This window comes from Pogoniulus pusillus, chromosome 8 (assembly GCF_015220805.1).
Source record: "Pogoniulus pusillus isolate bPogPus1 chromosome 8, bPogPus1.pri, whole genome shotgun sequence".
In the NCBI taxonomy this organism is placed as follows: Eukaryota; Metazoa; Chordata; class Aves; order Piciformes; family Lybiidae; genus Pogoniulus; species Pogoniulus pusillus.
The window spans coordinates 20,579,801-20,722,978 of record NC_087271.1 but is presented as its reverse complement, the minus strand read 5'-3'; the positions used below and the strand labels follow the sequence as shown (position 1 = coordinate 20,722,978).

Here is a 143,178-nt window from a genome sequence, read left to right as displayed (position 1 = left end):
TGAACTTTTTTATTTTCAAAACTTTAAATTGTCACTGAAATTGGGACTCAAACTTTGTAATATTATGAAACACAGTACTAAAGAGCAATGTTTCCTTACTGCTACACACTGAGGTGCACTGGGGGTTCCTCCTCAAGGCAATGCTCCCCAGCAAGGATTTCCCATGGCTGTTTACACAGGAGTGTTACAAAGCGAGGCCCATTCAATGCAATCATTCCTCCTGCCTATGACATATTCATAAGGCTGCATTAGCACATCCAGACACTTGTGTCTTCGTTTTGCTGCCAGTCTTCTCGACACAATCAGGATGCCTCTGACAAACCACAGCTTCTTTCTTATCTATCATTAGTTTACATGTCTGAAGTGCACAGGTGAACTTTGATCTGGCTGGCCTCATATTTCAGGATAATGACGTTGCTACAACATCCCATGAACATCCCATGACAAATGGCAAAAACATTCTCAAGGTCAAAGAAACAAGAAAAAAAAGCCAAAAGATACAGCAATTTAAGTATGCCACAGTACCTTGGCATAAGTCGTATTGTCTGCAAACTGTGATAATATCACCTCAGGATTTTTTAAGTCAATACTGGCCATTCCTACTTCACCTCTGGCAAGGCCTCTTCCTTCTACTACAGCTACAATAACTGATGCAGTGCTGTGAGCAGAGGTTGCAGATGAGGAGGTAACTGTAAAAGTGTTGCATATGTTCAATTACAAGTCACTACTTGACAGTCACAAAATCATGCTTTGATATTCCATGTGAAATGAGTGTTTATATTCCCATATCCACAGCAAGCCCTTTGAATTAAAAATCCTGGCTGTTGAACTCATTACTTGACATATCCTAGAGACAAAGCACACTTTCTGAAGTGTGAAGATCAGACTGATTGAATGCATTCATCCAAGACTGCCAGAACTAATTACATTTCTGTAGCACGCGAAAATACAGTTCCTGAGTCACTGTATCTACCAAACAACAACAACAACAAAAGACAGTTAGTATATGTCAAAAGGCACAGCTATGATTAGATGTTTGCCATTTTAAATTCAGAGTCATGCATAGCTATTACCACTAGTTAAAATCAGGTTTATTAATTGTGGAGAGGTACTGCTAGTTAATATTCCAGTAAAAGCATAACTCTTGTCAAGGTGGCTTAGATCTTATCTAAGGGCAACAAATGTTTTTTAAGTGTAGATATCTGTGATGGTTTGGGTGTTCCCCACCCCCCCCCCACTTTAGAAATCACCCAGACTAGACTCAGCTGGCTCTGGAAATATGAATGAAGCTTATAGTTACAGCTAGCACAATATACAAGCAGCTATTTACAGTATATACAGTTATATACAGAAATACACAAGGTAAAAGGTAATACAGAAACACAACTCCCCTCCCAGAAACCTGAGTCCCCAGGAGGGGCTCTCAACCACCCCTTCGCCTTCCCCCTGCCCCTCTCAACCTTACCCCAGTCCCAAGGAAGAATGGAGGTTCGGCCAGAGGTTAAGAAGCAAAGTGGGTTAGGCCAAAATGGAGGGTGAGGTTAGAGAGACGCAACTCAGCCAGAAGCCCCAGCGAGAGTGATGGCGAGAGTGTTATCTAATGTTTTTATTTCTTGTTCCCATACATCTCAGCAAGACTGTGAGTGAAGTAGACATCACCATTGCTTGTCTTTCACAGCCTGTAATCTAGTTCTTCTCACCAAAACATTCTAGCCTGCTTCAAACTAGCACAATAGCTAATTAATTTGATTTTACTATAAACTTGAACTATTTGAAAATACCTATCTACAGTGCACATGAGGTGCATTTAAAAAATAAAATATGTTCATTATCTAAAATTTGGTTTGGCTTAAATTTTCCTAAATATTACAAATGAAACTAATCTTTCCTTCTTCAGCTATCCAGCTAACAGAGATATCCCTTACAAGGATTAAGTGTGAATATTAAGATTGTAGCCCCTTAACACCTAGCATGGTCCTTTCTGAAGGCACTAAATATCGTTTTCTTATCTAGTCTCTCTCTTTTCCTCTGCAGATAAAACCACCAACCCAGCTGTTCTAGCAATTTGCCCAACATAACACAGCAAATCCGCTTTAGGATTGTACTACAGACCTACAATAAACCAGATGTTTATACCTAAACTGAACTCTATAGAGCAATAATTCCTAATCTCAAATCATTCATCTCCAAATAGCTAATTTACAAAATGGGGATATTTCGTGTTCCACATAGCTGACAGGAGACAAATTTTGACACATTTCTTCACCTCACTCCTGCTGTACCTCTTATATAGCACAGAGCTTTAAATAGCACTGTGATAACACCCAACTGTGTTCTAGAACTGTTGTTTTGATGACTAAAACCTAAGCTGTGAGCAGATAATAAGGAGAGTCTCAGAGATCAGATGGGGGGATAAGAAGTTGTCAAAATGAGATGACCTTTCCATTTCTCCTCAGCTTTCCTCTGGGTCTCTGCCATCACAGATCTATGCAATAATCTAATCTAATAATAATAATCTCACACACCAAACTACACTCTACTGTTTAAGAAGCAGGCACTTCGGCCACAATAACCCCAAGCAGCGCTATAGGCTGGGGATTGAGTGGCTGGAGAGCATCCAGGAGGAAAGGGACCTGGGGGTACTGATAGATAGTAAGCTGAAGATGAGCCAGCAGTGTGCCCAGGTGGCCAAGAGAGCCAATGGCATCCTGGCCTGCATCAGGAACAGTGTGGCCAGTAGAACAAGGGAGGTTATTCTTCCCCTGTACTCAGCACTGGTCAGGCCACACCTTGAGTACTGTGTCCAGTTCTGGGCCCCTCAATTCAAGAAAGATGTTGAGGTGCTGGAACATGTCCAGAGAAGGGCAACGAAGCTGGTGAGGGGCCTGGAGCACAAATCCTATGAGGAGAGGTTGAGGGAGCTGGGCCTGTTTAGCCTGGAGAAGAGGAGGCTCAGGGGTGATCTTATTACTGTCTACAACTACCTGAAGGGGCATTGTAGCCAGGTGGGGGTTGGCCTCTTCTCCCAGACAACCACCAATAGAACAAGAGGACACAGTCTCAAGTTGTGGCAGGGTAGGTATAGGCTGGATGTTAGGAAGAAGTTCTTCCCAGAGAGAGTGATTTCCCGTTGGAATGGGCTGCCCAGGGAGGTGGTGGAGGCACCGTCCCTGGGGGTGTTCAAGAAAAGACTGGATGAGGCACTCAGTGCCATGGTCTAGTTGACTGGATAGGGCTGGGTGATAGGTTGGACTGGATGATCTTGGAGGTCTCTTCCAACCTGGTTGATTCTATGATTCTATGAAGTGCTATGATACAGTACTTCCTAAATATCCCACCTCACTATTAAGGTGAAGTAATTTCAGTTCTGTGAACCGAAATTCTTTTATTCTACAGAAGACTGAAAATATCTATACAGTGCTTTTTTTAGCATCTCAGCTCATTTTTGCTTCATGTTTGCAAAATAGTGTTATATTCTTCCAAATTCTACTGGAGAACTGTCACTTTCTTTGGAACTCTGCAAAGACTGTAAGGTTGCACTATTCAAAGAAGCAAATGGCTAACTTGCTGAGTAACATGAAAGTAATTTCACACTATGTAAAGCAGCTCCTAAATACACTTTGGTGCAACTTCAAAGACAAACTGGAAAAACTCTTTATGATCTGTCTTAATTTTCAAGTGAATGTCAAACTAAACTTTACAGCAACTGAATTGAACAGATTCTTCACTTAAGCATTGAATTCACAGAGATGAAGAAAAATGCCTGCATATAAAAGGCATCCTAAACTGATCCTACTGGGAATCTAGAAGGGAAATCAGAGTTTATCTAAGAATTTAAGATTAAAAAGCTGTTTGAACTGCACCTGAGCAAAATCTTTGATGCTTCATAAAAGCGAGTCTGAACCTTCATTTATTCCACCTATATTCTATAGGCCACAAGATGTCAGCAACTGCATTCACATAAAGTTTCACCTGTAGCCTGCTGAAAATGTAATTGTTATTCTGCATCTTCTACTTGTCAATCAGCAGCAGCTGATGACAATATTAACTCTTCCTTCAAAAGTAAATGAAAAGGTAAGATTATAGTATCTTAGATTAGGTATGGTGATTACACAAATGTTATTTGTCACACTAAAAAATAAACGGTGACTAACCAGTGCTCTTCAGAATAGGATCTTCTGTATATACTGTCTTTAATACAGATCAATGAAACACACATCAAGGAATGTCACACAATACAGCAAGCATAAGCAAATACATAAGATCTCACAGAAAAGACCTTCAAGATCATGGAGTCTAACCATTAACCCAGCACTGCCAGGTCACCACTAAAGCATCACATCTCCATGGCTTTGAAACCTCTCCAGAAATGGGGACTCTATCACTGCCATAGCTAGCCTGGGCCAGGCCTTAACAACCCTCATGGGGAGGAAATTGTTCCTCAGGTTCAATCTAAGCCTTCCCTGGCACAGCTTCAGGACATTTCCTCTTGTCCTTTTAGAATCAAGAAACTTGAGAATGGCATCACAATATATGATGCACAATGCATTAACATCCCAAAAGCCCCACCTCTGGATATGAGCATGTGTATATTTGGGCTCTTTATTCAGCACATGAGCCAACATGTCCACAAAAACAATTCAGTTCTAGATAATTTAAAAGAAGTCCAAGGTCCATCTACATTGGTAATTCACACATGAATGCAAAGTAAGTGTCAAGAGGCTCCAATACCAAAACATATATTCACTATCTAAAGCAGTATTTTCCCCTATAGGTGCATCTTTCATTGGCAGACATCCTCTGTAGTACAAAACACGTTTTTTTGTTCTGAGTGTAATTCAGTATCTCACTGTATCAGATTAAAAAATAAAAGTATGCTTAAATAAAAGAATGTTAGAAACATAAGTAGGACTGCTTTCTTTTAGAGCTGATAATCTCACCTGAATATCCCATAAGAGGAGTATGGCTTCTGTAAGCAGATCTGCTAGCAGAGGGGGGTGGTTTTACTATGTATGCACTATGCAGGCCTTGCACAGACGAGGAACTTGTGAGATTTACTGTGCTGGTATTTTCTATATAGGAACTTTTGTCTCCAAAATATGATTCTGAGGGAAGAAAAAAAAAAAGGAGAAAAAAAAAAAAAAAGCAGCAAAACCCCACTTTTGAAAACAGACACATTGAACTGTGTACAATTTAAGTGAAAAGATAAAACAACTAATTCAGAGGCCAGGGAAAAAAAAAAAACAAACACCCACCCCCAAATTAAAAATGAAAATCAACAAAACCACTTCAATACCAACCAACCACAGAACCAAACCCCCTAACCAAGTGAACACGGTTCAGGTCTCACATAAAACAAATAGTTTTGTTTCAATTTAAACTTGACCTCAGCAGAGAACTTAGACACTGTCATCTGAAAAGCTTACAGAAAGGAAATGATATATATAAGTAAGTACGAGGAACGACTACCACTGCTCTGACCAGCTGAATGAATAACAGAGGCTGCTAAACCGAAGAGATGCTGCTGATGCTGCCCCGTCCCGGTGTAAGTGCAGCTTGTAACAGCTCTTTGGAAGCCCGCCCCAGGCACAGGGAGCGAAATAAGCCAAAGGAATGAAAAGCCGGAGATGGCCGCGGCGCACCCTACCTCCTCGCCCAGAAACCTGAGGCTTCACTCCGCCACCACCGGCAGCGCGGCTGGGAGCGAGGCCTTCCCCGCTGGAGCAGCCCGGCCTCACGCCACTGCTGGGGCAGTCGCCGGTGCTGTCCGTTGTGCTGCGCGGCGTCTGCAGCAGCCCGAAGGCGTAGCGGGGCGTCCGCTCAGCTCGCCCGCCCGAATCCGACGTGGAAGAGGCGCGGCCCGTGTAGGAGTCTGACGCAGCCGCCTGCCCACGTGTGTCTGCCATACCGTTTGCTTTGAACGTCGCCACCTGGCCAGCGGCAAGCACCGGGCGAGACCCAACCGCCCCCGCCCGCCGCCAGCACAGCGCGCGCAAAATGGCGGCACCGGCCGCGAGCGCGCCGGCTCCTCGCACCCGTTCCGCGGCTGCTCCCCGCCCGCCGCCTTCCGCCCGGCCCCGCGGCCCGCCCGACCCCGCTCCACCGCCCGCTCCCGAAGCCGCGGCAGCAGAGGCCGCATAACCCCCGGGCTGAAATGGAGCGCCGCTGTTACGGAAAATAACGGCCAAGCCGCAGCGGCTGGAGCAGCTGTAGATGATACAACAGCCAGCATAGCTGCTGGGCCTGCAACAAGTTTCATGGCAACGGTCGGGGCAGAGATAGAATGGGCCTTCTCAGGAGCCTCAGGGCAGACTTACTGCTCTCTACAGCTGCCTGAAGGGAGGCTGGAGCCAGCTGGGTTTGGTTTCTTCTCCCAGGCAACCAGGGACAGAACAAGAGGACACAGCCTCAAGCTGTGCCAGGGCAGGTTCAGGCTGGATGTTAGGAAGAAGTTCTTCAGAGCAAGAGTGATTGGCATTGGAATGGGCTGCCTGGGGAGGTGGTGGAGTCACCATCCCTGGAGGTGTTTAAAAGGAGGATGGATGAGGCACTTAGTGCCAGGGTTTAGTTAATTAGAAGGTCACAGGATGACAGTGGTTGGAAGTGACCCAAAGAGATCATCAAGTCCAACCCCCCTGCCACAGCTGTGCCATACAATCTAGCTCAGGCCACACAGGAGCACATTTAGCCAGGCCTTGAAAGGCTCCAGAGGAGACTCTACAAACTCTCTGGGGAGCCTATGGCAGTGCTCTGGGATCCTTAAAGAAGCTCCCCTTTGTGTTGAGCTGGAACCTCCTGTGCTACAGCTTACATCCATTGCTCCTTGTCCTATCACAGGTGTTAGGTTGGACTCGATCTCAAAGGTCTTTTCCAACTTGTGATTCACTGTGAAGATGCTGCTTGGTGAGACTTGAGATAACAAAGAGAGGATGAAGTTGGGAACTTCAGCAATTTGACCTATGTTTAACTGCAAATAACAAAAAGCCTCTGCATCCTCCTTGCTGCTGTCTCCACAGCGGTCTGTCCCTCAAAGATAGCATGAACCAGGAGCAATGGACATAACCTGAACTTTTGATATAGTGCACAGGCTTATCAGGCTACTGAATAGTAACTTCTCTGCCCAGAGAGGTGTAAAGCCTCCTTTTAATGAAGAGGCAATGCATGGTTCAGGGAGGTGAGCATGTGAGAGGGTAACATTGAGTAGGCAGCCTAGGAAGTTTGTACAGTCTGAGTACATCAGCCAGTGAGGAAAGGCGGTCACTTGTGGCCAGGAAATTAGGGCAAAAGGAAGCTTTGTCCTCCAGCAATCCCCCTCAGGCATCAGCCCTGCCGACTCTCCCTTTATTCAAATAAAGATCTACAGGACTCCTCCCTATCCTTTGTGAACATTAACCTCTAGCTGTCACATTTTTCCTTACACAAATATGCAAATACAGACAATAAATGGGTGGCACTGCAATGCTCTTGCAAACAGAAGTAAAGGCAGTTAGATGTAGCTTGTCCTGCATTTGTTCTTCACTGTTTAGATCGATTTTAGTGAGAGATTCCACAGCTCTCCTCTCCCTGCTCAAGAGTTTAGATAGCAAAACATTCCAATGAAAACCACAGAACTTGTTTACATCTAGAATAGTTTTAAATAGCCATTCTACATGGTTTAGGGCACTGTAATGCTGCTCATGCCACATGTACCACTAGAACTGTTTCCACTGAAATTTTGACTAGGTAGTATTTTGACCCTGCAATTTAATAGAATCACATTAAAAATCACACCCAACTGAAGCCACCTTTTACTAGGCTGTTGTAGTCTGTTGGCCCCTCAGCCTCACAATAGAAATTCCATCAGTTGCAGCTCCTCAGCTAACCTCTGAAAGGTACTGTCCCTGCCTCCTAATTCAGATGAGACATGTGCTCCCTCAGCACCCTGCACCATCATCATCGAGGCTGAGAAATCTGAGTATCAGACACTTCAGTTTGACTGCAGACCAAAGCATGGACGACAGCAAGTGCAGGTTCCTGTAACAGCCACTGTCCTGAACTCCAATTCCTACATGTAACTTTCAGTAAGCATTCAGGCTCATGAAGCAGGTGTTAGAACTTCTCCATTTCTCTGACAAAATCTAAGTGCATGGCAAGAAAAGCAGAAACAAAATGAATGTTCAGTTTGCTATGGTAAAAAAATCACAAGGCTGAATTCACCTAACCAAACTGCTACAAGGAAGCATCCTTGGAATAAAGCATGTACCTCTGGACTTGACCAAGTTTTTAGAAGGTAACAGAATGGCTATTGATCTTCCTCCCCAGTTTTCTTTTAATACACCTATCTACAAACACACAATTTTATGTACCTGAATTATTCATTACTCTTTCACAAATTATCACACAGCATACTGCAAAATTTATTGCTGGGAGTGTTGGCCACACTACAGTATGTAAGATCAAGTACCAAGACAATGTCAGAACCTTTCCATATAAGGATTTCTATGGGAAAAACAAAAGGAAAGCACACATTTTTGAAAGCTTTTAATAAAGCACCTGTAACTGAAGACTGGGAACAGCAGAGTAATGGCTGCAAAGATTCTAACTACATAAGCTAAAAATAATTCTAAAAAAGTAATCAGTACTCTTAACAAAATAGAGGTAGACAGTAACAATGGATTCAGCACCAAAATTATGTCTTAACACAGACACAGTGGGCAAATAATATTTTTCACAGTGTATTTAACAGAAAATGTGATTTTGTTTGCCTAAGGAAAGTTGTGATGACTCTCTCTCTCTCCAAACACAGTATTTTAAACAAGTGATTTAAAGAATGGGAGAATATTCTCAAGTTTGTAGTTTGTGTATCTTTACAAATCACAGCTGACTTTGAAAATTAAATTCACCAGACCTCCTTCAGAGAAAAACTCCATTAATGTTAACAATTTCAAGCTACGCTGTCATGCTGTATCACCCACATATCTCCCAGGGTGTTTCAGTTTATGCGAGGCCAGAAATTCTGAGGAGGGTTCAACTTTGTCAGTACAATGTGGAAAAATCAGCAAATTCTTATGTTCTCAGCAATGTTTCCTTAGATGAAAAGAAGTGGCACTTGCAAAGGTAACCTGGAGCGAGAAAAATTTATTTTATAATGTTTTGTTAAGCTTTACAGTTAGATAAAACCTCACCAGTGCTTTCACCATGTTCAACACACAGCCTACAGTTACTTTTTCCCAATCCTTGTATATTAATTCCAGGCTTTGACCAAAGAATTCGAAAGGCAACTGGAAAGCTAAGAGTAGGGGTTTTAGCTTACCTAAAAGCCTGTAGAGAAGGCTTTAAAAAAAACCAAGTATCATTAGAAACACTTGAGCATCCAAGTCCACATCCCATCTTTGACATTCTCTACAAGTAAAGGTCTACCAAAAAGTTACCTTATCCAGTTCTAGCTAACAGTCTACTAAGGCAAATAGACTTAATCAAACTAACCAGCAGCTTTTAAAAACCATTTGAAATAGCTGTAGACCTTTGTTAACCTTAAATACAGAGATTATGAAACACTTCCTCCCTTTTATCATCACCTTTTACTTTCTATTTCAACTGGAACATCCTTCCTTCTCAGCCAGGGTGCATGGCATGTAAATTGAGAGGCAATTTTACAGCTTCTGTGAAGACAATGAGGACTTCATCCTTCAGACAAGTATTTTCCACAGCTGGTTTTATTCTCAGTTGCACCATAATCAAGTGCTTACAATTACTCTCTTATAAAGCAAGATTTCAACCTAGCAACAAATTTAGTATCAACTCTAAGCCACTGTCCTACAGAGCCCTTCCCTAGAATGCTTCATTTTAGCAAGTTTCACTATACATACTCCAAGTATGCTCCACTGCAAGTATCAGCAAGTTTTGCCTAAGGGACTCATTAACAAAGACATGTATATACTTAATAGAACCGTATTTTTTTTTCATTGGTATCCATTGCTATCAGAAGAAAAAGCTTGTTTCTCACTATATAAAAGTGTTGGGAAACATGTATTTAATTCTTCCTGTTTACAAATGTGTGGCGTTGAGTGCATGGCTTAAGATGGATTTTGTTTGTTGGTTGGTTTGTTGTTGTTTTTCTTTTCGTATTCCTTTTAAGTGCTTTGTGTGATCTACCATCAAAACATGCTTGTGAAAAGATAGATACTAGCGTGGTTGATATCACAGAAAGACAAAAGACCAAGCATTTGCACTATTGCATTGATTCATATATTAAAAAAAAATAATCAAAAGCAGCAGAGGTCTATGTACTTAAATACAGATTAGAAATGTTTCTACATCTCTTATATACAACCAAAGAACATGTTACACTCTGTTATTAGAGCCAGCCTGTTCCCATACAGTCTAGGAAGTGACACAGCCCACAGCACAGCTGTTGCTTTACTCTCGTGACACAAACACTTTTAACCGTTCCAGAGATGAGATGACTTCACTCAGCAAAACCAAAGCAACCAGGCACATCAACCTTTTGTCTCTCCAAGACTTAGCTCACCAGCTCAGGCTGTACATTTATTCTCTGAAGGACTTCCTCTGGCATGCAAAACACAGGATTCACAGCCTTAATTTGTTCTTCTCCTAACAAAGACAGTCCAGCAATTCCAAATAAGGTATGAAATGGATCCACCTGTGAGAAGAAAGGAAGCTTGTGATCATTTCCAGCAGTCTGCTAGCAAAAGAACTGTAAATCTTCAGGGCTGGAGAAGACACTGCAACTGAACAAACTTTCCTTTGTGCTGACAAGCAGGGTAACTTCTACAAAATGCACTTAGTATGATTTACTTGGAGGTGCTTGTTGATTGCCTGCTGCTAAGATGATTTTCAACTGAGATTTTGGCAGGAAGCCACCTGTCTCCATTAGCATGCAATATCATAGGGTAGCAGAAGCAAGGATAATAAACATTTTAGAAGTAAATTTGATCATCTACAAGTACCACTTCCATAAATCCCCCATTTGCTCTTCAGCAACATTATAAGGCTCTTTAACAGTCAGAGTACAGAGCTGTGCTCTGTAATCTTGAGGGGGGAGAAGTATTGTGCAAGCAAGCTGAAAAGAATAAAAATCCCAGAAATACAGGAACAGTTACTTAGTGTCCAGGTATTCCTTCATTATATGAACCCTCCCTAATGCACCTATCACCACATTACTGCAATAGATTATGAAATCTCACGAGATAAGCATCCTGCCAGTGTAATTAAGTAGGCATTGCACAAAATGCTATCCCAAGGTAGCTGTGCTCTCTGGTGCAGAGAACATCCTGTTTGTATGAGTGGGAACTCTGAATCTTCCTGCAAAGGTTCTATACTGCAGCAAACTAAGATCAGTTACCATGTTACGGCTCCATACAGGACATCTTAGCACTGCAGCCTAGAAGGTTCAAACAGCACTAGCGTATCAAGTCTAGCTCCTCAGTGGTTGGGCAACAACCACACTACAGGTGTGGTCAAAGCTCAGACATGTTTACTTGCTCATTCCCAGAAGTATCTGGCCATTGGGGTAAAATGAACATAGCAAAGTAAGCAGCACACTTCAGGAACAGCAAGACAGAATTTCCTTGTACAGATAGGCCCAGAAGGGGAGACAGTCCCTAGTGAGAGGTATGTAGTTGAAGCCAGAGATTCCAGCTCTTGATGAACAGTATCTATGTTCAGGAAACCCAGATTCCTAGATGTATCTGCTGCCATGCTGGTTGATCCTTTCTGCACATTTCTTTAAAGCACATAAAAAAACCCTGCTGAATTACAACTGGCAGCTAATAAGCACAGCTACAAAGTTAAGCTTCTTGGAACTTAAAAGATGGCAGAATTGTCTTACTGGTTAAGCAGTTCAATAGCTGAAATACAATCACTATGTCAAATCAAAAGACTAGAACCTAATACTAATGAAAAAAGCCCCATCTCCCTCAAAAAAACAAAACTCAGAAATCCACAATCCATCCCTCCCAAAAACCCTAAACTAAAAATCAAACCAATTCCATAACCCCCTTAAAAATTCACCCAGAGCAACAGAAACTGTTAGGAATGAATTACTGCAGGAACAAAGCAAAAACCTGTAGCCATCAGCATTTCTAAGGCAGTGCCCACTTGAGCAATGGATGACAGATAAATATAACATGAAATGACCACAACTTAAACACACTAAAAACCAAGGACACCTGCATTAGGTATAGAGGAAAGGCTTTCAAAGTTGCTCTTCTAGCAAGACAAAAATAGTTCAATAGCTCAAGTTTAATCTCAAAGGCAGAAAAGCATTAAGACTTGAAGGCTTTTCACTGAGAAATCCACAATGGGATAAAGCCTGTGAGCTTTTTTTTTTTGGTGTTTTAAGAACACCAAACCACATCCCAAATAATAGAGCAGAGTAAAAAGATTTCTTTCACTCTCCTAAGTGGGAATAATAAACCAGCTTGCAAAGAAACAGAAAACTACTGCAGTTTTTAAATGCGTTTGTGAAAAAAGGAAAATATGTGGTCAGCTGCAATAAAACCAACAAAGACTTCCCCCTGACCATTGAAGAATACATAGCCAAGTGTTCTATACAAATTGCACTGAGATCTCCTAGTACTTTTTATCTGCCTACACCCTTGAAAGATACAAGTCTTATCGGCCATTTTACCTGCCTGAAATCAGAGAAAACAGACCAGCTGAAGTGGAATTACTGTCTCAGTGAACCAGAAAATCCACACTACCACCCTCTTCATAATGTTATCACAGAAGCTTCTTCCTCCCTCATTTAGAAAAATGCCACTGAGATGATTTATTCAGAAGCTGAGATGGCACAGAACTCAAGTTAGCTTATAAGGATTCTTAGCAAAAACTTAGGTCTCATTTAAATGAGTCAAAACTACCAAAAAAGCTGAAATGATTTAACCTGCATTGGGTAATGCTAGCTTACAATTCCTCAGGCAACCCCTCCAAAACCCACCCATCAAAAGAAATCCAGCAAACATAGGCTTTTTAAAGAGCTCTTCCACATGGCCTTGTGAGAAATGTCTTAAGGGAACCAAATCAGAATTTTTAGGGAACAGCAATGAACTGCAGTGGGGGACATAACAGCGCAAATGCCCCTTGAATAACCATGAAAAAGCAACTCCACCTACTTCTGTCCTTCAAAATGCTCTGCAAGATGCTCACACCTGGATCATGAATTGAGTAACATTCAAATGAGAAAACTTACCTTCTCGGTTGAAGTTTTATACATATGTTACATAGGTATATTTTATTTAGTAAATAATTATTTACCATATCTCCTGGTCTGTCAGCAAATCCTCCAGTCTCCTCATCCTGGCAAGCCAAAATAAAGCAGCGCAGTTTCTCTCCATCAATCCAGTGTAACCTACCAATCATCTTCAAAGATGCTAGCACCCACCATGAGTAACATACATCAGGCAACTGGCAAGCAGAGAAGTAGATTATTACTTGATTTTGGTTTAAACATGTTATTTCAAATGACACTGTGCTGTCACAATAATATTGCACAAAAACAACACTTAGAAGAGCTTCTTTGGAATGAAAGAGAAGTTTCCAGATGCAGTTTCCTCTCAGACTTCATTTTCCAGCAAGTAAAAGTCTCTTTTCTCAAGTCTTTTCACTTCTCCAAGAAACAAAACCACAAGCACATGATTTTGAAACAGCCTCCACCTTTTGTAGGAGAGATTAAAACCTCACAGTGCCTTTTTCAGGAGTAAGTACAAAGAATTTCAAATCAACTCATGTAATTATGGAAAATAAAACACTGTATCTGTTGCTAGGTTACCTATTTGCCAGCAGAGATCACTCTAGGTTACACAGTTTCCTAGCGTGAAGAAAAACACTACTACACTCAGGATTTTCATGCAGTGAAAGCAGTGGGTTTTGTACTAATACTACAGAAGAGATAATTCCTAATGTCACAAGAGGCAGGGCCTGATTAACAAGATCCAGAGGAGAGCCACCGAGGATGATCAGAGGCCTGGAGAACCTCTGCTATGAGGAGAAACAGAGGGAGTTGGGGCTGTCTGGAGAGGAGAAGGCTCTGAGGTGACCTTATTGTGACCATTCAGTATCTGAAGGGAGTCTATAAGAAAGCTGGGAAGGGACTTTTTAGGATGTCAGGTAGTGATAGGATTGGGGGAAATGGAACAGAGCTAGATATGGGTAGATTCAGACTGGATGTTAGAAGTTCTTCAGCATGAGGGTAGTGAGACCCTGTAAGGGGTTGCCCAGGGAGGTGGGGCACCCCTGAAGGTGTTTAAGGCCAGGATGGATAAGGCTCTAGACAGCCTGATCCAATGTGAAGTGTCCCTGCCCATGGCAGGGGGGTTGGAAGTAGATGATCCTTGTGGTCCCTTCCAGTCCTGACTAATTCTACGATCCAGGCTCAGGTAGTCAGTGAGCCAGACGTCAGCACATGGATTCTGTAACTGAGTGCTCAAACCCTCAGTTTGAGGACAGCTAAGGATAGCCAAGGACTGTGTGACCAGTGTTAGTGATGAAGAATTAAACTTAAGGCCTGACTTCTTTGATGAATTTACTACATGGCACTTTCTGGAAGAACTTCAGCTTTAGCCAAAAATAATCTTTATCAAGGTCTGAACAAACAAAAGAAGCCATCAAATACCTTCTCTGGTCGTCCGTTGAGACCTCCAGAAGGTAACTGACGTTCACAAAGCCACCAACCCAGCAAGTCAACATTTATTTGATGCAATTGGTCTGTTATAGCCAGAAATCCTGTGCAACAATAGATCTAAAATTACAGACATAAATTTTTTGTGTATTTAAAAACTACATACAGTTCAGCAGACTATACGCAGGAAGATCTAAAACTGAGAATACGGTCATGCAAACAATTCAATAAGCATGTTTTAAGTTTCACTTTTCCATTAGAAAGGTTTGTTACTGTTACAGTTGGTTTTGTATAGAGGTACCTGCTGCACAATGCAATTACAGAAGGGTCAGATTTTACTGATATAAGACAATGGAAGGTTTGGAGAAAGAGCCTAAAAGATTAGGCAGCACCACACAGCTTCCTTTTAAAAACAGACTCCCAAGCCAGAGTACTCAAATTTATTTCTGTATGCTGGATATGGCCTTTATGAAAACTTTGCATCCAGCAAAGGTTTTGTTCCAGCAAATGGTTTGTTCCTGTGCCCTAAGGCTTGTGGAAGGCAAACTAAAGACCAAATGAATTCTCTAACAGAAATGCATTAACTCTGATGATCCTAGCAGTCTCACATACATCTAGTCATGTCAGTCCTACTTTCACTGTGCCGTGTGAAGCAGGCTGCACCTTGAATCTGACGTTGTTTTGGATCCCCTACTACAAGAAAGGCATCAGGTTGCTGCAGCATGTTCAGAGAAGGGCAAGGAAGCTGGTGAAAGGTCTCAAGTACAGGTCTGCTGAGGGAACTGGTCTTTTTAACTTTGGAGAAGAGGTGGCTGAAGGCAGACCTTCTGGCTCTCTACAACACCCTGGAAGGAGGCTGGAGCCAGGTGGGGGTTGGTCTCTTATTCCTAGTATCAAGTGATAGGATGAGAGCAAATGGACTCAATTTGCACCAGGAAAGATTTAAGTCGGACATGAGGAACTTCACTGAAAGGGTTGTCAAGCCTTGAACCAGGCTGCCCAGAGCAGTGGTGAAGTCATCATCCCTGGAGGCGTTCAAGAAACGGGTGGTCATAGCACTGGGACCACCACGGTTTAATGGCCATAGTGGTGTTAGGACAATGGTTGGACTTGATCTCAGGGGTCTTCTCCACCCAAAACAATTCTATCATTCTATGATGCATCCCCTGTTTATTTTTTCCCCTGGGAAATAGCATTTAGAGAACAGCATCCTTCGGTCACATTTCAGACAGTCACTAAAAAATAAGACAAACACAAACTGCACGAAACCACAGCATCCACTAAACCCTGCTCATAGTCACCTTTACCTAGTACAATGCACCAAAAAAGACAGCAAGAAGAGCAACAAAAATCACACATTAACAGGGACGAGTCTATTCAAGAATATTGCAAAATAAATATGATAATCCCAGAATACATTTGAAGTACGATGTAGATAAAGGAGCTACCCTTTATGGCATTTTTCAAAGTGTGTCAACATGCACAACAGACTAAATCCTCCCAGGAAAAGCTAGCTGCAAACAGAGTGGGTTCTCCTACTGCATCTGACTGACTTGAACATCAGACCATGGTCCAGCCATTTAGACCACGTGAGCAATGGTACATGTACCAGGTTCCACCTGGTAGTTATGCAAAATAAATCACAGAATTAATCATGTTGAAAAAGACCTCTATGATCATCAAGTCTGACCTGTCACCTAACCTTCCTAATTAACTAAACCATGGCACTAAGTGCCTCATCCAAGTCTCCTTTTAAACACCTCCAGGGATGGTGACTCCACCAACTTCCTGGGCAATGTATTCTACTAAGCAATCACACTTTCCGTGAAGAATTTCTCCCTCATGTCCAGCCTAAACCTACCCTGATGCAGCTTGAGGCTGTGTCCTCGTTCTGTCACTGGGTGCCCGGCAGACGAGACCAACCCCACCTGGCTACAACCTCCGTTCAGGTAGTTGTAGAGAGCAGTGAGGTCTGCCCTGAGCCTCCTCTTCTCCAGGCTGCACATCCCCAACTCCCTCAGCCTCTCCTCACAGGGCTGTGCTGCAGCCCCTTCACCAGCCTTGGTGCCACTCTCTGGACACGTTCCAGTACCTCAACATCCTTCTTAAAATGAGGGTCCCAGAACTGGACTCAAGGTGTGGCCTGACCAGTGCTAAGTACAGAGCCCGAAGGACTTCCCTGGTGCTGCTGGCCACACTATTCCTGATACAGGCCAGAATGCCATTGGCCTTGTTGGCCACCTAGGCATCTGTTCAGTCAGCTGCCAACCAGTCCCCCCAGGTCACTCTGCCTGCCTGCTCTCCAGCCACTCTGTCCCCAACCTGTAGCACTGCATGGGGTTGTTGTGACCGAAGTGCAGATCCTAGCACTAGGACTTGTTAAAACTCATGGCGTTGCACGGTGCCCATCTGTGCAGCCTATCTTGGTCCCTCTGCAGAGCCCTCTTACCCTCTAACAGATTGATAAATGCTCCCAACTTGGTGTTGTCTGTAAACTTAACTGATGGTGGGCTCAATCCCCTCATTCGGATCATCAATGAAGGCATTAAACAGGACTAAGCCCAGCACTGATCCCTGGGGCACACCACTAGTGACTGGCTGCCAAGTGCAATAGCATTATAATATTGTATTAAAATTTAATTTATATTCATAAATTCAAGTGCAATAATCTTTTCCATTAAAAAAAAATAGAGGAGAGGTAGTTTTAATTTTAAGTTTTCTTCTGGGAATCACTGAGACTCTCTTCTCAGAGAGATCACTACATTTGTTCCAATTATTCTACAGCATTCCCCTCTCAACCAGATTTTACCAAGCATTTTTCACAATTCCCTATCACTAGTAAAATACTCTACATTGCATAGAACAAACTGTGGGAAAATATCTGGATTTGAGGCATCTCAGCTTAAAACTGACTTATCTCAAAAAAATAAGCAAGATTCCCCCCTTAAGGTTTGCATTTGAGTTCATCAGCTGCTAAATATCAGAATAAGTTTGCAGAAGACACCAAGCTAGGAGCAGGTGTCAAACTGCTGGAGGGTAGGAGAGCCCTGCAGAGGGACCTGGACAGGCTGGATGGGTGGGCAGAGGCCAGTGGGATGAGATTTAACAAGGCCAAGTGCAGGGTTCTACACTTTGGCCACAACAACCCCAAGCAGCACTGCAGGCTGAGGACAGAGTGGCTGAAGAGCAACCAGGCAGAAAGGGACCTGGGGGTACTGGCAGATAGTAGGTTTTACATGTGCCAGCAGTGTGCCCAGGTAGCCAAGAGAGCCAATGGCATCCTGGCCTGTATCAGGAACAGTGTGGCCAGTAGGAGACTCTGTACCGATCAGGCTACACCTTGAGTGCTCTGTCCAGTTCTAGGTTCCTCAATTCAAGAGAGATATTGAAGCACTGGAACATGTCCAAAGAAGGGTGACAAAGCTGGTGAGGGGCCTAGAGCACAGCCCTGTGAGGAGAGGATGAGATAGCTGGGGTTGTTTAGCCTGGAGAAGGCTCAGGGGTGACCTCATTGCTGTCTACAGTTACCTGAAGGGAGGCTGTAGCCAGGTGGGCTTTGTCCCTTCTCTCAGGCAACTAGCAACGGAACAAGGGGACACAGTCTCAAGTTCTGCAGGGGGAGATATAGGCTAGATGTTAGAAGGAAGTTCTTCACAGAAGGAGTGATTGGCATCAGAATGGGAAGTGGTGAGTTGCCATCCCTGGAGGTGTTCAAGAAAAGACTGGATGGGGTATTTAGTGCCATGGTCTAGTTGATTGGATAGGGCTAGGTGATAGTTTGGACTGCATGATCTTGGAGGTCTCTTCCAACCTGGCTGATTCTATGATTCCATACAGCTGTCCTTTATGCTTCATCGTGACAGACAGAGTGATAGATCTTGCCCAACATTTCCCCTAACACATTTCAAAATCTCTAGAAACCCTAATGCTAACTATTCCAACATCACTTTACGAAGACTGAAATACACTTCAAAGAGTTGTTCCCTTAATAAACTTCCCAAACTATAACCACCCAAATCTCTGTTCATGTTCTGATTTATCTACCTGTCTGTTCACTTAACTAAGGTGCTAGAGTCGGGCATTTGGGAAACAAAAAAGGTACATCAACTGACATCACTGGCAGACATTACAAAGAAACACTTACAGGCAGTATGTGATTCTTGGAAATTTAAAACATCTCAATATAAAGAGAATCTCACCTGTCCTGCATGTGATTCAGAACCTGGTCTACAACCAAATCCTCCATCAAAGTTCATACAGGACAAAACATATTCTACTGCTTTCTCCACATTAATGGCATCCAGTCTCCCCTACAAGTCAGAAAAATAAATGCTCTTTATATTCTACCAAGCTCACTGACAACAGTAATTCAGCAGTAGCAAAGGGAAGATTCCAAGATTCCTTACTTAGGTCAAGAAATGATTTAGGACTTACCAGAAGTGCAAGAGTTGCAGCAGCACAGAAGGAGAACCTTGTATCTATCTCTCCTAAAATGTGGGGGGGACAAAACAGAAGCATTTTATTAACAAAAAGACATTAAAATCACTAGAGAAAATATGGAACAAAATATTTAAATACTAGGTTTTACATTGGAAAATATAAATCAACCACAAACTGTTGTCATGTACCCTGCCTCCTGGTCCTATTCCTTTTCCAGCACATGATGTCTCTCCTCAGTCATTAGAAAGTGATCTGCATTTTTACTGTATTTGGAAGCAAACAACTCATTTTGAGAAGATGCAGTCAGATCTATATCCACATCAATTCAGCAGTGGTAACTTAATATTGGAGTTGATGTCTAATGCTCTACTATATAATTTCAGAGCAGTAGACTCAAAAATACTCTGATACCACTTTCTTTCTGCCCCAAAATTGGGCAGAAGTAATTTCTGGGTTTAGAGGAAGACTGATAAAAGTTTTATGTTGCATATTCACACCCGGAAGCTAAATCACAAACACACACCTATAGCAGAATGATTGCTTAGCACACCCACACCAACATAACTCCCACAACAGAAATCCCAAGGAATTAATATTTGGAAGTGAAAACTGGAATTTGAACGCAGCCATGAGCATTCATTTTCTGGTCAAACTGATGAAAGACTTTTCTTCTTAAGAAATCCACAAGTTGAACCATATAAACCAAAAGTGGTGTTCTGTACTGTATCAGCTATCCTGCCTCTTCTATTGTGCTGTAACCACCTCTACCAGCGGTGTATTTAGTACATTTATTTCAACACTCGGAACAAAAAGGATGCAGTGAACTATGAACTGTTTTAATACACAGCACAACAGCTCCCTTTACAGTAGCACACATATACTGCCATGATCTTGACGCTGAATTTTACCAGAACAAGTGATATGCAATAGGTTTTATTCAAATTTAAGTATTCAGGGAGATAAACATTTTTAGAGTGACTAAATATTTATGCTACTGCTTAAAAACACCTGAAGAATGCATGCGCAGAAACAAAGTCAGTAACAGAAATTCATGAGTGCAAAATCAGCTCTTCTCATTCCCATACAGTGAAAGATCTTTTCCCACGACATGGATAAAGATTGCAGCTGACTGCCATTAAAAGCCAAGCATCAAACATTCCTTATGGAAGAGCATATCCAGTACATCAAAGCATAGGCAAGTTACAAATGCCCAAAAGTTCTCTTCTTTTAAGAACTAGACAATTCATTTTTAATACTAGAATGGAACTGAAGTTTAGAGTATTCATGAAAGGAATGAAACAAACCTGTCCTTCACAAAATCACCTTTTACATACCTCATAAGTGTTGACACAAAATATGTAAGCAAAACCAACATCCAATGAAACAAGTTTACAGACTCACTAAATTTTAATGTAAAAATTACCCCATTTGTCTCCAGCAAATGATCCATCTTCTTTTTGCAAGTTCTGTATATATTCAACAATTTTATTTACATCAACAACATGTAGACTGTCATACAGAGTAAGAATCTGGGGGGAGGAAAAAAAGACAGTCATAATCAAAGAGATAACAGTTGTTACAATTTATTTGTTAAATTAAAAATAATCCTGGATTTATAAAAAGCTTTATTTAATTGTCTGTGAACATTATTTGGTAAGGTTTATTAAATCAAAATTGCATTTGCTGCAATTCATCTACCTGTCTCAAGACTTCAAGAAATGTTCAAATGGGCAATTTGGATTCTCAGATTGGCAATTCAAGCTGAACTCTCTCATGCCTTGTTACTTTCCAACTTCCAGCTCTCCTTTCAAACACATAATCAAGTTTATGTGGATTTACATTAGCATTATGTACAACAGAGATTTGATTATGGTTAATTTTGTAATGGGATAATGACATCCTAGACATAAAAAACTGAAGCTTGTGCACTGCTGCTAGCTGGGTATGTGCAAATGTAAGTTAAACATCTAGTTTCTAATGCCACTTACAGTCTGAGCCTGCTGCCAATGATTAGCTTGAAATAAGATTATTTACATTCAATTTGTAAATATGAGTAGAAGCAAACTGCAACAATAATAGTATAAACGATTAGATATAAGCTGTACAGTCAATAAATTCTGAAGAAAACTAAAGGTCATAGTAGAGAATACAGTTTTCTGAGCCAGCACCAATTTGAATCAGTAAACCCATAGGACAAAATACCATATGAAAACAACAATACTCCTTTCAAGCCCCAGATGGCTTTGTGTTTTCATTTCTAAGTTGCATAACCTATACAGAAAGCAATTAAGTTGAAACTATGCAATATTATAGAGCAAATTCTGAAAAATACCAGCTATGGCTTTGAACACTTAGAGTTAGCTGGAATCTTTCAATTGTTAGATTAAATTTCTGTCTTGAGGAAATGCATGAAAGAGTGTGCAGCTGCAAGAGAAAAATACACAAGCATAGAATGCTCCTTAAAAAACAAATCTGCACAAATGATTGTTAATTGTGATCAAAAGAAAATGTTAAATGACCATTCAAACATTCTGGATATGAAGACAGGACTAAATTGTGTTTGTTCACTATGACATGCTGTTTAAATTTACCACAAAACCTTTACATCAGCACTTGCTAGCATTTTTCAGATTTTCACATCTTTACCTGCATGCAGTTAACATGAAAACATCTCCTAGCACCAGCAAGCATTCACTTAAGAACTAACACCTCCAATATACAAAAGTAAACACCCTCAAACTGCACCTTCTCCTCCTTACACTGGATTAGAATTTATGAAAGTAGCTTGATTGGGCAGTTTGGAAAAGCTCACAGCCTAAAGAAACTTCAGTTTCATGGCTCCAGTAAACCCGGTCACTAAGTATTTTAAGGTGACTGTTACAAAATTTATCAAAAATACAGCCACCACTAAAGGACCTCTGAAAGGAGACAAGAGAAGAGATCTGGTCTCTTCTCACAGGTAATTGGAGACAGAACAAGGGAGAATGGCCTCAAGCTGAGACTGGGTAGGTTTAGATTAGATACTCGGAAAAAGTCTTTCAGAGAGAGTGGTCAGGCACTGGAATGAGCTGCCCAGTGAGGAGGTGGAGTCATCCACCACGGATGTGTTTAAGGGTGGTTTGTATGTGGTGCTCAGGGCTATGGTTTAAGGGTGAATCTAGTAGAGCAGGGTTCTAGGTTGGACTTGGTGATCCTGAGGGACTTTGCCAACCTGCATGTTTCTGTGATTGTAATTTTTTAGAGGAAATGCTTTAGCTAAATTCTAAAGTTCCGTTCATTAAAGTTCATATGACCTTACCTGGTTCATAAACCTGCAGTCATCAAAATAAAACAACCTTGTTATATTTACCTGGACAGCACTGAGAGTATACAGGAGATGAGGATCGTGACCGGTGCTGGGGCTTATCCCACCACATTCGTGTTGACAGGATTTGATGAACTCTAGAATTTCCTCTTTGTTCATTCGGTGCAGCTGCCCTATGAGGTCCATTGCTGTCAGGCCCCAGTAGATACCACTCATCCTCAAATACTCTGACATGCAATATTCCTAGGGAGGACACGCTTTAGTTCTTAATCATATCAGCACAGCAGCCATGTAGCAAAAATACAGTTCACATTTTCAAACAGCTTCCAGTATGTCAGTCACCTTCTGCTCCACTGACAACTTAGGTATCAGGTACTCAAATACTCTACACACCTTGCATGTCTGTAACACACATGCGAGTGCCTGTAGGTACACATGTGTATATCCACATGTACTGCATTACCTTGTCTCGGTGTTCTAGTTCAAAGCATCAAGTTCAATGTCAAATTAAACACATTCAAGCAGTTAGGCAGTAGTTTACTTCAGATCATGTCATCTTGGCACCCAAATTACCACCTACATCACAGAAACAAGCCTAACGTTTAATGAACCTTACTTCCAAGTGCCAGAACTGCCACAATCTGAAGTTGCATTACAAAGTGACACTGCACATAGAATTTTCTTACAGCAGTTACATCATCTACACTACCCATAAACAGTTTTCTGTATGCAGCACTCTTTAAGCACAACTATCATAAGCAATAGCGCTTTTATGGATGGTAAAGGTAACTGCCACTTCCAACACAGCAGTTATTGACATTTTTCACCAGCTGGAGTACCACTGTGGGCTGCATCCGGTGACCTGTGACTATAAAACTGCAGCTTATTAAAGTGTTTATCAAGTCCAAAAAGAACAAAACAGTGCTGTGGTGAGATTCAGTCACTGTCCCATCAAAGAGCAAATGTGTAAATCCAGCTCTACTTGTGCATTCTAGCGGATAAAGAAGCAACAAATAGATAATTTTTCAGGTCTCAGAGCTAAACAGATTATCTTCAAGTTTATACTCGGATAATACATGCCGAAACTCATCATGGACCTAGAAAAATTAACAAAGACACCTTTCTTTTATACTTTCGATTGCAGGGCAAGAAACGATTAGTTTGTGAACCTGCATCTAACCCTTAGCAATTAAGTAGGGGTGAATATTACTCTCAATTAAACAAGAGATGTACAGAAACAAACTGGTACCTACATAATCGTCTTTCTTCGTCCCATAGGAAGCTATATATTCCGCATGCTTCTCCGAAAGCAACGTGCTTGGAGCATCGGGTTTTATTACAACATCCTTTTGCGGTGTCCCCTGTGGAGGAGAAAAAAAAAGGCCCGAACAAAACGTTAGCTGTGCCGTCATCTCGAGAGGCTCCAGCACCTAGAGACAGTTTAATTAAGACCAGTCGCAAAAACATCGTTTTGGCCGTCGCCTATACGGGGTCGATCTCCTATCTCCCACTGCCACTCGCGGATCCGATAAAGGATGCAAACGAAACCTCCTAAAGCAGCTGAACCTCCCCAGTTTTCCGGAAGCAAACCGAGCACCCGGAAGAGCCCCGCGCAGAGCAAAGAAGGCCTCACCCTTCGCCGCAAAAGCCCCAGCCGGGCTCGGACCACGAGGCCTCATGGCCTGGGGCTGGCGCCGGCGCCCCCACATGACACACTCGGGTGTCCTCGCCATGCCAGACCCGGCCCGGGCGGGCGGTAGTGCCACTCCCATATTCGCTCCGCAAACGGAGTGGCGAGCGCCACAGTCTCAGCACTCAGCCCCCCACAGCTCCTGACCTCCCGCCGCGTCCCCCTGCAAGCAAAAAAGTGCGAGCTCCGCCGCTCCAGGCCATGCCCTCTCCCCGGCGCGGAGAGCAGCACCTACCATGTTCGCGGCCCGCACCGGAAAGAGCGGCGCGGTGCGGCGGGGCGGAGCAGGAAGCAACGCTTGGCAGGGCCCCGTTATAGCTGCCCGACAGCCGCCCGCTGTCGGCCGAGCTCTCTGTTCGGGCAGCCTAGCGCCGCCTTGGGGATCTTGCCGTATTATACGTGAGGGCTGTGCACTGACTGCAGTTGCCGCTGCAGCCCGGCCGCTGTTGGTGGGCGGGAGGACGGCGGGTCGCTTCCAGGGCGGTAGAGGAGGAGACGCGGTGTCTCTGGGTCGGGGGGCGCCCGTCAGACCCGACCAGCCCCATAGACCGTCCGGCAGCCCGTCGGTGAGCCCGCGGCAGGACCGCTCTGGAGCTTGTGTGCGTATGAAGGCGCCAGGCGTTCCACAGTAACGGTTATCATAGAACAGGCGAGGGAGTGAAGCTCAAGTGTGCTAACGCCCGCTGGGCACTTTCTGGCATCTCAGCTAACGGTAAACCGTCCCGAAATAGGCTTTGTTAACGAAACCGGTCATCAAATTCCTGGGCACCGACGCAGTATCCAGAAGCAGGCATTTCTTTTTTGTGGCTGTCGGCATACCACCCAGCACTGCCCGTGGCTGTTTACAGAGGAGCTTGCACAAAACCGTGCCTATCTAATGTAGCTATTCCTGCTGTTTGATGCGTACTCACAACGCGTGTTTCAGCAAAACATTTGCACGGTTGTAGGAGTCACCTGTTGGTGGTGAATCCCCCTCCACACATTAGCTTTTTGGGCTATTAAGGACGCTTGGACGTCTAGCCAACTCTGCCAGCTTTCGACAAGATAAGGATGTTCCTGATACAACCACGACTTCGTTCTGTTACTGGTTTGCATATTCAAAGCACACAGATGGTCTTTGAGCTGATTAGCCACTTGACTGGCCTCTCGTCTTTTGAGATTAAAAAGCTTTTTAATTAACTCCCTAGACAAACATTAAAAACATTCTCAAGGCCTTATGCAATGGACAAAGACAACTACATAGTTACACAGTCAGTTAAAACACTAACGTTTTGCACTTTGAAATGCAGCCTCAAGGTAACAGCTTTAGTTTCATTCTGTTAGCCCTTCAAGAAAGCAGATCCAAGAATTTAGTCACAGAGGAGGAAAAGATAAGAAAACCCCAAACAAACCCAAACACTACAACAACAAACCCTCACCAAAATAAAACAACCTCCCACTGCTTTTTTAAAACTGTCTAAGGATGATTATTTTGCTGATTACCAACACTTGATGCTGGCATGTGGTCACCACAGACCTGTACCCGGCAGGAACACCATTTCCATTCTATATTTAGAGATCTATGCTGTCTTGCACAGAGCAGTCTAAGTACAAATATTATAAATAAATATTTTTACATATGCCAAATACTTATCATGGGTGTTGCATTATTGCTCTTCCTGCAGGGAAGATGGTAATTTATAGTGATTAAATATTTAAAGAACTAATTTCCCAGGTGGCCTATCTGAGAAATAAGCATTGCAAAACTGAAGCCTGATAACAGTAATTGTGCCATCCAGCACTAATTTCAGATGACGGATGAAAGAGACCACACCAAAGCAAGGACATCTTGTTTAGAAATTGAATCCACAGGCATGTCAAGCTTTGAAAGGACCTCTTAGACCCACTTGTCCAAGCAAGGTCAGCCAGAGCAGGCTGCCAAGGACTCTGCTGAGTTTTGAATATCTCCATGAATGGAAGCTCCACAACCTCTGACAGTGTATGACATCCCTCACAATAGTAAAAAAAATATTTTCTTGTGCTCCAGTGGTATTTTATGTGTTTTGATCTGTGCTCATTGCCTCCTGTCCTCTTACTGGCCACTATTGAGAGGCTGGCTCCTTCCTCTTCTCTGCATCCCATCAGCTATTCATGCACATGCATAAGGGTATCCCAGAGCCTCTTCTTATTCAGGATCAGTCTCAGCCTCCTGCCATGAGAAATATGCCACTCCTTCAATCACTTTTGTGGCCCTGTGCTGCACGTCCTGCAACTAATCCCCATCTTTCTTGTACTGGGAAGCCTAAAACTGGACACAGTACTGCAGGTATGGTCTCACTAGTGCCGAGTGACTTGTTCCAGAAATCCCAGAAACGTCCATTCTACCAGCACTGCCAAGGGTCTATCTAAGGTTTATAAAAAAATAAGTCTGACAATGATACTTTCTCAGCTGTTCTTCCTGCATAGTGAAGTGTCTATACTAGTGGAGAGATATAATAGGTTAAATATGCAGGACTTGAAATAACACCCTGTTGTAATCATTCCAAAGGAAATTCCATCTGAAAGGAGTCACTAGGGTAACTTAGGAGACAGTTTTCCAATTAGTATCTTCTATTTGCTTACCAAATATATCTTGTTAGCTATTCCCTGTCTTTCAGTAAATGCCACTGTTTTTTTACAAACCAAAATGGACTAAATTGCAAGTCCATGTCCAAAAAAAGTAAAAAAAAAACCAAACCCAAAAGATAAAATAGTCATACTATTAATATGGTTTAGTAACATTCCCCAGTGTAGCAGCTATATTTACACACATCATCGGTTCCTCTGATGTTCTTTCTACGTATTTTTTCTGCTGACACTCATTTCCTGCAATGATTACTGGCATTTGCTGAAAGAGAATATTTATACCATTAATCCATCATTTTAAAGAGGACAGATTATAGTTGAAGTGATCTAGGAAAAGACAGAGCTTACCCCTAGGGAATTTGTTTCAGTGGTAGTTTGAACCTCTGTACATCCTTAAGCTAACTTTTCCCTAATAAGGCACCTTTCAAAACAGCTGAAAGAATTAGTGCTAAAATGGTCTTAAATTGTAACACATTAGTGATTAACACAAATTAATTCATAAAAAGGTATCCTCCCATGTACATTTCATTGTCTGCCATGTTTGATTAGACATTCTCACACAAACTTTTTCACTCAAGTTTGATCATCAGACAATTTCAAATTCAGACATTCCAGTTCTAGGATTACAGTGCAGGACAAGTTGAAGTGAAGTGCCAGGAATGCACCACTTTCAGTGTTAGGAATGCACCACTTGCAGTGTTTCACTGCTTTACTTTTGAGAAGTAAGAGTTCTTAGGAAGCAGAGAAAGGGCTCCTGATTTCTGTCAGAGGCCAGCACTTTGGGAACTACATACAGATGCAATAACAACAGAACTCTACTTCCTCAAAAATATTTCCCGGAGCCTTCACATGACATCCCTAGCCAAAGATATATCTCTTTGGTATCTTTGTTGTGTTAACCCTTGTCAGGTGTTTCCTACATTAATTGTCTCTCTCTCTCTTTGAATCTGTGGAAACTTTTAACATCAGTCTCGTCCAGGGGCAATGAATTTCACAAATTGACTATGCGTTGGGTGTAGAACCACCTTCCTCTCATTTATTTTGAACCTGCCATCTGCTGAATTAACTTGATGTCTTCTAGTTATATTGAAAGGGACAGCAAACTATCAATCCCTTTTCACACTTTCCATGACACTGACATAGAGAAGCTCCATCTCAGACAGACAACTCATAATCTTTGTCATCCTTTTAGGAACATTTTCCATTTCCTCAACACTGTTTTGAGATGGAGGGATCTGACAACCTAATAAATTAGAGGCATGTGCAATTTGGATTCAGGCAGCAGCATAATTATGCCTTCTGCTTTTATCTTCATTCCCTCAAAGGTCCCTTCTGACCTTAAATTTTATGGTTTCGACCAATTCTGAGCATTATGCTGGCACTCACAGAATTATATATTACAAAGAAAAAAGATTTTTTTTCTTGAGAGGCAAAGACTAGATCAGAAGATACCATTTCTCTGTGAAGTTCAGATTGCCTCTTTTTCTTTGCATGTGCATCACTTTTCCTCTTTTGAATTGCATTTGCCATTTTAACACTTAGTTTCATGACTGTCTCCTGCAGCTCTCTGCATCATCCTCATCTTTTCCACACTGAATAACTTAGTGTTATCAGTAAACTCCATCACCTTAGTATTAACCTCTTTTTCCCAGTTTATTTATAGATATTCCAAATTGCACAAGCCTTGACCCAGCAAGGCTGTGCTGCTAATTCTTCCACTATGAAACCTGATGATTTGTGAAATTCATTTTGGAAGTTCAAGCTTTCTATATTAACCAGCCACCCATTCTTCGAATACTTACTAGCTCCTTGAAGAAAACTCCGATGATTTTATGAAGCATGACTTCCTTTCACAAAAACACTTCTCTAGCATATCATGTTTATCTGTGTCTGCTGTATTCCATCTTACTTGTTCTTACTTAATACATATGGTATATCAGGCTTACCAGTCAGTATTTTGCCAGATCTTGCTTGGAGACCTTTTAAAGCAGTGGTGCCCCATTTACCACCTGATGATCTTGGAGGTCTCTTCCAACCTGGTTGATTCTATGATTCTGTGATTTAAAAAACAAATGACTTTACACTTCAGTAGTTCAGCTATTTCAACCTGTGTTTTTTCTAGACTCTATGGCTGAATAAATATAGTCCTCAAAATTGCTCCTTTTGTCTCTTTGTTCCTTAACATCATCCATTAAATTTTTGATACAATATCTACTCTCAGACTAGTCTGCCAAAAAGTGTCTGCTATGGACACTTCCTTAACAATGTCTTCAGGTAATAGAATTGCAAAAAGAAAATCATAAGGTAATATTATTTCCATGGTTACCTGAAGACTCCCAAGAGACCAACTGTTATTTGGAATAAACTCTTGAGTTGCTCCAGTCTGTGTCAGAGGCTACAACTAAATATGACCTTCTAATTTCTCTGCCTAATCAGCTGAGGCAGTGCACTAGAGGAACATTAGGCAGTTGTAATCACAGCAGGAAAATCTGGTCATAAATTACTAAATCATAATCTGTCTAACTTCTCTCCTGATTACATCCACACTTAGTAAGACTTGTATGCATTAACCTGCCTACTGATTAAATTTAGATTACTCAAGTATGCAACTGTTTAGTTTATAATTACACATATAAATCTCACCTAAACCCTTTTCTTTGTTTCCTCTTACAGTTTGAAAAGAATGTTTACTTACCACAGCTTTCTGGTGTGTGTGAATTTGTAAGACCAAGTTCCCGAGTCCACTTTCTAAGTGGAAGAGGATACTGAAATAGACAGGGAAAAATCACTTTCTGATTCACCATAACCAACATTTTACATTTTATGCAAATTAAGATAAAACTCTACTTTTTCCCTTACACGATGGTGGAATTAACTCTCCAGGTATGTCATATTGTGCAGCAACACAAATAATTTCCTCCACAGCAAATTTATGAGCAGTAGCTTGAAACTCTATTTGTCACTAAGTTCTATAAAACAAAACAAACAAAAAAACCCCATAACAACGCCCCCCCCCGAAATTCTTTACTACTTTCTAATTTTTTTAGACTAAAAGAAAAGACAAGAGTCCTTTCAGAGCAACCCAAATCAGCACTTCCCAGGCCTCCTCAGGAAGCAAAAAAGCTTAACTTCCTCTACCTCTTAGAATCAAACAAAGTCAGAGATTGCCTAGGAAAAAAAGACCTTTATGATCATCAGTTCAATCATTAGGCTAACACTGACAAGTCCTTGAGCAAACTGTATCCATAAGCACTACACCTGCAGAACTCTTAAAACCTCCATGAGTATGGACTCCACCACCTCACTGGGCAAGCTATTCCATTGCCTGAGAACCCTTTCTCTGAAGAAGTTCTAATATTCAACCTAAATTCCCCTTTGTGCAAGTTCAGGCCATTTTCTCTTGTTCTATCATAGAATCATAGAATAGTTTAGGTTGGAAGGGACCTCAGAGATCATCTAGTTTCAGTCACTTGTTGCTTGGTTGCACAGACCAACTTAAGTTGTGCCAGTGGAGTTTGGAAATAGGAAAAAAAATTTCCTGCAAGAGTGGTCAGGCATTGGAACAGGTTGCACCGGGAGGTGGAGGAGCCACCGTCCCTAGAGGTGTTCAAGAAACGTATGGACATGGCACTTAAGGATATAGTTTAGTGGTGATGATAGCTGGGTTATGGTTGGATATGTTTAGCTTAGAGACCTTTTCCAACCTCGATGATTCTATGACCCGCAGGTAGCCTGGCAAGCTCAGCACAGCCGCCCGGACAGCTCCGCTGGCCTTCGCGGCGGGAGGCGCTTTCCAAGGTGGCTCGTGGGACCGGCGGAGCCCGAGAGGGCAGCCAGCGGCTTCGTGACCAGCTGTCCGTCCCCCACGGAGGGAAAAAAACTCTAGAATCTGGGCACGGAACGGGTAAGTCTCCACGCCCTGACGACAGCAGGGGATCCCGCCGCCCCTTCCCGAGTCACCCCCACTCCGAGCCAAGTCAGCTGTGTGGCGGGGTCCGACGGGCGCTCGGTGGCAGGGGGAAAGGGATGGCACACTTCTCGCCGCGCTGCTCCCCACCAGGTATTCTCTCGCTTCCACCAGCTGCCGAAGTTGGCGTCGGGCCCAGGCGAAGTTCGCGATGCGCGTCCCGAGGCGAGGGCAGCAGCCCAGCTGCCATCCCGCCACCCCTGCGCCCTCCCGCTGCGGGCCGTCCCGCCGCCCGTCCCACCGCCCCTCCGCCAGCCCTCGGCGCGCCCCTCCGCCCGCCGCCCCCCCGCGCGGCTTGGAACCGCCCCCGCGGCCTCGGCGCAGGCGTCGGCCGGTGAAGCCGACGGGACAGGAGGGTCAGCGTGGGGTGCGGGTGGTGTTTGGAACGACTGCGGCGAGCGGAGAGGGAGGCTGTCCGGCCGCTGTCGCCTCTCATGCCTTCACGGCAACAAAGAGCGCGCTGAGCGGCGGGCGGAGGCACCGGGCCCCTGGCTTTGCCGGCGCGAAGGGCACCGGGAGACGATGGCGAGGAAGGGAGAAGCCTCCACGCCTCTCTACGGTGAGCTCCCGGGTTCGGGGGCAAGGCGAGCCGCAGGCAGCCGATGTCCGTGCCTGCCTCTGGCCTGTTGATGCTGCGGACGTATCCGGCGTGCAGCAGCACCAGAGTTTGTTTCCCTGAGCGGATGCTGGGGGCGGGGTGGGCGTCGGGACCCCGCGGAGGAGGGGCCCCGCAGGCGCCGGGCTGCTGGCGGCTCCGCTGCAGCTCGCCCGGCCGCAGGAGGCGGGACGGCCGGCTCCGGGGAGGGGAGCCGGCGGGCGCAGAGATGGGGGCGGGCAGGGCGAGAGCCTCCGCCGCCTCCCACTCCCCGGGAGCAGGTGCGTTGTAGCTGCTTCGTACGCGCTCCAGGGTGGCTGGGGCTGTGGTGCGAACCCCCGGGGCGGCGGGAGGGAAGGCCGCTGGGTGCGGGGGCCGGGCCAGGACAGGCCGCGCCGGCCGCTGGGCGCAGGGGGCTGGCGTGTAGCGCTGGAGGCTTCATAACGCGGAGCGCTGTACCGGGCCCGTGAGTACGCTGGCTGTGAGGCAGGAGCTCGCCGCACCGGTGGCACTTGTATGGTGCTGGTGCTGGAGGAGTAGGGGATGGGAGCTCTGCCGGCGCAGTCGGGGTACCCAGGCTGGATCCTGCTAGCCAGCGCGACAGGAAGGTCACCGGGGGCAGGACTCATCTCCGTGTTTGAGCTCTGCGTTAATTGCTCCTTAGAGGCAAATATGTTTGCGACAGAGGACACGGGGCTTGCAAAGCTGCTTAGCTTGTTCGGAGGTGTTGTCACAAACCCGATTTCCTCTCGGCGTGCGCGAGATTTCATGGCAGAACTGATCCGCAGGGTTGAGCATAGCCCCGACACGGGGCTGAGTCCCGGCGCAGCCGGACGCTGTCCGCTGCTACCCACACGGGCTGCCCGGGCTCGCTGCAGCGGCCTGGCCGTGACACCGCGGGTGTGCTGTGCTGCGTGTGACAGCTCGGAAAACTCTGCTCTGCGGTTTGCCGCTGTTCTCTGAGCCTTGGTCAGACCGAAGGGAAAATCACAGATCGGCTGCCTCCCGAAAGGGAGAAAAACAGCCTTTAGCAAGGCGACAGTAAGCCAGAAAGAAATGGGAGTGTGCCAGAGGTGAGATCTGAATAGGTGAGTCAGTAGTTAGTTAACTTCTGAGGGAATCTGTGCCTAATCTTGTAGAATTCGAATGGTTTTGCAGGTTACTGCAGAGGGAGTAGGCCTAGGACCACAGATACCGGCACTGATGGTAGAAAGATAGGCATGGGACTATTTCAAAGAAGAGCAGGAATGCAGCCTTCAGGAAGGGAAAACGCCTTTTGAATAGGGTTCAGTAGGTACTTTGTGTGCCTTCTCGCGTGCTGTTGATAAGCCAAGAACACTCTGGTGAGAAAGGCATGGTGAAGTATGAAGCGTTGCATTTGCCACAGTGCAAGCATTTTTTGAATTTACTTTCTCAAAGCATCTCACTGTGGTAAGAAAGAGTGGTTGTTTAGTTGCCCAGCTGGAGCGGGGAGGGCAATGTGTCTGTAATTAACTTGTGGTTCTCAGGAATTACTAGCTTTTTTGCTCTTTTAGCTGTCTCATGTCGTTAGTGTATTTGCTTCTGTGCCATTTACTTATGTGGATTTTATTAGTGGTGATGTGTGTTGTGCCACACTTGCAGGAGTGTTAAGTGCTCTAGTTGTATTGGGAAACAAGACTTGAATTCAGATTTGTTCTCCCTCTTAGATCACGTAATGTTAAAGATTTAAAGACTTCCAAATTCAGCATATACGATATGGTTTTCATTTTCAAGTTAGGTTTCTGTAATAGTTTCTTGACTTTGTTTCTATGTCAGTAACTATTATGCCACAGGTATATTTTTCGGAGGTATAGGTGTCTTAAGCTTCTCTCTTTGGAATCTTGAGGTTCCTAATTCATAAACAACAAAGGCAAATTCTCAAAGGTTTTGATCTTTTAACTTGTTTCATCAGTCTGATTCTTTAGAAAAGGTGAGTCAGATGGTGGTTGGCTCCTGGAACAGTTCTATACCCACCTCAGATTTCTCTCTGAGGTAGCAAGTGTTTCCTCAGGTGAGTGGTTACTGGGAGTTAGAACAGCTGCTGAAAGCCTGAGGTGATGGGCAGAATGGTTGATTGTTAGTGGAATGTGGCTTTGTAAAAGGCTTTGAGAAGCCCGTCTGCGTTTTGAGAATTGTTCCGCTTAAGCACTCTCTTATAACTGCTTTGTCTGTCTGCATATATGTGTGGGAACCTCTTAGTGGTTCCTCAGGTTTAAGCTTCGTTGGGATAGCTGTAAGATGGCTCCAGAACTGCATCAAGTTCTTCCTCAAAATGTGGGAAGGTTTTGTCAAGAACAGATGACATTGACTTTATTGAGGCCTCTTGCTCCAGCAAGGGACTTCCAAATAAGAAAAAACAAAGTGCCAAACACAAAACCAAGGAGACTTTTAAAAGCAACACTTTATAGTATGTTTCCTGTTAGTTATTACTGCAGACAGGTCTCTTTGACTGAGAATTTATTTTTTATCATGCTGTCTTTTTTTCCTCTGGTCCTGTGGTAGTGGCCTCCACAATGTCCTTGTCCCAGTGTCTCAGTATCCAAGTGGAAACCAGTAATAAGTGGTGTCCATATCGGAACCGATGGTCTTTAATATCTTTGTCAACAACAACAGAGAATAGGATTAAGTGTACCCTCATCAAGTTTGCAGATGACACCAAGTTGAGTGGTGCAGTTGATTTGCTAGAGGGAAGAGATGCCATCCAGAGGGGCATTGACAGGCTTGAGGAGTGGACCTGTGTGAACCTCGTGAGGTTCAAAGAAGGCCAAGTGCAAGGTGCTGCATCTGGGTGAGGGCAATGTCGGTTACCTGCACAGGCTGGGAGATGAGTGTTTTGAGGGCAGTCCTGTGGAGAAGGACTTGGGGGTGTTGGTGGGTGACAAGCTGGACATGAGCTGGCACCATGTGTTCCCAGGTGTTGGGAGGTGTCTGGGGCTGATCCCCAACAGCATGGGCAGTGGATGAAGGGAGAGGCTTCTGCCCCTTTGCTCCCCTCTGCTGAGACTCCATCTGCAGTGCTGGGGTCAGCACTGGAGCACAGGACAGACAGGGACCTGTTGGAGTGGGGCCAGAGGAGGCCACAGCAATAATGAGAGTGCTGGAAGCCCTCTTCTGTGAGGCCAGGCTGATAGAGCTGGGGTTGTTCAGCCTGGAGAAGAGAAGGCTCCAGGGAGACCTTCTGGTAGCCTTTTGCTGCTTAAAGGAGCCTGCAAGAAAGATGGAGAAAGGTTTATTTTACCAAGGCCTGTGTTGATGAGATGTGGGTACAGATTTCCCAGAGAATCTGTGAATACCCCATTCCTGCAGGTATTCAATGTCAAGTTGGATGTCTCCTAGAACAACCTGATCTAGTGAAAGATGTCCCTGCCTGTGGCAGGGTAGGGTTGACCTAGGTGATCTTGAAAGATCCCTTCCAACCCAAAACATTCTATGGTCTTTATACCACTTTGTATTTGTATCAAGCAGCTATTGTCCCGAGTTGTTTAAGTGATTAAAATTCTTACCCTGTCCCTGTAATTTGCATGGGTAGTAATTGAATGAAGGAGAAAGTGATGTGTTGGCTTTAAATTGTGGTGAAATTCTGGACAGTAGGTAATGAAATGGAATTTCATGATATGTTCCAAAATTTTCAGTTAGAGGAGTAAATTCCATGAGTGCCAAAACTCAGGAAGCCATTTTTCTTATGCTCTTGTCTTGTGACTGGTTGGCTTTGTTGTCAGACTCAATCAAGTTTTGTGGGGCATTTAGGCAATAACTTCCTTTCCTCCCATCTTTGATTCTCTACAGTTTAATATAGTGTTTGCTTAACCTTTCATGCCTCAAGGCACATGTAGAGGAGTCTTTCTCTACCTCCTGCTGATTTTCTTAGAACATATTTCTTCCGACCAAATATATTCTGTGGTTCTCTGCTTTCAGGCTTGTTTAAATGCATATTTTCATAATCTGTCCTCTTAAGGCTTTAAATGCACATTGACTGCAGTAGGGTGTGGTATAAATACCTAGGCAGTGTTAAAGACATGCTATTTGTATGGGACTATGGGTATTTGAAAAAAATGCAGAGTGTTTACTCAGTAGCATAGGTACTTTCCGAACAGCAGTGTGGTTTATTGTTCTGTGATGGAGGTAACTGGGTGTTCTTGGTGTCTTGGACATTTGTGAGATTTCAGAAGTGTCTGTACTTTGGTGATAGTGATGCCCTCACAGAATTCCTACGTCGTGCTGATCTCAGAAACAGTTTAAACATCTGTTCCTTGTTTGGATTAGCATGGAGACTTTGATGTGATGCTTTGGATTTATAAAACTAGGTGCATTCTAGGTTTTTGGAGTGGTCTTTAACAGATGACTGGAGATATGCAAACAGTACTGCAGTTACATTTACAAACATCTCCCTTGAACGCAAGGGTAAGTGCTTGCCTTACTAATATAAGTAGCTGAGTTGAATTTGTTGTATCTTCTTAAAGCATGAAAAGTACTGCGTAGCAGAAATGGCTGGGTCAGTAAGTGAATAGGCAATAAAACCAGTAGGATCTAGTCAATACAAATTGCTCGTCTAGTAGTCTAGTATTTCTTTATATTTCCTGAGCCAAATTAATTACTACACTTTTCCTGTCCAGTTAAGATTCCAGAGTATGTGAAAGCATCCAGACTCTGATTTTATCATCTTTTAGAGCTTGGATATTGTATGTCTTTCCGTTTATTGCCTTAAGCTGAGCCATTTTTGGGATAAGGTTATTGCTCAGCCATGAACAAAGATGATGCAATCAGAGCGTCTTTTAAGTAAGAGATCAGCTTAACTGTTAGGAGTATTTTACACTATTCAGTTGATTATTTATTGCCAAGCATTATGGCTGTCAGTGAACATTACCCAGAAAAAAACATAGTTTAATAAGAAAAGCCTCTTCATGACTAAATTATTTTTATGTCTTTTAACAAGCAGGATATTAATATGCAGTTGAGGATAAATTCTGTCTGCTACCATACAATTTAACAGTGATGTAATGAAATTAACTCTGACCTTTGCCTAGTCATCTGCCAGATGAAGTAGAGCAGTTTCTACATGATACAAACTCCAGGAAAGTGTGTGTGTGATGGAGTTGCCATGCAGGAGGAGATAAAGCTTCAACCCACTGCTTTTAGTGTAATTCCCTGTCTTATCAAAACAAGGCTTTTTACGCACGTGCATGGAGTTTTTGTTCTTCCCTATGCTGTATTTTCTGCCAAATGAAACATTGCAGAGAGACATGAAGCATAGCTATTCAGGAGTTAGAATTGGTACACTTTAAATAGCATGGTAGTTTTGTCAGAGTTAGTCAATCTTTCTGCTTGGGAATCCATTGATGTTTCTCTGGATGAGAGGTCTGTGTAATTTAAACTTTGTTTTAACATTCTTGCCTTTTTTCCCCTCTCCATATTGCTCCATCTGAATTTCTTAGTACCAAACCTTCACAATCATGGAATTCCAGTCTCTGGAATTTACCTCTATCCAGGGACAGGGATATGAAATACCTTTATACCTGTCATTCTGAATGCTAGTGCTGCAATCCACGTTAAACATCAAGGGTGGTTTTTTTTCATATCCTGTTAATCTGCTGTGGCATTTCACAGCAGCTGGGCTGCCAAAAGCACCCGTTAATAAAAGCAGCCAGAAGGAAATCTCTCCGGCTTGTGCCATAGCTCCACACAGTCTGCTGCTCATGTAGGAATTCAGTACTGTCCTCATGCCCACACTAATTATGGGGAAATTTTGTGTGCAGGAATGGGATGCTTGTGACTTTCATCTAAGGAAAGGTCACACAATAATTGCACATTTCCAACCTTGATTCACGTAAGTGAATTCATCCTTTCCTTCCTAGGTTGTGCTGAAGAAGGCTGCAGCGGGTGACCATACTACTTGAGTATACTCTGAGCAGTCATTTTGAGATGAAAGCTCATTTATTGTACTAAAACCTAAAACTGTGCAACTGATTGGGCTTTGGCAGCTGCCAAGACAGGGAAGTTTGCCCTAAAGAAATCCTCTCCCTGACGAGGAGTATTGAGGTTCTTGAAAGATGTTGAGGTGCTTGAACATGTCCAGAGAAGGGCATCAATCTGGTGAGGGGGCTGCCTAGGGGCACAGCCCGGTGAGGAGAGGCTGAGGGAGCTGGAGATGTGCAGCCTGGAGAAGAGGAGGCTCAGGGCAGACAACTACCAGAAGGGAGGTTGTATCCAGGTGGGGTTGGTCTCTTCTCCCAGGCAACCAGCAACAGAACGAGGAGACAGTCTCAAGTTGTGCCAGGGAAGGTGTAGGATGGATATTAGGAGAAAGTTCTTCACAGCAAGAGTGATTGGCATTGGAATGGGCTGCCTGGGGGGGTGGTGGAGTCACCATCCCTGGAGGTGTTTAAGAAGAGGCTGAATGAGGCATTTAGTGCCATGGTTTAGTTAATTAGAACGTCTTAGGTGGTAGGTTGGACTTGATGATTTTGAAGGACTTTTCCAACCTGATTAATTCTTTTGATTCTGTGAAAGATGTTTGGTGGGTTCTATCTCCAGCAGGAAGTCCCATGCTTGTACCTGTTTCTTAAAGCAGGAGATAATCTGTTAAAATACATGATTTAGCATGTGCTTCTGATATGATGAGGGTAGGGGAGCTCTAGCACATGGGCATGTCAGAATTCTGCTTAATTATATCTTATATCTTCTTTTTCAGGTTAACAAAGTCCTGTTGGGCCAGTTGCATGCCAAGCATCTAGACTTGCACAAGCTGATGTGTCATGAAATCTGGTAGCTGAATTAGTGTCCTTCATAATCAGTGCACTTTCAAATAAATGAATATGCTGAATACTAGCGCTGGTACTTATTATTTAAGATTATTTGTACTGGATGTTAGAGTAAAATATTTTTTTTTTTTCATCACTTCTATTTTTCCACAAGAATTAGGATTTCTTGGACGTGATCAGGTTGCTAAAAAACAGCTGACTAACAGTGTGGCACAAAATACAGTATTTATTTTTAGATTTACCCCCCCCCCCCCAGCAGAATGATAAATAGTTCCTCTGCTGCTGCTTTTCTCTGTCTGACAAAAGGCAATGAGCTGTATCTGTGAATGCTCCTTTTTGTTGCTTTCTGTACAATGCGAGGGCTGTGCTGGATCTGGACAAGTGCTATAAACAGGAAAATGATAATAAGTGCTATGTGCCTGTGACCAATGCTCTTGAACTCTTGTCGTGTTTACTCCCATCAGTAATTTAAAGGCTTGGGTGGAATTTGTGAGATAGTAAAGTGTTTTTATGTATGTACTTTATTTGTGGAAATACGTGTATATTATATACATATATGTTTCCTTGCTAGCATTTTTCTGGCATCTGTCCAGGTTCCTGCTATACTTAACCAAAACATCAATAGCACAATGATTATGGCCATTGAATGCATCGTTTAATTTGGAAAGCAAGTGCCATGGTATGTGTGTGCATTGTATTTTCATTTATGTGATTCATGCTGAATAGACCTTTCCTGATTTATGCTTACAGACTTCACAAATGATGGAGTGTTGTGGTAAAAGGAATGTAGCACTGGTCCAGCATCTTGAGGCTAGGCACCATTTTGGGACTCCAGTCTGAGGGATAACATCCATCTCAGAAGCTGTCTTGAAGCCTTCAACTAGGGGGATCAAAAAAAATCTGTAGGTAGTGAATGAGTGGGTAGGGATAGTGAAAAGCAATACAGGAAGAGAAATCCATCAGTTTCTTAACGAAACAAACCAAGACTAACCACCAAAGGAGTGGATCTGTTACAGGGAATAGTGAAAAACAGACCCTCTAGAATTCTGAGCTATAAACTGTAACATTGGATACAACACCTGAAGTGTGGCTTTGCAAGCAGGAGGCGGCAACCCCCCAGCTGCCAAGAGCTCTTTTCCAAGACTTTTGTGCTGTAACCACTGCCAGGAAAAGATAAATGAGAAAGTCTATGAATGTTGTTTATTTCTGCTCTGTCTCGCTCAGAGGTGTAAAGAAAATAGAGTAAGAAAGGGTAACACACTGAAGGAGCAATTTGGGGAAATGTTCCTTTTCTCCCCACAGAAGCCATTTGTGGATGCTAGCTAGCTGCTAGCTACTCATGACATAGCTGTATTTGCAAAATGGGAGCTTGGGCCCTTACAGGTATCAAAAAGGAGTTCATATGTTCTCTCTGACAGCACTGGAATGTTCTGACACTTGGTATAATATGAAAGTATAAATGTGAGTGTTAAGAAATCCATATAAACTCAGTGAACAATTTAAGGTGCACTGGAACTGGCCTAGGATAAGGGCTTGCACACACTGCAGCTAGTTTGTAGCCTCTCTTGCTTTCTTCAGCACATGGAAGCAGATGAGTTGAGCTTTTCTGGAGGAAAGGACAGGATTGTAGTCTGCACTGCACTTTTTGGTCCTTTCAAGCATGTTTGCATTGTGCTGTCCTGTCTGCACTCGCACACACCTGATAAGCAGAGCCTTGGTGTAGCTGGGCAGTATTTTCCAGTGTGTTTTCTGATGTTAGTGCAGTTTAAACTGACTGTCAGCCAGCCATGGTCAGTGTAATGCAGGGCACAGTTTTGTGTTTCCCTGCTCTCCCTCCCTGTCATTGTAGCATGCTGGTTTCCATTTAATGGGATTGGATTACTTTTCACCTGTGACCTCTCCTTTCCTTTTTCAAAGAGGGACAATAGCTAAATATTTGATGAGAATATGAAATTATGTACTTTTGTGTGCTATGTTGAGATTTAATGGCAACTACATGTTGTTTTTCTGTGCTGTTTTGGTTGTGTTACCAAAGCAGCATCAAGTTAGGTTGTGGTTACTGGAGCACTGCCTGATGAGGAGAGATTGAGAGACCTGGGGCTTTTTAGTCTGGAGAAGACTGAGAGGGGATTTAATAAATGCTTGTAAGTATATGAGGGCTTGGTGTTAAGAAGGAAGGGACAGCCTCTTCTCTCTTGTGGCCTGTGTTAGGACAAGGGGCAGTGGATGTAAACTACAGCACAGCAAGTTCCACTGCAACATGAGGAAGAACTTTAAGGGTCACAGAGCACTGGAATGGGGTCTCCTTCTCTGGAGAATTTCAAGACCCATTTGGATGCATTCTTGTGTGACCTGCACTAGATTGTTGTCCTGCTTTGTCGGGGGAGGGTTGGTCTCTATGATTTCCAGAGGTCCCCTCCGACCTGTAATATCCTGTGAACTTCAACCAGAGGCCTTTGAGCCCCAGTCTCTCAGACACATACTGGTCATGTTACTGGTGTAGATGCTTCAAAGTAATTGTGAGGTTCCATTCCTGCAAGGATGAAAAATAAAAGACAAATATTTAGTATGGATGGTAGGTTCTTGTCTGATAACTGCAGTTGTTGTTTTAACATCAGTGTGTGACTGCTGTGCACCTTGACTCAGCAGTGTCTGCTTTGCCTTCCATTATTGTCTGTCTGTCTCTGTGTTCTGTCCTTTTGTTGCAAGAGACCATTTCTGCTTGGAAGTTCAGTTTTAGTTTATCGTCTCCTCCTTTGTTGCTTTCCTCTGTTTTAGAGTAATTTTGTGACTTCTTTTCCCCACCCTCCCTGTACTGGTGTCAGCACCACAGATGTGACTTACAGCAAAATAAAAGTGAGTGAAAGGCAGAGAATCTGATGTTTTCTTCTGTGTTACATTTGCCTTGTGTCACCATCTGAAATAGTGCCCTTTTTTTCCTGTAAGGTAATTGCAGGTGGCCAAACTATCATCATATTTAGAATACAAGATACCTATCAAGATGAATTTGTACTTGACTTCCAGTTGTGAATTCTCTGAAAGGGATAATTTTTCCCTGTAGGGAAAACTGCCATTCTCTTTTGGCAGAACCTCAGTAGTGATAAACATTGATCAGCAAATTGTTGGAGGTGATTTTGTTCATTTGTTTTGTGGTTTTCATAGGACTAGGCAGAAAACAAATTGCAGCAGAGGCCCTCCAGTTCAAGAGGGATATAGAGCTGCTTGGGAGAGTCCAGCACAGAGCCACAAAGATGATGAAGGGAATGGAACATCTCTCTTAAGAGGAGAGACCAAGGGAGCTGGGGCTGTGCTGCTTGGAGGAGAGGTGTCTGAGAGGTGATCTCATCAATGGTTATAAAGATGTAAAGAGTGAGTGCCAGGAGGCTGGAGCCAGGCTCTGCTGGGTGATGTCCAATGCCAGGACAAGGGGCAATGGGTGGAAGCTGAGGCAAAGGAAGTTTCATTTAACCATGAGGAGGAGTTTTTTCCCTGTGGGAGTGACAGAGCTCTGGAACTGGCTGTCCAGGGGGGTTGTGGAGTCTCTCTCTGTGGAGATGCTCAAAACCCTCCTAGGCTCATTCCTGTGTGATCTGGTCTAGGAGATCCTACTCTGGCAGGGGGAGTTTGACTGGATGAGCTTTCGAGGTTGCTTCCAGTCCCTGACATTCTGTGATTCTGTGACTTCTATACAGCTGAAGGTTATTTGCAAATCTTTTTTTAAATTCTGCTAAGTTAAAATGCTGAATCTGTATTAAACATTTTGGTTGTGAGAAAATTCTGCTTTGGACACACCATGTACAGTGAATGTTGTCATGTTAGAAAAAGGTCACAAAATATTTAATGGGTAGAGGAAGCCTCTTGTTGTCATCAGTTAGCTTTTCACATCTTGGGTGTTAACAGAAAACTTGTAGAATATGTGTCAAGAAGCACACATTTCAGGGCCATTTCTCCATTGCTTTTCTTGTTCTGGTAATACACTCAAAGCAGAACTAAATGCAATTGTGTGGATACAACTCCGACAGAGCATCAGAGTATCTTAGAAATAAGAGGGCTTGATATTTCATGATCAGATTACATCAGCCTCTAGACTGATGGGATTCTTTCTGGTGATGTCCTGTGCAAAACAACTGAAATGCTTCAAACACTGAGAATATGAGTAGGATGGAATGTGAACTGGGGGCAAATTTTTGCTTGAATTATCTAGTGAGTGGGAAGTATTTAAATACGGATTGAAAATCCAAGCACAAACACAAAGAAAATGTCTTTTTTCATTTTTTCTCTCTCTTTTCCCCCCTCCCCAGACTTCAAGTCTTAATGGTGCCTTTTATGTGAAAACACATAATTGCTTTTGTGTTTCAGCACAAGTTGGACAACAACTAGACTAGGACTTAGTAGGGTAGATACCGAAATCATAGTGAGGGAGATGAGGCCTATGTCTTAACATAAAATAATCAGCAAACGCATAGCTAAAAATGTGGTGCAAGACTATAAAGGCCACTTGCAAACTGCTGTTGCTTAAGAGTTTCAGACTTCTAAGTGCAGTAATCCACAACTCTAACAGTATTTTACTTTTTTAAGTCTATAGTGAAACAGAAAGAGAGACTGAGGACAATTACTGATATGTCTTAAAAAGCCTGGAATTGAGAAGCATTGGCCTCCATCTAGAAGAATCCATCCAGACTAGAACAGTAACCTCTGACAGTCTTCTGGCATGTGGTCTTAGAATAGCCTTCTGTATTCTCGAGTTGTCACATTTCATCTATATTAATCTCAAATTTTATAGAAGCCTCAATTTGGTTTAACAATTGAGATCTCACCTAGAAGATATTCAAAGAGGAGAACTGTGTTTTACCCTTCATTTTGTCGGTTAATAACAGGAAAATGCATGCTATGGTTCAGGTAATTGATGCTGTTTTTTCTTCAAGCTAATTTATTACTGCATTTCCTAAAGCATTCAGGATTTACATGTATTGTCACTTTAAACTGCATTTTGCCAGTATGTACTCATTATTTATATGATTCTGTCAAGAAATCATATGGGGCTTACTGTGTTTCTTTATCAGCATTCAGGAATCATTTCATTAGTATATTATACAGAAGTCAAAACCAAGTAGAAATGTATTATAGCTATCAAGTTCTTATTTCTATAAGAACTTGATAGCTGTAGGGTTTATAGTTTGACTTACTTGGATTCAGTTTATGGGACTGTAGTGTTGGAAAATGCTTAGGTACATTAGAAGGAATTGTTGCTGATGGTTAAGATCGAGTCATGGCTTGCAAAGAGTTGCACCTTGAAAACATGCTTGGATTTAATCTTCCATCATACACTTAATTCCAAAAGCCTTCTGCTTTAGATTAAAAAAAACAACAACAAAACAAGCAACAAACCCAAAGTTTGGTTTTTAGCAATAGTTTATTCTGGTTTTCAGCTGTCTATATAACTGAATAGTGATTTTTAACTTGATGCCTTTAGGCATCATGGTAGACATATGGATAATATGAATAAGTCTGCTGTTGTTCTTGGACACCTGCTCAGTCTGGTAAACTCTTTTACACGGGCTTTGCTGTTGTCCTTCTGTGTACCCTACCACATCACCTCATTTGTGTGTCACTTGCTTACCTGATTAGGTGCTTCCTTTTCCACTTGCCTTGAAGTTCACCTATTTTCCCCCCACCCCAAGCAATTTTTGTTCCAATTAACCAAGCTCCATTAACTGCAGTGTTGATGGAGCTCTGGTATAACTGGATAAGGGAGGAGCAACTGATGGCATCTATCTGGAGTAAGCATTTAACACTCCTCTGCAAGACATACTGGTCACTGAATTGGGAAAGGGCTTGAGGAGCAGACTGGATAAGAAACTGGCTGGATGGCTATGCTCAGAGCTGCAGTCAGTGGCTCAATGTCCAAGTGGAGACCAGTGGTGTCCCTTAGGGGTCACTACTGGGACCAGGGCTTTTTAACCTTTTATTTTTTTCAGATGCACAGTAGCTGTGTAAACTGCCTTTACTGAGAAGGTGTTTAAAGGCCCAGCCTGAGAGGATTCTGGGCTATCTCATTTAAACTATATTCTTACCCTGAAAGGCTGGAGTAGATGATCCTCAAGGTCCCTTCCAATCTGGTATTCTGTGAATAGTAGATAGTAGTGCCTTCCTGAGCTAACTGGACCAGCATCAGGCAAGGAAAGTATATACATGGCTCAGCCTATCATAAACTGTAAAGCTGGAACAACCAACAAAGTGACCTTTGAGGAGATGGCTGTTGATCCTGGCTCACTTTCCAGAGGGCATATCTATCTCTGGGGCTACACAATAAACTGTTATGGTTTAGACTCTGGTAATTTATCAATCTATTTGTGTCTGTTTGGGCTGATTTTCTAGCTCAGACATAGAGGAGAGGTGAACATTCCAGGGATAGGTCAAATAATGGCAACAATAGATAAGTTAATATAATTTCATTGGAGCATCAAGAACTTCATGTCTAGAAGCACAGCTTGTTCTCCTGTTTTGCTGGCTTCTGCTGCTTGAGCTGTGCCTGCCTACTATCTTCCCTGGCTGCTGTTTTGGCTGCTGCTGCTTTTGCTGCTTTGCCACCACTTGGCCCCTTCCCCATCTCTCTTAAGGTTATTGCATTTTTTTTCTTCTCTAGTAGTTTATCTCTCTTTATACCGTTATACTTACACTGTAGGAAGTACAGTTTCTTCTTTCCCTGACTTTCAGAAAATCTGTGTTGTGGTGAGTTTATTCTCCCAGAGAGGGATCCACCCTAACCCAGGACACTATCCCTCGTTGTCTGCACCCACTAACTTCCTTAAAAGTAATTTTCCTTTGTACTCGGAGTACCTGATGACATCAATAGCTAAAAATGTCCTCTCTTGTTCTTCACAGGGTTCTGTTAACTATTTTATGCTGTAAAGTTGGTCCCCCAGATAAAGGAATTTACTCAGATGCTATATGGGTCATGATAGACAGTGCTGTTTCTGAGCCATTGGTGGTGTCTTTCCTGAGACTTGGCTGAATACATCAGTGGTTAGTGAATAGGTTTGGAAGAGCTCTGTCCTGGGTCTGAGGGTCTCTGCTTTGAAATGCCTTTTACTTGGAGGGAACAAGGGATGCAAAATTCCCTCTAGTATCTACAGTACTCTTAATGAGTCTCCCTTTGTCTTCTGGGCATTTGGAGCATGGTCTTCTTATGCAAGAGTGGAAAAGCATACTGAAAGCAGTCATCTACCCTTAAGTAGCATAAAGAACAGCAAGCGCCAAGCTGGATATAGTGGGACATAAAAAACAACTCGGAACGTGAGCTGTCTGTATTTATTTGAAGTTCTGTGCTTTTCTAAATCACACCTTTTTTCTTCAAGTAAAGACACCCTCATTGCAATAGCTGGTAATAATGTTCTGCTAATACTGTTAGTTCTACAGACTCAAAAGGATCAGTGTTGCTTTACCCAGGTGGAAAGAAATGGAAATTGCACATAGTCAGAGAGCACAGTGATGCAGCCTCATAATACCCCGATTACTTCCTTCTCTAAGGTAGTTTCTTCTACCTCATAATGACTTTGCAAGAAGCTTACTGAAAGGCTGTAACCTTTCTGCAATTAGAATAATTATAGCTTCCTCAGATTAAATTGCATTTCCTCCTTCCAATAGCATTACCTGCTTTATGGGCTTATTTGGCAAAGAACTGTACAGCACCTTCCTCTAAAGTCTCGTCCCAGTCTTGATGTTAATTTAGCAGAATTTTATTAACATTAACTGCAATTTAATAGTTATTCACTGTAAGAGTCATGATTGCAGGAGATTAAAATAGAAAACTGAGATACGTATGAACGTACTTTCTCCCTCAAAATGATTTAGGCAAATTGCATTTCTAGACAAACACTGATATGTGGAATTTTTTTCTTCTGCTATGAATAGAAAGTCAGAGTGATAGAGGAGCATGCTCTGGGCTGGAGGATCAGAAGAGCTAGCTGATAACCAATTTGCTGCATCTTCAGGACTACTTCCACGGGGTGGGTGTATTTTTCCTCTTTCTTGGAAAGAGCACAGGTTCTTCAGACAAGCTGGCTTTATCTTGTTCTCTGCATATGTGTGTGGTAGGGTTTTTTGTGTGTGTGCTTTTTGTTGCTGTTGTGGGATTTTTGGTTTTGTGGTGTTTGTTTATTTGTTTTCTTCTGTGTGCCACCTTAGCATATGGGTATTTACAATAAATTTTGCTGCTACTGAAGAAATGTTTTATCTCATCTCTTCCCCATACTTACAGAGACTCAATTTCTAGCACATTATTTCAAGGTTATGTTTTAGGGATCCAAGATGAGGCACAGCAATGTGAAGTAGGAAGTGAAAGAAAGGAAAGCTTAAAAGAAACACTGAAGTGGATTGGTAAATGTATCCTCAAAAGCTGGTAACACAGATGTGGATTAAGCATAGAGTTAAGCATAACCAGAGTCTCTCCCCTCATGTTCCTTTCAGAACTTCCTGTCCTGTTTCCACAAATAAAGAGAACACTTTGGTAACAGGCACAGTTTTACCAGGATCCTTACACTATCAGAACATTGCGAGCAGCTGAGGGCTGTGTGGAAAGAAAAGAGAAAATTCTGATTATATGGAACAGGGGAAGAACACAAAAAAGTCATTCAAAGATAATATATTGTTGTCAAAGACAATGGCAATCATGGCAATAGAAACTCACAGGAGCATGAAAAAGACTGAGGAAGGCAAGTTATCGGAGTGAGGAGAGACCTGGATTTGCCTCTGCAGTAGAATTATTACTATTATTATTACTTTTTTGGCTGCAAGCTGTTCAAAATAAAGTAATTACTTGCACAGATTGGAAATCGTGCTTCCCACAGCAAGCAAGTCTCTCTGTCTGCCAGTCCTGTTTTCTGTTGGCTCACCGACTGCCATCTCGCGTTTTACATCCCTGTGAAGGTAGTGGTAGGTAGTGCTCGCTTGTAACAGGATCCATCTAGCCTACCTAGATCCTTTTTTTAGGCCCCTAATTCAGTTTATAGACCTGTTCCTTCACACCTTAGGCCACCTTATACTGGATTACTGAAGTGGAGAAAACCTTTCAGCAAATAGTGTAAGGCCAATCAGGATTACTCAGATTCTTATCTTCTGCACCTTATTCTTTAGCATAAGGCCTGCTCCTTAAAACATTATATAAACTCTAAGCTTCTGTGATTTTTCAGTGCAAACATAGCTTTTCTTGGAATTGCTGCTGTGTGTAGCGAGTGCAGCACAAATTCAAGTTGCTCTTCAGAAACTCCATCTGCCTTTTTTGAAAAAAAAAAAAGAATAAGATTGAATTTAGAAGCACTATTTTAGACTAGTTCAAGTCTCAACATGAGTCCTTTCCTTGGAACTGGTGGAGAAATCTCTCCTTTTAACTGATCAACTTACAGAAGGTTTGCAGATATTGCTGTAGAATACTTAGTAAATGCACATATGATCACATATGATAATAAAATGTGTTACAAAATATAGTCATAGACTTTATATATATATATTACTCTTTAAAGCCCAGGTGCCCTGGTGAGGTATGCTAGTACCCATTGTCAGAAGTTTAGAGCTTTCATTCTAGCCAGCTGATGAGCCTTCAGAGATGCTAAAGCTTCAAACAGTAACCCTGCAGTTGGCATCCAAGTTGTGGTTTCCACACTGCCTCAGTGGAAGACAGTGTCTGCTGGAGCTGTTTCCATTGCTCCTGTTCAATGGATAACTATAAGGTTTTGCTCCTTAAGTTCACTTCATGACTTTTGAGAAGTGCTGGCTATGAGATTAAAAGAAGTTGTGTAAGTATCTGAGTATAAAAATGTGTTTGCTTAGTTATTTAGTCTTTGCAGCTGTGGTGATCCTGGCTGGAAGACCACTGCACTTCAAGGAGTTAGCAATTCACATAGCAATTAACCTGAAAAGGCCCTGTGCTGTGCTGCAGGGAGAGCGTTGTCCTCAGCCTGGGATGTGCTGCATATATCCTTTGGCTGCAAGATAATCTCAGCTGGCTAATTAATTGTAATGAAGAGGCCTGCAGGCAGCTCCCACTTGGCACCAGCCATGGCCACCTTGACACAGCTGCATGGCCTTGGCTTTATCTTGAAGTGCAGCAGCAGGTTCTTGTATGGACGTCCTTGTTTGCAGCTAGAAGTGATAATAGAGTTGTTTTCTTATGTGAAAATCCTGTATGACTTCTCCTGACTGAAGTGTTGGTCACAGAATCAACCAGGTTGGAAGAGACCTCCAAGATCATCCAGTCCAAACTGTCAGTTTCTCCAGAGATGCCAGCATGCCATGCTCTGACTGAAGTCTGTGTCCAGTGCTGTGCCACTTGGGTTTCCCAGCATCTGCAGGATTGTTGTATTGTCCTCTTGTTCTAATCCTAGCACCAGTAAATTGTATTTTGATCAATACCATCAGCATTTTAATTTCCTTGTTTGTTTATGGCACAGTAGAATGACAATAAAAATGTTGTTAGGAAGAGAAGGGAGAAGAATTTGGGATTCGGGATGGAGGATTACTTAAGGATATGTGAATTAGGAAAACAAGGATTGGAAAGGGCATCATGGCATAGAAGGAAAAGGATTACAGGGTCTGGAACGTTGAAGGTTGTAGATTACTGAAATACAAATTTTGAATTCTTGCATATGTCCTTGCACTTCATCCAGAGAAATTCCATGGAGATCTGCCTATTAGGAAGGGATTGCTGTCTTAACAGAACAGCCTCTTCTGCTGAGCTAGGAAGGGAGTGTGTTGTCTGCTAGTAAGGTACAGGTGGCTGTTATCATGCGGTAACACATGGAGCATGTATCCCTGGAGCATTAAAGTCTTGCATTTCAGTGTCAGTGAAGAAAATCCATCCAACTATGGTTTTAAATCTATACATGTGTATATGCTCACAGACACGCACGGAAACAAAGTAAAATAGAATCATTGCAAAAGTGCTAGTTAATTGCCATTTTCTTAAGATTCTCTAGAGATTTGGAGTATTTAGTGAATGTATTTCACAATTTTATGTAGTATAGCACAGACAGTCTCCCTCCTTCCATTTTTAAAAGAAACCAGTGGATTAACAGAAGGCTAAGGAAAAAGTGTAAGCTATAAGCACAGTCTGTGAAATCTTCCCTTCACACACTGACAGTTTAGTTTTACAATACCTTTTGTTCCTATCAACCAGAGGCCCATCAGAATGAGTGGTACAGTGTGGTGGTTCACTGTAGAAGGTAAATTCAGACTGCAGACCATGAAATTTATGTTGATATGCAATTCCCTCAAGGTCTCTAGAGGTTAGATTAATGTACTAGGGTAATGCATTCTGTAAGCTCCATTCCAATTTATGCATGGTTTTAAAGGCCGTGAAAAAAGTGCTGAGACCCGCCCTGTGTGCAAGTGCATTCTATCAGCCTGCCGTTCCCAAGTAGAGAGTAGAGTTCTTCGTGGCACTAGTAACACTTGCTGGCCACAGAAACCTGTTTTACTGCTGTAGCCTTCAATGTAGCAAAGCTTGGTGGCAGCACCTTTCCGGCTGAGTGTTGGGCTTGTGTGCTTTGCAGCATTTGGTGAGAGCTAAACACTGAATAGACCTCATTGCATCTTTTTGGTATCTGTGTAGTAGAATCACAGTATTAATAAGGTTGGAAAAGACCTTCAAGACCAACCTACCCCTAACCCACCTAATTAACTAACCCGTGGCACTAAGTGCCTCGTCCAGCCTCCTCTTAAACACCTCCAGGGATGGAGACTCCACCACCTCCTCGGGTAGCCCATTCCAATGCCAGTCACTCTTGCTGTGAAGAACTTCTTGCTAACATCCAGCCTGAACCTGTCCTGGCACAGCTGGAGGCTGTGTCCTCTTGTTCTGTCCCTGAGTGCCTGGGGGAAGGAACCAACCTCACCTATCTACGACCTCCTTTCAGGTAGTTGTAGAGAGCAATAAGGTCTCCCCCAAGCCTTCTCTTCTCCAGGCTGCACACCCCCAGCTCCCTCAGCCTCTCCTCACAGGGCTGTGCTCCAGCCCCCTCCCCAGCCTTGATGCTCTTCTCTGGACACATTCCAGCACCTCAACATCTTTCTTAAACTGAGAGGCCCAGAACTGGACACAGTACTCAAGGTGTGACCTAACCAGTGCTGAAACTCACTTTATAAGTATTGGGAAAGGTGTAAGTACCCTGGGTGTTAACGTGTGCCACTTTAAATACAGGTTTTGCTGGGACATGAAATACACTAATTTATTAGTTATGGTTTATTATTATTATATTTCTTGGCTATACTTTTCAGCACCAGATACCTCTAGTGGAAAAAAAAAAAGGCATTGCAGCGGATTCAGCAACAAACCCATAATGCTAAGGGCTCAGTTTTCAGGATTAAATTCCCTTCTCATTGCTAAGGTCTCACAGTTTTCAAAGGAAGATAAAACTTTGTCCTGATAGAGTTTTGTAAAAGCAGGAACTGTAGTTTCCACTTATAATCCACACAATTATTAATATGTACCAAACATAAGCTAACAATTTATAGGACTACATTGAAGATTAAAGTAGAGACTAGTTTTAGGCATCTGGGCCTAATATTTAAGTATCTTGAGTTGAGAAACTAGTAGCAGAAGTTCTACTGAGTGAATTTTTATGTCCTTTATGATTTTTGTGGGCTAGGCTAACATTGAGTAGCCTTTCTTACGAACAGTGTGTTTAGACTGTAGAAAGAATTATACATATGATTCTACAGGTTTTACCTTTTGTAATCACCTCTTCACTAATTCCACATTGGCTGATCCACATCTAGTGATTCTTGGATATGGGTTTTATTCCTATGATCATTTCAGCCTAGGCTGAGCATGGTATGGTTCAGGACTGTTATTTGTGCCATTTATATTTCTGAATTTACATTCTTCAGCTGTTTTGGTTCTAGACTAACAGCAACAGAAAATGTGTTCCTAATTGCTTCACAAAGTGGGAAGTCTGCAAACCAGTTAGAATGAAATGAGCTTTGTACACTGAGCACATCATGTGTTTTTGCCACTGAAATGGAATGGGGAATCTGAGTCAGCTCTTTGCGAAGTCACTTGGCGCCTGCTTCTGTGTGAACAGGTTGTTTCTCATGATGCACAGTGGATTGGGGGGGCATATCTGCAGAATATAATTTCCAGTTACCTTATATACAGATTAAAGAGTCACCCTGTGTAATTTTGTTCTAAATATCTATCTAATGTGAAGTTTTTCAGACTTGCTCCTTTTACACTCAAAATCCTTCAAACAATTTTTGGATCACCATTCAAATTGTATTTCTTTTAATTGCAACTCTGAATAATTAGATGTATGGAGGCATTATTTTGTGTGTCAGTGTAACAATACCTCATTAACTGTGTATGTTGGAAATGCTGACAAGTTCCTTTTTAGGAATGGAAATTTTTAAGTCATGTTGGATTACTTCATTATTAATGATTTTATTAACTAGGCATAGACCCTGACTCAATAGATGCAGACCAGCTCAGAATAATATGAGGTCTATAGAAGCAGAAAATATCAGTAGTCACAGTCCCCCTCTTTTGTCTGAGAACAACACATTTGGCTTTGTTTAAACTCAGGCTTTTAATAACAGAGTTTTGTTGTTTGTTTGTTTTATTAAGACAAAATAGAGAATATAGTGGAAGTTTGTTTTTTATTAATAAGCAAAAAAAGCTTGGAACAAAGGGTCACTTTTGACCATTTCTAAGCAACTATCAGGGATTTATTTGCTCAAATAAATTCTCAGATTAAATCTTTATTATTTTGTGAATATCTTCACTGTTCCAGACATACAGAACCATTGTTAACACCGGTGAGACTGCGAGCACATCCTACAGTAAATAGCAACAGTCTCAGAAAGGAAGGCCAAATAAATGAGAATGTGACTGTCTATTGAAATACTAGATCTAATTAACATAATCTTACAAACTCCACTTGTAACCGCATATCTAATGGTTCAAAAACATCCATGGAGAGCTGGTTCTTTGTTCATTATACCAGCCAGAGTGCTGCACACAGGCTGCTTTCACAAAGCCTTGCTTTCATCATAATGCATCTTATGTATGGTGTTATAAATTTTAACCTCTGTTAAAACAGCAATAGACATGAGTTCACCAAATCTTTATCTGAATAGTTTTCTTTATGTCATTCTTTCTTTCTTTCTTTCTTCTTAAAAAACCCAAAACAAATCAAAAAAGAAGAATACTCTACAAGGTATGTGTATCTGTACAGAGAACATCCAGTGAATTAGCAAGTGTCTCATGAAAAGGCTTTTTCATCTTATCAAGTGAGTCATTTATTTTCTCGATGAATTTCTCGTTTGCCTAACATTGTAATCAGCTGCCACCAGGACAACCAGTTATTTTTGCATTCAAATATCATGCCAGATAGCAGCAACCATGTGCAAAAGAATTGGTCATGCAATCAGACAGTCAGACTTTCACACAGAGCAGTGTGCCTGGTGTAAAATACTCCCTTCAGAAAGGGAAAGCAAAATATTTTCTCGCTTTTGGAAGTGCTTTAAACTGTCAGTATGTTGTAATATGTAAAATTGTCCAGACTGATGTGGTGTGATCTACCAGATATTGCTCTGCATACGTTGTCTGTTGGTGTTTCAGCTATGTTTGGGAAAAAAAAAACTTTCAATCATTTGAAAGTTTTACTGATGTTAAATATGCTTGAATTTCCCCTGTGTTGTTCTTTGAGAAAAAGGAAACAGTCACTCTTTGTGTACGCATCATAGCGTGGTCCAGGCCAGAAGGGACCTCCAGAGGTCATTTAGCCTGGAGCCCTGCAGTCAGCAGGGACATCCCCACTAGTCCAGATCACCCGGGGCACCCTCAAGCCTCACCTTGAATGTCTCCAGGGAAGGGGCCTCAACCACCTCCCCAAGCAAACTGTTCCAGTGCTCTACCACCCTCATAGTAAAGAGCTTGTTTCTAACATCCAATCTAAATCTGCTCTTCTCAAGCTTGAACCCATTGCCTCTAGTCCTGTCACTGCAGGCCTTTGTGAACAACTTCTCCCCACACTTCCTGTAAGCCCCTTTCAGGTACTGGAAGGCTTCTGTTAGGTCCCCCTAGAGCCTCCTCCTCTCCAGACTGAACAACCTCAGCTGTCAGGACCCAGCTTGCCTTGGGGAGTCTGGCAAGTGAGTGCCATGACTTGGCTGGCAGGACAGGGGCCTCACAGCCAGGGCCTGTTCCCTGTTACAGGGGTGGCCTGGGGACAAGGGGTGAGCCCAGGCCCTCAGCCAGTCAGACAGTAGGCAGCAAGGCTGGCATGGCTGCTGGCACAGCTCACCAGGGCAGCGTGCAGGTGGCTGGCTGCCTGGCACAGGCATGGCTGCGCTGCAGCAAACAGGGAGAGGCCTCTCAGCAGCACTGCCTGGAGCCTCTCTCCAGAGCTGGGGGAACAGAGGGCAGACCCCCAGCTGCCCAGACAGGCCACCAAGCTCAGGTAGGGTTATGGCACTTGCTCATATGTGGGCCAAAAGGTGGTGCCTGCAGCATAGACCTGAATTAGGGCAGAAAACGTCTTGCTTTGTTTCCAATTATTCAGTCTCTGCTAAAGAAAAGGGATGAGTTACGTAGAGTACCAAAGGCAGGGCAGCAGGGGGAACCACAGGCAATGTGTTGTACCAGCTTGCCAATAGAGGTCATTCATGACATCTGAAGACCCATCAAGGAGACCGAGTGAAATCTTACTGATTCTCCAACCTATGCAGGTAGATTTTCTGGATGTGTTTGTGTTTTCTCTTGTAAGCAGCTGATCATAACTGGGTGCAGTTGACAGGCCATGTTCCCATGGACTGGAGGACCTGGCACTCCAGAAGTCATACATTAAATTTCTAGAGACAATTTTCCTAGAGACTTCATGCTACCTTGTAAGAAGCTACTGCATGGATTTCTGTCACCTTTTCGAGCAGAATAAAGGACTGTGGGGTGAATATTTGTATATTCTATTAAAAAAAAAAGACAGTTTGAGTGGATCAGGATGCCTGGTTTGCAGTTTCTAGAAGTTACTGCAGTGTCTTAATGTTACAAAGCTAGAAATGGGTAGATTCAGACTGGATGTTAGGAAGAAGTTCTTCACCATGAGGGTGGTGAGAGCCTGGAAGGGATTGCCTAGGGAGATGGTGGAAGCCTCATCCCTGGAGGTGTTTAAGGCCAGGCTGGATGAGGCTCTGGACAGCCTGATGTAGTGTGAGGTGTTCTGGTCCACGGCAGGGGGGTTGGAACTGGACGATCCTTGTGATCGCTTCCAACTCTGACTGATCCTATTACTCTACTTGAAGAAGCAGAACTTCATGGGTATACTTATGTCTATTGATTACTCAAAGGATAGCCTTGTGCAATTTCCATGGTTTGGAACTTAAATACTTACTCTTTCCTTCCGACCCCTAACATTCTATGATTCCAGTGCTTTATTTACATCTAAAAGAAATTTTGACTTTACAAAATAAAGTTTTAACTTGAAGGTACTGTATAAACTGTAATAGTTGTTTATGAGTAGATGCTGGTTAGTATGAAAAATGAACAGGCTATAAGATCCAATTTTAAATTACCATTTGACCTTAGTTCTTAAGGGAACATCTGTGAAAATCTGTGAGTTTTCTCAATTTGGAAATCATTAATTGCTTAGAACAGAGCTTCCAATTCACAGGAAAATAATAGTCATTATCAAAGGTCCACTAAAATGCTAAATGTTGAGTGGAATACATTGCTAGTCCTAAAAATGTATTGTAGAGGAGTATTAATAGTCCATTTTCCCCATCTTGTTCTTGAGCTGAAGGTTATCTTGCTTAATTTATGCCATCCCTTTGATTTCAGAGTGAGGCTCATTTAGTGTGTAATAATGGTGGGATTTTTGTTGTTGTTGCTCATAACCCCAGAAGATTGCTTTCAAATTCCTAAGATCACCTGCAGAGATACACTTCCCCCTAGAAGGGTCTTAGCTGCAATAGTTGACTCATTGCTTTCTGAACATGTGCAGCAGGCACATTGCCAGAAGGCTGCCAAGGTGGAAGAGTAGCACACATCCTGCACCAGCAACAGGGTAGGACACACCATGAACAGAGAGGGCAAGACATGAAGAGCCAAAAGAGGGAAATGAAACTGAAGTAGTTGTCTTTCAAATTTGGATGCCTGAAATGTTTTCAAGACACAAGGTACATTTAAAATGTAAAAACAGAAGAAGAAGAAGAGGAAAGGATATGTTGAGTTATTGGTGTGTGTCCAGAGAAGGGCTATGAAGCTAGTGAGGGGCCTGCAGCCCAGCCCTGTGAGGAGAGGCTGAGGGTGCTAGGGGTGTGCAGCCTGGAGAAGAGGAGTTTCAGGGGAGACTTTATTGCTGTCTGCAGCTACCTGAGGGGAGGTTGTAGCCAGATGGGGTTAGTCTCCTCTGCCAGGGAACCAGCAACAGAATGAGGGGACAGTGTCACGTTGTGCCAGGCTGGATATTAGGAAGAAGTTCTTCACAGAGAGAGTGATTGACATTGGAATGGGCTGCCTGGGGAGGTGGTGGAGTCACCATCCCTGGAGGTGTTCAAAAAAAGACTGCATGAGGCATTTAGTGCCATGGTCTAGTTGATTGGATAGGGCTGGGTGCTAGGTTGGACTGGATGAGCTTGGAGCTCTCTTCCAACCTGGTTGATTCTATGATTCTATATAACCTTGTCCGGTTTGCCTCCTGAGAGCTGGGTAAGAAATCATGACAAAAATGAAACATTATTTGCTTTATGGAATTACAGAAAAACCTAAGACATGTGAAAACTATGTGCATTTTGTGTTGGTCACTTAAAAGCATGTTACATTAGGATTTTTAATGCCTTAATTTTCACCAGAGAATGTTAACTCACTAGACAAATTCAGCTAACCAAAACCAGGCAGCCCCTGGCCATTCTTAGTTTAAATCAGCAGCCATTAGAAAAGGCTTGGTATACAAAAGAGGACACTTTTAAAAGCTAGGCATTGCTGTTGAGAGTCTGATTAATACAGTGTCAAGGTGCCTTTTGTGAACTAGACACTGGTTTATTCCAAAGATTGTGGGTCTGACTGTCCCCTTGCTTACAAAGTTATTGAATGCATGTGCACAAATAAGAGTGAAAAATAATGATGTACACAAAGCCCCCAAATAATCCAGCTTTTGTTTCCTTCACCTGAGATCTTTGTATCTGAAAAATGAGTGTAATTATTCTTCCTTTCCCAGTAGAAACAGTGCAATGGTTTAATTATTAGTGGTGTATGCTGATAGACAGTAGCCTTCTTCTGAGGTCATCAAAGTGTTATTTTAATGTTGTTTTAGAGGTCTATAGAAAAGGTGTCAGCTGGTATAGTGTCTGAATGCAGAATGTGACAGTATAAGATAAACTAGAAAAGGTTGCAATGCTATATAATGGTATTTGAGGCTAGAGACTCATCTAGGATAAAAAGATCATTGGCTGACATCTGTCCTAGATCAGCTGGAGTAAAGCAGCACAGGAATGGAAACCTTTAGTTTCTTCTGATCCTGGGTAGGAAACATCTGCTTGTTTCAGAACATCACTTTTGTCCAGTTAAAGTGTAGTCCAAGACTGTATTTTAGATTTTTTTTTCCCCCAAAGCACGATAGTATGTTTTAGGACCAAGCACCCTTCCTAGCTGGGTTAATAAGTAAAGATGTTGGACAAAGGAAATACTAACAAATCTCTTTCTTCAAACATAGCTGTATGATAGTACCTTGCTTTTTTTCCAGAGTTCACCTTGGTCCTGTGAGCCAGCTCTCCTCACATGCTTTGTTGCATTTTGTAAATGTCTTGGCAGCTGTGTCTTTGCTTGGAAATTCCACACAACTTGTGGCTGCAACAGTCCCAGACCAAGAATAAGAACTGGAAGCCATGAGACACAAGAACAAACATTATTTAATCTCTAAAGAATAATTTGGGAGAACAGCTAATAGATGAAAGAGGAGCAGTCTTGTTATTCACTGTGTCTTGTGGCTGTGACATGGAGAGCATCATGCTTCCCCAGATATATGCCTAATTAGGAACAGGAAATGAAAAAAGCAAACTAAAACCCCAGAGTCAGGAAAGTTTGGCTTCTCTGGGATTTATAAATGGGATATAGGGTAAGTTGTATTCATCCCCTCATTAGCTTTTCTGGCTGGAATGGCTTCTACTGTCACAGTAAAATATAATTCAAAGAAGGCTGACATTTAATATGATTTATTACACAAGAGGGGAATAATAAGTGTGCTTTTATTGTAACTGAAATGTAACTGTGTGTTGGTGCATGATCTCATAACAAAATTACATCTGAGTCTTTCAAAGAGGATAAAAGCCCTGTATGCCTGTAAACTGGGTACAAGACTTCCTGGCAGAGCTGTTTTTATACTGTTGTCAACTTCTTGACTTAATAGACTGCTTCTGCATGCTTGTGTCCTACTGTAATGCCTTATATTAGTAGGATCATGAGGCTGTTTCTGTATAAAGAACATTGCATGTGACTTACAATGCAGCTACAGAAGAATCATGTTTAAGTGAAATTCAGTTTGCTGCTAATAAGCAGCTCTACATTTCAAACATCCATATGGTTTTTTTTTCAATGTTAAACTGTAACCCTTGCAAAGATTAGACTTCCATAAAGGTTCAGAAAGTTTCTACTTCTGAAAGGGTTAGAGGAATTATGCAAGAACTTCTGTTATTTTTGTGTTTTCCTACCCCTACCTAGAAGGGCAGAAGTAGCAAAATCTTCATATGGTTTTTGTTAGAAACATCATTTGGGATGAATCTCCTTCAGTCTTGACACACCCTGACCATTCATTAGCAGCCTGGTTTGTTGGCTTAGAATCAAAGAGTTGTTCAGGTTGGAGTGAATGTCTGAGATCATCTAGTCCAACCATCCTGTGTGCTTGTAGCTTTGAGTACTGAATGAGAAGCTTGTATACACTTACTCTAAAGGAGGCATTGCTATTGCTGAGGCATAGTATAGGAATGCTTTTAATATCTTGATTCACCAAAGTAGAGGGAAGCAGCACATATACACACAGCTCCAACACCTTTCTAATAAAAATACCCCCCCCACACACATTTTCTACTCATATATAATTGCTGCCCAAACACCAAGGAAGAACCCTGAGTAGTCTAATAGTTATTAAAGTAGAAATACAATTTGATTAGGCTTGGGTAGCATACTGCTGGCCAAATGCCATGCTAGCTGGTGTACATCTGTGTTCAGCAGTGTCTGTTCAGGGCCTTCTGTTACTGTGCTATATTGAGATTTACTGAGGCTGCCTTTGGCAGAGCTGCATTTCCTTAGCATTTGCATAAGGATAGCAGGAAATCTTGGGAGGTAGCTGAGTGTGAGAGTTCAGGCAATGAAATAATAGAATCATAGACTCAGTCAGGGTTGGAAGGGAGCACAAGGATCATTTAGTTCCAACCCCCCTGCCATGGACTGGAACACCTCACACTAGATCAGGCTGTCCAGAGCCTCATCCAGCCTGCCTTTAAACACTTCCAGGGATGGGGCTTCTACCACCTCCCTGGGAAACACCTTCCAGGCTGTCATCACCCTCATGCTGAAGAACTTCTTCTTAACGTCCAGGCTGAATCTACCCATTTCTAGCTTTGTTCCATTCCCCCCAGGCCTATCACTACCTGACATCCTAAAAAATCCCTCCCCAGCTTCCTTGTAGCCCACTTAAGATACTGAAAAGCCACAATAAGGTCACTTCTCCTCTCCAGACTGAACAGGCCCAACTCCCTCAATCTCTCCTCAGAGCAGAGGTGTTGCAGCCCTCTGATCATCCTTGTGGCCCTTCTGTGGACACCTTTCAGCACATCCATATCCCTTTTGTCCCAGGGGCTCCAGAACTGGATGCAGTACTCTGGCTGGGGTCTCACCGATGTGGAGTAGAGGGGGAGGATCACTTCCCTCACCCTACTGCCCACACTTCTCTTGCTGCAGCCCAGGCTCTGGTTGCATTTTGGGCTGCAAGAGCACACTGACAGCTCAGATTGAGCCTCTTGTCCACCAACACCCCCAAGTCAACATCCTCATTATGTTATCTACTGGTTATGCTGAGTATCTCTTTGGGTAAACATTGAACATTGCTGTGAAGTTCTGTAATAACAAAATGGGAAAATGACTGTGACTTCATAGCACAGGCATCGCCTGTGAACTGGGAGATTGTTTTCTTTGTCTTTGTGTACTGCACCATGACAGGCCATTTAAAAATGTGATTTTTGTTATTCCTACATGGAGTTCAGCCCTTGTAAGATTATCATGGGAATGCACATACGAGGCTATGTGTTTCTCACACAGAATTATTCACAGGATCACGGGATGTTAGGAGTTTGAAGGGACCCAAAGAGGTCATAGAGTCCAAAGCCTCTGCCAGAGCATGGCCATACAATCTACCTCAGGTCACAGAGGAATGCATCCAAACAGGCCTTGAAAAGTGACAGAGAAGGAGACTCCACAACCTCTCTGGGCAGCCTGTGCCAGTGCTCTGGGACCCTTCCAGTCAAGAAGTTTCCCCTTGTGTTGAGGTGGAACTTCCTGTGCTGCAGCTTCCATCCATTGCACCTTGTCCTATCTCAGGGAGCAAGCCTGTCCCCCCACTCCTGACACCCAGCCCTCAGGTATTTACAAGCATTTATTAAATCCCCATTCAATTGTTTGTTTTAGTCATCCCACAGAGAATGGAAGTTTTGTACTGCTCAGGATCATGCAGGGATTCTGTTTCTTTGTGGGTAAAAGGAGAGGTTGCTAGCTTGCAACTTTTTTAGATGGCTTCAGGTTTTTGGACTCACATAATATAATACCTTATGCTTCCTTTTACCACAGAGACATTGCAGTATCTAAATTGACAATGCTAAGGTTTTTCAGTGCTAGCTCTTCTATTCCACACTTCTGCGTGGTGCAGAAATACAAAGTGATTAAGAAAACAATTTACTAAATGATGACTACTGTAGATAAATGTTCCACTTGACAGAAATGAAAATGTGTTAGCAGACAGTTCATATTTTTGGATTTAGATGTGTCAAATAAATCTTGAGGTCTCTGCTTGCATGACTTGTCATTGGGGAGCTAGTGATGTGTGTAGATTGGCCAGCTGTGACATGTAAAGGCTTTCCTCACACGGTAGCATAGGCTGGAAAAGCACAGTAGTTACTGGCAGTGCAATACCTTATTCTCAGTTAGCAAATCACAGGCCATTTCTTTGGCTGTATTGACTTCCCTGAGATCCAGTGGCATTCAGGTGCAGACATTTCCATTTCTGCTTATTCACTGTAGGTTAATGCAAGCTGATAAGAGCCGTTTGTGCTATCAGCCATGGTTGCAGTAGGTGGGCCAGTCACTGCCTGATAACTTCCCATGCACAGAGGCTGCCTGCTTTGTGAATTTCCATTCTTGCTGGAGGAGTCCCTGACACTCAGTTGTATTTAATAATCTGTTTGCATGCCTGTGCTTGCTGGGGAAAGGTGCTAACAACACAGAGATCCACAGTTAATACATCACACAGACAGCTTGCTGAAGTGATGCAGGTACAGCGACATGGACAGGGATGAAGAAAACTACTATGGAAAACATGGTAATTTACCTGCTTGCTTTGGAAAATTCTTAAGAACCTAATCTATTTCTCATTTACTTTGACTGTGTTATTTCAGTGACTTTAATGGGCTTGATTCCAGCCCTAAGTGTTTTTTCTTCAGTTATTAACAGTATTTTAGATTTTTTTTTTCCAGCTTGACATGAATAAGTTTATGTAAATTCCAGGTCAAAGGTAAACTTTATATATGTATAAAATTTAATTTAATTTTATTTTATTTTAGATAAGTAATTTAGATTTGATTTTTTAAATTATTGCAGTGATAAAGTGCAGCACTGAAATTTCCATGCTATTTTGAGTCAAAACTGGTAAATGAGATATCTTGTAAAATACTTCTTGTAGTGATAACTCAACATACAAAGTTTAAAGCTTTCCATTTTAAAGCAGCCTGTGCAGTGGATTCATCTCACCTGCAAAGAGTGAACATCTCAGTATTCAGTCTCAGCATAAAAATGATAGTCTGCTTCCTACACCATTGCTTTCTTCCTTATGCATAGCATACTCCTAAAGCTTGCTTTTTAAATGTGCTTGGGCTATTTTAGAAAGTGCTTTGCTTTTACCAGGGGCTATGTGAATACTAATAACACAAATAATTTGCATTTCGCTTCCAAAGAGTCTTAGTTTTTTAAACAACAGTAGTAATTCAATAAGGAATTTGATACCTAAATTAGAAAAAAGAGAATGAAACAAACAGGGTCTTTTTTATTGTTGTTGTTCCATGATCACAGTTGGTAAGGAATATTCCAGTGATGCTAATGGCTACTTCTGTCAGTGATTGTTAGTGTATTTTTAACTTAGCATAGAGTTACCTTTTCCTAGGTAAGCTGCCACACTCTGTAATTGATTTATTTCTAGAGCAGAATGAAGGTCTGAGCAGTGTGGCACTGCACAGTGCCACAGGAAGCAGCCTGAGGGCTGGTAGCGAGGATCAGCACTTGGAAGAGGTTTGCAGGACTGCAATAATTTCACAGCTGTTAATGACTGTTACTATCCCACAGCAGAAATCTTTCCTTTATGTCTGGGAAGCAGTGAATCATAGAATCACAGAATCAACCAGGTTGGAAGAGACTTCCAAAATCATCCAGTCCAACCTATCCCCCAGCCCCATCCAATCAACTAGACCATAGCATTAAGTGCCTCATCCAGTCTTTTCTTGAACACCTCCAGGGATGGTGACTCCACCACCTCCCTGGGCAGCCCATTCCAATGGCAAATCACTCTCTCTGTGAAGAACTTCCTCCTAACATCCAGCCTAGACCTCCCCTGGCACAACTGGAGACTATGTCCTCTCATTCTGTGGGTGGTTGCCTGACAGAAGAGACCAACCCCATCTGGCTACAAGCTCCTTTCAGGTAGTTGTAGACAGCAAAGAGGTCACCCCTGAGTCCTCTTCTCCAGGCTAAACAACCCCAGCTCCCTCAGCCTCTCCTCATAGGGTTTGTGTTCCAGGCCTTTCACCAGCTTTGTCACCCTTCTCTGGACACATTCCAGCACCTCAACATCTCTCTTGAATTGAGGATCCCAGAACTGGACACAGTACTCAAGGTGTGGCCTGACCAGTGCTGAGTACAGGGGCAGAATAACCTCCCTTGTCCTACTGGCCACACTGTTCCTGATGCAGGCCAGGATGCCATTGGCTCTCTTGGCCACCTGGGCACACTGCTGGCTCATGCTCAGCTACTATCTACCAGTACCCCCAGGTCCCTTTCCTCCTGGCTGCTCTTCAGCCACTCAGTCCCCAGCCTGTAGCCTGCTTGGGGTTGTTGTGGCCAAAGTGCAGAACCCTGCACTTGGCCTTGTTAAATCTCATCCCATTGGCCTCTGCCCACCCATCCAGCCTGTCCAGGTCCCTCTGCAGGGCTCTCCTACCCTCCAGCAGTTTGAAACCTGCTCCTAGCTTAGTGTCATCTGCAAACTGATGATGGACTCAATCCTCTGGTCAATATCATCAATAAAGTTATTGAACAGGATTTGGCCCAGGACTAATCCCTGGGGGACAGTGCATAGTGTGTAGGAAAATACACTGGAACTGCACAGGAAGGCTGTGGATGTCCCTCCCTGAGAGGGACAGGTTGGGTGGGGCCTTGAGCAACCTGTTCTTGTGGACAGCGTCCCTGCCCATGGCAGAGACATTTGGAATTAGATGATCTTTAAGGTCCCTTCCAACACAAATCATTCTATGAATCTCTGATTTTATTTGTGGTGACTATGCTATGCAGTTGTGTCCCTTCCTTTTCCAGTGATTGTTTTAGAAGCTAGGTAAGGTGGACCTGAAAACCTTGGATGAAGGGCATATCAAGTTTTGTTATCTGCTGTGTTTATTTTACTGGGCTATGTGTATTTTGATAAGGTTTTCCTGCTATAAACCAGGAACAACATCTGACATTTAGTCAGTAAGTAAATTCTGCTTCTGAGAAGTTGCTTAATTCTTCTCTAATTGAAGACAATTAATTGTTTTTCTTTGGGTGGGGCAAAGCCTAGACTGGTCACACCCTTTAATGCAAGGGATGTCCAGAAGATGACAACGCTCTAAACCAGTAATTTGTATTGTAGCATTGACACATGAATGAAGAAGTAATTTTTCCTTGGAAGAAGTTTGGTTCAGCAATTCTCCATAAATACTGATCTTAAAGAAATCAAAAAGCCCCTGAAACTGGATAGCTAGCTGCAAAAGGTAAAATCAAAGTCCTGGTTTGCTGAATGAAGGACTCTTTCCTGCTCTTCATGCAGTAGCTTGAAACTTGAGAACCGAGATGCTATTGTACATTTTTGTTACTTGTTTCCCAGTGAAATCACACTGTAATTCATCTTACTCAAGTCCACATCTGAAGGACAGCTTGGTGGGTTAGTATTTGGCAGTTTCTTAATATAGTTTGCTTATGTGTAAAGTGAATCAATCAGAACTATGCTGATCAGGGCAGCCATGTGGGAAAAATGTGTCATGTTTGACTCCTTCCATCTGTACACCCAGGCCAGATGTTACTGCCTGTTTCTATGAGGGCCCTGACTTTACCTTCAGGTTGTTCTGAGATTCATATAAAGCAACAACCATGTTCAAGGGTGTCTGGATAAATAACTGTAGCTTTAAAACCTGCTCTGTTTCTGGTACTGCAGTCTGTGGTGGATGCATCTACCTGGGAGTTAGAGAAGGTTCTTCTGCCTGCCTTGTGGTGCCGTAACTCATTTCTGGCTTTGGAGAAGCCAGTGCAGTTACACTACCTGTGTTGGGTAGCACAGGGCAAGGTCAGCACTGAATTTCTGCAGTCTCCAGACATGTGTTGTCATCTGATAAACCTAATACAAGAAGGGCAAACTCACAGCTCAATGTCTGTAAATTCCTTTAACCAAAGCGGTGGGAAGTACAAATTACTCTGCAAGGCTGTAAGCACAGAGTTAAGTACAGGCATGACTAAAGTGTTCTTGTAGAGACAAATCAGAAGGACTTAGCTCCAGAGAAGTGGGTTCACTGCTGCCAAACATGCTTAGCACGTGAGTGTCAGACTCAAGAGCAGCTTTCTGCTGTGAACACTGTGCATGGGGCTGGTGATAGGATGAACACTACAGGTAATTTATCATGTAGTAAATGTAAAGCACTCCCAAGTTTTTAAGCTAGAAGAAAAAATTTTTAACCTCTTCTACAAAAACTAGGTAATTGTATCAGTGAAATACTGAGATTGCCTTCATGAAGTGTTTTTAACAGAACTGATTAAACAGGAATATATGGAAGACATTCTTCAAAGACTGCTGTTAGCACTCCCCTGTCTTCAGATTTTGGTTCTAAATAAGGACATATTTTTATACTGTTTTATTTTGAATGCAGGTGAACCAAGGAAATTTGACCCAAAGTTCAGAGGACCTATTCATAACAGGTAAATACCCTAACTTATTCTATGTAATTCTTTTGATTTTGCAGTGAACAGAGGATAGAAAATTTTGTTAACAAATCTTGTGAATTTGATGCTGCAGCTCTATGAAATCCAGAATCCAGTCCTTACCACTCTAGAGGATGTATGATTACTGGGGCATATTTAGCTGTCTACTCCTAAGTACTTTTAATTTGAATACCAGTTCTGTATGCCTGTTAGCCTTGTACCTGCTGTCGTGCCTGATACAAGGAGGAGCATAGGAGGTGATGTTACATTCTGGGGTGCCACAGCCACGGGGTGCAGTCTCTCTTTTTCCCCTACAGCACAGGGTTGGAACCCTGGCACACTCTGTGCTTTGGTCTACAGCTGGTTTCCTGCTCCCGTGGCCACCTCATCAAGGGACTAATTAGTCCTCTTCAGAGCATGCCTGGGTGTGCACCATGCCATCCATGCTATGGCTAGCTGGCAGAGTAGGTCCTAGGCAGAACTTGGGTAGTGCCTGAGCAGTGACATGCTGCCAGTGATGTCCGGGCTGCTGGAGAAGCAGCCCTGAAACCCTCACTTGAGTGAGCAGCTGTTGCCTGTTTGGAAAGTGTCTCTGGAATGAGAGATACCTGTGGCACTGTAGGCTGCAGCTGCACCCTAAAAGAGGCCAATTTAATGATCTGGGCAGTCTGCTGCTGTGCCTTTCCCTCATGTGTGTGAGGGGTGGTTAAACTCTAGTTATGGTATGCTGACAGAACTTCTCTTGGTTTTACTGTTACTTTGTCACAGCATTGGTAGAAAGAGGTTTTGTACCGTGGCTTCTTGTTCCACCTCTGGAGGTGCTGTGGCAGTTTCCGCAGCTCCAGGCATACACATTCGGTGTTTTAATTGCGCATCCCCAGCAGCGCCATGACCACACACAGTGCGTTCTGTAATGCTTCAGGGATGTGGTGGTGTTTGGAACACAAAGGATCAGTTTTCAAAGCATTAAGGGTATGATTTCATTGTACTACAGGGCAGTAATAGCTACATTCATGCTTACTGAGCATGCTTTGCACTTAAATTCAGATTCAACACTCTCTCTGCAAGATACCCAGGTGACTTGCCTGCCTGTTAGGGTCATCAGCACTGTGCTATAGACAATGCTCTTGAAGTAGTTTATTATTTTTAGTAAATAATAATTAAAAAATAAGACAAGGCAGCTTTTAAATTAGTTTTCACAATTACTAAAGTAAAATTACTAAGAAACCACAGGCATTAAAACAAAAAGATTACCTAGTTCCTATGATTGGGGTGGGTTTCTAAGGAGATAGGCTGCAAATTGTACATACCTGCATGGAAAGGTGCAGAGCCGGATGGAAAAGGTCACATCCTGTCACCATGGCTGCTGAAGCTGATGAGGTTTTGAAGATGCTGTAGAATAGAAATGATTCTTTGCAGTTGCTGAGCACCAAGCTATTCCCTGAACCATTAAAAGCCTGGAAAATAGAAAAAGAGAAAGGCAGGACTTAATAGCAGCGTATTCATGTCCACCAATGTGCATAGTACACATGCTGTGCTAGTACCAATGTTCTCTAGGAGGTTGTGTGTAGAGTTTGTTGTATTTCATGCAAACATATTTTTGTTGAAAAGTATTACAAAGAAGTTGCTGTGTTGACTGATTGACTCTGGGTGAACCAATTCTTGAAAATCCAAAATTATTTTATCAAGATGATGTCTCCTACTGGTATGACTACATACTACAGCCCTTTCAGGTGTTTTTTTTTTTCCTGTTCTCATTCTGCACCATTCAGGACCATCTGCTTCTCTTCTCCATAGAAACATTAGTGCACAGTGCAAATGTGCAGTGTAAAAGTGGGTTGTATCTAAGCTAAAAGTAGTTCTGAAGCACATTTCTTTGTTACAAACCCTCCTGCCAGAGTGACCTAACTTGACTTCACTGTCAGTCAGTGCTGCAGATGAAAGCATGTCTGTTATCACTTAGAAGGTTCAGGAGCTTACAAGCAGAGTGGAATTGCTCAGAAGGCATCCAACAAACCAGGGGCCATTTGTCAGTGTTTTTCTAGATATGAGTGCAACACAGAGAATAATTTCTAAACTAGCATTTGCTAGGAGAAGGAGAAGAAAAAATTAGAGAATCATAAGCTATTTGTCATTTTTGGCTTTCTCAGTGTAACATTTGTGACTGCAGCCTTGTGGCACTCTCACTTGGATGCACATACTGTTCTCATCCATGCAGGATGCATTTCTTCTTTTCCTTTCTGAAAGCTAGTAATTTTAGAGATAAATGGAAATGTTTCTTTAGGGAGTTCATCCTAATTTTAGAAGTATCCTTATGGTACTGTCAGTGAGACTGTGTGCACTCTATATAGAAATTAATTTAAGTGATACTTTGGGTTCTAATAACAGCCCAAAATGTTTATCTATGTACACTACTACCAGAAAATACTTGTGAGGTTTTCTGTATTGTATTCACCAAGTGAATAAGCATGCAGGTTAAAGCAGTAGCTCTGCATTTCTTTGCTCAAAATGATGTATGAAGAGTTTTGGTAGACAGAAGAGGAGCTTGCTTCTCAGTTCGGCCTCAGTGAGGAAAAGGGTCTTCAGAGCTGTTCATGGCATTTTGTGGTATAGTTTAACATCACCTTGACACAACATGACTTAGGGAAGGCTCAGAACACAAGGTGTTAGGCAGGCAGGGAGGAGGAACTCCAAAGTGAGGACATTAGTGTCCATGTTAATGTGTCAGCAAAATTGAAAGTAATAAACTGAAAGTCGCATAGTGAAGGTCCTGAGCCTTACTTTGCCCTGTGGTTGCACAGGGCCCTGCTGAAGCCTGTTTGTGGCTGCTGATGTAGTGAGTGTTGTGTAACTAGCACAAGTTTTAGCTCCTTGCTAGGGCAGCATCTTGAGTAAAATTGCACTTGCAGCAGATGGGGCACAAAGCTGCCAAACAAAGCAGTCCAGTCAGTCATTAACAATTAAGTGTGTGAACTGTCAGTGAGTAAATAGCTTTTATGCACTAATACTCTGTGCAGATGATTTTATCTTTGCCTTTATTTGCCAGGATGCCATTACCCATGCAAAAAGTATTGTTTGCATGCACTGCCATGTGGAACACAGCAGGAGAAGCCAAGAAGCCACTGTGTTCCAGAGAGGTGGTGGAAAGCAAATCAGGCTTCATAAATTCAGCTAAATGGAAGCAGCAAGCAGTAAAATGTGATGTGGGAGCCTGAACTGTGCACTTAACCAAATGAAGGTCTTTTGTTACGTCACCTGAAAATGATGAATCTGTTTTATCAGCAGTTTATCTCTATGGAAACTGCTGTGTTCAAATACACAGTCTGCACACTGTTTTGGTTTGGGGTATGGAACTTGGCTATCTTAAAAGTACCAAAACACATCAAAATTTCCAGTACTGGCTATTAGCAAAAGTATTTTGGATGTTTATATTATCTATGCTATAAGAAATGTAAAGTGACTTTTCTCATTAACCTTTGAATGTTCAGACAGGATTATTATATACAGGTATGATAGCCCTATCTGTGAGAAAGCCTGCAGAGCCCTGTGATGAGCAGTGTTCCCAGCTCCTGTTCTCATCATCTTTCTTCTTTTTTTTTCATTAATCCATCTTCCTTAGGGTTCCATTTAACAATTCAAACTCCTGAGTTGATTTTGCTCTGCATCATTATCCTGAAACAAACTGAAAAAGCAGATTTGCCTTAACAGATCTCCTTCTTAGTTTGAAAAAAATCCTATCGAGTCTATTTTCAGTCAAAGCATGTCTGGATAACTTCTGATTGGGTTTCAGTAAAAACCATCAGCTCTCAATATCTCCTGTTTGGATAAAGATGCAATTCACAGCGTTCCAGTCCCTGCAGCTTTGGAAATCTCACAGGGTCACAGTATGTCTGGGGTTGGAAGGGACCCAAAGATATCATTGAGTCAAACCCCCTGCCAGAGCAGGATCGTACAATCTAGCTCAGGTCACAGGGGAATGCATCCAGACAGACCTTGAAAGGCTCCAGAGAAGGAGACTCCGCATCCTCTCTGTGGAGCCTGTTCCAGTGCTCTGGGATCCTTAGCATAAAGAAGATCCCCCTTGTGTTGAGGTGGAACCTCCTGTGCTCACTTGCTCCTTGTCCTATCCCAGGGAGCAAGTGAGCAGAGCCTGTCCTCCCCCTCCTGACATGTCTAAAATCTTCATAGTATAACTCCATATCTTTACACAGTAACTTCAGTGTATTAATTGAAGATGTTTAACATTTCTCCTCTCCTGTGGAGCCTGGTATTTATGAGGTAATATGGGTCTCTCAAAGTGACCTGCTTGAGCTATTAAATGGACCCAGAATTTCACCCAGCATACCTTGTAAGACAAGGAGTTGTTTCGTATGAGCAACTATTAGTGGGCATCGACTATTTATAATGTCTCAGAAGAGACACAGAAGAGGATTTATGTCCTTTTGGCATATTTTTTACGTGTTGCACTTTTCCAGCAGTATTTGGCAACAGTGACTTTTACTAGGTACTGTAGAGAAAGGAGATTGTGTATTACAAAGAACAGAAACCCCTACATTCTGGTGAAGTACTTGTCCATAGTGGCTCTGCAAAGCTTTGCTAGGAAGATTTGGCACAAATGAGCGTAACCTTTAATTGCATTTAGGGTATCATAAAATGAGACCTGTGAGAATTGGACTGCAAGAGGTTTTTTGAGACTGTAGGAGTTGTAATTAAACTATTTATGGTGCTGTATTTCTCCTGAGACATTTTGAATTAAATATTGTACCTCTTAAAAACGACTCTGGTGTGGTGAGAGCCAAGCTTGAGCAGTTTCAGAACTGCTTCTGAATAGTGGCTGATAAAATAAGCAGCATTGTCTTAGCACTGCTGCTTCTCCTTTGAGCAGTTAGATTACTGTCATATTGATTTTGCATTCTATACCACATTGGTCTTGCTAAAAATTTACTTCAGTGAGCTATTAAAACTGTGTCTATCTAAAGAAGTGTACAGGAGTTTTCATTTCTTTTCCGCACCTGGAAACACACTGCAAGCTCTTCATCTGGTCAGAAGGTCTGTCGTCTTTATGTTCTTCATGGTAAAGAGCAGTGGTTCTCTGTAAGAGGAAAAACAGACTGGGAAGAATTGCAGATGCTGAAATTTAGTCTGTGCCAGCTAGCCAGATTTGGGTTCTAAGATTCCTTTCATTTGAGACATTGTTTGCATCCACTTGGCTCCCTGCGTGGACTCTGAAGCAGAGGTTAATGTAGCTCATTTGATGAATGTGGTCTTTTCACTGTGACCATGCTTTTAGCTGTCCCAGGATGATGACTGCTCACTCATATGTCACAGAAAGGTGGGACAGGATCAAGTCAGAACAGCAGCAGTTTTTTTAAATACAGCTGTTGGACAGTGCAGAGCAACTCTGCCAGGCTCTGTGGACATGAACCCTGCCCAGTTACAGATCATTCACCTTTAGGTGTACAACCCCATTCTTCCACAAAACTCTGTCAGATAAGTAGGACATGGTAAATAACAACGGGGATTGTTATCCTTCAGATCAGGGGGTGCTAGGCAACACTCCTTTTTATGAGTAATTCATTCCTTTGTTAATTAGATCCTGGTGAGAGCATAGCTGCAACAGCTTCTTAACCTGTGAGACCTCCAAAGGCCAGTGAGAGGGTTAACTGTTTCACTTCCGTGCATCTCTAGAAATGAGGAGCTAAGGAGTTGGCTTGTGAAAGAACTACTCACCCCAGCTATAGCCCTTGGGGTGGATGGCCTCTCCAAGTGTGTACTGACCTTCTCCTGCTCGTGTGGGAATGTCATACTTCATGTTAATTACACTCCTGGAACTGCTCTCATCAAGGTCAGACACTGGAGGAAAATTAGTCCAGTCATCCACATCAGTCCTCTGCCTGCATGAACTTAATATGCAGACCAATAAGTAGAAGACAGTGATTTAATTGAACATTCAGTTCATCTGCTGGCTCAGTTTTCTGGCTGGAGAGTGCTATTTGATTGCTTGTCTGTGAAAAGTATGGCACCCACAGTATGTGAGGGTGTTTTATCCTCCCTGTAGAGCATATTTTGATTGTGTTAAATGAGGTCAAGCAGCTGAGTCAGAGTGTTGTGCAGAAGCTGAGGGACTTGCATGAAGGCTTTTTTCATTTCACCCTGATTTCTCCATTTGTGAGCTATTTATAACACAGGTTAAGCTGTGCTGAATGGGTCTTTCATCACATTGTTTGCAATATTTGATACTAGCTTTAAGGACAAGCTGAGGCAGATGTCCTGTAGTAGCTTATATCGTAAGTGATCTCATGGATTCATTCCTGTAAGGAATTACTTGTTCTGTGAATATTTAAACCCAGTTTTGTTGCTGCCAGCAATGCAAAAGGCACACACAATTGTTTGGTGGTCTTGCTGCAAAAGCAGGGTCTTACACCTCAAGCATGATTTTGTGAGCAAGATTTCTCCTAAGTGCAGATGCAGATCTCCTGTGTGATCTGTGATTCTCTTACTCAGGTGTTGAAATAGCTTATTGCTGCTCCGTGTTTTCAAAGGGTCATATTAAACACCTTATTTTGTAATGTGTTTCTTTCTGTTCCTAGACACTGCACAGATGTTGTTTGCTGTGTGATCTTCATAGTTGTCATCCTGGGCTACATCGCACTGGGAATTGTGGGTGAGTAAATGTGGGTGTAGGGGTGCTTTGTTACACAGTGTGGGGGCAACTGTTTTTAACAGAGATGCCATTTTCCTCAGATCTATGTGCAGCCTTCCAGTCAAGAGTCAATACCTTGCCTGGAAGCAAATGAGTTAACGTTAATGGTTGCTGTAATTAGGGAGAAGTTCAAACCTATGTGTTTACTGATGACAAACTCAAAACTAAACGTGTGCAAGTAAAAATGACATGGCTTGGTTGATTTTTTAATAGTTTGGCTATTCTAAATTTACTGTGGAGGAAGAATTCACTTTGATTTGTGATTGGTCTGACAGCAAAAGGTAGAGATAGGCACTTTGGTTTGAAGAGGCTTTCTGTTCTGTAAAATGTTACTGAAAGAACCCAAGTGAGAGGTAAGGAGATGTAAGAGAAATTACCTCTGGGGTCCAGAGTTGTTCAGGATCTTCATCAATAAAAGCCACTTTATTTTATTTGTGTGAGAGAATTGTTTGAATGCCTGTGTGTGAAAGAACAAGTGATGCTGTAAAAATGCATTTACTGTCTGTCTGCCTTCTTTTGGTTTGTTTGTAAAAGATTGGCTTGGCCCTGGCTTACACAGGAGAAAAGCCATTCGTTTGCTTCATAATTCTGTGATGGTGTTTTCTGCTCTGTAAAGAGGAAAGGTTTGCAACCTCCATCCTCAAGGTTATTCAAAAGCTGTCCGGACATGGTCCTGGGAAGCCTGTTGTAGGTGACCCTGCCTGAGCAGGGATTTTTGAACAAGATGACCTCTAGAGGTCAATTCCATCTTCACCTTTGGGTCATTCTGTAAAAAGTTGCTGTCTGTAGCATGAACAGCTGACTGTAAGCAGGACTAAATTACCCTAGGTGATTCCTGTCATGGTCTGAGAGAACACTCCATCCTCCCACTAAATTGTGTGGTAGCATAACGTCCTCCAAGCCACAGTGCTGAGCTGCCTCCTCATTTTGTCTGTAGTAGGTGGACACTGAAGATGTTCTGAAATGTCTATTCTCTCTCTTAAGCACTGGGAATTCTCTGTGTGTATTTTTTCTTTCCCTTATTCACCTGCACTTACTGCCCTGTCATGAACCTTTATGCCTTCAGGAAAACAGAGAAGCGAGGAAGGAAATGATACACATTAGGAAGCGAGAGGGGCATAGAATCATAGAGAATTAGTCAAGATTGGAAGGGACCACAAGGATCATATAGTTCTAACACCCCTGCCATAGACAGGGGCACCTCACACTAGATCAGGCTGTCTAGAGTCTCATCCTGCCTGGCCTTGAACACCTCCAGGGATGAGGCGTCCACCACCTTCCTCAGCAACCCCTTCCAGGCTCTCACCACCCTCATGCTGAAGAACTTCTTTTTAACATCCAGTCTGAATCTACCCATTTCTAGCTTTGTTCCATTCCCCCCAGTCCTATCACTACCTGACATCCTAAAAAGTCCCTGTCTAGCTTTCTTGTAGGCCTCCTTAAGATACCGAAAGGTCACAATAAGGTCACCTTGGAGCCTTCCATGCTCAGGCATGGAAGACCTCTGCAAGTTAGTGTGAATCCCATGCTAGGAAATCAACACAAGAGTAGCAGATGGCTGGAGATGCTTGCAGGTGGAAAAAATAATTACTTTTCAGAGGGCTTTTTTTTCCTCATCTCTTTGAATGTCTGTTTCCCAAAAATGGATGGTAACTTGAGATCTGTGGGTGTAAGAAATGTGAGCAGAGCAAAAAGTGCATTCAGAACCTAGTCAAGCAGTACTTGATTTTATGCTGCACCTCTAGAAGCAGCTATGGGATTCTTTTTGGGACTGGATCCAGGAGGAGTGTCCCTTTCTGTATGCATGATTGTACAGTCAGCTTCAGACTGACCTGAAATGCAGTCCTAACATCAGTGGCATCTGTGTGGAGACAAGTCCAGGATCTCTTTATTTTGTAGCCACTACTGGATTCTGTATATGCAGAATTGTGGATTTCCTCTCTCATCACAGTTGTGGCTGCTGTTTGGATCCTGTAGGCTCTTTCCTTATGGCATGAAGCATCTTCTTGCTCTCATGGCCTAACTGAATGGATTGTTTCCACCTCGCTTAATTCCAAATTGACACTAATTGGCTTGTGAAAGTGTTTGGCTCAGAGAGAGTAATAAGACTCCTTGTCACAGGAGATTGGAGGAGGATTACCAGAACGTTCATGCAACATATCTCTGTTACCTGCTCTGAAAAGACTGAAGAAGAGGAGGCGAATCATTAGTCTGAGGAAGCAGCAGTAGTTGATGGACTGTGCAGAGCTGTTGCAGACCTGCCATGCATCCCATTGGGTGCTGGGAGTACACCATTCCTGAAGGACATCCCTCTAAGTCTATGCTCTTGTCCTCCTCTTCTTTCTTCATTAACTGATTCTTCATTAATGTCCTTCTCGTCCCTTCTATCACTGCTGAAATGCTAAGCCAGATCTGAAGAAGCTGGACTCAGATAAGAGGAACGTTTGTGCTTTTCTTGAGCGTACAGACACCCTGCTGGTTGGTGCCCGCTGCAGACAAGCAGTGTTCTGAATTGCTGCTACCTGGACAAAATGAAAGCTGCTTACAGTTTCTAGCTGTGCAGTGTTCTTGTGCTGCCAGATCTTGGCTCTCTTTCTAGCACTATGTAAATGTCCTTAATTTTTGGCTAGAACTCTGTGTCAGCTCAGTATGTACAGTTTCCAAAGAACCCCATATGCTAGATGTTGCAGAAGTAGATGGCAGCAGAAGAGGACTGGCCAGCTCTTCCCTGTAATCTCAAACAATGTAGTTGCTCTGATGTGAGACAGTTCCCTGCCCTGTACATGCAGTGGTTTCCTGCTGGACACAAACAGCCTGAACAACTTTTTTTTGCAAACCTTGTGAAATATTGGTTAGAACTAGAGCCTGTTCCTGGAACAGATATCAGATTTGTATCTTTGTTGCAGATAAGATTTGGATTTTCAGTCTGGAAGCATTAGTTCACCTCCAAATCCAGATCCATGTGGCCCCTGCTTTTCATCATTCCTTGCACTATGCTTCAGCTATTCTTTTTACTCTAATTTATTTCTGAGTGCAAGATGAGATCAGCTTTGGTACCGTTCCAGGGGCCAGCTCTGTACAAAATACATGAGAGTCAAGGAAGTTTATGTTAAGGGAAAATAAATTAGAAATCAGTCCTTAGCTGTGAATTCTGCTTTATTAGAGAAAAAGTAAAGTGGATTTCTGCTGTTTCTTGAATATGTGTGAATACAGTTTTAGATCTTTGTTCAGTTTGGCTGGAGAAGTAGTCAATAAATGCAGGTTCATCACAGAACTTCTGTGACTGAAAATCTGAGTCAAATTTTGCCACTAGTGTTGTGTGAATAGCTCACATAGCCATCAGCTATGTGGCTCTGTCTGTAACAGTAGGGTGGAAATGTAGCAAGTAAATGATAATCAATTCTCCTCAAAAGAGGAAACCAGATGCTTTTTGATACTAGCCTTTCTTAGTTCTGCTTCAGTGACAGCTTCTGAGTGACTGTACTGAAAATAAGTGGTTAATCTCTGATTTACATTCTTACCATTCTTGGAACTTTATAGAATGTAACTGATAATTTAGCATTGCATGCAGTTTTCAGAATCATAGAATGGGTTAGGTTGGAAGGGACCTCAAAGATTACCTATTTCAAACCCCCCACCATAGGCAGAGACACCTCCCACTAGAACAGGTTGCTCAAGGCCTTATCTAAACCTGACCTTGAACACCTCCAGGGAGGAAGCATCCACAACCTCCCTGGGCAACCTGTGCCAGTGTCTCACCACCCTCACTGGAAAGAACTTCTTACTAACATCCAGTTTAAATCTCTGTGAGTTTAAACCCGTTACCCTTAGTCCTGTCATTACAAGATCTTGTGAATAGTCCCTCCCATCCTCCTGTATACCCCCTTCAGATACTGGAAGGCCACTCCAAGGTCTCCTCAAAGCCTTCTCTTCTCCAGGCTGCAGAGACCCAACTCTTGTAGCCTGTCCTCATAGCAGAGCTGCTGCAGCCCTCTGAGCATCTTTGTGGCCTCCTCTGGGCTCACTCCAACAGTTCCATGTCCTTCTTGTGCTGGGGGCTCCAGAGCTGCACACAGTGCTCCAGGTGGGCTCTCAGGAGAGCAGAGCAAAGGGGCAGAATCCCCTCCCTTGCCCTGCTGGCCACACTGCTCTTGCTGCAGCCCAGCACACAGTTGCTGTCTGGGCTGCATTCACACTGCCAGCTCATGTGGAGCTTTTCATGACTCCAGATCCCCAGGTCCTTTTCCTCAGAGCTGCTCTCAGCCATTTGCCACCCAGCCTGGAGTTGTACTTGGGATTGTGCCCACCCAGTTTCTTCCTATCAGCCTGACAACTCTGCATGTTTATTTCAGATACACTGGGCTCCTCTGGGTGTTACTTCACAAATGTTTAGACTCTTAAGACAATTTTAATTCAGAGAAGTGCACATAAAGAGCAGTAGATATGTTATCTTGGCAAGAAGCCTCACATTCCAGAGCACAGTTTAATTCCAAGTAATAACTCTTGCTGTACTGTACCAAGGGAGGCATACACAATACCAATGTCACCAACATGGAGTTACAAATTCTGTGTCATATGTTTGATTTGGTCTCTTCTGCCAGTGATAGAACAAGAGGACATAGTCTCAAGCTGGTGGCAGGTTCAGGCTGGATGTTAGGAAGAAGTTCTTCACAGCAAGAGTGATTGGCATTGGAATGGGCTGCCTGGGGAGGTGGTGGAGTCCCCATCCCTGAAGGTGTTTAAGAGGAGGCTGGATGAGGCACTTAGTGCCATGGTTTAATTAATTAGAAGATGTTAGGTGATAAGTTGGACTTGAAGATCTTGAAGGTCTTTTCCAACTTGATTAATTCTGTGATTTCCTGTTTCAATACATTAGTATATTGCTTGTATTAAAAAGCCATAGGAACAATTTGGCTGATCAGTTTCTCCAGACATTAAAATTTAAAAAATACACCTTTAAGGGAAGGAAAATGATGCTGTGAAAGACTAGCCTTTCAGAAATACCCAGGAAAGGGAGCGAGGCAGATATTACAGAATCACAGAATGTGAACTACAAACAGATTTGCAGTTCTTTTTTGAGCATCTCAGGATGACATTGTTCTAATCACATTTTCTCCTTGACAGGGAGCATTCCAGCCTTTACAACCACTGATACAGCCCATAGACCACAGGATAAAAAAGGAGTCCATCTGATAGACATTTAGTGGCAGATGTTAGCTATTTTTGATACCGTCCATGTGTGCTGGATTCACATCAATAAAAGGACCATCCTAACTGCAGGCCTCCTGAAAATGCTGTACTGGTGTCATAGGATGTCACATTGCTGCTCTGAGGGCTGAGTCAACTGTGTGATATGGAATATGGTTCAGCTGTTCTTTTCTTTTTCAGTCGAATCATTTGTGCCACCATTCAGACTGTAGCCTTATGAGCATCAGGGCGTGCTGGAATAAGTATTTTATATGACTGGATCCCTTCTAATGTAGTGCTTGATCAAATGAGTTGCCAGTAGTGCAGCACAACATGCAAAACATGGTGCTGCCCAGTCAGGCTAGTTCTTAACAACAACCTTCTCATGCAGTTAAATTAGCTACTTACTCTTCACTAGCCAGGCCAGAAAGATTATGTACTTACCACATGGATCCTTTCACTGTCATTGCTCTTAAATTTGCAAAAAATGGTGACAGAAGTTTATTTGCTTGGTCCTGGCACAGGCAATGAAAGAAGCTGCATATTTTCTGTTGATAATTTCCCTTCTCTTTTTTCCCCCTCTGCTGCAGAGTTAATTAAATGCTAAGTGTATATGTTGTAAATCAAACCTAATTGTTTCTTGTTTCAGTTTGGAATTTAGCTGAGAGACTTCTTCCTCCATCCACCCCGCAGAGCTGATCCCATTGATGGAATTTCACAGTCTGCTCAATCTAATTTTTTTAAAAGCAGTTTTTTTTTTAATACCATAAAAACATGAGTGAAGCTTTAGGCACACAGGACAACTACTGCCAAGAAGGAGTAGTTTTAGACAATTCAATAGTGCCAGAGCAGGTGCAGCCTGAACAGACATTCTGACTGGAAGTAAGCAGTGTTTCCAATGCCTGTACTCTGCTACTCCCTGTTTATAATTGAGAAACTCACTGCAAAAGATGAGTGATTAAATTTGAGACCAAGGATTGATAGAAACCCAGCAAAACTGGGTGTGTGTGTGTACTTTTTGAAGTATTTCAGCACACTTTGCATTCGAACTAAAAAGAATGTGAGGAAAACAGACTGCTCTGCCCGTTTGATGAGCTGAATTTTATCCTTGTTGGCTGTGTTTAGTCCACCTAAACAGGCTGAAGGATGTAAGCTTCCATCACACAGGTGTTTCTTTAGTAGCTCTGAGATAGAAAAACCAAACAAAACCCACAAAAAACAAAGTCACAAAACAACCTAAAGAAGATTATGTTTATCTTCTTCCACCCAAGTTTGTCTGAAGAGTGAAAAATAATTCCAGGCTTCAGTTGCTACTTTAGCAAAGGGATACTGTTGGTGGTGGCAACTACTTCCAAATCATCAATACAAAGAAGATAAAAGTCTTGCTACAAAATTCTTACCAGTACCTTGAATCTGACATGGTGGGGCTTATGGAATCATAGAATGGTTCAGGTTGGAAGAGACCTCAAAGATCATCCAGTTCCAAGCCCCCACCATAGGCAAGGACACGTCCCACTAGAACAGGTCACTCAAGGCCTCATCTAGGTTGGACTTGAACACCTCCAGGGAGGGAGCATCCACAACCTCACGGGGCAACCTGTGCCAGTGTCTCACCATCCTCACTGCAAATAACTTCTTCCTAACATCCAGTTTAAATCTCCCTCCTGCCAGTTTAAACCCATTGCTCCTCATCCTGTCATTACAAGACCTTGTCAGTAGTCCCTCCCTAGCCCTTCTGTAGTCCCCTTCAGATACTGGAAGGCTATGGCAAGGTCTCCTCAAAGCCTTCTCTTCCAGGCTGCAGAGCCCCAACTCTTGTAGCCTGTCCTCATAGCAGAGCTGCTGCAGCTCTCTGAGCATTTTCATGGCCTCCTCTGGACTCACTCCAACAGTTCCATGTCCTTTTTGTGGTGGGGGCTCCAGGACTGTACACAGTTATCTCTGTGGCTTCCTGCTTTGCTGGTGTTAAATTAAAATACAGTCAAATGCAAAAAATTAGTCACTTTAATAATATGCCTAACTAATAAAATATACTAATTTGGGGACTGGGCAAACTGATGTGTTAGAGTTGTCTAATTTCATACAAGTTAAGGCCTCAAAGGTATTTCAGGGCTATGAAGGAGCTGAGTCAGGTACCAGACTTTTACCTGTGTGAAAAGCAAAGTCATACTGAAAGAAGAACTCCCTCTTGTCAGAGTCATGATAGCAGGAAGTGTAAATGCTGTAAGCTACAGACTCATTGTGATCACCAGAGAGCTCTTTGCTTCCTGATGTCATAGGAGCTGTCAACTGGCTGTAGCAATTCAAGACTTTCAAGGCCTGCCTGGATGTGTTCCCTTGTGACCTGAGCTCGATTGTACACTCCTGCTCTGGCAGGGAGGTTGGTCTCGATGATCTCTTTGGGTCCCTTCCAACCCCTGACATCCTGTGAGCCTCTGAATTTTGCTACTCTGAGACCTTACGTAGGCTCTGTCTCTATTGCATGTATCCTCAGTGTTCAGTATTGTTATTCTTGCCAGAGTGACCTTGAGGAAAAGGACAGTTTCAGAGATGACTAAATACAGTGTCACAAAGTTGAGAGAAAGTGGCATAATTAGAGAAGGAAGTTCTAAGCAGGTTACATAGATCAAAGCCTAAAGTGTGTGCTAAGTGGGCTCCTGACAGACAGCCAGGTCATAGTGCAAGATGGGGAAGATTGGGGCTGGAATCTTTGTAATACCTGTAATCTGTTCCACCTGATACAAGCACAAGGAAATGTATAGGAGGAGATCAGTGGTCTTCTCTGCAGCTATCTGGCCACCTGGTTTTAGAGTGTCAGCTCAGGTCAATGATATGGAATTATGTTCTGGCACTGGATGTCACTTTCAGGAGATATTTCAAAGTGAATGAACTTTTGATTCTTTAGGGTCAGCTAAGCAGTTGGTAGCCAAAAACTCAAACTATTGGAGCCAGTCCAGAGGAGGCCATAAAGATGCTCAGAGGGCTGCAGCAGCTCTGCTATGAGGACAGGCTATGAGAGTTGGGGCTCTGCATCCAGGAGAAGAGAAGGCTTTGAGGAGACCTTGGAATGGCCTTCCAGTATCTTAAGGGGGCTACAGGAGGCCTGGGGAGGGACTATTTACAAGGTCTTGTAAAGGACTAGGGGTAACGGGTTTAAACTCACAGAGATTTAAACTGGGTGTTAGGAGGAAGTTCTTTCCAGTGAGGGTGGTGAGACACTGGCACAGGTTACACAGAGAGATTGTGGATCACAGAATAACAGAATATGGTCACATTCTGTGATCCTGTGATCCACAACTTCCCTGAAGGTGTTCAAGACAAGGTTGGATGAGGCCTTGAGCGACCTGTTCTAGTGGGAGTTGGAACTGGCTGATCTTTGAGGTCCTTTCCAACCTAAACCATTTTATGTTTGTATGATTCTATAAAGGAATTCCAAGGCTGGTCACTGGCTGGTAATAAAGGCAGCCCAGTCAAGTCTGCACACTGTGGCTTAGATGTAGTGATGCTTGATGAAGGAAGCCTAGTCAAGTGTACACACTATAGCTTAAACATAGTAGTACTAGTGGTGATATCTGATTTGTACTTGATTCTCAAAGTGAAATAATGGTGCAGGTGAAAATGACATGGAGAAGAAATCCTGCTTTCAAGTGGAGAGATGAAGTTAAAAAGTTAAATGTAAACCTCTTTTGCCATTCCTTACTACGGTTCACACTAGCATATAATACATAAGATGCCAGGTGCAGGCTTGGTAACTGAAAAAATGGGACACCTGCCAAGTGAGGGGTCAGGAAATGTTTTCATTTACAGAGTGGGTTTGTTTCTATTCTTGCTGCAAATGGAATCCATTAGATCAGCCACACCCTGTGTATTTCTGTCACACGCTACCCATTCATTTCAGTGCATTGTGGTCTTCTGTGAGTGCTCAGATTTCTCTGCATAGTGAGCTCCTCTCCTCGCCCCTTTTAATCACTGTTATTTTTAAGTCCATTACATCATGCTTTGGATACAAACCAGATATATGTGCCCTGAAAGTAAAAAGTGAACTCGTTTGCTCTCTTACTGATCCATTCATATCTTAGTTCAGTTTAGTTTGTTTTATATTTTCTTTTTCCAGTAGGACATGCACAAATCAGTACCCTTCAGTGGTGACCAACCCAGATTGCAGTGGTACATTAGAGGTGATAACATTTTCATGGTACTTGATTTCAACTATCAACTGTGTGCGCTAGACTGAAATGGTAAAAGCCCTGTGTTTGTTTGCAGCTTGGGTGCATGGTGACCCCAGGAAAGTGATTTATCCAACTGACAGCTATGGGCAGTTCTGTGGTCAGAAAGATACCCCCAATGAGTGAGTACTAAATCCGTTCACATACCTGTGCTGCTCATGCCTTGTGAATAAGATGTGAGGTCTCTTGGAGTTCTTGTGGGAGGTTGAGAAGGCACCAACCCTCTTGCTGTATGGCCTTGAAGGCAAAGCCATTTTCACTAACTGGTGGGAGCTGTGTGCTGGAAGTGCAATGGAAAGGTGTGGGAGCAGGAGTGGCAACACACAAAGGAGGGGCAGCCTTGTTTCACAGAATCACAGAAACATGCAGGCTGGCAAAGCCCCTCAGGATCACCAAGTCCAACCTGTAACTCTACAAGAGTCACCTTAAATCATATCCCTAAGCACCACATCCAAACCAGCCAGGCTGGGGGACTCCACCACCTCCCTGGGCAGCTCATTCCACTCCCTGACCACTCTCTCCATGAAAAACTTTTCCTAATGTCCAATCTAAACCTGCCCAGCCTCAGCTTGAGGCCATTCCCCCTTGTTTTGTCTCCAGTTAGCTGTGAGAAGAGCCCAGCAGCAGCCTCTCCACACCTCTCTCCAAGGTGGCTGTAGACAGCAATGAGATCTCCCCTCAGCCTCCTCTTATTCAAACTAACCATCCCCAGCTCCCTCAGCTGATACTCATAAGACTCATTCTCTAGGTCCTTCCCCAGCTTCACTGCCCTCCTCTGGACCTGCTCCAGCGCCTTCACATCTCTCTTGTTTTGCGGTGCCCAAAGCTGAACACAACACTGGAGGTGTGGCCTCACCAGAGCCAAGTCCAAGGGCACAATCACCTCCCTGCTCCTGCTGGCCACAGCATTTGTAATCTCAGCCAGCTGCTGGCCGCCTGGGCACACTGCTGGCTCCTATTCAGCTGCCTGGGCACACTGCTGGCTCCTATTCATCTCCTGTCTATTACAACCCCCAGATCCCTTTCTGCCAGCAGCTCTCCAGCCACACTGCCCCAAGCACGTAGCGTTGCTTGGGGTTTGCTCAAGCATGGTTACTGCTACCCTCCTGCTCCCGAGGACTTAAGCTCCAGAAGCTGTCAAGTGTGGGGCTCAGGTGTGCAAACCTCTCCGACTGCCCCTTGTTGTTATCCAAGGAGGTTTATCAGCCTTGTCAGCAGGTGCTGCTTCCATGCCGTTCCCTGGCCACCTGCTTTCGGCTTCCAGAGGTGAGGAGCTTTTGGTTGACTCTGGTGCCACCTGCTGGTGCACAGAAAGCCAGCAGCTGGTGCCATGTGCCCGGGGTTGGTGCAGAAGAACCGGTGTGTTTGCGGGGGGGGGGGTTGTAGACATCGCTTCTCAGCGGCAGGGTTTTTCAGCTTAAAACCTTGCTGTGGAAAATACTTTTCAAAATATAACGTTCTTTAGAAGAAATACTTCTGGCCGCAGGGATTTCTGACCGTGGGACGTTCAGGGTCTGCTTGCAATTTAGGCTTTTTTCTGGTTTGTGTTTGTGCTGTGACCATTCACAACAATTGAATTTTAAACACCAATGTATGCTATAAATTTTTGAATGCTGGGATATATAAACACCCATATTTCTAACATTAATTGTCTTATATCTGCTTCCATAGGAACAAGACCATTTTATTTTACTTCAACATTCTGAAATGTGCCAGCCCCATAGTGTTAATAAACCTACAGTGCCCTACAACACAGGTGAGTGAAATACAGAGATAAAATGTTTTCCCTGACTCTTATTCATGGTGTTTAAGAACTAGATATAAATTTGTTTGCATTTAAAAACTGCTGTTCCTATCCTTGAAAATGTAATATGATTGGGGTTTGGATGAGGTACAGCTTTTGGTGGTCAGAAGAAACAGACAGAATTGTCCAAGAGGGTGTAATTTGGAAATGAGCTGGCAAAAAGAAGCCTCTTTAATTGAATACTGATCCTGCTTTGGCAGGGGTGTTAGACTTGGTGATCTCTGGAGGTCTCTTCCAACACCTAACATTCTGTGATTCTTTTATTTACAAATTCATGACAGGTAGCTATCTAGCAGTAGTCAGTGCACACAGAATATAATTTTTATTGCATCTGGGCTTTTACAAACTAAACATGTTCAAGAAAATGTGCATATGCCCAGTAACAGGAGTACCTGCCTGTGCTTAGAATCTGTGGCAATTTCTAGGGCCACAAAGATGCTCAGAGGGCTGCAGCAGCTCTGCTATGAGGACAGGCTATGAGAGTTGGGGCTCTGCAGCCTGGAGAAGAGAAGGCTTCTAGGACACCTTGGAGTGGCCTTCCAGTATCTTAAGAGGGCTACAGGAGGGCTGGGAAGGGACTATTGACAAGGTCTTGTCATGACAGAACAAGGAGGAATGGGTTTGAACTGGCAGAGGGGAGATTTAAACTGGATGTTAGGAAGAAGTTCTTTCCAGTGAGGATGGTGAGACACTGGCACAGGTTGCCTAGGGAGGCTGTGGCTGCTCCCTCCCTGGAGGTGTTCAAGGCCAACCTAGATGAGGCCTTGAGTGACCTGTTCTAGTGGGAGTTGTCCCTGCCTATGGTAGGGGGTTGGAACTAGATAATCTTTGAGGTCCCTTCCAACCTAAACCATTCTAATGTTCTATGAAAAGCGATGATCCTGAAAGCCCGTTCGTGTCTTATGGCACACTTTGTGCTCCCTTAGCTGTCCTGCAGCTTCTTGTGGAGCTGTGATATAAACCCACTCACTGAACTTGTCTGGATTAAAATGGTCCTCCTTATCTTTTTCTTACATGAGACTATTTTACTGACCTGGTTTGTGCAACAATTGCACAACCAGTTATGTCGGTTCATATTATGAGGCAACAAGGCATGGCATGGGGTATGTCAGTCTGCACTGATGCAACTTTGCTGCCAAAGTAATTGTCCATGTAATTAAACTGCAGGTGACAAAGTATGGTCTCAGCCACCTTGACAACATTCAGTGAAGTCCAGTATTGATTTAGATGAGGGTTGTTATGTGGTAATCAGTTTACTGATTACAAATGTTCATTGCCTGTTTATTTGACTATCATTTAAAAATGTTTCCTATTCCAGCTTGCCCTTACTCCTGGTCCCTGTCCTAGTATGTTTCTGGCCTGTCAGTTAGTGTGACTGTATGGACAGCTGAAGAGATGGAAATCTTCCTAACACTGACCAGTTGATGTTAGAATGGAAACTTTCTCTCTCAGCAGAAGGTTGCTTCAGGAGCCCCCATCTGTCCACATGCAGACACCAACACCATACCCTGCAGACTTTAGCCTGTTACTGGAGCAATTCAGCCTGGTCATAAATACTGAGGTCATTGTATGGGATCTGACTGGTGCTGTGGCCAAATTGCTAGTGGTCATGAATCAAGTAAGGTGAAATACCTGTTGAAGAAGAGTTTTGGGGGGAAAAAAGTAGTTTTGTTTCTTTTCAAATGTACAACTGAGAATAATGCTGCATGGTTTGCTTCTGCAGATAGTTATCCTCTGGCCTTTGGTGGAAATGCAGATGAGACGTTTGTGTGAGAATTCCTTTTCTGAGCTGCAGATAGGATCTTTTTTCCCCATCTCATTCATATCCAATAGCAGGAGGAAAAAAAACAACCCAAGAACTGGCATGGGAAGAGCTTCAGTTCCTAAGCAAAGCTGCAGGTTTGCAAATTGTTACTGCAGTTCCCTGTACCCATAGCTGTGTCATAGATGGGAAACTGAAGTTATAGTGGAGTGTGTAACTTGTTAGTCACTTGTCCCAGCTAGGGCAGAACTCTCCTTTCTTTGTTCTTGGCCTGTGGTTAGTCCACAGGACTGTAGTACCTATCTTGAAAACCTCCTTGCAGCGTCTTTCTTGTTCTAAGGGCTAGCACAAGATCTCTTCCCAACGTTCCTTGAAGGGATTCACATGGTGGAATGTCCCTGAGGTGAAATGTAACTGAGTGCATGATGTGTTTCTGGTAGCTGGATAGCAGAACTTTGCAAATGGTGTTTGGCTAGCACAGTTTTGGGACCAGAGAACAACCTTCTAAAAAAGTCTGAAACTTGCTAAAAAGATGGACTTGACACCATGTGATGGTTTGGGCTCTTACCCGCCCCCCCACACTTTGTATTTGCCCCAGCTAACTCAGACGGACCCTGGGAATATAGATGAAGCAATTTATTTACAGCTAGCAGAATTTACAAGCAGCTATTTACAATATATACAGTTATATACAATTATATACAGAAATATACAAAGGATAAACAATACAAAAGCACAACTCCCCTCCCAGAAACCAAGGTCCCCAGGAGGGGCTCTCAAACCACCCCAACACCTCCCCCGGCCCTCTCAACCTTACCCCAGTTCTCAGGAAGAAGAGAGGTGCGGCCAAGAGGTTAGGGAGCAAGGTTAGTAGGAGCAAGGTTAATGAGATGTGACCAGGTCTGAAGGCAAAGGCAGAAGTGAAAGACAAAATGGAGAAAAAGTCTTTCTTCTTCCCAGAGTTCTCAGCGAGACTATGAGAGAAGTTGACATCAATTGTTTTCATTTCACTGCCTGTTATCTAGTTCTTTTACCAAAACATTCCAGCTTGCTTCAGACTAGCACACACCACCTCACAGTGTGTAGTGACACTGAGGGGTCAGAACATCTGTGTAGATGTATGATTCCAGTGTCCAGCAAAGCCTCTGGAATCTCTGTATTGGGATGGCTGCTTCTCCACTGCTAAATCTAAACCCTAACTTCTGAGTGGATGCATTCATCAAACCATAGTCCTCACCGGATTGCTCACACAAATCCTGTTAATAATGACTGTAGCTTGAGTGGTCTGAATTTCATTCCTGGCACCTGCAGCCCTCTTGCTTTGTAACTAGGGGAGATTTGTCATCACTCAGTGGGAAAGTCACCTTTGGGTGATTTACATCTAGATACTTGGACAGTATCTGTGTAGCAGTAGTTAACTGCAGAGACTTTGTAGATGGGTGGAGCAATTTTAGCTGGTGAGACTTAAAAATAAATTTCTCATTATAAATGTGCTACGTGGGTCATAGAATCATAGAATCAGTCAGAGTTGGAAGGCACCACAGGATCATCTTGTTCCAACCCCATTGCCATGGGCAGGGACACCTCACACTAGATCAGGCTGTCCAGAACCTCATCCAGCCTGCCCCTAAACACCTCCAGGAAGGAGACTTCCACCACCATCCTGAGCAACCCCTTCCAGGCTCTCATCACCCTCGTGCTGAACAACTTCTTCCTCACATCCAGTCTGAATCTACCCATTTCTAGCTTTGTTCCATTCCCCCCAGTCCTATCACTACCCGACAGCCTAAAAAATCCCTCCCCAGCTTTCTTGTAGGCCTCCTTAACATACTAAAAGGCCACAATAAGGTCACCTGGGAGCCTTCTCCTCTCCAGACTGAACAGCCCCAGCTCCCTCAGTCTCTCCTCAGAGCAGAGGTGCTCCAGCCCTCTGATCATCCTCATGGCCCTTCTCTGGACACCTTCCAGCACATCCATATCCCTCTTGTCCCAGGGGCTCCAGAAGTGGATGCAGTACTCCAGGTGGGTTCTCACCAGTGTGGAGCAGAGAGGATCACTTCCCTCACCCTGCTGCCCACACTTCTCTTGCTGCAACCCAGGCTCTGGTTGCTTTTTGGGCTGCAAGAGCACACTGACAGCTCAGATTGATGTTCTTCTCCACCAGCACCCTCAAGTCCCTCTCCTCAGGGCTCCTCTCAAGCCTGTGAAGGTAGCTACTGTACTACTTTGCTTGCGTACACTGCTGCTGCTGGAAGTAGAGGAGGACTCAAGTCTCTGCTTATCTACAAGAATGTGTAGAGCCTAAGGAGAAGGAGAGAGTGATTTGATGTGCCAGATAAGAGGAGGCACTTTGAAAGTGTATTCTAGCAAGGATGTTAAGAACCATTTATCAAGGGAATCAGAAGGAAAACCTATGTCCCTTTCTAAAGACTGCAGTAAGATTACTGCAGATAATTCCAGGGGGCAGTGCAATTCTCTGGGTGGCCTTTTTCCTTGCTTTTTAATTGCATAGACTTTCCATATCCTTCTCTACCCCCAGTGTGTTTTTACTCTTTTTACTTTTGTTGTTGTTGTTGTTGGTTGTGTTTTCTTCCAGCTTTGTGTCTCAAAGTGCCCAGACAGGTTTGCAACCTACATTGATATTCAAGCATCCTACAGATACAAACCAGATCAGTGGAATTACTTCAAGCAGTTCTGCAAGCCTGGTTTTAATAACCCTCGCAAGGTGTGTATCTATCAGTACCTGGTGGGATACAGCTATAGATAATGTGCATAATTTTACTGAGCTACATCAAAGCTTTAAATTATTCTGATTTTAAGGAATTGTCCTATATGTGTGGTTTGACCTTGATTTAATCAGGGGCAAAGGTCTTGTATGCATTCCAATTCCCTCACTCTTTAAATGATTATTCCTTGCTTAGAAGAACATCTGCTGCTGGCCACATAGTTCTAGTGCTGTGACAAGCAGCATTCTTTAGTACTTAGTACTAGTACTTTAGTACTACTCCACAGCAGTAGACTTGAGTATCTCAAACCAGTTCTTAAGGCTCCTGAGTCATCTAGAGCTGCTTTGTAATTGAGCTACGAAAATTAACCTATCCTTCATGTAACTGATTTTGCATCCAAATGTACTGTGTTATTTCTCCCACCTTTACAAGTCCTTGAAATTCAGCTATATTAATTGTGTTAAATTCTTACTCTTCTTTAAGAGCAAAAGTGAAGAGGAGGCGAGGAACATTTGCCCAGTCACTTCTGGCTTAGAACTGATCTGAAGTGAACAGGACTTTTCTTTTTTGTCACTAGAAAAGGAAAGAAGAATAGTCTATTCCCAAATCACACTGACAGTTTGGATTCTTACTTACATCATGAATGTATCTTGCAGCTCCACCAGTCAAGTTTGGGGAGGAGGCTACAAAGCCCAGTTTGGGGCCTTTTCTCAGACTGGGTAAGAAACGAAACCCATGTAATTATTCTGCTCTCTATTCAGCATTCCTGTTTTTCCCCTTTTTAGTCTGTTGCTCAAGTCCTACGTGATGAAGATTGTCCTTCGATGATCATTCCAAGCAGGCCTTGTGAGTGGCTCTACTTCTTACACACCTCTTAGCAGATTTTAAGCATTCAAATTAAAGCACAACTCCATCTTGAAAAGTGTTTTGTGGCCAGGCCACTAGGAGCTGTGTTGTCTGACAGAAATGTCCATTGAGTTTTAAGCAGCTCGAAAGTGTAAAGATTTATTATTGTTTTTTTTTCCAACTGCCACCCATAAACATTCAGCATGTGATCAGGTCAAGCTGAGCTCTTTCTTGTGCTTGAATCACCACTGATAACAAAAGCTTACAGGTCAAATTGCGCCTTCCAAAACATGTGAGCAAGCATCCCCACTGACACCAAGGAAATGCCACAGACGTGAGAAGGATCATATGGCCAGCTGTTGGAAGTTCAGATGCAGCTTGCTTTGCAGTTGCAGTGCTTCCCGTGCAGGGCATACAGAAGAACAAAGGAGGCAAAAAATGTTTCTGTCACTGTGATCAGATATTTCTGAGTGGATAAACACAGGTCTCAGAGCTCATCTCAGCTGCAGAAATGCAGTACCAAGGGTATCTGCCACTGACCCAGAAGCTCATGCAAATAAGAAATTGCTGTTTGTTTTCCCATGGTTTAAAACAGACATCATGTCAACCTGGGACAGGTTATCAAAGCCATAAAGTATGGATTAAATTCTTAATAAATACTCAAAATCTATGTGGAAACTGAGGTACTGACTGGAATGACAGGAAGTAATTTGCAAATAAGCTGTTCTCTTCTTATAGACTACAAGGGGCAAAGGTTACAGAGGGAAGAAAAGAGACATGTAGAATGATTGGTGAGGTAGATATTCTAGACTGAATATTAAACTCTGGCATCATATTGAACCTGAAGCAAGGTATGGAGTTCTTACATAAAGCTGAAGTATAGCTGTGTAGAACTGACCTGCTCTACCCTTTGGAATGAAAGTCAGGACTTCTGTGGCAAAGAGCAGTGTGTAAACTTCTCTCCCTTTTTGGTCTTTTATAATCTACTCCTCCTTCTGTCTAAATAGTTTCAGTCTTTTTTCCATCACTTCCACTCCAAGACTACCTAGCTGGAGTGTCTGGAACTGCAGCTCATCTGGCAAGTGAGGAGCTGGCATTTGCTGTTGTTATGTATGGGTTTGGGTGCTAATACTATTTGTGACCAGTCATGTTGAATCTGTCCTAGGAGCTGGTCTGATGATTACCATGAAATTACAAGCTGCAGTTTTTGTAAGCTGCCTAGATACTGACATAGAGTAAGGTCCACATTAACTACAGATTCTTAGACTGCTACAGATGCAGCTGCTGTCATTTGGTAGCGTCAAGAATCTCCAGTGGAAAACTATGTTCCCATCATTCCTGAGCTTGAGCAAAAAGCCCCAGAGGAAACACTATCTTGAATATAATGACTCTTAAGATTTAAGTCCACATGTCACCAGGTATCGGGTTGAAAAACAATTGAATGTGAATGTGAAATGATCTAAGACAAGCTGTAGCAGTGGAGCCTGACATGCAAAGTAACCCTTGTGTTTTATTTTGGTATTTTGAATAGTTCTTAAGAGATGCTTCCCAGACTTCTCCACGAAGAATGGTGTCCTAACTGTGGCAAATCAGACCACTTTCAAAGATGGAAGAGGGAAAACAAGGAATGTAACTGATCTCAGGGAAGCTGCCAAGTAGGTTTTACACTTAAGTGCTCAGTTGCTGGATTCTGAGATTGTGCAGTAGTGTAGGAATTGAAAAAATAATCAGAGTCTGTTGTAGCAAATGGCTGAGAGTAGCCAGGAAGGTCTTGGCAGAAAAGAGTCTTTCTGTGCCCAGGCACTTGCAGAGCTCAAGTTCTGTGGTATGCAGAAATGAACAAGGAGCCAAAAGTTTTCGTCTGATTTGTCTCAGAGTGACTATAGGTTTTTAAATAATTCTTCTTTCTTTTTCCTAGCTAAAAACTGATTCAGTTATTAAGTTCACTTTTTCTAGCATCCACAAGTACATTGTGTGTTCTTTGGTAAGAACATCCTTCATTTCCTCTTAGAGGAATATTCAAATAGGCAGAGTACTTTGCAGGATAGGAAGACAGTTCCACAAAGTCAACCTTTTGCTTCACTGAGTTCTTCCCTTTTTCTCTGCTGTTAGCATTTCTGAGGTCACAATTGTTTAGTTCTTGGGGCATTGCAGATATAATAGTACACATCTCTTTTTTTTTTTTGTGACATAAATATATATATGTATGTGTGTGTATGTATATCTGGTGACAGTTACTCCTCATAAAGCTGTTCTAATAACACTTTATCAGGAGCTGTACACACATTTTTACATGGATTATTTTTCGCCTGCATAACCAATTGATGTTGCTTGGTTACAGAACTGGAGCTGGATGATAGTAATATATTCTTATCACTAGCAAATGTATTTTAAATTATTTCACTGAGCCTATTTGTTGTTCAAGTAAATTCTGTTTTTCTACCTAAAGTAACTTCTTTTGTTTGTTTGTTTGTTTGTCTTTTCTCAGTGGCATCAATAATGTCCTGGATGCAAGATCAGTTGGAATGAAAATTTTTGAGGACTATGCCATTTCTTGGTATTGGATTTTAATGTAAGATTTTAGTGTGTTTATTTTTTCAAACTACCTTTGGAGTGTGCAGAGAATTAAAAAGTAATAACTAAAACATAGATGATGTATACATTTGTTACTAATCCTACTTTTAAAGTTCAAAGAGCAGCTGTAATTTTCTTACATCACTTGATGTATAGGGTTCTGCATAGCACACATACGTAAAGTGGCAGCTGACCTGCAGTAGCCTTTTCATATTCTACCAGGCTGAAGAGCAGAAGGTGCTCTCCTCTGCTGTAGGATTCATCTCAGTGGCAATTCCAACACTGGAAACCGTTTGCAGTTGCTTCAAGGAGACCTTGTAGTGGCCTTCCAGTATCTGAAGGGGGCTACAGGAAGGCTGGGGAGGGACTATTGACAAGGTCTTGTAATGACAGGACAAGGTGGAATGGGTTTGAACTGGCAGAGGGGAGATTGAAACTGGATTTTAGGAAGAAGTTCTTTCCAGTGAAGGTGGTGAGACACTGGCACAGGTTGCCCAGGGAGGCTGTGTCTGCTCCCTCCCTGGAGATGTTCAAGGCCAGGTTGGATGAGGCCTTGAGCGACCTGTTCTAGTGGGAAGTGTCCCTGCCTGTGGTGGGGGATTGGAACTGGATGATCCTTGAGGTCCCTTCCAACCCTGGCTGATTTTGTGATTCTGTGTAGTAACCTAAACAATCCTCCCTGCATGCTTAGTCTATATTCACTTGCACTGTTATTTGTGTTCTGTGTATGTGATGTAACTGACTGGTCTCACAGCAGTGCATGTGTGTGTACATACACACCACGTGATTTCTAGATTCACAGAATGCCAGCTTGGAAGGGAACCCAAGAATCATCTGGCCCAACATTTCTAGATGATAGTGCAGTTGGAATGAAGCGGCCCAGCACCCCGTCAAGCTGAGACTTAAAGTTGCCCAATGTCATGGAATCCACCACTTCCCTTGGGAGATGATTCTAGTGTCTGACTGTTCTCAGGAAGAAACATTTTCTTCTAGATTCCAGTTGGAATTCTGATATAACACCCAGTAAAAGTTCTCAGAAGTTAAATGTTCTGCGAAGCATCTGATCTGCATGTTTGTTGCATGGGATTAATTAATTCACAATTTTTAATTTACTTTGCTTTAGGAGGCCTCCCTCAGTGTGAAGGCCTTTTGCAGTATGGGAGTATGGGTTTTTTTTTTCTCCCTTACTTTCTGGCAGTGAAGTGAAAACAAGTATTTCCTTACCAGAGACAAAGAGAAGACACTGTAGATGTCTTTCCTAGGGGCCCCATTAGCAGTTTGTTGCTCTGCATCACAGTCTCCTGGTCATTTCCTCTTCTACTGGGTAGAAAGAGTCACTGGTTTTCCCTAGGAAAGCTCCTAGAATGTTACTTTACTAACACAGTTTCTCTGCAAGCAGAGATTGTTCATGGAGGACATAACCAGCAATCTCCCCACATTCAGGTACTCCTCCAGTTTAACTTTTTGTGTAATAGGCAACACCAAGGCAGTGACTTAGTTGTTCAGCTGCTGTAGCTAGTCCCATTCAGCCAGCTTGAGATCCTGGAGTGCACAAAGATTTCTGGCTCTGAGATCACCATACACAAACTATTTGTTTCTTATAGCAGATATTAGCCATGAGGATGTGTTTCATAAGGAAGACTTTAAAATACATTTTCACTAATTATTCTCTTATGTGGGGTGAAGTGAGGCTCTTGCAACAGGCATGCAAGAAGGAGAAGATTCTCATACTTTTTTTCCCTGTGTTTCTGTTTCTTATCTTTCTAGTGGACTGTTCATTGCAATGATTGTGAGCCTGCTCTTCCTTGTCTTGCTGAGGTTCACAGCTGGGGTTCTCTTCTGGATTTTCATCTTTGGTGTAATTGGAATTATAGGCTATGGTAGGTGTAATCTAGCCTCTGAGACTTTTTTTCCTTCTTGAATAAGCGTGGGCAAAGGAAATGAGTAATTATATCAATTAAATGGTACAATTGGGAGAATTACTGCATAGTTTTGGGCACAGCTAAGTGGAGAGGGTTTAAATAGCAGTGAAATGCAGTAAGAATCCAGCTGTGCTGAGACTTAGCACCAAATGGACAGTGGCATTGAGTGTACCCTCAGCAGTTTGCCGATGACACCAAGCTGTGTGGTGCTGCTGGCAGCTGTAGGGAAGGGATCCATCCAGAGAGACCTTGACAGACTGGAGAGGTGGTCCCAAGCCAACCTCGTGAAGTTTAACAAGATCAAGTGCAAGGTCCTGCATCTGTGTCGAGGCAACCTCAAACACCAGTATAGGCCAAGCAGTGCCTGGCTTGACAGCAGCCATGAGAAGAGGGACTTCGGGGTGCTGGTGGACAAGAAGCTCAATCTGAGCTGTCAGTGTGCTCTTGCAGCCCAGAGAGCAACCAGAGCCTGGGCTGCAGCAAGAGAAGTGTGGGCAGCAGGGTGAGGGAAGTGATCCTCCCACTTTGCTCCACAATGGTGAGACCCCACCTGGAGTACTGCATCCACTTCTGGAGCCTCTGGGACAAGAGGGATATGGAGGTGCTGGAAGGTGTCCAGAGAAGGACCTCGAGGGTGATCAGAGGACTGGAGCTGCTCTGCTCTGAGGAGAGACTGAGGGAGTTGGGGCTGTTCAGTCTGGAGAGGAGAAGGCTCACAGGTGATCTTATTGTGGCCTTTTAGTATGTTAAGGAGGCCTACAAGAAATCTGGGGAGGGACTTTTTAGGCTGCCAGGTAGTGATAGGACTGGGGGGAATGGGACAAAGCTAGAAATGGGTAGATTCAGACTGGATGTGAGGAAGAAGTTGTTCAGCATGAGGGTGGTGAGAGCCTGGAAGGGGTAGCCCAGGGAGGTGGTGGAAGCCTCCTTCCTGGAGGTGTTTAAGGCCAGGCTGGATGAGGCTCTAGACCGCTTGTTCTAGTTTGAAGTGTCCCTGCCCATGGCATGGGGGTTGGATCTAGGTGATCCTTGTGCTCCCTCCCAACCGTGACTGATTCTATGACTCTAGTAACCTAAACAATCCTTCCCTGCATGCTTAGTCTATATTTGCTTGGACTGATGTTTGTGTTCTGTGTATTTGGTGTGATTGACTGGTCTCACAGTAGTGCATTTTGGGGGTTTTCTTACCTGACATGACAAGGACAGAACACTTGGCTTGTAAAAGATTTTTTTTTATAACAACTTAGTTTTGCTCTCTTCCAAAACACTCATTTTATATTGATTGTTTTTAAAAGGCATCTGGCATTGTTACTGGGAGTATGACCACCTGAAAGGAATACCTGGATCTGACCTCACTGTTTATGACATTGGGTTCCAGACAGACTTCAGAGTGTACCTGCAACTGAGGCAAACATGGTTAGCATTTAGTAAGTGCCCTTTAAACTTGGTATCTGCTAGTGGATATTCAGGAAGATCAGTAACTGCCTTACTACAGTTTCTGCCTTGCTAAATCTACTCCTTTGCATATGCCATTCAGAGAAGTAAGCAGAATTTTCTTTATTTGTACTGTGCAAAACATCTACTTTTTTTGCAAGGAGCCCAGTGTATTTGTAAGGAGAGAGAATGCAATCACACTAGTGATGGGAGTGAAAAATGCTTGTGGTGTTAGTACTCTTCTGCTTTTTTCATCACATCAGATGGGTAACTCATGTCAGGTTAATACTCAGACAAGATTTAAGTACATGTACATGGTTGAGTAATATGTATCTCAAAACTGCATTCTTCATGAAAAAGTTAATTCTTTATCTACTTATTGTATCTAAATATTACAAACTAGCAGCATTAGAATATAAACATGCAAAATTCTTCTTTCTGAGAATTTAAGTGTGAATTGTATTTAAAGGCCAAATATGACTTCAATTTACATGACATTATTACCATTGTCTGAGAATGTTACACTCTGTTTTACTTCTAAAATTGTAAATGCTAATGTCAGGCTCCTACACTTTCTGACTAACTCTTTGCATGTAGAATTTCCCTACACTGGAACTTAGAAAACTATGAAGTGGTATTGAAGATGGGCAGGTGCAGAGGGAGAAAGCAGGAATTGCTCTAGCAGAGATGTTTATGGGCTTCATATATAATAGTCTAAAATACAAAAGAGAAAAAAATAAGAGGGTTTACAGAGGCAGCATATTGCTTGGATTCTTGATAAATCTAATTTTTGCTTGGATTCTTGATAAATCTAATTTTTGCTTGTTTGTCTACAGTGATTACACTTTGTGTTGTTGAGGTCGTAATCATACTGATGCTGATCTTCCTAAGGAATCGGATCCGAATTGCTATTGCACTGTTGAAGGAAGGTAGTAGGTATGTTTGTCTAACTTTAATACATTTTGAATGTTGTTCAGGGATCTCTAGATTGCATTCCTGAGCTTCATCTTGCACTACCAGAGACTTAAAGTTGGGGCTTCAAGCACAACGCTGGATTTGTTGAACTGAACAGGCAGTATAAGGACTGCCAGTTCTCTGTTAATGAGGTTGTGCTTATGAGAGCTTTCTCTTTTGCAGTAAGACATTTCTAACCTCTCACCTTTCTGCCTTGAGAGCATGTATACTGTTAATGGGACCAGGTGTCCTCAGTGCAACAAGGTCTGTCAGCAGAAACACTGAGTGTGGCACACATCAATAGGTGCCTGAGGCCTGTAGCTGCCAACTTTACTCTGTCATTGGATTGTCTCCAGAGTGGCACAGTAGTACTAGAGGACTGGTGGTGTTTTGACTGTGGCTTTTATTTTGGAAAAGACTGGATTTTTTCTGGCTGCAATAAAACTTTTGCATGGGCATGTCTAAATCTGTAGAGAGCAAGGAGACTTCCATGACCAGGCATTGTTACATGGTGTAGTCCAAGGTACTTTGCATCTCTTGAGTAAAGCAGAGCGGGATAGGAGATTTGAAGGCCTAGGAGACCTCTTATTTTGTGTCTCCTGAGATCTGCATAGATTTTGTTCATCCTGATGCCTGTTTTACAGTGCCAACACTTAGTTCTTTTGCTCTTTTTTTTTTCTTTTTCTTTTCTTTGTAGTTGGAATATAGGAAAGGAAGAATGGACTGAAAAGGATTTCATTGCAAGTAGGCTAAGGTCTTGAGGGCCTTGAGAGAAGAGCTCTGTTGTTAAAGCAAGCAGAGTTAGCTCTGAGTTTACCTATGTGCACTTGTAGCTGTCTGCCGTTTCTGTTTACCTCATAATTCTCAGGAGTCAGGATTTGGGACTTTTTTAAATTGGGATTAAGAAATACTGCAAGATCTACATTCAGCCAGGTACCTGCTTCCAGCCTTACACTACTCTGCAGATAAGAGCATAGCAATTAAGCTTGGCAGCACTAAATTATGCTCTTTAATTCCTGTTCATTGAAATCCAAGAACATTTCTAACTCTCTGCAATGCTTTTGTCTACAGCCTTGACAGTTAGAAGGATTTCATAAAGCTCACAAACTTCTTGCTGAGACACCATGGCCTTCTGTAGTTTGTCAGCAGTGTGTGAAGGTCGCTTGAGGGTGCTGTTGTCACTCATGCATAATGCATGAGGAGGTGAAACCCTGTGTGCAATTAGAATCCTAGAATCTACAACGGTTTCGGTTGGAAGACACCTCAAAGATCATCTAGTTCCAGTCCCCCTGCCATAGGCAGGGACACCTCCCACTAGAACAGATTACTCAAGTCCTCATCCAGCCTTGCCCATGTGATCACAGTCTGTGATTCTGTGATCCACAACCTCCCTGGGCAACCTGTGCCAGTGTCTCACCACCTTCACTGGAAAGAACTTCTTCCTAGCATTCAGTTTAAATCTCCCCTCTGCCAGTTTAAACCCATTACTCCTCGTCTGGTCATTACAAGATCTTGTCAATTAGTCCCACCCCAGCCCTTCTGTAGCCCCCTTCAGATACTGGAAGACTACTCCAAGGTATCCTCAAAGACTTCTTTTCTCCAGGCCAAAGAGCCCCAGCTCTCATAGCCTGTCTTCATAGCAGAGCTGCTGCAGCCCTCTAATCATCTCTGTGGCCTTCTCAGCATAAGACTGTGTCCTCCTGTGTGAGTGGTAATGAGCTTTTACATCTCTAGACTGGGGCAGAAATTGAGGTGCTGCTCTTAACCACCCGACTGCATGTGGCAGTTCCCTTGCATTCCCTCTCTGGTTTACCAGCAGGAACTGAGTAAATTTGTCCATTTTTACATTCTGGAAGCTGCCTTCTGTAAAACAAGTAGTGTTCTAAGTACCATGAGTCAAGGAGAAATACTACGGGAAATAATAAGAGGTGAAAAGGTTTGTTACAAGCTTTGCAGGGTCACTGGAAAGAGAATTTAGAATAATGGGAAGAGGTAGATGACAGGAGTGTAAGGACAATCAACCTTCATGCTTCAGTGAACAAAACACATGGTCTTTGAAATCACATCCAGGGAGATACCCAGGTGCAGGTGTCCACCTCAGAGATAGATGCAGCCAGTTTAATCAAGAAGGTCTGCATCACCTCACTCATGTAGAGGAGTCATCCCTGGAAAAGTAAGAATCATAGAACCATAGAATGTCAGGGGCTGGAAGAGACCTCAAAAGCTCATCCAGTCCAAACCCCCTGCCAGAGCAGGTCCTCCTATACGAGATCACACAGGAATGCATCCAGGCAGGTTTGGAATACTCCAGAGAGGGAGACTCTGCAATCTCCCTGGGCAGCCTGTTCCAGTGTTCTGTCACTCTCACAGGGAAAAAAAATCCTACTCACATTTAAATGAAACTTCCTGTGCCTCAGCTTCCACCTGCTGGCTTGCTCAAGCTCCTGCTCAGTAGCTGCACTCCAGCCACAAGAAGTGTCAGTAGAATGACAGCCTCTCAAACGTCAGCCTTGATGTTAAAAGGAGCTCTCCAAGCTGTCAGCAGTGAAAAGCCATTTTTCTGCCTGCCAACAGCCAGAGACAAACACCACTCATTTAAGACACATGCAAGAGAAGTCACATAGTCCAGTAATGTCCTGGCATTACAAAGACAAGTTGAATGTCACTGCCCTCTAATAGCTAGTACTTAAGGCAGGAAAGGGACTCGAAACAGAATCCTCAAATACAAAGCAACAACAGATGCATTTCTGGTATTTAGGAGCTGAAAGGAAGAGCATGGAAGGTGAGCAGAGTATGACGAGGAAATAAAGGATGGTGTCTGCAGCGGTCAGCAACGAGCTGTGATTGAAATGGATTTGTGACCTGGAAAGAGCTGGATATGTGAAGCAGTAATGAAGAGGGAGAAAGTAGAAGGCATTTCTACTGTAGAAAGTAGAAGACATGGAGAGAGAGAAAGCTGAAGCATGGCAAATTGATAAAGCTGACTGTAGTGCTGCTAATGAAAGTGGAGTGGTAGAAATGGGAGAGTGAAGGTGTGAAGAAGGAACCATTGGTATTCTGAGATCCTAGCATGGTCAGTAGATAGCTAAGAGTGAAAAAGATGATGGTAGAAGAAGACTAATAAAAATCTTGTTTCTCAAACTGTAGCTTACTGATATATTTTGTTTCTTTCCTAGGGCTATTGGCTATATAATGTCTACGTTGTTCTACCCCATCGTCACCTTCATCCTCATTGCGATTTGTATTTCCTACTGGGCTGTGACAGCTGTGTATCCTTCTGTCTCTGTACCTCTCTGCAGGAACAGTCTTCTGGTCTGCAAGACAAGATCATTTTCTACTATTTCACCTTAACCAAACTGGCTTTAAGAGGGCTATTCAGTCACTTAGCACTTTGCTGCACTGATGCAATTCTCCTTGCTGCACATTCGCATGTGGTGCACGAAGCAGACACTGAAATTAATTTAGTTTAGAAGAATAGGACTAAAACTGATGGCCAAGCCAGGGCATCATGCAAGGCCTTGTATGATAAGGTTGACTTTTAAGGGGAGAAAAAGGGCCCTTGGCAAAGGGTGAATTTGGCCTTTATTGTGCTGCTTGCTCTTACAGGCCTGATGTTAGTGGTGTCTTAGCTGGAGGTGGGGTGGGCTCCAGGTGTGTTTGGCTGAGAAGGGTGTAGGAAAGGAGTGTGAGCACATGCAGAGTACTGATCCTCTCCAGATTGCATAACAGCAACCACTGTCTGGTTCTGGAACTGCAAGGGCTTGACAACGTATCAAAACAGCAAAGGTTGCCTTTTGAACACAAACTGTTATTTCTCATGTAAGGAGGGTCAGTTGTTGTACAAGACAATGTGAATTTGTTCTTAGCCTCTGTGTCTACTTCCATCAGAATATGAACTGTGAACTTCAGTGTCATCTGCCTTGTTGGAGGTAGATGTGCAGGAGGGGCTGAGTCATCTTGCAAAGCTGTTCTCCTTCCCCATTCTGGTCAGGGGTTATTAAGCTTTGGAATGGAGCTTGCCTTAGTTCTTTAAGTAAAGAGAATGCTCTTCTTTTGTGTGTGCCTATCAACCCTCCGTATACTTATCTGCATAGCAAGAGCAGTTTCTTCCATTATCTGCACAAGTCTGTTAGAGCTAGTGGTTACCCAGTGTGGAATTCTAAATTACTCCAATCCTACACTTCTGTGATTCCTCCTTAAAATACTTTGTTCAGTTTTCTGGCTACATCAGGAGAACCTGTGTATAAAGTAATGGCTAACCAAACACTCTGCAAGTATGCAAACCTGACTTGTGACCCAGAGGTAAGTGTGCCAAATAGTCACATATAATGACAGCTATACTGATTGCATTTCTTAATCACTATTAACTGCAATGCTGGAAGAGAATGTGCATCTTTTACATAGTGATTCCTCATGTTAAATCTGAAGAAGTACTTAGAGTTCAGGTAATGTTTCTTTGTTCAAAGCAATTTACATACATAACATAAGCTGTTTTTTTCCTGATAAACTGTCATCTGAGGCAGGTAGAAAGTAACGTTTGTAATTTACAGGGTGAGAGAGGGACACACAGAAATACAGATCTGTTTGGAAAGCTGTTCTCAAATTTATAAGAATTCTGTTTTGTGATCCTAAAAAGGCAGTGGAAAACTTTAAAATCTGTGCCTCAAACTTGCCCAAGTTCAGCTATATTTTGAAGCAGAGGCTTAGCTTCTTTTGGCACAGCAGTGGCCTTTATGAAGCTCTTTTGTCTTCAGTTAAGTGTTTTGACTTGACTGTGGGATTGAATTTACCTGGGTTTTGGATTTTTTTATTAAGCAGGAACTTATATCAAATGCTATATTTGGGGTTATTCTCAAGTGTTTAAACATCAGTGTACTGCTGTGATTATGCATATATATATCCCAAACTATTCCCCACTCTGTTGATATATGAATAGTAAAAAAGACAGGGATTAGAAACTGACTGGGTTTATTTCATGCCCAAACTGGGCAAATACGTGAACAACAGAAACACAGAAGAGTAATTCAATGTAAAGACTACTTCTGTTTCAACACTCTGAGATAGGCAAGGGAAGTTGTGACTCATGATGCTGTATGTGTAATAGTGTGTTCAGTTTTGGGCTCCTCATCACTCTCTACAACTACATTAAGGAGGTTGTAGCAAGGTGGGTGTTGGTCTCTTCTCCCTAGTAGCAAGTAGCAGCAAGTGATAGAATGAGAGGGAATATGGCTGCAAGTTGCACCAGGGGAGCTTTAGATCAGACATTAGAAGAAAATTCTTCACTGAAAGGATTATCAAACACTGGCATAGACTCCTCAGGGAGGTGGTTGAATCACCATCCCTAAAGGTGTTTAAAAGATGCTAAGGGTGGTGCTAAGGCACTTTGTTCAGCAGCAGACCTTGCAGAATTAGATAATGGCTGGACTTGATGATCTGAAAGGTCTTTTCCAACCAAAATGATTCTATGATTTCTATGATTTTTTCTATCCAGCATTATGCTGTTATTTCATAGAATCATAGAATGGGCTGGGCTGGAAAGGACCTCCACAGGTCATTTAGTCCAGCTCCCCCCACATAGTCAGCAGGGACATCTTGCTGCTGAGCTTCAGAGACCAGACTCAGAACTCATTGCTTACCATTGTGTTGTTTATTTTTCTTTCTGTGCAGACTTTTAACACGACCAATGTGACTAAACTGTGTCCAGGTGCTCAGTGTACGTTTGCTTTTTATGGAGGTGAAAGCCTGTACCACAAGTACATCTTCATCTTCCAGTTAGCCAATGCCTTTGTCTTTCTCTGGCTGGTGAACTTTGCTATTGCACTGGGTCAGTGTACTCTTGCTGGTGCCTTTGCCTCATATTACTGGGCCTCACGAAAGCCAGCTGATATCCCACTGTGGCCACTCTTCTCCTCCTTTGGACGAGCAATACGGTAAGGCTGGGGCTGGGTGTCAGCCTTGGCATCTGTCCAGCAAGTGCTCCTTTTAGATCTAGAGAAGCCAGACTTGGGTGAACAAATGGAAGTTATTAATTAGTGTTTTATCTTGGCAGGCAGCCAACCCTTGCCTGGCTGCTCTCTCCCCCCTTTGATGGGGTAGGGGAGAGAATCAGAAGGGTGAAAGTACAAAAATGTGTGGACTGAGATACAAAGACAGTTTAACATGGAAAGCAAAGCAGGACAAGGAATTCCCACTTTCCATCTGCAGGCAGGCATTCAGCCATGCCCAGGGCAGCAGGGCTCCATCATTCATTGTGATGACTTGGGAAGACAAACACCATAACCCCAAGTGCCGCACTCTTCCTCCTCCTTCCCCTAGCTGTTGTTGCTGACTATGACATCCTGTGGTCTGGGATATCCCTTTGGTCACTCAGAGTCAGCTGTCCTAGCTGAGTCCCCCCCGCAGTTTCTTGTGCACCTCCAGCCTGCTCCCTGGAAGAGCAGAGCATCCCTTCATGCTGCTCAGCAATAGCTAAAGCATCTCTGTGTTAACGCTGCTTTAATTACAAATCCACAACACAGCATTGTTCAGGCTATTATGAGGTAAACTAAGTATTCCATCCCAAACCAGTACAGCCAGGAACGTTCAGTTATTAGGGGGAGAGAGGCTGAATCCTGTAGCCCAGTAAACTCTACAGTTGCTACAAGTTCCAACCAATAGAAAGGCTGAACAGGTCGTTCTGGCAAGCAGAGATACCCAAATAGATGTTGCCGTGGTTTGGGTGTTACCCACCTCAGCACAGTTAGGAATTCACCCAGACTAAACTCATCCAGCTGGAAGTTAAATAATGAAGTTGTATTGACAACTTTGCACAATTTACAAGCAAAATATATACAATATATACATATTTACAGCTATATACAGTAATATGCAAGTTAAAAGTAATACAGAGATAAAAAAACCCTCCCAGCAGCAGACTGCTCAAGAGGGGCTCCCAACCACCTTTCCACCTTCTTTCCACCTCCTCCCTTATTTCAGTATCCCCCTTACGTGCAGGGTGAGCTGGGAGAGGTCAGCAAGAAGAGTTAGAAGCACAATGATTAGTTGGGAATATGCAGGTTCAGACAGTTAATACAGCAGACAGCCACAGCCACAGACTGACTTATCTCTGTCCTTCTTTTCATATGTCCCAGCAGAACAAATGGATAATATATATACCTCACCATTATTTGCTGTTCACAGCCAGTAATCTAATTTCTCTAATTAAAATGTTCCAATTAGCCTCAAACCAGCACAGACGTATACATCACATACATACACAGCTGGCCACACAGACTGACAGACAGACATGGCCCTCACACAAGTCATACCAGCACCAATCACTTTCATCCTGTTCCCATTTCTGGTGGATCAGGATGGAGGTCCGTTGGTATTTGCAGTCCCCACTAAAAGACCTTTCTCCAGTTGCCATTTACTTTACACACACCCTCCCACATATGCAGGTACATACACACACACACACAGAGAGGTGCATACACACCCACATGCAGGTTCATACACACACACACGCAGGTGCATGCACACACAGAGGTGCATACACACATGCAGGTGCATACACACACACACAGAGGTGCATGCACACACGCAAATGCATACACACACCCACACGCAGGTGCATACACACACACACACACATTCAGGTGCATACACACACCCACACACACACGCAGGTGCATACACACATGCAGGTACATACATACACACAGAGGTGCATACACACCCACATGCAGGTGCATACACACACACGCAGGTGCATACACACACACACATGCAGGTGCATACACACACACACACAGAGGTGCATACACACACGCAGGTGCATACATATGCACACACACACATGCAGGTTCATACACACATGCAGGTGCATACACACACAGAGGTGCATACACACCCACACGCAGGTGCATACACACACACAGAGGTGCATACACACACGCAGGTGCATACACACACCCACACACAGGTGCATACACACACACAGGTGCATACACACACACACAGGTGCATACACACACAGGTGCATACACACATGCAAAATACATACACACACCCACACGCAGGTGCATACACACCCACACGCATGTGCATATGCACACACATGCAGGTGCATACACAAAGGTGCAAGTGCATGCACACACACACACACACACACAGGTGCATACACACACGCAGGTGCATACACACACAGAGAAGTGCATACACACACACGCAGGTGCATACATACACACGCAGGTGCATACACACACACACACAGAAGTGCATACATACACACGCAGGTGCATACATACACACGCAGGTGCATACACACACACACACAGAAGTGCATACACACACACGCAGGTGCATACACACACACGCAGGTGCATACACACACACAGAGGTGCATACACACACGCAGGTGCATACACACACACACAGAAGTGCATACACACACACGCAGGTGCATACACACCCACACGCATGTGCATATGCACACACATGCAGGTGCATACACAAAGGTGCAAGTGCATGCACACACACACACACACGGAAGTGCATACACACACACGCAGGTGCATACACACACACACAGAAGTGCATACACACACACGCAGGTGCATACACACCCACACGCATGTGCATATGCACACACATGCAGGTGCATACACAAAGGTGCAAGTGCATGCACACACACACACACACGGAAGTGCATACACACACACGCAGGTGCATACACACACACACAGAAGTGCATACACACACACGCAGGTGCATACACACACACGCAAGTGCATACACGCACACGCAGGTGCATACACACACACGCAAGTGCATACACGCACACGCAGGTGCATACACACACACGCAGGTACATACACACACACACAGAAGTGCATACACACACGCAGGTGCATACACACACACACAGAAGTGCATACACACACGCAGGTGCATACACACGCAAGTGCATACACGCACACGCAGGTGCATACACACACACGCAGGTGCATACACACACACACAGAAGTGCATACACACACACGCAGGTGCATACACACACACAGAGGTGCATACACACACACATACAGAGGTGCATACACACACGCAGGTGCATACACACACACACAGAAGTGCATACACACACACGCAGGTGCATACACACACGCAGGTGCATACACACACGCAGGTGCATACACACACACACATATGCAGGTGCATACACATACACACAGAGGTGCATACACACACACGCAGGTGCATACACACACACGCAGGTGCATACATACACACACAGAAGTGCATACACACACACAGAGGTGCATACACACACACGCAGGTACATACACACACACACAAAGAGGTGCATACACACACACGCAGGTACATACACACACACAGAGGTGCATACACACACACGCAGGTGCATACACACACACGCAGGTGCATACATACACAGAAGTGCATACACACACACAGAGGTGCATACACACACACGCAGGTACATACACACACAAAGAGGTGCATACACACACACGCAGGTGCATACACACACACGCAGGTGCATACACACACACGCAGGTACATACACACACACACAAAGAGGTGCATACACACACACGCAGGTACATACACACACACGCAGGTGCATACACACACAGAGCTGCATACACACACGCAGGTGCATACACACACACACACAGAGGTGCATATGCACACGCAGGTGCATACACACACACACAGAGGTGCATACACACACACGCAGGTACATACACACACACACACACAGGTGCATACACACACACAGAGGTGCATACACACACGCAGGTGCATACACACACACGCAGGTGCATACACACACACACGCAGGTGCATACACACACACACAGAGGTGCATACACACACGCAGGTACATACACACACACACACAGAGGTGCATACACACACGCAGGTGCATACACACACACACACAGGTGCATATGCACACGCAGGTGCATACACACACACACGCAGGTGCATACACACACACGCAGGTGCATACACACACACAGAGGTGCATACGCACACGCAGGTGCATACACACACACACAGAGGTGCATACACACACACGCAGGTGCATACACACGCACACACAGGTGCATACACACACATACAGGTGCATACACACACATACAGAGGTGCATACACACACGCAGGTGCATACACACACACGCAGGTGCATACACACACACGCAGGTGCATACACACACATGCAGATGCATACACACACACACAGAGTTGCATACACACACGCAGGTGCATACACACACACAGAGGTGCATACACACACGCAGGTGCATACACACACATGCAGGTGCATACACACACACACAGAGGTGCATACACACACATGCAGGTGCATGCACACACACACGCAGGTGCATACACACATGCAGGTGCATACACACACAGAGGTGCATACACACACACATACAGAGGTGCATACACACACGCAGGTGCATACACACACACGCAGGTGCATACACACACACGCAGTTGCATACATACACATAGGTGCATACACACACGTGCAAGTGCATACACACCCACACCCAGGTGCATACACACACACAGATGCAGGTGCATACACATATGTGCAAGTGCATACACACCCACACTCAGGTGCATACACACACACCTGCACAACTTAATAACCCTCTGTTTTCTTTCAGATACCATACAGGTTCGCTGGCATTTGGAGCCTTAATTCTTGCCGTTGTCCAGCTTATTAGAGTCATACTGGAGTATTTGGATCACAAACTGAAAGGTGAGGTTTCTGAATCTGTTCTAGGTTGTTAAGACCTCCACAAAGTTTTGTTTCTGAAGTGTAAAGAGATTAATTCCACATTGGACTTAGCCAGTCTAGTTCCATTTGAGGCCAGTGAATTTGTGCAGGTTTACTGAAATTCTTTTATAACCTTGGGATCTTAGTGTGGAGCTCATGAAGGATGTAGACCTGACCTTGCTGAAAGCAGTGAGCTAAACTTGGTTGAGAAAGTGACTTCCATGCCTAGAAGAAAAAAATGTTCCTGTTTTTGTCAGAATTTAAAATTCTCTTCTGAAAGGCATTTTGTGTTCTGAAGACTCTGCCTGTGATGTGATCCCTTCCTTTTGTAATCTCTTCCTTCCTTTTTTTTTTTTTTCCCAGGTACACAGAACTCCTTCACTAGATTTCTACTCTGCTGCCTCAAATGCTGTTTCTGGTGTTTGGAAAAATTCTTAAAATTTATAAACAGAAATGCCTACATCATGGTATGTGCTGTCTCTGCGTGTGGTCTCCCTTACCTGAGGCACTAAAGTACCCTGGTCACTAAGTAGTTGGTCAACAGCCAGCAGGACTAGAATCTGCTGGGGAAAAAAATGTGATTTATGGGAGTGTTCAGGGAATGCATGTGGTCTTACCATGAAAAAGTAAGATTTCCCCCCCCCCTTCTTCTAAATTCATTTTCGTGCCTGTCCTTTTCAATCTCACTCACCTTCCAAATTGAGAAGAGATGGCATAGCTGGTTAACTTCCCCTCTGATCAGCATCTGAAATCCTGCTTTCAGCAGGAATATTAGCTTGTTTCACATTGCACTTTGATGACACTTCTTTTTGGAGACAGTGTTTCAGTGAGAAGGACAGAAGGTATGTACTGCCTGTGCCACTTCCTAGGAGTTAAAATCACAAATTCTACTATCGGCAGTAGTAATATTTCTCTAAAACAATCCTTCTTAGCTTCCCAAAGAGAAATGCTAGATTTTCACCTGAATAAACACACATTCCAACCTCTTCCCAGGAGGTGACCAAACGTCTCCTTGTTCCACAGCCTGTAGTGAAAGAAGTAGTACGGCCAGCAGGATCAGGGCAGGGATTGTCTTCTGTACCCAGCACTGGTGAGGCCACCTGGGTTCAGTTTTGGGGCCCTCACTCCAAGAAGGACACTGAGGGGCTGGAACATATCCAGAGAAGGTCAATGAAGCTGGTAAAGGGTCTGGAGAACAGGGCTGGTGAGGAGCAGCTGAGAGAGCTGAGATTGTTCAGCCTTGAGAAGAGTAGGCTGAAGGGAGACCTCATTGCTCTCTGCAGTTCCCTGAAAAGAGGCTGGAACCAGGTGAGGGCTGGACTCTTCTCCCAGGGAACAAGTGACAGGACAAAAGGAAATGGCTTCAAGTTTCCCCATGGGAGGTTTAGGTTGGACATGAGGAACAATTTTTTTCCCTTGAGGGTTGTCCAGGCCTGGCCCAGGCTATTCAGAGCAATGGCGAAGTCCCCATCCTGGAGGGGGTTCAAAGCCATGGAAGTGTGGTGCTAAGGGCTATGGAGATGTGGTGCCCTGGCAGTGCTGGGTTAAGGATTGGACTCAGTGTTCTTAAAGATCTCTTCCAACCTAAATGATTCCATGGCTTGAAGCAGTTTCAGACATTGGTAGAGTCTCAGACTCGTCCCAGAGGAGGTGGCTGTGATGGCTCCGTTATAACCCACGTTTGTGCAGGCAATGTTTCAAAATGTAGCAGCTTTACTTTATGCCAAGGTAACTCCACTGACTTTGATGCTGGTCCTGCTGGCTTCTTGTTAAGTGACAGCAGCAACAAGTCCAAGGGGTCTACTCAGTTGCCTACAGGGGTCAACTCACTTCTGCTCTACACTGTTCCTGTCCACTGACTATAAACCTAGTGTAGGTAACTAGCAAGGTGAGAATCCCTCAGCAAGTACCTCACTTGCTCTACTTGGCAAACTAACTACTTTCAAGATCCCAAGGGGTGGCATGCTCCTCACCTGACAGTTTGAAGGGGAAAGATGGGCAGCATTTTGTCCCAACCTGCGGGGAAGCACTGAGAGGTAGCAGGTGACTAGGAGCACGCTTTAGGTTCATCTGAGTTTTAATGCCATGCATTAGGAAGAACTGTGCAGTCAGATTCTGGCGTACAAGGAGGTACCCTGATTATGTGAAACACTTAACAGCTACTCTTATTTTGCAGATTGCCATATATGGTAAAAACTTCTGCACCTCTGCCAAGGATGCCTTCTTTCTGCTCATGCGGAATGTGGTGAGGTAAGGAGCCATCTCCCAGGCCTTGGAAACATGGAAACATCAGGATTTCCTCTTTGTGATGGTGTTGGAGTTTCCCTCCTCTCCACTAGATTAACCAGACTAACTCAGCTGGCTGGAAGTTAAGGAATGAAGCTTTCTATTTACACCTCAACACAATTTACAAGTATATGTGGATAATATATTACAGATATTTACAACTATATACAGTAATGCCCAAGTTAAAAGTAATACAGAACTACAGGACCCCTCCCAACAGCCAGAGTGCCCAGGAGGGGCTCCCAGTCATCCTTCCACCTTCTTTCCACCACCTCTCTTGTCTCAGAATCTTCCTTACATGCAAAGTGGTCTGGAAAGGGCAGCAATAGGTGTTAAAAAAAGAATGATTAGTTGGGAATGTGCAGATTCAGGCAGAAGAGTTAATGCAGCTGGAGCCAGGCAGAGACTGCCTTACCTTAGTGTCCTTCTTTGCATATGTCCCAGCAGAACGAATGGGTCATAGAGATATTTTGTTGGGTAATACACATATCTTATTTTTCTTTTCACAGCCAATGATCTAATTTCTCTCATTAGAAAATTCCAATTAGACTCAAATCAGTACACTGTTGTTGCACTCTGAAGACACAATTCTTTCCTCTCCTATGCCTTTTCCAAGTACTATCATAACCTGCTTCTGTCCTCAGACATGGCCCTCAGCAGTCTGTCCAGCACACTGACCTGTGCAGAGTTGATACAATCTGCAGTTCTCTTGTGATTGCTCTTTTAAATTCATGAGCACCCATAACTAGATTGTAATAGGGTCTCCAAGGAGCCAACTGAATTCCTGAGAGGAGATCTATGGAATCACAGAATCACAGAATGTCAGGGGCTGGAAGCGACCTTGAAAGCTCATCCAGTCCAACCCCCTGCCAGAGCAGGATCTCCTAGAGCAGATCACACAGGGACACATTCAAGTGGATTTCGAATATCTCCAGAGAGGGAGACTCCACAACCCCCCTGGGCAGCCTGTTCCAGGGTTCTGTCACCCTCACAGGGAAAAAATTCCTCCTCATGCTAACATGAAACTTCCTATGCCTCAACTTCCACCCATTGCCCCTTGTCCTGGCACTGGGCATCACCCATCAGAGCCTGGCTCCAGCCTCCTGGCACTCACCCTGCACATCTTTATAACCATTGATGAGGTCACCTCTCAGTCTCCTCTTCACCAAGCAGCACAGCCCCAACTCCCTCAGGCTCTCCTCCTAACAGAGATGTTCCATTTCCTTCATCATCTTTGTGGCTCTGTGCTGGAATCTCTCAAGCAGTTCTATGTCCCTCTTGAACTGGGGGCCCCAGAACTAGATGCAGTACTCCAGATGTGTCCTCAGCAGGGCAGAGTAGAGGGGCAGGAGAGCCTCTCTCAACCTACTAACCACAGCCCTTCTAATCCACCCCAGAATGGCCATCAGAGCACATTGCTGCCTCATGGTCAGCCTCCCATGAACTAGGATCCCCAGATCCTTTTCCCCTTTGCTGCCTTCCAACAGGTCAGTCTCCAACCTGTACTGATGCCTGGGGTTGTTCTTCCCCAGGTGCAAGACTCCACACTCACCCTTGTTGAATTTAATTAAATTTCTTCATGCCCAATCCTCCAGCCTGGCTAAGTGACATTGGATGGCAGCACAGCCTTCTAGGGTGCTCATTATGGGCCATAAGTCTGTTTCTTGAGCTTTGGTCCGCTCACTGTCTGTGGAAAGGAAAGCAGAAGGCCCTAAGTCTTCAGATTCATCTAGAAAGTTTCTGGAGTGGCAGAGGGTGGCAGGAAAGGGGAGTACTCTGCTTCCAAAGCCAGTGACTAATATAACCAGATCTCCCCTGGCACTGGGAACTCCCCTGGCTCTTTTCCCCGCTATGAAAACTGCTGCCAAACTCCTGTTCTCATCAGTACTTTTCTTCATTGCTCCTGGCTCTTCCTGTACAACTGTGAGATCAAAAAATAATGGAAGAAGAACTGAGGAGCAGGCCATGTTGATACAATAGTAGGCATCTAATTACAAACAGGAGGCACCAGTTCGGTGGTTTAAATTATTGAGTGAAAGCTCACAGGATGGCAGGGATTGGAAGGGACCCAAAGAGATCATCGAGTCCAACCCCCCTGCCACAGCAGGAGCATACAATCGAGCTCAGGTCACACAGGAACACATCCAGACAGGCCTTGAAAGGATCCAGAGGAGGAGACTCCACAACCTCTCTGGGCAGCCTGTGCCAGTGCTCTGGGACCCTCACAGTACAGAAATTCCCCCTTGTGTTGAGCTGGAACCTCCTGTGCTGCAGTTTCCATCCATTGCTCCTTGTCCTATCCCAGGGAGCAAGTGAGCAGAGCCTGTCCCCCCTCTCCTGACCCCCAGCCCTCAGATATTCATAAACATTTATTAGATCCCCTCTCAGTCTTCTCTTTTCCAGACTAAACAGCCCCAGGTCCCTCAGCCTCTCCTCATCAGGCAGTGCTCCAGTCCCCTAATCATCCTTGTAGCCCTCCATTGGAGTCTCTCCAGCAGATGCCTGTTTCTTTTAAACCAGGGAGCCAAAAACTGAATGCAGTACTCAAGATGAGGTCTTATGAGGGCAGAGTAGAGTGGGAGGAGAACCTCCCTTGATCTGCTGGACACAGTTTTCTTAGTGCACCCCAGGATCCCATTGGTCCTCTTGGCCACAAGAGCACATTGCTGCCCCATGGACAACTTGCTGTCCACCAGCACTCCCAGGTCCCTCTCTATGGGGCTGCTCTTGAATGGAAGGGAAGGCTGAAAGAGGAAAATGAAAATGCTGCATAAGAAAGCAGAGGAAAGAATTTGATGTAGGAGAATGGAGTGCATCCAGTGTCACCCTGTGTTCCTGCCAGTGAAGTGGTGTCCAGTCCTGTCCTTGTGCAGCAGGAAGGAGAAGCTCTCTTAGTTTCCCCTCTTTTAGCAGGAGCAATAGCTGAAGACCTGGCATGTGATCTCATTGTTTCCAATGGAGGGGGTTTTAATATTGTGTATTCTGCTAAATGTCAGTTCTGACAGGTGAATGATGATTTGTTTTCTGTAGTATTTCTTAACATTTTTCTGTCACGGTAGTCAGTGCTGTCTGTTATCATCTCCATAGCATTCTGTGCTGTCAGGATGAGGATGATGACACCACGCTTGGGTTTCCAAGCCGTTGTTTAGCTGCAGTTTCTGATAAGAGAGGCTGGCAGGATTTGCAGCAGAAACTCTCTGCTGCTGCTTTCAATGAGGCCTGCAGATTTCATTCACTCATCTGTGATTGTCTCTCTGCTCTGAGGCCTCTGCCTTCAGTGTTGTACCATGATGCCTTACAAGAGCAGACCTGGCATGTTATGGAAGTGTGAAACATGGCCAGATAGAGTGAATCTCTATAGCAATCTACACAAACATTATTTTCTGGTTTGGTGTGCTTCTTCTGGGCTGGCCTATCTATGACCCCAGAAGAAAGGCCAAAATACAAATATGTTTATGTTTTGGGTTGTGTTTATTTTGGCTGAGCTTTGTTGTGTTGTTTGGTTTTGGTTGGGTTTTGTTTGGGGTTTTGGGTTTTGGTTGGTTGGTTGGGTTTTTCTATTTGATTTGGGGTTTGGTTTTCTTTGTTTGTTTTTAACTAGCAACAGCAGTGCTGTAGCAACATTGCTGCATGAAGGCCTCACCCAACAAGAGGCCAGGTGCTCCCTGCCTGGTGGGGTTGGTCTGTAACAAAGCCCATCTCAGAGTTGTGTCTCTGCCTTGCTCTGTTGTAAGCCTCTTAAGCCAGCAGCAGACAACTTCTTAGTCATGTCTTGTCAATTATTAATAGATTTGAGGAGAAAGAATGCAAATGTCTGGTGTATGATGATTATCTATCCTTTGTTGATCAGAGTGGCAGTCCTGGACAAGGTTACAGACTTTCTTTTATTCCTTGGGAAGATTCTGGTTGCTGGTGGTGTAGGTAAGCTTTCCTCTCTTTTCATCAAACAGTATGTTCTGTTTTCTGGTGCATATAGGTGTGCCCACCAGGTTCATACGTGCTTAGTTGATAGCTGGAGGGTCTCACTGGTCTCACTCTTTGGAAATCACAGAATGTTAGGGGTTGGAAGTAACCTCCAAAGATCACCTAGTTCAATGCCTTTGCCGGGGCAGGATCACCTAGAGTAGCTCACACAGGAGTGCACAGACCTGCACCGGGAAGCAGGCAGCATGAGGAGATGGTGCAGGTCTGCAAGAAAGGGGGCCAAGGCTCTGCTGCATCCAAGTCCGTTACAGCTATAAGCTATAATAAAAGAAATATTTCCTAAATCCTTGTAGAATTTTCTTAATTAACAGTCAATCCCAAAATGTACTATTCATGTTTTTTTTCTGTGACAGAGCAGTGATTTTCAAACTATTTTTATATGAAGCACTATCAGAAGTTCAAGTTGTCAATATTCCCTTATGGTTTCTCTAAATTGTCACAGTAGTTTCAAAACATAACTCTACTGTGTCCAGTTCTGGGCCCCTCAATTCAAGAAGGATGTTGAGGTGCTGGAATGTGTCCAGAGAAGGGCAACAAAGCTGGTGAGGGGCCTGGAACACAAACCCTATGAGGAGAAGCTGAGGGAGCTGAGCCTGTTTAGCCTGGAGAAGAGGAGGCTCAGGGGTGATCTTATTACTGTCTACAACTACCTGAAGGGGCATTGTAGCCAGGTGGAGGGTGGCCTCTTCTCCCAGGCAACCAGCAATAGAACAAGGGGACACAGTCTCAAGTTGTGCCAGGGTAGGTCTAGGCTGGATGTTAGGAAGAAGTTCTTCACAGAGAGAGTGATTGGCATTGGAATGGGCTGCCCAGGGAGGTGGTGGAGGCACTGTCCCTGGGGGTCTTCAAGAAAAGCCTGGATGAGGCACTTAGTGCCGTGGTCTAGTTGATTGGATAGGGCTGGGTGCTAGGTTGGAGTGGATGATCTTGGAGGTCTCTTCCAACCTGGTTGATTCTATGCTTCTATGATTCTAAGTAACTGTATTTTGTATTCTGCAGACTTTAAAAGATTACTAATGAATGGTATTTTAATTGAATGTTTAAAATTAGTACCAAGAACAGACCTAAAATATTTTTGCCATTGCACTAGAATGACCTTCAAAACTTGCAAACAAAACTTTGAAACATGTTCTCTGAAATGTAAGCCATGAAATACTGGAATTAATTCAATTAATTCATGTCTTTGTCCTCTTTGAGAATAAATCATTGGGTGATTTCTGGTTTAGGTTTTCTAAAGTTACTGCTGTGCTGTTTTCTAAAGTTACTCACTGGGCTGCCCAGGGAGGTGGTGGAGTCGTCGTCCCTGGAGCTGTTCAAGGCAGGATTGGACGTGGCACTTGGTGCCATGGTCTAGCCTTGAGCTCTGTGGTAAAGGGTTGGACTTGATGATCTGTGAAGTCTCTTCCAACCCTGATAATACTGTGTGATACTGTGACACTGTGATACTGTGATACTTAGCACTAGCATTGCCCTTTCTCCTTTTAAGGTGGATTAGTTAAATCTTTCTTCAAGCAATAAAATAGAAAACAGAATTTTTCTCACTTCTTTATTTTGGAAAGGATCCAACCAATGATCTTTGTTATCCCATGGCATTGTGTTATCATTTTTTATCAATTTTGTTGTTAAATCCAGTAGAATGATGAAACAAAACAACTTATTGAAGTCTTTCTGGACTCGTATCTTTATGGTAACTGATTCCTTTAGAGGTCCAGTATGTAGATCCAATGTTGAGGAATCTGTTGTTTACAAACTCCTGGTTAAGGCAAACTTGGATCTATTGCTTGTTTGTTTTGTCTCATCCATTCTTTAGATGTTAGGAAATGAGGGGTAGCATAGGAATCACTCGTCTGCTGTGCTTTTTGCAGGTGTCCTGGCATTCTTTTTCTTCACACAGAGGATACCAGTCTTTGCACAGGAAGCACCAGCATTAAATTACTACTGGGTACCGTTGTTGGTAAGGCAACCATCTGATACTCTGAACACTGAGAGCAACTTGAGGTGCTCAGGGTATTCAGGGCATGGTCTCTTGTTGTCATCCTCTCAGTGGCAAACTATCCACTGAAGTGAGGGCTGATCTTCTGTGCTCCAGTTCTCTGGATCCTTTAGGCAGAAGTGGCACTGCAGTGACTCTGTACCTTCAGAAAAATAAGGGTTCACGTCTGCTTTGCTTAGGTTTCCCAGACAGCAAAAGCAGCTGGTGAGGCACCAATGACGGTGGCTTCTAAAGGAAGAGGCTTGTGAGGCATCTCTTTTTATTTTTGTATCCCCTCTGGACTACAGAACATCTCCAATTCTTTAGAATAACCTCAAAGAAGTTCAGAATATTGTTGACACATATTCTGTTTGAGGGTTGAAGTAGATAGGATGTTACGACATGGGGTCTTGAACTTGTGACCCCTTTCCACAGCAGGAGTAACCTTTGGCAGAACAACAGAGCTGCCTTGAAGTCCTTCCGAATTCTGGTTAGCAGCCTAGGTTTCTGCCTCGTGTTCACGCTGCTGCACAGGTGCCAAGATGAATCTGGGGATTGTGTGTTTGTGTTTTTGCAGACAGTCATCATTGGCTCCTACCTGGTTGCACATGGGTTCTTCAGCGTCTATGCAATGTGTGTCGACACTCTCTTCCTCTGCTTCTGTAAGTACTGCCTGTTCTCTCACCTGTCCCTGCAAGCCACAGCAGGAGCAGCAGAAAGCCACCTTCTGCCTTCCTTGTGGAGTTCTGGCGACGTGCTTAGCAGGCTGTGTGAGAAGCAAGCTGCTTCTGCTTTTCAGACTGGCTTCTTATTGCATGCTTTAGTGTTTTAGTGTTCAGATTGAATTAGTGTAAGTAGTGGAAAGTAGCTGTATGGCTTGTGGGCATATCTGGCTTTGTTTTCAGATGCTCCATAACTTTCTTTAACACTTATCTTCTGAGTGCTTCATAAAGAGCCCTGTAATGATTTTTATAAATATGTAAAAGGTGAGTGCCAGGAGGATGGAGCCAGGCTCTGCTGGGCGATGCCCAGTGACAGGACAAGGGGCAATGGGCAGAAGTTGACGCATAGGAGGTTCCATGTGAACCTGAGGAAGAATTTTTTCCCTGTGAGGGTGACAGAGCACTGGAACAGGCTGCCTAGGGATGTTGTGGAGTCTCCCTCTCTGGAGATATACAAGAACCATCTGGATGTGTTCCAGTATGATGTGCTCTAGGTGATCCTGCTCTGACAGAGGGGCTTTTGAGGTCCCTTCTAGCCTCTGACATTCTATGATTCTGTGAAGAACAAAGTTGCCTTTGGTATGTAGAGTCTCCTTCGATATTTAGAGAGCCTGACAGCCCTGGATAAAGTATTCTGCTGCATTACCTTGAAATTTGTATAAAATAAATCCCTTGGGTGCCTGGGTGTGAAGCAGTCCCCTCACCAAGCAACTGCTGTTCAACGTGTGCAGTCAGAGAATACTAAAATCACAAAAGAAATCTGTTGGTCTCAGATTAGGACATGATTGTAAGAGCAGGATGTACTTGTTACAAAATACATTCTACTTGCTAGGTTTAGAAAAGAAACCCCAGGTTTTAGCATGTTCTTCATCAACTTTAACAATTATAGCTAAATCACCTTGATTAAGATTTTGGTTTTAATATTGGGTCTTTTGTTCTCTCCTTTCTTCAAATTTCTGTCTGTGTGTGTGTGTGTGGATCTGCTTTTTGCTGTGTAAATGCAGGTGAAGACCTGGAAAGAAATGATGGATCTACAGCAAAACCCTACTTCATGTCAGCTAGCCTTCACCGAATTCTAGGGAAGAAGGAGCTAAGCCCCAAGAAGGCAGTGGGATAACATACAGTAGACCTCAACATCGAAACAGTGTCACTTTTAAGCAAAACGTGTACAAAGTAGGCAAAAGTAAAAACTGTAAATGATGCTTCTGGTTAATGGGTGATTCTTTTTTCCTTTTGCTTATATCTAAACAAACAAAAAAAAAAAGAGCAACATTGGTAACACTTAACTAGTCTAAATGCTTAAGCTAACAGCTGTGAAGACAAGGCCACGTTTTAGTTTGAGTGCCTATGAAAAGCAAAATGTAAATTTGAAGCTTTTTTAAGTCTATAATGATGTTTTAATAACTTTTGTAACACAAGTTGCTGCCTTAGACGACAGCAGTTTTGATAATGTTTCTTTTTATAAGTGTATATTTGTAAAAGAAATTCAGGCAATTTTTTGAAAGCACTAACCTATAACCTAACTAGCCATAAAAAAAAGAAAAAAAAAGAATAGTTCAAGACTCTCTGGTTAACCAGGAGGTGGTACTAAAGTTGTAAATATGGTGCTATGATTGTATTTTTTTGTACGAGCTGGTTCACAGCTATTTAAACTGTGATTCTACATGCATTACTGATTCCCTACACTGAAAAACGTAGTGATATTTTAATCACGTCCATGGCTGCGTCTTTTAAGAGATGGTGGTACCCTGCAGGTCCTGAAGAAGGTAGTCAGAGAAGACTACAGTTGCTACTGCTTAAAGTGAAGTGTCCTGTGAGCTTAAAAGATGATGTGACTGAGAGGAAGTCCCACTGCACTTGAAGCAATTTGTGTTTCACACAAATGAGGTTTCATCTGGTACAAGATGGTGAATGTATCGTTTTTAGCTGATGTCTAAGAGAGATGCACTTGTGCTGATATCCCCCTATCTAATGAGCCCAGTTGTGCTCTGTATCACGAGGAAGTTGAGCTTCACTGAAAGGAAAACCAAATGCAGTCTTTTTTTCCCTTGGAAGGAAGTCTCGGCTGCAGCTGTGCACAAGGAATTCCATTGCCTCTGCCTGGCTCAGAAGGGCTTTTTAATAAGATGTTGCAGTGACCGTGTGGGTGCTGAGGGCCAAGAGTGGCTTTCCAGGCTCTCAGTGGCTCACAGAGTAAGGCATTAACTCAAGTCTTCTCATGATAAAGAATGAATTATTTAGCTGTCAAATGATGCTCCAAAAGGTTGAGTTTGCTTTTTCATTATTAAGTTTGCCTGGCCTTTAATACAATCTGTTGGTACAAAGCACATTAACATTCTGCTCCATTTTAAGACCCTCCCATTAGTAGAACTGTCACAGAGGTTAGTAACAGCTCTGCTCATGGAAGAAGTCTTACACTGAAGTACTCCTCAAGTCTGTTGCTGCCATGAGCTCAGATGGAAAGGTCCAACTATACTGGGCCTCTCCTCAGTTTCCCTGGGTTCCAGCATGCTGAATAAGGTATCCCATTACTGTGCACTTTCCAAGAGTGGCATGTGCCGTATCTCTGCCAGAGCTATTACAGGAGTTCAGTACCTGGAAATGACTTTCCGTAGCCCCAGTGTCATAAGAGAAGGATAAATTGTTTTTCAAATGATTTGACTGGAAATTTCTGGAGAACATTAATTGATTATTGCATTCCAAAGCAATTTTGCTCTTAATTTATGGCTCCAGTTTGTGGTGATCATAATCACAGAAGAGCTGTCCTTCGTGCAACAGTTTTGGGGTCTTTTTGTTGTGCAAGTGGTTACCACCCACATGTTTGCAGTCATGGGCACAGCAGGGTGTTGAAATCCTGTGAACTCAGCTGCCAGCAGCAGGATGCTTGCACCTCTGTGACCCAGTGGGCATGGCAGTGCTTTCTTCTGGAGCAGAAGGATTCAGTTTAGGACTCAAAGGATGCAAAGACCTACAATAACTACTGATTGTGAGCGCCTTCACTTTCTGCTAACTCTTCTTGAGATTCCCTAGTGTAAACCTGACTTTCAGAAAGGGCTGAGAAACCTACTTTCAGAAACAGACTTTTGACTGATGAAGTTTTTTGTCATCATCATCATCACTCCTTTCTCATTGTTTGCATGGAGTTGAATATACAACACCCTCCCAAATTTTAAAATCTGTTCTGAGAAGGAAGTCAGTAACTTTTTGGGATAAATGTCACCATTCTGTGGTTTAAAAAGCTGCTGATTTGGTTACGGTTCATGTGCTAAAGCCTTTTAATGATTTTAGTTATTATTTAATACTACTGTATGATTAGTTTGCAACTAAACTGCATTAAGTAACCTATATTTCTACTGGACTTGAGTGTCTTACTTGGGAGCTCAACAGAAAAAGTGTATTTCTGAACACAGCGTGCTTTTTTTTTTATCATATGAATGTAACCATAGAGTTTACTAGGGGTAGAACATAATAGAAGTAGTACACAGTTGTTTGAGTAGAAGACTTTTGTAACAGACCTATGCATTTACTAAAGGAATTTCTAAAAGTGAAAGTTTAAAATTGTATTATTATTTATATACAGTAAAAGAAAAAAAAATTCTATGTATAAATTTGCTCCACTCACTGTTTTGTGGGATTATTTAGAATGTAAGTGATCATCATTTCTGAGGAAGAAATTTTAAAGCCATTTTCTTAATGATATGATGAGAACTGTGAAAACACAAAGCAATACCGTGTAGATTTTGTCATGGCTGAATCGAGTAAACAAACCACAATGGTGTAACCTTAGAATTGGCTCTGAAAAAATAAACTGCTAAGAATGAATTCAGTAGAAATTAATGCAAGTATTTGCTTGGGAAAGAATCACTTAAAATATCTTAAGGCTAACTTCTTATAATGACTCCTAATGAATCCTGTGGGCCGGAGTCTGCAGGCTTAGACCACAGAGGAGGCACTAGCAGTGATGTTGATGGGTTTGAATGTTCACTTTGCTGCTTGAGTTAGGGTAGGATTTAAAATCCCATCCTTCAGAGTGGGACCTATGGCTGCCTGTGACACCATCAAACATCTCATACATGCTTTGCTCCCAGTCCCATGGGTGTCAGTGGCAGAGGCTCCCCCATTCCATGAGGCACGAGCCTACCCTGTGACACAGGTGGCAAGAGGCTGGTGGTTGTCCTGTGCTTAGTGTGGTGGAGAAGATTTTTGCACGGACAGCCCAGCAGGAGCCTGTTGTGGTCCTGCCCAGCCAGATGCCACCGCTCTGGGGACAAGCTTTGGGAAAGCACTCTGCAGGAAGACCTTTGTACATGCAGAGAGAGACCCTTGGAGAGCTCCACCAGGCAGAGTGAAGAACCAGGAGACAGTAGAAAAGACCCACTATCATGTCCATGTGATCACATTTGGTTCAGTTTGGGCTGAACTCCTTGTGTCTCCCTACAACTTATTAATGGATGGTTTTCATTTACATGTTTTATACCAAAGTTTTAATGTGAAGCCTTCGAATTTTGTAAAAAAAAAAAAAAAAGAAAAAGAAAAAAAAAAAGAGCTGCCAAGAAAGGAAATAAGGAAATGAGAAAGATGAGATCATTACTGAGGGCTTTTTCCCCAGGTAGCACTCAGCAGCTTGTTGGGTGTTACAGGGATGCTGAACAGGCTTTTGCACATTGGCATTTAGAAGTATCAGATATTTCAGTGTTGTGTGCTCTGCTCTAGAGCAGGGAAAAGATCTTGGCAGAAGCAATGTCAAGGTGATTCTGGGGCGGTCAGTAGGTGTTCTTCTAGCAATGGGCTGTCAGAAGTGATGATGAAGAACAGTCTGACTGTGTCAGTAGTGTATAATGTCTCCCTTCGAGCAGTGGCTCAGCCTGGACAGCTGTGTCCTCTCTGACCAAGTGCCTTACTGGCTGTTGTTTTACCTGGCTCTAGTTTGGAGTTTACCTGTGCCATGTGGAGTACAAGACAGAAAAGGCTAGACAGGAAAAGCAGTGCTCTCTGTATTTCAATTTAACTGGTAGACAATGAACTTTAGAAGAGAAGTCAGGCGGATCTGAACTGTGTGGGGCTGCACACAGCATCCCCCTGTTGCTGTCGTCAGATGATGAAGGTGGACTGTGTGGTCTGGGAGGAAACACATGACAATTGTGGTGTTGCAAATAATGAAAACAATGCAAGACTGTTCCACTTTTAAAAGTAGATTTTTGGTTTTATACAGCTTTAATTTATGGTATTGTGAACTTCCGAGTAGGGTCTGGTTTGCTTTTGGTTACTGGGCCCTTCCGTGGTGCAGCTGCAGCTGGGGAGAACTGGGCTCCTGCTCCAGAACCGGGAGGGAAGGAGCTAAGGCTGTGTTGCTGTGGTACATCCCCATGCCTGCTCATGGGCACCGAGTTCATTCTCCACTTCAAGACTGATAATTTGCTATCCCGAAGTGTTTTATAAACGCTCCTACCTTTTTAAACCTTTTTTATACAGGTGATAATTTGATTTTTCGAGGTACTCTGTAATTTGTACTGCGCTGTAATCAAGTTAGAAAGATAATGATTCCTTCATGTTTAAGTAACACTAGTGCTACTAACATTAAAATTGTCTGTTACTCTATGCTACAGAAAGTCCACCTCTATTTGTCCCAAATAATGAGTTTTAAAATCACCAAAAATAAAGAAAGGGGAAAAAAAAAAAGTCAAGTCTCTGTTAAGGTTTGAGGAGTGGAAAGCAGGTTGCTGGTTTCACTAATGTGGATGTTAAGGTTATATTATTCTATTGCCAAAACCAAATTAACACGAGCACGACAGTTTGAGCTCTAAACCCTGTTTGCTTCTGCTATGCAGAAATTAGGAACGTGTTGTTTCAATATCTTTGATAACGAAAGCGTTTAATATTCAATTCTGTTGTTACTTCACTGTTTTGCAGCTCTTGGGGATTGTTCTAATAAAGATTTAGATACGGAACGGCTGTGGCTGTCTGTGCTGCGGGCAGGGAGCGGGGAGCAGGCTGGGCTGGGCTGGGCAGCTGCCAGGGGGTGGGGAGAGCTGTGCGTGGGCTGCAGGCAGCCTGGGGCCGGGGGCGGCAGGTGGGGCCCGGTTAGGCCCCAGGGGGTCAGGGCTGCAAGCGTGTAGGGGTTCTGGGGGTTCCCCTCTCCCCACTAGATTTACCAAACTAACACAGCTAGGTGGAAGTTAAGGAACGAAGCTTTGTATTTGCAGCTTAACACAACTTAAAGCATCTATATATAATGGATTTGGCCTGGCTCAGGAGCAGTGTGGCCAACGGGACAAGGGAGGTTATTCTGCCCCTGTACTCAGCTCTGCTCAGGCCACACCTTGAGTGCTGTGTCCAGTTCTGGGACCCTCAATTCAAGAGAGATGTTGAGGTGCTGGAAGGTGTCCAGAGAAGGGCAACGAAGCTGGGGAGGGGGCTGGAGAACAAACAGCCCTGTGAGGAGAGGCTGAGGGAGCTGGGGTTGTGCAGCCTGCAGGAGAGGAGGCTCAGGGCAGGCCTCATTGCTCTCTACAGCTCCCTGAAGGGAGGCTGCAGCCAGGTGAGGTTGGTCTCTTCTGTCAGGCACCCAAGGACAGAACAAGAGGACACAGCCTCAAGTTGTGCCAGGGCAGGTTCAGGCTGGATGTCAGGAAGAAATTCTTCCCAGAGAGAGTGATTGGCATTGGAATGGGCTGCCTGGGGAGGTGGTGGAGTCCCCATCCCTGGAGGTGTTCAAGCAAAGCCTGGCTGAGGCACTTAGTGCCATGGTCTGGTTGACTGGCTAGGGCTGGGTAATAGGTCGGACTGGATGATCCTGAAGGTTTCTTCCAACCTGGTTGATTCTATGATTCTGTATTACAGGTATTTATAACTATAGGCAGTAATGTACAAGTTAAAAGTAATACAGAAAAACAAACTCCCTCCCAGCTGCCCAAGAGGGGCTTCCAGCCAGCCTCCCTCCTTCTTTCCCCCCTTATCTTAGAACCTCCCTTACATGCGGGGTGAGCTGGAAAGGTCAGCAAGAGGTGTTAGGAGCAGAGTGATTAGTTGAGAGTGTGCAGGTTCAGGCAGAAGAGTTAGTATGGCAACCTATACTGATGCATGGGGTTGTTCTTCCCCAGGTGCAAGACTCTACACTTGTCCTTGTTGAATTTCATTACATTTTGCTCATCTCAAGGGAAGGCCTTGCAGGTATGTGATGATTCAGGGCCATTTGGGACACAGTGATCACGAAATGGTAGAGTTCTGAAGTTGCTGGAGAAGCAGAAGGGGCCAGCAGAACTGCACCTGGCTCTTCAGTGGGCAGACTTTGGTGTGTTTCAGAGACTGATGGCCAGAGACCCTTGGGAGGCAGCCCAGGAGGACCAAGGAGTCCAGGACAATGCTCAAGAGGGAAGTTCTAAAGGCACAGGAACAGCTTGTCCTCTTGTGCTGAAAGCTGAGTCAGTGAGAAAGGGGCCTGGCTGAACAGAGAGGTTTGAGTGCTGCTTAGGGAGAAAAGCAGAGTCTGTGGGCATTGGAAGAAGGGGCAGATCACTTAGGAGGACTCATAGGTCATGAGGCTGTGCAGGAGGATTTTTTTTTTTTTTAATTTTCAGCTAAAGCAGAACTGAAAATTAATCTAGCTTCAGCTGCTAAAGAGGACAAAAAACACATCCATGGATATATTGGCAACAAAAGGAGGACTGAGGAGAATCTCTGTTCTTTGATGCGGGGGGAAACAGAGTTGTCAAAGGTGAGGAAAAGCTGAGGGGACCGCTCAGTTTTGGGGTCCCCAGTTTAAGAGGGACAGAGATCTGACGAAGAAGGTCCAGCAGAGGGCTACAGGGATGATTAGGGGACTGGAACACTGCCTGAGGAGGAGAGGATGAGGGACCTGGGGCTGCTTAGTCTGGAGAAGAGAAGACTGAGAGGGGTTTAAATAAAGGTTTATAACTATCTGAAGGCTGGAGGTCAGGAGAGGGGGGACAGGCTCTGCTCACTTGCACCTTGTGATAGAACAAGGAACAATGGATAGAAGCTGCAGTACAGGAGATTCCACCTCAACACAAGGGGGAACTTCTTTACTATGAGGGTCCCAGAGCTCCCCAGAGAGGCAACCAAGTGATCAGGCCCAGTCACGATGTGTTCACAAAGGGCAGATCCTGCTCAAGGAACCTGATCTCTTTCTACAACAAGGTAGATGGAAAGGCTGTAGATATTATTTATCTGGACATCAATAAAGCCTTTGACAGCAGTTCCAACAGCATCCTCCTGGAGAAACTGGCTACTCATGGCTTGGATGGGTGGAACTGGCTCAAGAAGTGGCTGATGGCCTGAAGAGTGGTGGGGAATGGAGTTACATCCAGCTGGTGGCCTGTCACAAGTGGTGTTTCCTGGGGCTCAGTGCTAGGGCCAGTTCTCTTTAATATCAGTGGTCTAGTTGAGGAGATTGAGGCACCCTCAGTACATTTGCAGATGACTAAGTTGAGTGGGAGTGTTGATTTGCTGGAGGGTAGAGCAGGTCTTGCAGAGGAATCTGTCCAGGTTGAGGACTGATCCACCAAAATCAATTGTATGTGTTTTAACAGAGACAAGTTGCCAGGTGCCGCACTTGGGTCACAACAACCCTATGAAGGCTCCAGGCTCAGGGCAGAATGGCTGGAAAGCTGCCCAGAAGAAAAGAATCTGGGGTAGTTAACTGACAGCAGCTGAACATGAAGCAGCAGTGTACTCAGGTGGCCAAGAAGGCCACTAGTATCCTGATCTGGATCAGCAATAGTGTAGCCAGCAGGAGTAGGGAAGTGATTGTGCCCCTGTACTCAGCACTGGTGAGACCACACCTCGAAGCTTGGGTTTAGTTTTGGGCCCTTCATGCCAAGGACATTGAAGGGCTGGAGCATATACAGAGAAGGGCAATGAAGATGGTGAAGGGTCTGGAGAGCAGATCTGATGAGGAGCAGCTGATGTATCTAGGGTTATTCAGGCTGGAGAAGACCTTCTGGCTCTCCCTGAAAAGAGGTTGGAGTGAAGTGGGGGTTGGTCTCTTCTCCCTAGTACCAGGGGATAGAATGAGAGGAAATGGCCTGAAATGGTGCTAGGGGAGGTTTAGGTTGGAGATTAGGAACAATTTTTTTCCTTCAAGAGTGGTGAGACATTGGAGCAGCCTGCCCAGGGAGGTCACCACCCCTGGAGGTGTTCAAGAAACGTGTGGATATGGCACCTGGTGGCATGGGTTAATGGCCATGGTGTTGTTGGGTTGATGGTTGGACTCAGTGATATTAGAGGTCTTTTCCAGCCCAAGAAATTCTATGATTCTATTATGAACCCTTCTGATTTTTTGTTTGTTTGTTTGTTTTAATCAGAGTTTCATCAGAGGCAGATTTTGCAAACCAAGCCTGTGTGCTTTGTATTTTGTGGAGCATCCCTGTAGAGCTCAGTTCTGACCGTGGCCATAAACACCACAAGCAGAGCACTGTGAGTGTGTTAAAGCACAATGGCGTTGTTGAGATTCAGGTGGTCGTGTGTAGCCCTGCAGACTCTATCTGCTGTGCCCAGCTGCTGGAAGACACTTCTGTAATATGAAAGCTATTGCTAAGGAGGCTTTGGAACATAGAGGACTTTAACTATGTGTCTCATATATATACATAGTTACTTTAATTAAACCTGGATTATTTGTTTTTAAAACCACCTCAGTATCTCCTGTTAACACACATGGTCTGTTGGACCTGACTACAGCTCCTTCAGAAAATGTCAGGCTGCTGACAAAATTGCTTTCTTGCCTCCTCTTACATGTGCTTTCAGACTAGTGTGTTTTATATCTCACATGGCTTTCTTGCCGTTCCTATTACATTCAAATCTGGCGCTGGCTGCATGCCATAGAAACTTTAATCCCCCTCTGAATCCCTCTGAATTCAGGATCTAGCCTGAGGGTTCCTAACAGCAGTCTGAGCTCCAGCCTTTTTTGGGGGTCTCTGCAAGAGCACAGTCCTGCATCTGGAGAGGAAAAATAAACTGCACTAGTACAGGTTGGGAGGTGATCTGCTGGAGAGCAACTTTGTGGAGAGGGACCTGAGAGTGCTGGTGGATAACAGCCATGGCACAGCAAAGTGCCCTTGAGACCAAGAAGGCCAATGGGATCCTGGGGTACATTAAGAAGAGTGTGTCCAGCAGACTGAGGCAGGTTTTCCTCCCACTCTGCCTCATCTTGAGTACTGCATTCAGTTTCAGGCTCTGCAGTTCAAGGACTGGGATCTGATGGAGAAGGTCCAGCAGAGGGCTATGAGGATGATTAGGGGACTGGAGCACTGCCTGATGAGGAGAGGCTAAGGGACTTGGGGCTGTTTAGTCTGCAGAAGACTGCCCCTCAATTCAAGAAAGATGTTGAGGTGCTGGAGCATGTCCAGAGAAGGGCAACAAAGCTGGTGGAGGGCCTGGAACACAAACCCTATGAGGAGAGGCTGAGGGAGCTGGGATTGTTTAGCCTGGAGAAGAGGAGGCTCAGGGGGGACCTCATTGCTGTCTACAACTACCTGAAGGGACATTGTAGCCAGGTGGGGGGTGGCCTCTTCTCCCAGGCAATCAGCAACAAAACAAGGGGACACAGTCTCAAGTTGTGCCGGGGTAGGTCTAGGCTGGATGTTAGGAGGAAGTTCTTCACAGAGAGAGTGATTGGCATTGGAATGGGCTGCCCAGGGAGGTGGTAGAGTCACTGTCCCTGGAGGTGTTCAAGAAAAGACTGGATGAGGCACTTGGTGCCATGGTCTAGTTGACTGGATAGGGCTGGGTGCTAGGTTGCACTGGATGATCTTGGAGGTCTCTTCCAACCTGGTTGATTCTATGATTCTATGATTCTAAGACTGAGAGGGGATCTAATAAATGCTTAGAAATATCTGAGGGCTGAGGGTCAGGAGAGGGGGACAGGCTCTGCTCACTTGCTCCCTGGGATGGGACAAGGAGCAATGGATGGAAGCTGCAGCACAGGAGGTTCCAGCTCAACACAGGGAGGAAATTCTTTATTGTAAGGGTCCCAGAGCACTGGCACAGGCTCCCCAGAGAAGTTGTGGAGTCTCCTTCTGTGGAGCCTTTCAAGGCCTGTCTGGATGTGTTCCTGTGTGACCTGAGCTAGATCCTGCTCTGGCAGGGGTTTGGAGTTGATGATCTCTTTGGTCCCTTGCAACCCCTGACATCCTGTGAGCCTGTGCTTCTTTTGCAAACTTTGCTCTTTCTGGTTTCCCCGAGAGGTCTGTCACACCCTGTGCTGGTCCCTGCAGCCTGGGGCAGTGAGTGGGGATCCTGTCTCCACCTGAGGATGCAGCATTGCTGCTTGTTTCCAGTGGATGGATTTGTTTGAGAAGCAGCTGGTTTCTTGTGCCTCTGGTTCCAGGAAGACTCCTCAGCATAGTCAGCACCCACTGCACAGGACAGAAGGAGAAGCTATCTACAGCTACCTGAAGAGAGGTTGTAGCTAGGTGGGGGTTAGTCTCTTCTCCCAGGCAACCACAACAGAACAAGAGGACACAATCTCAACTTGTGCCAGGGGAGGTATAGGCTGGAATTAGGAGGAAGTTCCTCAGAGAGAAAGTGATTGGCTTTGGAATGGGCTGCCCAGAGAGGTGGTGGAGTTGCAGTCCCTAGAGGTGTTCAAGAAAAGCCTGGATGAGGCACTTAGTGCCATGGTCTAGTTGATTGGATAGGGCTGAGTGATAGGTTGCACTGGATGATCTTGAAGGTCTCTTCCAACCTGGTTGATTCTATGATTCTAAGCAGCCACTTTGCTCTGGCCTTGTCAGTCACACTCACGCTGTAGCTATGCTGGGACAGAGCAGCAGTCGTGGTGTGGTCTGGCTGAAGTTTCTGCTGAGGGAGGAAATTATTTCATAACTGATCTGTTCTAGCGAAGCAGACCCTGGTCGTAAACACGGGGTGAGAGTGGTTCTGCTCTTATCTTGAGCTATGCTAGGTGCTGGCCTGTTGTGATGTTGTGATTAGTGTGCTTCACCTGCGGTGCTGCTGCAGTTTGATTCTGCAGATGATCACTGCTGATAATGCATGTTCGTCGAGGACCTGGCATGCTGCTTGGGAAATACACATCTGCAGATGGTGGGAGGGAAAGGAAGGGATTGTTTTATGCAGAGCTTCCTAAGGTAGTTTCTGGTTGCCATCATTTTCAACACATCTGACCAACTCAATTTCCTGTCTTGAATCACGTTTCATCAACTCCAAAGTTCTCATCTCTGCTGGTTTGTCTGGGCTCTGCAAGCGAGCTGTTTTAATTTCAGAGGCTGAAAGGGCCCAAGTGTGGAAAAGAATCCAAGCAGCCTCAGGAGAAGGTTGTGTGCTTGATTTGCTTCAAATTGTATGTCAAAAGTGGGTTTGGTATTATTTTGTTGTACTGGGTTTTGTGGGGGTTGTGTTTGTTTGGTTTAATTTCACACTTCTATTTTTATTTACTTTTTAATTTGGTGTATGCAGTTCTGGTTTCTCACAGAAAGGCTAAGCACCATATTAGCATGATTAAGCTCACAAGTGGGCTATTTTGGGAGAACACTAACAGTCCAAAACAGTTTAAGAAATCAGTACAATATCCAGCTGTAGTGGTTCTGGGACAGTGGAACTTAAAATAGTAGATCTTATATTTGTGTGTTTGACTTCAGTGGCTCTTGGTGTCCAGTAGTGTCATCTCTTTCTGAAGACCATTGTGACAAGTATGACATAAAGAAGTTGAAAGCTTTGTCCTTGTTCCAGTGGGTGCTTTGAAAGAGGGTTATCAGGAATTGCTTTTTTGCACACACATCACTAAAACCTTCTGTACATTGCCATTAATATGAGAGAAACTGAACAGAGTGAGGCAAAGGTGCCTCTGTGTAGCTCAGTGGGCAAGTTAGATTTAATGTGACTTTTAATTTTTGGCTTTTTTTCTTGCAGTATTGTTTCCTTTCTGCTGAGCCACTTTATCAAAAGTTACTCTTCAAAGGCTCTCCCTGCACAGGTTTGTTTGGTGAACTCAAGCCTATCAGAAAGGCAGACCAGAAAAATCACTGACGTAGTCCAGGGGAAGAGCTCAGCCAGCTGGGGATAATGATGGATGCCAGGAGAGAGGATGAATGCAGGTAAGAATTAGGATTTTTTTTTCCTCTTGGAGACTGCTCTCGATGAGCAATTTCTTCAAAACAATATGCAGAAAACAATTGATAGGAGGCTATTTTAACCTAGATGGAAGAACTCAGAACAACTCACTTAAGTGAGTCCTTCAGTTCACAACAGTCCCCTTCCCCACAGGACAGCAAACGTATTCATATAGCAGTTATTGCTGCCAGACTAACTGTAAAAAGCCTGTGAACAAGCTTAAAGTGGTGTGCTTACAGCAAATGAAGTCCTCTGGAGCTTGGGACTGTGTTGTACTTAGGGACACAACCACAACCCTCACTGCTTTTGCAAATGAGAAGGGGTTGATGAAAGCACGCCGCGTTTGTTTTACCGGCCAGAGAGGCTGCTTAAATCTCACCTTGCTCAGAGACGTCCTGAACTCAGCCTTTGCCACCGACTGAGCATTATTTCAAACCTTCCCTCTACTCGCAAAGACATCTTCTCGTAACCCAAAGGAAAAACTTTTCTGCCCGAAGCCAGGAGAGCTACACAGGACCGCAGCAGGTCAGTGTTCAGTTAACGCTAGAGCTGTGCCCCTCTGCTGGATGTTAAAGCCGAGGGAAAAGACACGGCAGCCCACGGCAGCCCTCGCGTGTTCTGCTGGAGAAGGCGGGACAGACAGAGCTAGCAGCCTCGGGTGTTCGCAGTAACTCTTCGCTTTATTTTAAAGGGAGCGAAGGGGTTAAACCGTGCAAATACACACACCAGCGCAAATCGACTTGGGGCTGTCTTGGAGGCACTCTGCGTTCCGTTGTTAATTTTGTACTATCCTTCTCTGTCCCTAGATGTCACCATTCTGGAGACTTAGCCCCACCACTCCAGAAATTAACTAAACCAGGCAGGCTCCTTCCCTTCCTCTGCGTTTAAACTAGCGGCCAATCGTTCTCACTGATTCAGAAAGCTCGGTTGGCGATTTGTATGACCACTAAACGTAGAGTGAGCAGGAGGTAAAAGTTAACGAGCAACAACAGTGACACAAAGAATTAAACTGGCGGTAGTAGCTAAGAGCCTACTTCTTCACAGAGAAATGGGAAAACGGCTCCCCCTTTCTTTTAATCCTGCCCCTTTGGTTTAATCCTGCCCTGACTTTGGAACTGAGGTGGTGGTGTTTCAGGCTTACTTTATTTCAGGCAACCCAAAGCTGGCTAGTCCTTCGAATGAATGCATACCTTTCTTTAAAGGGATATGATGGAAGTCAAGTTACATTTCGAAGTAAGAAAACAGACCAGTATTTTAAGTTGCCAAGTCATGTTAAGGTCTAAATTAGCATTACTTAGCATTTAACTCCTAACACTTCGGCAGTAAGGTTGTCCTACTCACACGTCAGACCCAACAAATGAACAAAACCCAGTTTGGCTCCTGCTCCCCATGCAGGTTTCTGTCTTGCAGTTAAGTGGAGCTACCTTGGGTACTGAAAATGAGATGCTGAGTTCAGCATTCCACCCTTGGTGTTTTACTAAGGAGCTGTGTGTGCTGGAATAAAATGACAATTCATTCAAGTCTCACAATGCCCCCTGTCTTCAGAGCCTTTTGAGAAAAAGAATGTGGCAGGATAATACCAACCCAGAGAAACCACTGCAGCAGTGCCAACAGAATGCTCTTGCTGCTCAGGTTAGCCCTGACATCTGTGAGTAGCACCTGAAACAGTGCCAACATTTAATTCACAAACCTGAATAATTCAGAGCTTGCCAGTGAGGTTACAGTCTCAAAAGTCTCCATCTTCCTCATGGTGGCAAGGAGAACACTAGCTCATCGAAATGGTTAGACCAGGACAGTTAATATCAGAGACACTTAGTCATAGAATGGTCTAGATTAGAAGGGACCTGAACGATCATCCAGTTCCAACCTCCTGCCATAGGCAGGGACACCTCCCACTAGAACAGGTTGCTCAAGGCCTCATCCAACCTGACCTTGAACACCTCCAGGGATAGAGCATCCACAACTTCCCTGGGCAACCCATTCCAATGTTTCATCAAGAGGTTAACAACATTAAAAGCTCAGAGGACACTGACACACATCCCCCTTCAGAAGATTTCCTTCTGAGGCAAGTAAAGTTCAGATGTGCAGTTGGGATCTACCCATTTTAAATCCTTGAAGGAAACTAGTCTGTGAAGACAAAACTCATTTGAAGTGACAGCATGCAATTACATCTTGGCACATTAACAGTTTAAACACACAGTAGACTTTCATGCATTTGACTGAACTCCAGTCTCTCTTCACATGCACAGGGCAGTTAAAATATTGAAGCAGATTTCACTTCAGAAATGCAAACTCTAAGCATTGCATATTAGTTACCATCCTGCTTAACAAAACTCACAAGATAGAACCACTGAAGAAAATGGAAGTAGTAAATAGGCAGAAATCATAGAATATCAGGGGCTGGAAGGGACCTCGAAAGATCATCTGGTCCAGCCTCCCTGCCAGAGCAGGATGACACTGGAATGCATTCAGATGGTTCATGAATATCTTCAGAGAGGGAGACTCCAGAGCCTCCCTGGGCAGTCTGTTCCAGTGCTCTGTCACCCTCACAGAGAAAAAAATTCTCCCTCAGGTTCACATGAAACCTCCTATGTCTCAGCTGCCACCCATTGCCCCATGTCCTGTCACTGGGCATCACCCAGCAGAGCCTGGCTCCAGCCTCCTGGCACTCACCCCTTGCATATTTATAAACATGAATGAGGTCACCCCTTAGTTTCCTCCTCTCCAAGCTAAAAAGCTCCAGCTCCCTCTCGCTCTCCTCATAAGGAAGACCTTCAACTTCCTTATAATTTTGTGGTTCTGTACTGGACTCTGTCAAACAGCTCCCTGTCCTTCTTCAACTGGGGGGCCCAGAACTGGACACAGAACTCAAGGTGTGACCTAAACAGTACTGACTACAGGGGCAGATGAACTTCCCTGGTCCTGCTGGCCACACTAGTCCTGATACAGGCCAGGATGCCATTGGCATTCTTGGCCATCTGGGCACACTGCTGGTTCATATTCAGTCACCTGTCAACCAGCACCCCCAGGTACTTTGAAGAAGCGCTTATTTGGGGCATTTCAGGTAAGAACACTCCTGGAAGTCTGGTGCAGGGCACCCAGGTATTCCAGGAACCTCCTCTTAACCCTGAAGACTGAACTTAAGCACTTGACAAAATGACCACAACTGGAACAGCAGCATTTTTGCTTGGCATGCTACAGCACAAACTTTATTCAGTTTGTTTTGAAAATCTCTGCAACCAAAATTGTTCTTTTTTTTTTTTTTTTGGTAAACTCACAGAAATAAGCTTTAACATAGAGGCTGTATACAACTCAAATACAGGGAATACTTCCAGCAATAACTTACAGATACAAACTAATGTTTAACTACAATTTCACAAAGAATTGTAAACATTTTGCACAATTGTCAGTCCTTTCTTTTAGGCAAAGTGCTCTTTTGATGACAAATAAATTAACACACATAACTAGAGTGGACTACTTCCAGACAATACAAAAAAAAAAGGTGTTTAGTAAGGCTTGTAAACAACAGAATTGTTATTTATGCAGAATCCATAAAAGTGTCTTGCAGGCTAAATATACTTACATACCTGGGCAGCAAAAATGAGCTTGAAAATGCTTTGGATGTTAAATAAAAAGTTAACATTACTATCTTTCCAATGGAGAGTTTTAATACACAATAAATGACTTAAGGTTACATCCTTAATAGCTTATATCCCTGACAGAAAGGAATCAGGTGTGACTTAGTGGCAGCTGTGTCATTGAATGGGGTAGCAAAGGCTGGAGTCCGAGAGCTGTAGGTGAATGAGCTACAAAAATAGAAATATTTGTTGGTCAGCTTCATCAGAGACAGAAAAGATTGTAAGCTATAAAATCCCCCCTGGGTAGTAACAACTGCCTGTTGTGCCAGCTGCTGTAGCACTCTCTGCCCTCCTCAACCCAGCAGCCTCACTCCCACCCACAGCCCACCTCAAACCACTGCTGGGGAAAAAAAGTTGTTCAGGCCACACACGTGTCCCAGTGCCTACTTCTGACAAAATCTTCACAGTCCCTCCCGGTCATAAACAGGGGCCGGAGCTGCTGCTTGCTGGGTCACAGAGACAAACAGTGACTACTGAACCATACTTCTGACCACCAGACTCTTCCCCTCAGGGAAGGAAGTTGCAGTTCTTTGTGAAGCTGCTGAACTGGGCACACCTACAGTTGCTGAGGTAAGAGCCAGGGTGGAGGTGGTAAAGAGCTTTCATTAAAATTGCATACTATTAGAAAATGATTTCTCATTACTATCAATACTAGTCTGGAGAAAGCACAAAAAGTGCTCTTGAACCCACATCTTCAGCGAAGAGCTAGGGCTTGAAGAGGCACACTTCATAAGGTGTCACTTCCTAAGGTGTGGAAAGCAAGTGCACAACTGGGAAAGAGGGGATTTAATAAATGTTTATAGATATCTGAGGGCTGGGGCACGGGAGAGAGTGGGACAGGCTCTGCTCACTTGCTCCCTGGGGTAGGACAAGGAGCAATGGGTGGAAGCTGCAGCACAGGAGGTTCCACCTCAACACAAGGGGGAACTTCTTCACTGTAAGGGTCATAGAGCACTAGAACAGGCTGCCCAGAGAGGTTGTGGAGTCTCCTTCTGTGGAGCCTTTCAAGGCCTGTCTGGATGCATTCCTCTGTGACCTGAGCTAGATTGTATGATCCTGCTTTGGCAGGGGGGTTGGACTCTATGAATCTCTTTAGGTCCCTTCCAACCCCTGACATCCTGTGAGCCTGTGAACTGAGATATTCTCTAAAGGTCACTAGAAATTAAGAAGGCTTTTAAGTTGCTGTAACAAGCACTTGCTCAACTATTTCTGCTGAGGTCAGTGACGATGTTACTTGGCTGTGCAAAGCAGCTCTACCTACCGTCCATGTAGCTGTGCAGAGCAGTCAGCATAGTCCCATCCTGGGGTACATATGCAGAGTACGCCATTTCTTCTAGCATGGGTGGGGACAGCCTGGAGGGTTGAACGGCTGTGACAGGAGCAGTAGAGGAGTGATTAGGACTAACATGTTTCTTATGGCGTGCTCTGCAGTTTTGAAACCACACCTGGAAAGAGGGAAAGGTTTACATGGTGTTGACAGGCTGCATTCTGCTTCAACATTAGCATAATTAACCCCCTCAGATTTCCCTCAGCTGCATGCAGTCGGTTAATTGAGCCATTAACGTGACCCTAACAGTCCAAACGAGGGCATGCCCACTCTAAGCCTGCATGGTGCCTCACGCAAACGTGCTTAGGCCAGAACAGCTCCTGCAGTGTCCAGCAACCCATGAAGGCCAGGCGTGGCAAGGGACTGCCCAGCTCCAGGGCCAGGCTGAGCCTCAGCGCCTGCAGCCCTGGCACAGCTCACAGCCAGCTCTGTGCCTGAACAATGCTGACGGTGACTCAGGCTTCTCACAGGATGCTCACTGAAGTCTGCCAGGGGCCTTTTTTGGGTTTGTTTTTTTTTTTTTTTTTAAAGTCCTGATCACAGAAGCCAGATACCTTGCTTCTATAGAAACATTCCACCAATCTTCCAGGCTACAATGAGCCAGGGCAATGGCAAACTTTATGAAGTTTTATAATGTAAAAGCATATATAGATACCTCATGCATATGTTTACTGAGAGGTATCTTTGAGCAAAGATTCTAAGTTTGTGTTTCAGTTTTGGATGGCAGAGGGCTATATTAACTCTACTCTCTAGAACAGATCACAGTGTTTCAAATGTATCCCATCACAAGCCCTTTTCAAAGGGTGAAGGTCTCAATAACAGACGACCAAATACAATTTTCTGACTGCAAAAGAGCTCAGTGCCTGTTACTCTTTAGGATTAAAGCTGTTACTGGAACATTATTCATCCTCCATACAAAGTGCAAGAGGAATACAGCGAGTTGTCCAAATAAACATGTTTGTTCTAGAGTTATTCCCAACTAAGGATGTTGTCTCAGGTTGTGTTAAAACCGTCAGATTAGATCTTTTTCCATATCAGAGTAACGAGATGGAGAATCTGTCATTAGGCATTTCCAGGGGATGACTACCAGACTCCCAGCCAAGTGACTGAGCACAGGTAACCTGTATAACACGCCTGCTCAGGCCCGTCCTTTCTGCCAGCTTCTGAAGAGTTTGTGCATCTGGATTGTTGTCCTGAGCAAACTGTGCTTGCATAACCTGCAAAGGCAAGAGAAATGATTGCAGATGTTGGGTGTGCAGTCCTGAGAGTAACACAGGAGAGCATTACAGACCCCTCTTGGACTGCTCCTCCTGCTTGCTTGTTTCTAGGAAATGACTGGAATAAGCTGGTCCCCAGGCAGTCCCCAATGGATGAAGAAAATGAAACCCCCCCAGGCCAAACTAGAGCCCTCTTTTATTATGCTTAACTCAGCTGAGATGGCTCCCCAGAAATGAAAGAAATTACTTCTGCTTGGCTGTAATAAAAAATGAGGTGTTCTGTTACAGTTGTCTTATAAGGACTGTGGGAGAAAATCCACTGCAGAGCAATTCAAAGATGCATGATAAAGAATATGCCTGTAACAGCAGACCATAGCACAAGGTAGGAATGAACTCTGAGCCACCTCTGAACTTGTCGACTGCTATATACACCTTGTATATGTTGCTCCATATAAATAGGGCAACTGAACCCTCTTCAGCTGTGTGGATGTGGGCATCTGGGCACCATATCTGCTTCACCTACCTTTAAACAACCTGAAAAACACAATGGCTGCACCCTGGCTGACATGCACGAAGTAACTGGGAATGCTTGCCCTTCTACAGAAAACTGGAGCAAATACTTTTCATTAGGATATGAATTATGCTTTTTCAAGGAAGTGTGTGTCACCTTGGCCTGTGTCCTGAACAGCTCTAGAGCCTTTAAGAGTTTACCGTGTTTAAGGAAGTAACATCTCATGGATTTCTGCAGGGTACCTTCAGCACACTTAGTAAACTGCAGTTTCTCATTTCGGGATTTGGACCTTTGATGGTCTGCAAACTTTGCCTGTTTTGATCTTCAAAGATTCAGATTACATCTCTCCATGTTCAGAAACACTGGAACTACTTTCCTGCTGTTCCATACAAAGACATCCAAAAGCATGGACATCCTTTTGCACAAGCACTTCTTGAGGTGTGCTATTACCTGCAGCCACTAAGTCACCCTTTCCCTTCTTATGCTTCTCTTGCTGGAAGGAAAGTCTCCCAACATCAAGAACAGGGACAGAGACAGATGTGTTGAGCAGAGAGCAAGTGTTGTTAAATAACAAGATGTTCTAAGATCTCAAACACCTATTGAAGCAGGCTACAGTCTATTTATATAATGGAATCACAGAATGGTTTAGGTTGGAAGGGACCTCAAAGATCATCTAGTTCCAACCCCCTGCCACAGGCAGGGACACCTCCCACTAGAACAAGGTCACTCAAGGCCTCATCCAACCTGGCCTTGAACACCTCCAGGGAAGGAGCATCCACAACCTCCCTGAGCAACCTGTTTAAAACAGAAAGGGAACATGGAAGTTTCAATGACAGCAAACAGTAAGAAGCCTTGGTACACAGAGTCCCTGCCCTGTTCCAGTGTCAGATGTTGCCAATGTGTTTGTTTTGCATTAATAACATAGTCTCTAGTCATGGCAGAGATAGCGAACCAAGCTTTAACATCCACACACCACGTTAGGCAGCACTGCTTTAATGCCTCACATGTTACACCACCTCAACTTGAGTTTCTCGACTGCCTTCATCACAAGTAAGCACAGGCCAACAAAGCAGAAGTCAAAGCTGAATTAGGAGAACACTAATGGTGCAGTGGCCATGTGTGACCAGAAATTCAAAGACATTTTATAAACTGAAAGCAGGGATGTGTAGCTAAGATTAGATAGGAGGCTTCACCTTCCTTCCTACTACAGGTTGAAACCTCTATATCCAGTATCACCACTACCCTTTCCTGGGGAGCTGGCCCTAGGCATGGTGTTTTTCCCCAGACAGCTAATTTAAGCAAAGTGGTGATGCATAAGGTGGAATAACTCACATCTGAGGCAGTCCAGAGCTAACTCTTGCCAAGGCAACAAGATGACAAGAAGCCTTGAAAGCAGAGCAAATGCAGGGATTGCAATGGAATTCTGATTTCCATCCTGCTAATGTCCTGAAGTTATGGACACTACCATGCACACGGTACCCATCTCCAGTGCAACCTTTCCCATTACACGATCCTAGAAATATTCTGCCTCTGCCATGTGCAGCGAGGGAAATGCCTGATGAAATAAATTTCATCAAGCAATTGAAACAGAACCACCTTTTTGTTTCCACTCTGCAGAACTACTGGCTGCCCCCAGGGGAAGTAAAAAGCTTCAAGAGTACCTATTTCATGTTGAACTGCTGAAGCTAACAAACAATTCACGAAACATGCTGTGTCTTGATAGTTTATGAAATACTTCAGAGCACGCAAGCTCACTCTTTCCCCCCCATATGCATCCAATTTCCTCCCAGTTCAGCACCCCATCCTTCACAAACCTGAACTATGCAAGCTTTTAGCACTGCCTCTACCTGGAGTTGGTCTGCTGTGAAGCTGGTCCGAGCTCTTTTTGCTGGTTTTGGATGATTAACATCTTGTTCTGTTAGCAATGCTCCTTCCACACTAATCCCATTACCTGGAGTGTTAAAAAGAGAACAACTGTCTGCTAGACATTCAAAAGGATGTTACTGGCAAGCCAGGCTGTACTGCAACAACCAACAGTACCCAGGCAGCTGCATGTCAACTGTAAAAATATGCCACGTTGTGTCAAAGTTAATTCAGTCTGGCACCATTACTCTTGACACTCCAAATTACTCCCGTTCAAGTGAGGCAGAAATACATCCAACACAGCATTCTATCAACTAGGTATGCTCTGCATTCTTTTCCTTAGGACAGAAAACAAGTTATACAAACTAAAAGAAAAATTAAAACATCAAATAATTTGCACATTTTAATTCAAGAACCAGTGCTTCTAGCCTTAGTAAAGCTGAGTAATTAACTCTTAATAAGGAAGATGAAGTAAACCCCAACAATTTAATTAAAAGCAATACAGAAAAGGAGCTCTTAAAAACAGCACATTACCATTTTCAACCTCTCTCTTCAGATTGTCCAGCATGCAGTCATAGTGTACTCTGCAGAGAACTTTCTCTTCAACCAAGGCAAACTCCTCTCCAGTAGAAAGCTGCCTTTTGCAGGAGAAGCAGGCAAAACATGCCAAGTGGTAGACGTTTCCTTTTGCCCTCCGGACCCAGTCGGTGGAGTGGATGTGCCTCCCACAGCGGGCACAGCGGGTGCCGTACCGCCTGCAACGGGAGCAAGAGCAGGGTGAGGACAGCAGCCAGCTCCTAGGCAAGTGCAGACTCCAGGAAGGTGAGGCCGCTGGGATGTGACAGAGCAGTGGAGACCCACAGCAAGAGCACAAGGGATAAGGGGATGGTGTAACTGGGTTTTTATTGAAGAGAATAAACCAGCAATTTTGTATCTGAGAGCTTAAGGCAAGACAGCTGCTGAACTACAGAAGTTAGTATTTTCCATAAGGCAAACAGCAAAACTGAAGCATTTTGATCACTACATGAATTCACAACTCTATTTTTATAAGGATTCTTACTCTTTAAAAAGCTGTGAGTGGAAGATGCAAACATCTGAGTTGCCATTCAGAGTTCTCCCAGTTAAACATATTTCACATTAATCTAGTAGCAGTATGAATTATCATATTTTAGCTACATCATCCTTCACTAATCATTCAGTCTCCTTCAGCAGAAGGGGAAAACCTGTATCTTCATAGTCATTTCCTTAATTACCACTGCATTACGAGTTTAAAAGAAATTCAAGTATCTGCAAGTAATTAAATTACTACAGCAGAGTATTTCTCTTTGAAGAGTAAACTAGCCAGCAAGATCTGCCGATTAGTTAGATAAGAATTTGTCCTGAAAATCTTTGCAGGCTCTTAAGATCTTTTCTTTAAAGTCCCACAAAATTTTGTTTTTCTAAAAGTCCACAGTACTCAGCCTGCCTCCTCCCTTCCCCTCAGCATCAAAACAAGCCAGCTGAACATAACGCATCTGCTACATGGGTGAAAATCCCAGCAACAGCTTGGTCTGGGGAAGTCAGAGCAACTGCATCAAAATTAGCAACAACAAAAAAAAGTCTGCCTTCTGGACTGAGGATTACAAAATCTTGAGTACTTGCAGTTTCAAATGAAGAAATAACATTCTTCCTTACAAGACTACCTTGGAATGCTCTCCTACACACCAATCAAAGAAAGGTACAACAGCTGAAAACGTCTTTTAAAGATAACAGGCTTGTCCCGGGTTTGGTTTTGTAGCTCCATTTGATACCTTCCATCTCAGGCCAGTGGCATGCTGGTTCGAACAGAGCATCAACTCAACTCCACCTTATGTTGCCACTCAGTGGTATCCAAGGATTATTTTTTTTCACACATACAATAACAGCTTTACAGCCTAACTCTGGCAGGGTCTCCAATTTACTGGGCTTCTTTCCCCATGTGTACAGAAGTAAACATCTGCATAAATACAGCAGCCTTGTGTGACAGCAGCAGGACAGGCAGGACACTCAGGTGGTGACATTGAACAGACCTGGCCTTTCCCAAGTCCTTCTGCAAGAGATGTCAGAGTAACTACTGACAATAAAATGAGCAAATAAGACCCCCAAGAGTCTAAACATGCACTTCAGTTGTGGATTAAGTGAAAAGTAAGAAACAAGTGTAACATGTTATCTAGTGAAATTATATTCTTGTGTGGCATACCTGAAATAATCCAGTTTGCAGAAGATGTCTTTGTCTTTGATGTAGCAGCTGGTGTGCCTTCCCAGAGAGGTTCTGCAAACACTGCAGGACAGGCAGCGCACGTGCCAGCAGAGGTCATTCACCTGCAGAGCACAGGGGACGAACACCCCTCAACACCTGTGCCAACAACACTCTACCCCATACTTATTTCTTCCATCCACACAGACAAGGCTGAACATCACACATACCACAATTCACAGAAAATTTACCTTCAAGGCAAAACATTTTTCCTGCAGAACTGCATGCATAGCAAGGGTTAATTAATTTGATGGAAGTCTTCAGAATAAGCTTTCATGGTTTTGTAATTAAAAGCACCAGAAGAGGAAGCAAGAGATTCAAGTTCCGCGTAGATATTCTGTGCCCAGTTCTGTTCTCACAGCCTCAGAGTAACAGAGCAAGTTTTGGCCTCGCATGACCTTGGAAGGCAGCTCACTTGACTTTTATTTCCTAGTCTGTGCAAAGCCCTGCCTCACAAACTTTGCAAAGCAGTTTGAAATTCCAAAACCCAAGTATTGAAAAGAAAAAAATATTAAATATTTTTAAAATATCTGTCAGATAGGAGCACCTCCATTGGCCAGGTTTCTACACAAGCAAAGCCAGGGGAAGGGACTGGGGCAGTTTCAAATCACCAGCAGTTCTTTTAACAGCAAATTCAACAGTTCCTGAAGCTAGCGCAGCCATAACAAAACTGCAGTCAGAGAAAGCAGCAGGAATCAGCAGCTGAAAACTCACATACCATTTGGGGGTGAATAAAACAAGTACAATTATTTTATTGCATCTTTCTTTCCCACCAAGATAGCTTTTCATTGTGCAGACATTGTGCATCATGCGCCAGCTAAGAACAACTTAATTTGAAAACCCAGGATTCTCAGCAACCATAAAAATTAAGTGACAACCTTTGGGACAATCTCATGATGCGTAAGAGGAATCCTATAAGCTGAACAATGAATAGATTTCCCTTTTGGGGTTTTGTTTGGGGTTTTTTTATTGTTGGAGGTGGTGTTTGGTTGGTTTTTGATGGTTGGTTGTTTGCCTTTGTTGTTGGGTTTAGGGTTTTTTTGTTTGGTTAGTTTTTTAACATTTCTGAGCCAATTTCTCATCTCACTCCAAAGAGCTCATGCACTGCCTATGGCAAAGCAGCACATTTGAGATGTGGCTTGCTCCATGGCTTGTCTGGCAGTATTATGATGAAAGCAACACTCCTCCTGGAACTGCCCGCTTCAGTCACTCTTCAGGTTATAATGCTGCTGCCTAGCACCCTGCCAGTGCTCACCCTTGTTGGCAGCCATCCTTCCCTACTCTGACACGTTTACACCACAATATAATGTGAAACTGTTGATAGCAGCTGTCACCAAACTGATCCTTCCAAGCACTCCTCCAAACTGTGCTGCTGGCAGATGCAGGCCAGGGGCCCTTGGGCCAGCCCAAGCCTGCTCCACAGTCCCAGCCCATGCCAGGGCCAATCTAGGAGCCCCAGTGCAGGCCAGAGAAGACAGCACCCAGGCAGTGCTGCACAATGTAAGCTAATGTCCCAGCCACACGGAGCTCTGCTGCTCTTAGGAGGTTAATGCTCTTCCACAAAACAGGGCACCAATGACAATCACCCCATTTGATATCACCTGCCTACACTCTTACTTATTTACAGGGCTGAAGTTGGAAGGCAACCACTGCTGACCAGCAAAGTTCCAGTTCACCAGCACAAATTGCCTTTGCTCACGCATAAATTAGTAGAAGCAAATTCAAGGCTAAGACTAAATAATTTTGAGGTCTTTGCTCCAAGTCACATTATCCCAGTTGTTCAGACAGGAGACAGCCATAATCAGCTACTAAAATGCCACGAGAGCTAACAGGAAGCTCGAGCCAGCTCTGCTCTCAGCCTGACTGATGTTTGTGTGCAAGCCCAGCCTGGTAGGAAGGTGACTTGGGACTCACCAGAACAAAAGGTCTGTAGCACTCCCACACCTGCACCTACTCTAAGTAATGCCAGCCCACGCTCGTGCCTTGCTTGGAGCGCCTCACCCCAAACGAGCACTATGCAAACGCTTTAACTACAGCACTGAGCTGTCCTCGGCAGCGTTAAGGACTTGCATTTTGCAGGACATAGAAGGGCTTCATTTAAGGCCTCACCTAATGGAATTGAGCTCCTTCAAACACCGTTGACTAGTCATATTTTTTGAGTAAGAGGAGAAAAGCCTGATCCGGGGTAACTTTAACGGCTGAAATACGGGACGAAAATACCGAGCCCCCCCCTCCCCCCTTCCAATCACACTAATGCTTTATGTTTAAAGTCACACGGGGTTGTTTGTTTTTAGATGTCCTCACTTTTTCCTGCAGGCTAAGGCCAACAAACTCTCCACAGCCATAGCTCGCTCCCTCCACAGACGCTGCTAGCCCACCTTTTAAAGCAATTGCTTATTTTCATGTTTCTCAGAAGGCACTTTCTCCTTCGAGATTCCCGACATCAATGCTACGGGAACAGCCAAGAACAAACGGGTCACGCAGGGGATGCAAGGCACGGCACAGCCGTTGCGCGGGCTCCGGTCCAGTCGTTTTCTTCCCCGCTCTCTTCTCCAGCAGGACAGCGGAAAAATAAATCCCAGCGCAGCACACCCAGCACCGAAGAAGCGTTTCGGTTTCCCCCAAAGGCCCAATTCTCAAAGACAACCTCTTTCATCCCGCCGTATGCTCCCGCTCTGCTGCCAGTGAGGGTCCGCGCCAGGGGGGAGCCACGGCGCCGGCACCAGCGGTGAAGGTGCGGGAGCGCAACCCAGCTCTTCGGCCACCCCGGCGGCAGCTCTTACCTTCAGTAGGTACTTGTCGACAATCTCCAGGCCGCAGCTGCTGCACACGCACTTGCCGGGGGCGCAGCCGGAGCCCGAGGCCATGGACCGCGGCGAGGAGGAGGGCGAGAGGGCGGCGGAAGAAGGGCAGGAGTCCTCGTCGGCCACGGCGGGGCTGGCCTGAGGGGAGAGGATGGCAGAGCAAGGTCAGCGCCCGGAGCCGGCCTCCACCGTTCCACCGGCACCTGCGGGACCCCACCGAGGACGGCAGCGGCGACGGTGGCCGTGATTTCCCCCCAGGGCCGCTGGACTAGAGCGGGAAGCGGCGGACTCACAAGGCCACTGAAGCGGCCGACACCGGCACCGCGCCCCCCCACCCAGCCCTCTAGGGCGCACCTTCTCCGCGGGGCCGCCGAGCGCGGGCAGGTCCTTGTCCTCCAGCCTGCAGACGAACATCGGCTCGCTCTTCCAATACATGGCCCGGTCCTACCGCATGCCCGCCCGGCGGGCGGCTCGGGGCGGCGGCTGCGGGCACCCCGCGCCGGGTCTCTGCTCTCTGCGCCTGCAGGAAAAAAGTTTTGTTTTGGAGGGGGTGGACCTGCCTCGCTGGCCTCACCTCCTGCTCTGAACCCGCCTTCTGAGCATGGCGGGGTCGTTATCTCCGCGCCGTGCTCAGGGCGGGGGGGAACCCAGCAGCAACAACAACAAAAACAACGAAAAACCCAGAGGTTCCCCCCCACCCCCGTCTCCGTTTGCCTTAACAGATCGCCACAGCTTGCCTCCGCGCTCCCGTCTAAACAAAGATTCGAGTTACATCTCAGCGTTAGCAGAGGAGGCAAACGGAAGGAAAACGAGGGAACGTGCGGCCAGGAAAGGCTTTTCCCCGCTGCCGAAACTCCAAAGGCCGAGCAAGTTTCCCCTATTCGCAGCCCTGCCTCGCCGCCACCAGCCCACAGCAAAACCTTTCGCGTTAAGCTTAAAAGGAGTATCTGAGCTGCCCAAGGGTCGTGCTGTTACTGCGGCTCTGAAACTAAGTCTGAAAGACCGCGGACGCTGCTCATCACCCGTAGTATCTCGGTGACGCCGTGGACAACGGGTGCGAGGAGTTGCCGGTCGCAGCCCCCGAGAAGCCAGAACGGTTCTTTCGGCGCAGGGGTCCGTAGGCTGCTGGCACACTTCTTCCACGGTTACTGACCTTGCCTGCACAGTTCCCTCCACCCAAATATTGCTGATGCTCAGGACAGGAAAGTAGAACCACAGCCTGTCCAACGCAGGTGAGGTGAATAACGGGGCGCCTGCGCCTCTGCACATATTTAACGGGCAGGTGTTTGCAATTAAACCTGTCGTTGTGTCCCCATCTTGCCCCCACCCTTGGTTTCAGCTCCGCCTGATAACTGCGAGCCGCGATGCAGTCTGAGAAAAGCAAAGCAAGAGAATCGCCCCTGGGCTTAGAAACTCCGGTATGTGAGTCTGGGCAAGATAAAATTACGCTTTTGGGAAGCTGTACGAAAGAAGTTACATATTCTTCACCCCCTAAAGATTAGGATCATTGTTTCCCATCCCAGGACCTGATTCTGCAGGACTGTAACAAAATCCAGTGATGGTGCCGAGCCCCGGTAATGCCTTGATGTCCTCAGTCACTTACTCGTTTGTTCAGCGCTAAAACACATCTAACCCTGGACATAGCGTGGCTTAAATTTAGTCCTCACGTCCTTGACAGCCGCCGCCACAGTGAGGCAGTTAGTGGTTTGGTTTATTTTCTGCCCGCGACGAGGCTCAAGGCAACGCGACCGACAGCCCTCCCCGTCACGGCACGGCGGGCGGACGAGGGACACCCCTGCCCCGGGACACCCCAGCCCTTCCCTCTCTTCCCCCGGCGCAGAGCGGGTTTTCGTGTGTCCCCGCGGTGCGGTCTACCGCAACTCCCTCGATGGCCTCGCTGAAGCGCAGCCGAGACAACGCCGCGGAGCGATGTCCCGCTGATTACGGGCCTGTCGCGGCCACCCGCCCCGGGAGGTGACGGTGCTGCTCCCTGGGGTGGCCACTGGGGTTCCTATCGGGTCCCTGATCCCAGCCGTAGTAGAGTGGAACCGGACGGGCTCTCGGGCGCTGCCGACGCGGCCCCGCCGGCTC

At 44.1% G+C, this 143,178-nt stretch overlaps 4 protein-coding genes across 19 annotated transcripts in view; 1 reads left to right on the top strand and 3 right to left on the bottom strand.

Moving 5' to 3' along the window:
• MSH4 (mutS homolog 4) overlaps positions 1-5,950 on the bottom strand; it is a 28,311-nt gene extending 22,361 nt beyond the window's left edge. For all 8 annotated transcript variants that reach the window (XM_064147532.1, XM_064147528.1, XM_064147529.1 and 5 more), the window contains exons 1-3: positions 5,648-5,950; positions 4,941-5,105; positions 526-689 (exon numbers count right to left, since the gene is read on the bottom strand). In XM_064147532.1, coding sequence (XP_064003602.1) covers positions 526-689; positions 4,941-5,105; positions 5,648-5,906 — 588 coding nt within the window. In that variant the 5' untranslated portion in view covers positions 5,907-5,950. The remainder of the gene's footprint in view (positions 1-525; positions 690-4,940; positions 5,106-5,647) is intronic.
• A 2,422-nt stretch (positions 5,951-8,372) lies between these two features.
• On the bottom strand, positions 8,373-24,409 carry RABGGTB (Rab geranylgeranyltransferase subunit beta). 2 transcript variants are annotated; one of them, XM_064147526.1, is made up of 9 exons: positions 24,290-24,409; positions 23,618-23,725; positions 22,410-22,607; positions 20,484-20,589; positions 19,055-19,107; positions 18,820-18,930; positions 14,615-14,740; positions 13,258-13,407; positions 8,373-10,642 (listed from the first exon to the last, which is right to left on the bottom strand). In XM_064147526.1, exons 1-9 carry the CDS (start codon positions 24,290-24,292, stop codon positions 10,502-10,504), a joined length of 996 nt encoding a protein of 331 aa, XP_064003596.1. In that variant the 5' UTR covers positions 24,293-24,409; the 3' UTR covers positions 8,373-10,501. The 2 variants fall into 2 exon arrangements, with proteins under 2 accessions (XP_064003596.1, XP_064003597.1); XM_064147527.1 differs by lacking the exons at positions 23,618-23,725; positions 24,290-24,409 and having other exon boundaries at positions 8,373-9,101; positions 10,511-10,642; positions 22,410-23,450.
• Positions 24,410-30,928: 6,519 nt separating this feature from the next.
• Positions 30,929-120,314, top strand: SLC44A5 (solute carrier family 44 member 5). Of its 6 annotated transcripts, none has more exons than XM_064147522.1 (23): positions 30,929-31,184; positions 37,930-38,072; positions 64,412-64,460; positions 71,054-71,127; positions 80,617-80,701; positions 82,251-82,335; positions 86,742-86,870; positions 87,657-87,717; positions 89,249-89,372; positions 90,206-90,289; positions 92,059-92,171; positions 93,509-93,640; positions 94,484-94,583; positions 97,778-97,870; positions 98,816-98,903; positions 100,269-100,531; positions 105,290-105,384; positions 105,766-105,869; positions 107,579-107,652; positions 111,539-111,609; positions 113,538-113,626; positions 114,222-114,306; positions 115,371-120,314. In XM_064147522.1, exons 2-23 carry the CDS (start codon positions 38,048-38,050, stop codon positions 115,481-115,483), a joined length of 2,136 nt encoding a protein of 711 aa, XP_064003592.1. In that variant the 5' UTR covers positions 30,929-31,184; positions 37,930-38,047; the 3' UTR covers positions 115,484-120,314. The 6 variants fall into 6 exon arrangements, with proteins under 6 accessions (XP_064003592.1, XP_064003590.1, XP_064003589.1 ...); XM_064147523.1 differs by lacking the exon at positions 30,929-31,184 and adding an exon at positions 31,415-31,501; XM_064147521.1 differs by lacking the exons at positions 30,929-31,184; positions 37,930-38,072 and adding exons at positions 59,588-59,620; positions 60,464-60,573.
• A 10,318-nt stretch (positions 120,315-130,632) lies between these two features.
• The window catches only part of LHX8 (LIM homeobox 8), a 15,217-nt gene continuing 2,671 nt past the window's right edge, over positions 130,633-143,178 (bottom strand). The window contains exons 1-9 of one of the 3 annotated variants that reach the window (XM_064147515.1): positions 142,110-142,328; positions 141,442-141,607; positions 141,067-141,225; positions 138,227-138,348; positions 136,543-136,763; positions 135,993-136,096; positions 133,539-133,634; positions 132,352-132,535; positions 130,633-131,258 (exon numbers count right to left, since the gene is read on the bottom strand). In XM_064147515.1, the coding sequence (XP_064003585.1) occupies positions 131,182-131,258; positions 132,352-132,535; positions 133,539-133,634; positions 135,993-136,096; positions 136,543-136,763; positions 138,227-138,348; positions 141,067-141,225; positions 141,442-141,522 (1,044 nt within the window). In that variant the 5' untranslated portion in view covers positions 141,523-141,607; positions 142,110-142,328 and the 3' untranslated portion in view covers positions 130,633-131,181. Of the gene's footprint in view, positions 131,259-132,351; positions 132,536-133,538; positions 133,635-135,992; positions 136,097-136,542; positions 136,764-138,226; positions 138,349-141,066; positions 141,226-141,441; positions 141,608-142,109; positions 142,329-143,178 lie in introns of those variants that run through there. The other 2 variants (XM_064147516.1, XM_064147517.1) reach the window with 2 other exon arrangements.

Bases quoted from the DNA above. Each gene is read 5' to 3' on its own strand.
- RABGGTB (XM_064147526.1), bottom strand. The intron at 22,608-23,617 runs GTAGGTACCAGT...TGTCCTCCCTAG, and splicing joins GGACGAAGAAAGACGATTAT to GAATATTGCATGTCAGAGTA. The intron at 10,643-13,257 runs GTAAATAATTAT...TTCTTCTCACAG, and splicing joins CTGACAGACCAGGAGATATG to GTGGATCCATTTCATACCTT.
- SLC44A5 (XM_064147519.1), top strand. From the start codon at position 31,450: ATGGGGGCGGGCAGGGCGAGAGCCTCCGCCGCCTCCCACTCCCCGGGA. The intron at 90,290-92,058 runs GTAAGATTTTAG...TTATCTTTCTAG, and splicing joins TCTTGGTATTGGATTTTAAT to TGGACTGTTCATTGCAATGA. The intron at 93,641-94,483 runs GTAAGTGCCCTT...GTTTGTCTACAG, and splicing joins GCAAACATGGTTAGCATTTA to TGATTACACTTTGTGTTGTT.